At 42.5% G+C, this 144,179-nt stretch overlaps 1 protein-coding gene across 2 annotated transcripts; it reads left to right on the top strand.

The window, feature by feature from the left end:
• The first annotated feature begins 48,542 nt into the window (after nt 1–48,542).
• MALT1 (MALT1 paracaspase) lies at nt 48,543–119,285 on the top strand. 2 transcript variants are annotated; one of them, XM_075184839.1, is made up of 17 exons: nt 48,543–48,866; nt 56,465–56,631; nt 65,669–65,790; nt 67,585–67,735; nt 77,191–77,366; nt 79,049–79,145; nt 80,448–80,492; nt 85,976–86,002; nt 89,145–89,168; nt 96,281–96,484; nt 103,284–103,461; nt 104,308–104,382; nt 107,981–108,108; nt 110,334–110,483; nt 113,923–114,080; nt 116,439–116,564; nt 118,777–119,285. In XM_075184839.1, exons 1-17 carry the CDS (start codon nt 48,715–48,717, stop codon nt 119,224–119,226), a joined length of 2,430 nt encoding a protein of 809 aa, XP_075040940.1. In that variant the 5' UTR covers nt 48,543–48,714; the 3' UTR covers nt 119,227–119,285. The 2 variants fall into 2 exon arrangements, with proteins under 2 accessions (XP_075040940.1, XP_075040949.1); XM_075184848.1 differs by lacking the exon at nt 80,448–80,492.
• Nucleotides 119,286–144,179: the final 24,894 nt, after the last annotated feature.

Below are 144,179 nucleotides of genomic sequence, written 5' to 3'. Positions count from 1 at the left end.
TTTCACAAATAGGGCACAAGGTGGCAAAGGATAAATTACAGCCATGTCAGACTAAGGTCAAATACTTAGGACACTGCCTCACTAAGGGGCTAAGACACCTGACAACCGACAGAATTGAGGCCATACAACACATGACCCTGCCACAGAGCCAGAAGCAGATTCGTACTTTCTTGGGGATGTGTGGATACTGTAGGTCATGGATCCCAGGTTTTTCTATTCTGGCATTACCATTGCAGGAGCTAGTCTCTTCCTCAAAACCAGAACGTGTCGTACACACAGAAGAGTCAGAGCAAGCGTTCTTTAACCTTAAAGATAGTCTGACAAGAGCACCTGCATTGGGAATACCTGATTATGAAAAGCCTTTTGAGCTATTTTGTACAGAAGCTGATGGCTGTGCAGCAGGTGTCCTCGCACAGAAACATGGTGACGCTAGCAGACCGGTAGCATACTACAGTGCACAATTAGACAATGTGGCAAGGTCACTCCCAACATGTCTCAGAAGTGTAGCAGCAACGGCCCTTCTAGTAAGTAAGAGCGAGGATGTAGTATTAGGACATAATTCAACCATCTATACACCCCATGCTGTATCAGCTCTGTTAAATTCAGCCCAAACCAGACATGTTTCTTCAGCTAGATTCACAAAGTGGGAACTAGCCCTGATGGCACCCTCAAACATCACCATCAAACGATGTAGCACCCTAAATCCAGCTACATACCTTCCGTATGTGTCTCAAGAGACACAAAGGGTGGGAGGTGAGGAGACCCTGGTTGATGATGAGTTAGGCAAGAATACTGACACGCATGACTGTATGGAACACCTGAATCAGACCTTTACTGCAAGGCCCGACATACGTGACACCCCCTTAGAAAATGTAGATTTTACGTTTTATACAGACGGAAGTTGCCATAGACAGACAGAGACAGGAGAGCTATGTACTGGTTACGCTGTTGTAGACGATCAGGATGTGGTAGAAGCTGAACCCCTTGGTCCACCTCACTCAGCCCAGGTGGCGGAACTAGTAGCACTAAAGAGAGCGTGTGAACTGGCAGAGGGTAAATCAGCCAATATATATACTGACTCTAGGTACGCCTTCGGGGTAGTGCACGATTTTGGGGCCCTTTGGCGTCTTAGAAACTTTACGACAGCAGCAGGTACACCAGTGGCACACTCACAACACATAAAAGGACTTCTGACAGGGATACAGTTACCCAGAACAGTAGCCGTCATAAAGTGCAAAGCCCATACCTTTGAAGAAGACCCAGTGTCATTGGGCAACAACAGGGCAGACGAAGCTGCTAAATGGGCAGCAGGGCAACCTATGACTGTATCGACCGAGACTATGATGGTTTTTCAGACATTAGACATGCAGAAATTAATTGAAATGCAAGATTTGTGTTCCCTGCAGGAAAAGGCGGTCTGGAAGGCGAAGGGATGTGGTCAAGAGTCCTCAGGACTCTGGAGGGATGGACAAGGTAAGCCTGTAGCTCCCCGAACATACTATCCAAGCCTGGTTGAAGCAGCACACGGCCTGACTCACCTGGGTAAAGAAGGTATGCGCAAACTGGTGAGAGCATACTGGTGTGCTCCCGGATTTTCCTCTCAGGCTGGTAAGAAAGCAATGTCATGTCTTATTTGTTTGAGGAAAAATGTTGGGAAAACTATTCCAACTGAGGCATCCCACATCCCTCCTACAGACGGACTTTTTCAGGTAATACAAATTGACTATATCCAATTACCACCGTGCAGGAATCTAAAGTATGTGTTAGTGTGTATTGATGTGTTTTCCGGTTGGGTAGAAGCATATCCGGCAGCCACTAATACTGCTGTGTTCACTGCAAAGAAAATCGTACAAGACTTTGTGTGTAGGTTCGATATCCCTAGAATCATTGAAAGTGATAGGGGTACCCATTTTACTGGTGATGTCTTCCAAAATATGTGTAAACTCATGGGAATCAGTAGCAGACTTCACACCCCTTACCGACCACAAGCCAGTGGTAAGGTGGAGAGAGTAAACGGTACTATCAAGAACAAACTAGGTAAGATAATGGCTGAAACTGGGTTGGCATGGCCTGAGGCTTTGCCGTTGGTCCTCCACAGCATTCGAACCACTCCTAGACCTCCTCTTAATCTGTCCCCCTTTGAGATACTGTTCGGACGACAACCTCATTTGATCGTGAGTCCACAAGACGACTTAAAGTGTAATAATGAAGTGACTGTACAATATCTTATAAGAATGAGTAGACAGCTGAAACAACAACAACAAAAACTAAAAATGCTGTCACCTGGTATGGTATGCCAGAAACGAACTGTCATGATGTTGAACCTGGAGACTATGTTATGATCCGCAATTTCTTACGTTCAGGTTGTTTAACAGACCGTTGGGAAGGCCCGTACCAAGTGCTGCTGACCAGTACTACATCACTGAAGGTTGCAGAGAGAGACACTTGGGTCCATTCCACCCACTGCAGGAGAGTCCATAATCCGGAGAAAGCGCAAGACAAGACTCAGACCGACGACATAGAGCTGTCACTTGTGAGCCTGTTCCGGGAGACCTAAAGCCTGCAGTTGAGACACCTGAACCAGAGACGTTGCCTCAGAACTATCTTTCCAGCGATGGAGTGGCGGTTTTTGTTTTTGTTTTGTTCTAGGATTTTCCTTGTTTTTACTTTTTCTAGGACATTCTATTTTTGTGAAGGAGGATGGAGGACGGAGGAGAGTTCTGGGAGTGATACGGATGAAATAGAGGCCGAAGAAAAGTTAATAGAATATCCTGAGCAGCCCATTACCAAACTTGGTCCAGGGGTTATGAAAAGGTCTGCTAGCTCAGGAACTCGGAGGCAGTGTGAGGGGCTATTGTCTGATGAGTATTGTATCTGCAAGTTCTGCAACTCCCTAGTTGACGAGAGATGCATCCAACGATGCCAGTCCCCCAGTACTCTGAATATAGGCGGGCATCCTCACTCCCTGGTGGGTAAGGTGCTAAACCAAACTGAATGTTGGGTGTGCTCTCACGTGCCTCAAGGGCAGCATAACATAGGACTAGTGCCATTCCCACTAAACATATCCGAAGTACTCGAATTAAGGGGTGGGAGGCCCATAGAAGGGAGGTACAATAACACTAGGTCCCCTAGTCTGACTCTTCGACAATACTCCATAGGCAGATCTTTGCTGTGCCTAAACATATCTCATGCAAAGCGCCTGGAGAATTGGGAGGCTGACCTATCAGATCAGACAATGGCTCGCCACACTCATTTTAGAGAGAGACTCACAAGGTCACTACTAGGCAGGAATGCTGATGGAAGTCACAAGTTAGGGCGTATAACCAAACATAAGAAGGTATCCATTGGAAAAGTCTCTACAGATAAATGTGAAAATGTCATTAATGCCGACACATGTCTAGAGCAGATGGAGACACTAGGCATGGGTAGTTTTATCAAAACTCTGTGTGACATAATTCATGGGCATACCGTCCCTTATGTTCTCCCTGAGGATGTGTATTTTGTTTGTGGAAGAAAAGCTTATTCCTGGGTGACTCCGAGTTCCAAGGGCTTGTGTTTCTTAGCTAAACTGGTTCCTGAAATCATGACTATTACTCATGAAGAAATGGTAGATATTCACAAGACTACATCACCACCATACATACACACACAGTATGAACACCGTGGCAAGAGAAATATGATTCCTGGTGAGGAACCCATAGCTACAAAATTGATTAGTGAAACTGCTGGTTTCCAAGTTATGGTTGCTCTAGATCTCACCAGGACCGCTCGGGGAACATTAAACTTTAAATATATCCAAGACCTAGCTAAATTAATAGATAATATCACGGAGATGTATGATGACACTTTCAGGTATACTGGAAGGGAGCTACAAGCGTACAAGAAGGAGTTGGTGCAACATAGACTGGTACTAAATTATCTCACCTCTATTACTGGTGGGTACTCTGTGACACTGGTCACCCAGTTCGGTGTCAAATGTTGCACGTACATTACTAATAATACGGAAGACCCTAAAGAGGTTATAGACCGGAAGATGGATGAAATTTTGCAGCTGAAATGGGAATTTCGAAAGAGCCATAATTCTTCGTTATATGAGGTCGGGGAAAAGGTGGCGGGTTGGTTCTCATGGTTGAACCCAGCAAAATGGTTCTCCGGTCTGGGGGAGTGGGTACAGGAAATGATTGCGAGTGTAGGTAAGCTCCTTCTCCTTATACTGGGTGTCATCTTAGCAATTGGTTTAGTTGTCAAATGTGTTCCTACTGTGTTGAAGTGTGGAAAACGGTCTCATGGGAGTAACACTGAGAAAGAGACTGAAAGGGTGGTACCAGATACCGAGATCATGGTCTGTGGAGAAGTATTGTACAATCCTGAACTTGAAACGGTGATTGGGTGATAGTTTATTACACTATCAAAGGGTGGAACTGTCGAAGTCAGTAAATTGGATAAAGTCATTTCAATTAAAGTCTAGCAAACTTGGTTGTCTTTGTTTGAAAAGATGCGTATGGTACGCATCGACGTACAAGGGCACGCTACGGCGTGAAAGGGCGTACGCATCCACTACACGTGGCAGCAACAGTAATTGGTCTTTTACCATACATTCGCACAAACGCGCATACTTATAAAATAGTACACATTAATGGTAGTTGCAACACATAGTCAGTTATGTCGAAATATAGTAGTATTTATATGTTATATCAGAGTTACATGCATATTAGTGAAATACACGGAACGGGTTAAAGGAATAACATCATGAGTGGTATCATAATGAACCTTGTTACATATCCTACTGTTTGGTTCACTCTGCGAGGGAATCGCAGAGTGCATACGCAAGTTATGAATGATAGGGAATTATGAACTACTTAAGACTAAGGAATCCTGGCGGGAAGAGCAGAGCATACCCCCTGCAGAGATGACCCCCTCCTTTGGATTCCTTAGGATGAACCAGCCAATGATTGACGACCCCTTGGACATTCCTGAGACCCGGACCAATAGATGCAAGCCATACCATCTTCATTGTATTACTGTATTTGATTGTGTATATAAGCAGCAGCTTGTGATCCAGAGTGCAGACATCTTGTCCCCAGCCTTCAGGATTGAATGACTGCACTGGATCCAGAGCGCCTGCGATAAGTAACGGCTGTATTTACTATTACTTCGCTTGAGCATATTTTTCCACTTATTGCGAATAAATCTTTGTGCTTTGGAAACACAAATCGAGGTTCGACAATCGTTATTGGTTAGCGAAAATACGCACATAACACCATACATAGGACACACATCCCAATTTTTGCCAGAAGAGATAACCCGGAAGACTACTACTACCGAAAAGGGTGGCATTCAATTATTCTACAGGCTGTAGTTGACCACAATTTAAGGTAAGCATAATACGTTCTTGATGTTTAGATTGAAAAATAGCTAATATGTAATATATCTCCCATATATGTACTATTATAAATGTATTTATTTATACTAACTAAAATATATTCTTTTCAATTTCACGGATGTTTACATTGGTTGACCTGGTCGTGCACACGGTGCCAGAGTTCTTTCCAATTCTCACCTCTACTAAATGGCAGACACGGTGGTTGGCATTTGTCCGGAGTGATAAGAATTTAGTTTTTGTTTAAAAAGGTCTGAAATTTAAATTATTGAATGTTTCAAGTTATATTTAATCTACAGTGCTGGTCATGAAATTTTGAGCAATTTTATTTGATTTGGTATTTTTAGTCCTATCAGTTATAAAACTTAACAGCACAGATGGTGTCACGGTTAGCACAACTGTCTTCAAAGCACTAAAGTCTTGGGTTCTATTTACACGTCAAAAGCAACTGTGTTGAGTTTGTATATTCTCCCTGTGCATCTACTCTACTGTTTTATTAAAACTGCTTTATTGCTTTTCAGAAATCCAAGACGGTCCAGGGAGTTGAGATCCCAGTCTATATTAATGTCAGACGCCGTCCCTGCGCCTCCTCCTCGGGCAGGGACGGACGTCCGTCTTCTGAACGCCCCGTTGCTAAGCAACGGGGACGCGTCTTCCGGCGACGCGGTGCGCAGGCGCGCCCGTCGCCATAGCAACGGGACGCGCTTTTCAGTTTCCTGACGGCGGTCAGAACAGCTGACCGCCGATCCACTGCCCACCAATGAGGAGTTACTGCTTCCTATTTAAGGCCTGCTCTGACACCATTAGGGTGCCAGAGCAACTGGTTTTTCTAGTCTCCAGCATTCCAGTATAGTGTTCTTGTCTCCTGTGTTTGACCCGGCTTCCTGACCTCGCTTTCGGATTCTCCCTTTGTTCCATCCTGATATTCTGGTTTTGACCTCGGCCTGCTGACCATTCTCTGTCTCCTGATTCGGTACCTCATCTGCCCGGTTGGTTCCTGACTCTGCCTGTTGACTACGTGTTTCTCTATATCTCGCAAGTAGCTACCTGGGAGGGCCGCGACCTGCACGTCGTTGCTGCTAAGTCCAAACTTCCTTGCGGAGGTCCCTGGTGAACACCAGCGGCGTGTTAGACTCCGCGCCTCCTGGTGTAGTAGTGCCAATACTTGCAGGTACAAAGGTCACGTCTGTGACAATTATTGCCGATGCTGCGTATCCATTGTGGTGATGGTTACTGAAAGGATACACCCAACATCAACAACTTTCACCTGACCAGATTCGCTTCCCCCTTAGCTCTGCCAGGACGGTGGTTGAAAATTCCTTTGGACGACTAAAAGGACTTTGGCGTTGTTAGAGAGGAATGATATTGACTTCAACCTATTGCCAGATGTAGTTGCTGATTTTTGCATTATATATAATCTATGTGAAATACAAGAAGAGCAGTTTCTTCCAGAGTGGAATATAGAGGAGCCTGAACTGCCGGACAGTCAGGTAGATACAGTCACCTATGAGGGAGAGCGACCCAACAGTGCTGACTCATCAGAAACATTATTACTGCCAACATCACAGAAATGCTAAACACATAGACGGCGTTAGGAATGATTGTATTAAAGACACATTGTTTAAAATTTGATATTTTTTTTTTCATTTTAATTGCAATCGAGTCATACCTGTGCAAAAATGCACTTCACATCGGTGCAAATCATTTAGATTTACAAATGTTACTTGAAAAACAGTAACAGTCATGTATGTTTTAAATTGTGAATACGGTTGCATAGACAATAGCCTGTGTACCTTGTGTTTCAAATAAAGAAATGTTTTTAAACAACATAACATTTGTAATGATTTTAGCAATAAAAAAACCAACACTATTTAAAAAAAACACAATTATAACGGAAAAACCAATAAAACTATTGCAGTTGTCTGTACATCTTTACATTAGAATTGGGAGGTGTGTGCATTGTGCTAGGTTCAAATTAACTTGGACCTCCACCGTAATTGGAATAATTTCCCGCAGATTAGTGTTGGGAAGGGGAGTGGATGTGGTGTAGGACCTTGCACTCTAGCAATCATATGATCTAAGAAAGACATCTGACTCTCTCTATTTTCTCTGCTGATACGCTCATACACGGTCATTAGTTGAGTTATAAAATTGCTTTGTCGCTCACGTTCATGATCCAAGAACCTCTGCAGATGGGCGTCTTCTTGCACCTGCATAGCCGAATCCATCTCCCTCAGCTGCTCCAGTATGGTGGACATTGCTTTGGTGGCTTATTCTATCTTTGTGTTCCTCTTTTTCCTTGGTGGAACAGTATGGATTATAAAAAATGAAAACAAAATTCAAAGCGTTCTCTGAAAACCCACCTCTTTAGACTAGCTTATAATATTGCTCAACCACCCTCTTAACCTCATTACATTACCCTATTACCACCCGTTACACAATTTCACACAAGACATCTACCCCCCCTGGCCAACATTGTTGTGTGACAGGATCATTTAGCTTACGAGTCACTTTTACCTTTGCAGTCTGGCTGGGCCGAAATGCAAAATGTAGACTTAACCTCATGTGTTAAACTCCCATTGCCCCATAGATTGTAAGCTTGTGAGCAGGGCCTTCTCACCTCTTTGTCTGTTTTACCCAGTTTGTTTATTAGTTTACTATGTTTGTCCCCAATTGTAAAGCGCTACGGAATATGTTGGCGCTATAAAAATAAATGATGATGATTAGTATTAATAATAATAACACATAAAAATCCGCAGTAAGGCTAGGGAGGCACGTGCAGAGTCAGATTCCAGCTCACCAAAATTCGGGGGCTGTAACTTGCAAGGACAGCTACTAATGCTGATGAGTAACACTTACTATGTAACATGGATATTTTCATGATTGAAAATATTCAGTGCAAAATGTATTGCAAATACAGTGAAGCAATTATTAATTTATAGGGCCCCAAGGGAGTTAACTTACTGTTTGAATGCAAAGGCAGCGGATCATGTGTATTAGTCTGGTCCATTGCCTCTTCTACACTAGACTTCTTCTTCCATCGGTCTTCATTAATAGAAGACTCATATTCGCTATTATCTGCCATTTCTTTAGCCGCGACCTGTGACGGGAGTGAGCCAGCGCGGCTGCTTTTATTGGTTGCATTACTGTTAGCACAGCTGGATGAAAAAAGGCGAATGGGGTTGGATAGGGCTGAGTTGCCAAATAGAACATTGCAGAAATCATAATACGGCTACTCCAGGCGGACGTTGCCACTTTTCTTTTTGTTGTGCTCATGCACTTTGCTGTACTGCTTCCTGAGGGAGGTTGTTGACAACTTGCTGCTGTGAGCGCTTCATCCCCCCAGTCAGTCAGTATCTTTGCAATGTTCCCATAAATAATTGCATCTTTCACTGTACCAGTAATCTGTCTTTTGATCCCTCACTTCAGAGTCCTGCTAATTCGCCATCCATGTGATGTTAAAATATTAAAGGTGCTGCTCCTATTGGATAATAGTTGATAGTAGAACTCAAGAAGCGCAAACAATACTATGATGGTAATAAAAGGTATGGGAATGTTTACAGTCTTTTGTGGAGTATGTATATAGCAAGTTTTACAGAGAGGGGGGGGATGAAGGTCCTGGTTCTAACCCTATTGCTATCTTCTGCCTTACCCTGTCATATTCTTCCTCCGTCCAACCGATCAGTTCTTCTCCCCTCTGTGCGTCCACCTCCTGATAGCAAAAAAGTCTCTTGCCGTCTTCTTCCGGATGACCGGATGTGGCGCGTCAACCGCAGATGGAACGCAAGCTGTTTCACTTCCGGTTTCCGCTTTGGGCATGTATGGAATAGCTCATCCCTGCCGTTCTGCAGCACCTAGACGTCATCAGAGAGCGATTCCGACCCACCAATGGTAGAATAACTCGGGAACACCTTTCATACCGCAGTGTATCTGGCTCCAACACGGGAATAACCTTGGTTGCATGGCCTGGGTTGACCCATTCACACTGACACACTACCTGGATTATTCCCGGGTCCATGCCTCTGCGTGATAGAACCATTAGGAATGCAAATAGACAGCTGTGCCATCTTCTAATGTAGCTGTTACAGTTAGCGGCTATTGTCATAAGCTTGCAGAACCAGGAATAGAGGTCTTCGCCTATAGCAGCTGCCTTTCCCGTAGAGTTTGCCACGTTCACAGGTACTCAGCTGCCCCCAGGTCTTAAACGCTAGATTAGTTTAAGATTATGAGTAATACCGCAGCAAGGAAAATAGGAGGCAGTAGATAGGATGGTAGTGAGAAGTCAGGAGCAGGCAAAGGGTCAGGGCTGGCAGCAAGCATGAATATCCAAGTAACAAGCCAGAGGTCAGGGCAACTAGCAAAGAATCAGGGTCCAGAAAAGTCATGGGTCAGTAACAGTGATTCAATCAGAAGTCAGGAAACAAAAGGAAGCAGGTCAGCTAACACAATACTGAGTGTTATAACCGGTAGGGAGGCTAATCCCTCCCTGCCTTATTTATCCACATGGACCAATGATGACCCAGCGTTGAACAACTCTAATTGCCCCCCAGGAGCTTACTAATTAATATGTTCTAAATGCGCACGCGTCCGGCTGTCAGTTGTTGAGACGCGGCGCTACCTAGCGGAATGTCCCGGCCGTTGCCCTGGTGATGGCCATCATCATCATCATTTATTTATATAGCGCCAACATATTCCGTAGCGCTTTACAATTGGGGACAAACATAGTAAACTAATAAACAAACTGGATAAAACAGACAAAGAGGTGAGAAGGCCCTGCTCACAAGCTTACAATCTATGGGACAATCGGAGTTTGACACATGAGGCTACATTTTGCATTTCAGCCCAGCCAGACTGCAAAGGTAAAAGTGACTCATAAGCTAAATGATCCCGTCACACAACAATGTTGGTCAGGGGGTAGTTGTCTTGTGTGAAATTATGTAAGAGATATTTTGAGACAAGAGAGGAGATGTATGTTGGTGCAGCTTTGTTGATGGCCTTGTAGGTTAGTAAAAGTATTTTATATTGGATTCGGTAGAAGACAGGCAGCCAGTGTAGAGACATACAGAGTGATTCAACAGAGTAATAACGATTTACAAGGAAAATCAGTCTTGCCGCAGCGTGCAAAATAGATTGTAGGGGTTTGAGTCGGTTTTGGTGAAGACCAGTAAGGAGGGAATTGCAATAGTCAATGTGGGAGATGATAAGTGCATGAATTAAGGTTTTTGGTCTACTACTATCTACTATCAGCTTAAGAGATCAATACACAATCGGCCAATCAGAAGCAGCTAGATAGTTGTACAGATAGCCCTCATCATCTGATGATCACCAGCACCATTTATTTATAGTTTGCAACCAATTCCGCAGCGCTGTACAGAGAATATTTTTCATTCACATCAGTCCCTGCCCCATTGGAGCTTACAGTCTAAATTCCCTAACACACACACACACACACACACACACACACACACATATTTTTAGCCTACCAGTATGCTTTTGGAGTGTGAAAAGAAACCAGAGTACCTGGAGGAAACTCACGCAAACACGGGGAAAACATACAAACTCCTCACATCACCACCATTATCGTTGTGCCAGCCCTCCTGCACCAGCAAGACCTCTCTTAAACGAGTATCTGAGATACATTCATGTCTAATTAGGTCACAATTACATAATCTCCCACCACCCTTACCTGCATTGTAGAGTCTCTCCTATAGAATTCCCTTACTATCCTCTATTGGGGCAACTAAGGAAATTGTACTAGGACCCAAAAAAGGCTGCAGCAGAAAACTTTGTCAGCCCTTCTCCCTGCTGGTCATGGTTGGTGTATGCAAAAGTTTGGCCTCCCTAGTAAATTGTATGTTTTACTGAGTCTCTAGCATTCAAAAGGGCCACACAGAGGAAGAATGGAGAGCACACTGCACACCGTCCTCCTCCGAGTATGCTGCGTGACCTCTCTGCACTGCCTAAATCAGCCCCCCTCCCCCAAATTCTGCCGCATTCTCTGCTGTGTAATAAACTCGTGAGTAGCCGGCTGGGGTGCACAGGTGAAGGCTCGCCTGGCCAACTGTTTCCCACCACTGTACTAGATAAATGATAGCTAGAATCTGATTGGTTGCTATGGGCAACATCTCCGCTTTTCCTTTTTAGAAGTTATAGATTTACACAACAGCGGAGCTCTCAGATTTCATGATGTCTTGCAAAAATAAAACGTATTTCACAGCTGTGGGGCAGAGGGACCCACATCAGTCTATGTGATCTGACAGATTTCCTCTGCTGGTTTACTGACTAAGGCTAATTTATCATCCACAAATTACTCTGTGGACAGGTGTGTACTGAAACAAGATCTCCAAAGCTAGTAGTACTAAAATAAACATAACATACACTGGTAAAAGTGCAACTTCGTCTATTGTCATCTATAGGCAAAGCACCAACACACAATGCACACAGAACATTGCAAAGACAAAGAAAAACAGAACAATACCAGAACATTTCCATAAACATGTGCGCCTACACAGGAATTCAATAAATTCAAACTTCTCTGGTAACTCTTAGATTCTCTGGAGCAGTGATGTCTCCAAAAAACCTTTTCCTTGGGGAAGGCTATTAATCAAGTACTGCAGTGTTACTTGGACAGTCGCAAAACATGTTCTGCTATCGCCATCTCAAGATATTGACAGAATAAAGTCATTTCATAATGCTTTATTCTTCTTTGAATAAAGCATTTTCTTTAATGGCTAAAAATTGTGTTTTTTTTAACTTTTAGTGGAACTGCAACCCAAATGCACACATCTGGCGAAGCAGTAAGTTAACCACTACCGCTCCAGGCCACTACCGCTGGGGCAACTCAGTGTCGCTCGGCTAATCCATCGTTTTTTTTTGTAAATTGCAGCGATAGCTCATTTTTTATTGCCGCAATCAGGGCTATATTGACCAATAGACAACTAAATCTGGTGATGTTTGCTGTGACATCATACCACACAACCCATAATGGTGAAACCGCCTGTTAGTTGGACATGTGCCGAAGCTGAGACAATTATCACTCACAAATAAGATTGATGGGAAGGTTTTGCCAGGAGATAAGTGGCTGAATATTATTATGCATTTATCGCTTAATATTTAGATTGGAAAACTACAATGGTTCAGATCAGAACAGTCCATTCAGCCTCAAAAACAATTTTAGTTTCACAGTGGATTATTGGTTATTGCTCAGAATAAATGTCGCCTATGTAGCGGCACAGATCACACTTGGTCAAAAAGGAAAGAATCCTTGTATGCATTAGGCTACAGATTATAAATTAGTAATAACCTGGGCATTTTCCAATGTTTAGTTTCCTATATTGAGAATAACTTTGAGGGCTAGATTTACTAAACTGCGGGTTTGAAAAAGTGGAGATATTGTCTATATCAACCAATCAGATTCTAGCTTTCATTTATTTAGTGCATTCTACAAAATGACAGCTAGAAACTGATCGGTTGCTATAGGCAACATCTTCACTTTTTCAAACTTGCAGTTTAGTAAATATACCCCTAAGACTCTATAGTGAAAAGTTTTGGCTTCATACTATTTGTCAGAAAGTGCATAGTCCAGAATGAATCATGTTCACACAAAACTCAACTCAATTAACCCGCAGTTCATGCCACAGGCAGTTATAATCGTTTAATCCGTCTGTGCAATTCAGAGCATGATCTGACAAGGTGCCTCTCATGCCAGTATAACGCTGTATCACTTCACATTATTTCATATGCTGTATTCACACACGTAAAAAACAAAAGAATAGATTAACAGGCGCTAGAATATGTCATACAAAAATAAAAATAGTCCAAGTAAACATCAAAGTCCACCTGTACATCTTCTCAATATTCCTCTTTTTCTCTTCACCTTAGATTGTTCATTGGTGCGAACCTGGAAAGAAGGAAATATATGTAGTGAAATATATCGCAACATAGGCAACCTATAACTCCCCAAAGAAAATCTTTTTTAGAACACCACAATATGGATTCCTCATTATGTGGGGGAATGATCAGCAGAAAAACACTTCAATGGACATCCAATCACCGTGAGTGGTAGTACCCCCCAATGGTAATGTGCTTACATCAATTGTAGTTATTGCAGGCCTTATAACATCATTTGGGATTTGCACAGTGAATCTTCTCAAAATTTTCCTTGCTGGAACAAATCCCACTCAAAAAAAGATATAACTAGATCTGGGTGCATTACCTTAAAACTAATTTAATGAAACATAAAAATATAAAATCAAATAAAACAAAACAAGAGTTGCAAGTACTCCTACCAGATGATGCCTGGAATACAGCATAGGTACAGAAAGACAAAGTGTTTGAGTAAGCACATTACCATTGGGGTTTTTTTTGGTGATCATTCCCCCACATAATGAGGAATTCATCCTGTGGTGTTATAAAATATATTGTGGTATAATAAGATTCCCCCACGTGGTGAAGATTTTCCTTGGGGAGTTATAGATTGCCTATGTTGTGATATACTTCACTATATATATTTCTTTCTTTCCGGTTCGCACCAATAAAAAATCTAAGGTGATGAGAAAAAGAGGAATATTGAGAAGATATACATGTGGACTTTGATGTTTACTTAGACTATTTTTATTCTTGTATGACATATTCTAGCGTCTGTTAATCTATACTTTTGTTTTTATGTGTATTCAGGAGTGTGGTCTCCTGTTGATGTGATTTCGGGTTCCTGTTTTTTATTGAAGCGCTCTGGGATAATAATATTTTTTTTGCATTCACACATTAACTGCCGATCCAAATCCAATCCAAACATGACCAGGATAAATATTGTATCTCACAGACCCTGTGATTGTCAGATCTTCACCTTTGCCCACCTAGCTACCAGCTTGCTTTGCACATTGGACGGAGCCTCTGTAGAAAACATAATTATTCATTGATAATTTCATTGATACAAACGGACGCTATAGAAACAGAAAAACAGCATGGATGGAAAATAGTATACATGCTGCTTCCAAGCTTCATCTTGTTACTTATATTTTGGTGGATGCATTTTCTAGCGCCCATAGAGAGACCACCAATTTTAAGGTGCCTTTGACTAGGGTCAGAGAACTTTTTGCAAAGGCAGAAATTCCTGTAGGACAATCCTGGCTACGATTATTTTATTTCCTCAAGCTGCATTTTAGCTGCACAATCTTCTTTATTATCTGCAATAACTAAGAACTGATGCTTTTTATGGTTACTTATACTCCTGTTTCGATTTTAGTCCCAGTCCGTCCGAGCCTGAAGGTCAACAGAAGTAGAAGTACAAAAGTCAAATTGAATGTCACAGGGATTTAATCTGAAATAAACAGGGAAGCTGGATATGGTATTTGGAGATGGAATTTAATATGACACAAACTCTCAGCCAAGTACAAGACTATACAGAGCACAAGGCACGTAGCGGTGAAGAACAGTCAATAATAAACATAAATGCTATATATTTAGTATGTACTGGTTCTTCAATCGTTTGGATAACACGGTCAGGGCAAAATGTTTTCAGTGTTCAGTCATTTGCTCTCCCATGTTTATCACCAGTGCCACCGTTTCCATTCACCCCTCAACATAAAATTAGACGGACCCTGGTATAAAAGTTTGTGCATTTAAAGGTACTGTACCACTTTTTTACGTATGAAATTAAACATCAGCCATGCAGTACATTGATCCAGGATCCCGTAATTTGTAGCTTGATTTACTTTATATTTTATTCCAAATTATCTATGGCCATGTAGTAGGGCAGCGATGCTTCTCATCCAGCTAGAATATCAACTATTATATGTCATTGTTCTGGAACTCCAAATACAGGAGGTTTCCAATTAGGGAATCCCAAAAACAGCTTATGGTATCCAGCTTGAGGGGATTGCAGGTACCTCCACTAGAGAAATTGAGGGAGGGAATATTAGTTAGGAATAGTTTTTGGTTGAATCCATCCTTCAAGCTTTTTAACAGAGGAGATCCGCAGAAAACAGTGATGGCCATTTACGTAGTACACTTGATGCACAATGCAGAAGGCATAGACTTTACTTTGCTGTGCCGAAATGGTCTGCCCAAAGAAGCTCAAGGTGCACGCCTCTGGGGAAACCCCTCCGCATTGTGCAAGTGAGGCTATAAGTGTGCGTTGATCTTTCTGAAATGCAAAAAGGAAAAGAGGGAACAAAATCAACAACAATGTCTCATGTAAGTGATAAATCAAATCTCATTAAAAAAGTTTTAGTAAGAGTGGCTGGGTTGTAAATGTCACGGTTCTAGTTACTTCCAGAAGAGAACTCCCTTGTACAATAACTTTCCCCTAGCCTGCAGACCTTTTGTCACGGCGGGCCCCCTCCGTTTAGCCCCTTCATGATGTTGACTGCCCCTCCGTCTTCCGATGACTTCCACCATCTTGGACTGAAGGATTGCGCATGCACACTCCCGACTTTTATAATCTCCAGTGGATAATTGTTTTCCACTCCCCTCATTCTGCTACCCATTTAAAACCCCTGTTGTGATAATATGGTGCCACATCTTCATTTCCACCCTGCTGCTGTTGGATCGTTTGGCTCCTGTTTCCTTGCACGTCCTTGTGAATCCTAGTATCCAGTATACTTTGCTTCTCAGCTATCCTAGTATCCAGTGTGTGAAGATACCAGGTTTTCTGGCCCAATTCTACCCACTTCACTCTGACTGGCCACCCACGGGTGCCTTCCTATGCCAGGGAAGGCTACCCAGCACCTTCTAGGATTCGTATAGTCACTCAGGCAAATGCAGTTAGAAAATAAAGCAATACATTTATTGTAATAAAAACAATCACTAGATTTTTATGTACACACAGTAAATAAATGCCAGGCAGGTTTATCACATCATCTGTCCCTTACCCCACTAGCTTAAGGAGTTATAGTCATCTGGCTGTCCAGACTTGATGACCCATGGATCCCTCTCAGCTGCATTGTAGACTCTGGTAAAGAACAACAACTCCAAAACCAGATCTTGCATCTTCCATGAATGAAATCCCAGAATGAACACCCCCCCCCCCCCTGGAGTGGCTCCTTATATCTAGGGTCTAATTTCCACAGTGTTTTCCCCTCCACGGCCAAACCCTTGGGTCTATTCTTCTTAACCATTGATCAGTACTGAACTAGGGGGGGTTGGAGAGGGCAGTGAAGATGAGCTGTCCTTTCACAGAACCTCCCCTGCTAGATGGCCTGTCTGGAATAGTCTTCTCAGAACAATGGACACTAATTGGTTTAGCCCCGCCAGTATCTTTCAACCTGATCCCTACCCATAACCCCCCTGGCTTCACTTTAAAGACAATGAATAACAACCTCACTGCCACATCACCAATGTACAATAAGCAATATACATATTTACAATGAGCTACAATGTCCCCTTATCCACATGTAATTAGACAATGCAGTTGTAGTCTGTTGACCTAGGGAACAAAAGCAATGGCTATAAAAAGTACTTGCTATAATTCACATTATGTGAGAAACGAGAAACAGGATGGTTATAATATTATCAAACTCGTTTTGTCACAACAGTGTCCGGTGCTTCTCAACTAATCCTGGTATCCAGTATCCTGTGCGTCTCAGTTATCCTAGTATCCAGTATCCTGTGCGTCTCAGCTATCCTAGTATTCTGTGCGTCTCAGCTATCCTAGTATCCAGTATCCTGAGCGTCTCAGCTATCCTGGTATCCAGTATCCGATGCATCTCAGCTATCCTAGTATCCATTATCCGGTGCTTCCCAACTAATCCTGATATCCAGCATCCTGTACTTCTCAGCTTTCCTAGTATCCAGTATTCTGTGCTTCTCAGCTAATCACGTGAACCAGCACTCCTCTTCCGATCTTGATCTTCTGTGATTGGTACTGCTTATCTCTCCTGATAAATCCTTTTCCTGTGAAAACCCATCACACCTGTCAGTCCCGTCTGGTAGCCATCCGGAGAACCGTGACCTGCGTGGTACTCGCAGCAAAGACCAAACCTCCTTGCAGAGCGAAGGAAGACCTTCACCACGTTCAACTCTGCCCCTCCTTGGTGGGTGGAGCTAAATCAAGTTAGAATCCAACCTACATGTGTAAAACCGTGACACCTTCAACCATTTCCTGAAAACTCACCTCTTGATGGAAGTCAGGATCAAATTCCTGACTCATCTTCTTAACCTCCATAGACTATTCTACACAATTACAAGCACTCTACTCAGTTCACACATATAATATACCCACAAATAAGCAAGCAAATAGCTCTGTAAATGATATATAGAAGAACTATATTTAACCATGTACTACCATTAGGTGTTACGTATGTTGTAAATCCCAATTTAGATTAGAAAAATTAATATATCAATTAATAGATGGCAGTATTCACACTCTAGGATAGGTAAAATAAACATAATTTTATTACACAATAAATACAGTCTGTGCAAATAACTAAACCTTCACAATATCACATATCATTTTTCACATATAATGGAATAAATAGATTATTTTAAATGTAATGATCACACATATTTGCAGACACTTGGGACAGTCATGGGGACCAGGTTTGCTTCAAGTTTTACCAATTTGTACATGGGTGGGTTTGAGGCAGGGTACATATGGTCACATTATGGCTGTTATATAGATTTGTTCATATTTTGGGATGTAGTTATGGATTTGATACATGAATTTGTTTCCCACGTAACCCTTTTAGTCCTTCCAGTATTCACTTTTTTGATGTCATCTTCTTGGTCAGAGATCATTTGATTATCTCAGTAAAAAAGTTGATTCCAATAATTATCTGCACTTTAAAAGTGGTCATCATAGACCATTGTGACAAGCACAATTAATGACAAAACAAGGGGTGTGGTCATATGCACTGTGCACCCGAAGAGGTGGTGCTCCCTATGAAAACAGGGTGGCCGCATGGTGCCTATATATGGCAACAGGCAGCATGAAGCCAATTGCACATTTCAGGAGGACCCGGCTGAACAATGTTCTTTAGAAAGCCTAGAACATTGTATAGCCAACTTGCCACCAAAGTTTCACAATGATAATGCATTGTCCCATTCCTGAATTAGATTTTCCCATTGCAACACGATAGCATAACCGTCTAAATCAACTTCACTGATTTACATGTAGTACTAGTAGCTGCCACTTGAGAAACTCTTACCACACATTGTTATATTCTGTTTTTACTTCAGTGCAATATTATGTTATGCATATGCCGAATTTTTCATACCTACTGTATTATGTTAACTGCTGCTTTCTTGGACATGTTGGCCCAAAATAAATTAATTTTCCCAAAGTGGCCAAAATGCTGTAGTTAAATGTTATAAAAGGTTTTATAAACTAATTTTTGGGGCATTTTGCATTTAGCACTAACAATGATGTAAACATACAGGTCTACAACTGTGATGTATATTTTTTTGCTAAAAAAAAAAAAGTTTTATTTAGAGTTTCTGTAATTGGGGATTCACAAATAGACCAGACCAGGGATTGCTTGTAATTAGCGTTGCTTGGCTTTTTTTTTTTTATAAATACAATACTTTATACAAGAGTGTATTAATTATATTAAGACTGTAAGATATGTTAGTGTCTCAAAATGTATATGTGACTTGATGCTATTGTTTGGTTGGTTACTTTTTTCCACCTTGTTTGTAAACTGTGGTGTATATAATAGCCAGGAATTTCGGGCTTGATTTATTAAGGAAGTAAGTAAAAAAAAAAAAGAGTAACTTTTCACCTGGAGAAAACCATGTAACATTGGAGGGGGAGGTAAGTTTAAAATGTGTGGACAGATTTATAGTTGGGGTAGGGCATGTCCTAGATTAACTTTAAATTTCAGTGTACAAATAAAGCTATCACGTATTTGTGTGCTACATGAAAAAATAGCCAGTATTTAACTTATGTGCAGAACAATATACTAATTTGCACCCCTTGCATTGTAACATGGTTTTGTCCAGGAGAAAACATACTCAATTTTTTGCCTTACTTTCCTTAATGAATCAGTCCCTTCCCTATTAAACAGAACATCGCTGAGTACTACAAATATGCTGTTAGATCAGAATATTACCACCAGAGACAGGCTGGGCTGGGGGGCCAGCTGGTGGGTTTGGGGATGCCATAACAGTGTAAACAGGAAATGTAGTGGAAAAACAATGGTAGTTAATTCATAAACAAATTACTCTAACAATTCAAATACATTGCTAATAAATAAAATCTCAGTATTCTTTAGATAAATCATCTTAAACAGTATACTAAAGTGCTGTTTACTTTACATCATAACATTTTAGTGGTCATTTTGAAAATTTAAAAACACTGACACTGAGACCAATAATTCTAATTAAACAGTTCTTAGGACTTAGAGGGGCATATTCAATTGTTGGCAAAAACGCCAAAAATCTCTCTACGCGCGCACTATTACAGTTAATACGGTAATAGTGGGCGTAAATACCGTTATTACGATAGTTTTCTCGCTGGATTTCAGCTCGCAGCTCCTTGAGCCGTGAGCTGAAATCCAGCTTACCATTACCGTAATAACGGTTATAGTTTTAACTCCGCAGGGATTCCAAAAAATTTAATATGCCCCAGAGAGTCCTTTTTGGTCAAGAGACAGTCTCCTACTTTAGTGAACCAGGGTCCAGAACTAATCTGCTAGGGGCACTACAATAATCGGGTCTTTACTGGTAAGTTCCACTGTTTGGGTTTTGGGTTGTGTTTCTGTTAGTGTTCCGCTTTATCCTTCAGTAGTCACTAGTCTGGATTGGGCCACCTGAATATGTTTACCTGGCCCAAGGGCTGGGCTGCCCCCCCAGACCGGTCCCATATTGGGATGTCTTGGGCGGGGTCACTCGGCCACCTGCATTGCTTTAAAATGTTCCTTATAGGCTGCTGAGTGGAGTCTTCCCAGCCCTTCCCTGGCCCAGTGGTAATCATTAAAACGATGACCGGATTGTCGATACCAGATACACCGAAGGTGTATTCCCCGGTACAATGGTAATACTGACAGCTGGAAACCGTGGCGACGAATGAAGAAGCCGCCAGGTAATGATGACGTCACTTTCAAGCTACACATTATGTTTGCTGTTCTTAACCTGCTATTTTAAGCAGCTGCTGCCTGCACAATGTTATTTAGAAAGACTAATACATTGTACAGTTGTACCTCCCAGCATTGTCCCTGTGTGGATGCTGCTGCTGCATGGCTACAGCACGTTGGAGAGGTGTCACGTTGGGGTGTGCCATATTCGTTGGGGGAGCTTTCCTACTCTTCTGAAGCATTAGGTCTCCACCAGTTCCTTCCAATCTGGCCTGTCATGCCTAGTACAGGATGGTTAGGAGGTATGCAGGGCTGGTGCTAGGGTTCTCAGCGCCCTAGGCAAAATTTCAAAATACCCCCCCCCCTCCTCGCCCCCCCACCCAAAGCCACGCCAAATACCCACTTCCCAGACCCTCAGACACTTCACTTTTGGTATAAAAAAAAAAAAAAGAAGATAAGCCTTACCTCCTACAGCTGTCTGGCTGCCGTGATGTTTCATAGAGAACGTTGTCCAGACTCCACTGCTGTCCAGGGGCAATCACAGGATTTCTAGAGGGGAAGTATCCAAGTATTAGATATGGGAACAAAAACTTGTGAGAATGACCCACACTGCTCCCCCTGCAGCACACTGCCCCCCCCCCCCCCACTGCTTGACCATGTCCCACCTGCAGCATACTGCCCCCTGCTGCTTGACCATGTCCTCTGTCCCCCCCCTGCAGCACCATGTCCTCTGTCCCCCCCCTGCAGCACCATGTCCTCTGTCCCCCCCCTGCAGCACCATGTCCTCTGTCCCCCCCCTGCAGCACCATGTCCTCTGTCCCCCCCCCCTGCAGCACCATGTCCTCTGTCTCCCCCCCCCTGCAGCACCATGTCCTCTGTCTCCCCCCCCCCCCCAGCAGCACCATGTCCTCTGTCCCCCCCCCTGCAGCACCATGTCCTCTCTCCCCCCCTGCCTCGCCTTCTTTACCACAAAGGAGAGGGGTGGAGCAGCCGATGCATGCTGGGTATTACAAAACTTTATTCACACTGTCTGCCAGTGGCACAGACGCCACGGCCGCTGGGAAGATCTGACACCTGATCACTGACGTGAGTGATCAGGTGATCAGCTGTACGATGCGCTGAGCAGCCCGGGCGGGCGGACATTGAAGAAACAGCGGCTGCTGCACCGCTCTCCCACTTTTCTCCGCTGACTAGATTTTCAAATCTAGTCAGCGGGAGCGGCGCCTTGCAGGTCCCGGCGCCCTAGGCAACTGCCTAAGGTTGCCTAATGGGATTGCCGGGCCTGGAGGTATGATATGATAAGCTGCACTTTGGAGCAATACAAAGAATACCTTCATTTGGGATATATTTTGGATTTTCCTTGATATTTGTCTCAGGTTTGTTATCATGGCTTCTAGAAATTGGTCTAACTTAACAAAGCCGCTCCCTCCATAACCAAGGAGCATTCGGATCCTCCAGACGCAGAGACCTTGGGATTAGTGGTAGTATCTCTGTCACACTTGTTGTGATATGACTGAGTGTTACCGAAACACAAACTTGTAAAACTGTTTTCTTTATCCTCGTCGTCAGTTGTTATGTCCCTGTTTTGCATATAACATAACTGGATCATGAAGTATAATGTTTTATTGTCTTTCTTTTTATTGCAATATGTACTTATAGTTTAATTTCTATTACATGCAGTTTCCCCATGTTTATCACTCTTTCAATTCCTCTATGTACTTCCTCCTTCCACTTACATCCTTGTCACATGTCTTCCTATGTCATAAACACTCCTAAATATACATTTATTTCAGTCTCTATCTTTCTGTGATATACATACTGCGTGATACAGGGGCATAACACGAAATGGACCCAATACAAAAATGTTCTGAGGGAGACTGGCGATACCCGTTCATCTGCGCAACAGGCCCCAGCTCTGAGCCAGTGCGGAGGGGGTGCATGCCCATTTGTGCTTTTAAAACCTGATGGGGCTTCACTGCAGATGTGTCGGCCCTCGTAAGAGGAGAATGGGGGAGGGGACGAAGTAGTGGTTGGACTAGAATTTCTGGCCCCTTTTACTTCCGGCCTCTACCGGTCCCTACCTGGTGTGATATTACAAAGAGAAGAAAACATGTGGAATGAAAGATTATTGTTGTATGTGCTGCGAAAAAGCTGGAAAATTCTAAAAATCCAATTTAGATTTGTCAACACACCATACACAATGCTTGAGCGTGTCTTTCTGCTGTCCTCTTCTGCACTTCCAGTTCAGTTCTCTTTGTATCTGACAGTTTTATCTGTGAACAACTGCCTGCTTCACTGCTATGGACTTGTGATCGGTGCCAGCGACTCTTATCTTTGATACTTATCCTGTACTGCCTCCAACCACTAGGATCACCCACCTATTATCTCTGCTTTCTAATAAAAACAAACAAGACTTAAGCTATTTCATGACCACTTTTAAGCTTTTTAGTGTTTAGGCCTCAATGTCCCACAGAATAACCAAACCCTAAAAATTGTTTCTGATGGAGACACTCCAAATGGATTAATAATCACTGAAGCACATTCAGGATCCATTAAAAGCTGCCACTCCAACTCTGGTGCCACTTCCTGTTCCTTCAGTACCAACAGCCACATCTAAACCAGAGCCAGAGTTTACCATGCCAGAGAAACTCAGAGGATCCAGGTGCCAGTATCAGCAGTTCATAGCTCAATACAGACTGGTTTTCCAATGAAGACCTTAACCCAACTCAACTGACCCATTAAAGTGGAAATGGCCCAGCCAAATGTGTCCTCCACTGACTACTTAAAGGGGACACATTAGCTTGAGTGACTCCATTTCTGGAAAAAGGTTACCCAATCCTTAATTCTTTGGCCCTCCCCACATTTGCTACGGTATTTGACAACCCCCATCAGTTTACAACAGCTAAGATCACCTTACCAAACCTGGACCAGATCACTGTTGGAATTCTGAGTTCAGCTGATGGTTAGAGGATACCCAACGGAATGATGCCATCATTACTATCAATATCGTAAAGTCCTTAACAAAGACATAACAGATGAATTGGTGAGTATGATGGTGCGTTATGATGGTGCGTACTGGGCCCCATCACACTTTTGCTATGGGGCCCAGACAATATTAATTATGCCCTTGCTGCAGGGGTCAATTTTTGTATTAAAAAAATTGGATTGATATCTCTTCCCTAATGATGCATTCAATTGCAGCCTTCAAGAGTACTAACCAGCTGACAGTGTAAAATACACTTACAACTATTCAGTACAATCTCGGGGTTCTAGCAGTATCCAAGCTGCTATCATCTTTTACCAACACACAACTTCCAATATCCTGAACAAATTATGACGGACAAGTTAGTAGAAGCGGACTAAGGAGGACACCAAGTCCAGGGAATAATACTGCATTTTAGAAAGTAAGTAATATACCAAAAGGACTGTAATCAAGTCAGGAAACCGTAAGTAATTACGCAACAGGAAACTTGTTTTTTTAATAAGTGGATGTTCGATAAGGATTTGAGACTCATCAATTGTCGTCACACTGACGAGTGAACGATAGTATGAGAACTAATTAGAAAGCTCTTTATGCTAATAACGATCTATTTTTGATTAAGAATATACAAGTGAATTTAAGACTTGGGCAGCAAGACCATGGCCTTATCTGTGAGGAGTTTGTATGTTCTCCCCGCGTTTGCGTGGGTTTCCTCCGGGTGCTCCAGTTTCCTCCCACACTCCAAAAAAAACATACTAGTGGGTTAATTGGCTACTAACAAATTGACTCTAGTGTGTGTCTGCCTGTCTGTCTGTGTTAGGGAATTTAGACTGTAAGCCCCAATGGGGCAGCGACTGATGTGAATGAGTTCTCTGTACAGCGCTGCGGAATTAGTGGTGCTATATAAATAAATGGTGATAATGATGATGATCAAGACTTGTTCAGGATGTAACAGAGACAGTTTGTGTTGTTATATTTTATTGATACATTTTTGTTCTATTAAGCTCGATTAATTTAGCATCTTATATTCATCTAATTCATTTAATATTAACAGTGGCGCCAGGAGTATTGGAAGTTGTGTGTCAACTTTTTGCATGTTAGTAACTGGCCCTTTCTAGGACATTGGATTAAAACTTTACATATTAATAGCTAGTATTTTGTTTTATTACTTTTCCAGCTTTGCCTCCTTGTCCTTCTTCCTTTTCACTCTGCAATGCCCTCCCTTCATCACCCCATAAATCTGCTTTTATTTGTGTCTCTTCCCCATCTATACGATTTACCATTAGATTTGTGTGCTGGGTTAGGAGGACTGAGGACGAGCCCATAAATCAGGAGAATTTTATCCACTTCACACCTCCTATATATAGGTTGTCATTACTCGGGAAGCGTTTGGCCGTTGCTTTGGAATCAATCTATTTCTAACATAATGTTTGGGATTGAGGTATCTCATTGGTGAAGAATATCAGGCGATTAGGTCATTGTTATACTTCAGATGCAGGTTAAAGTGGAAGTTATTATTATTATTATTATTATTATTATTATTATTATTATTATTAACTTCAAAGAGTAGCAGTGAATTCATTGTGCTAGCAGAGAGAATAAAAACACTGGACGAGGAACATTATATTCCTCATTCAGCGTTTTAGGCCCCCCCCCCTAAACCTTGGTGCCATAGGGGACCACCAGCTTGTGCCAATCACATCATACCTACTTTCTCTAAAGGGTTATGTCAGCAATGCCCAGTATTTGCCAGCACAAATCAAGGTTGTGTGCACAATATCCCATTTGCTTTCCCTACTGCGTTGAAAGGAAACACACACATCTGAGCCCGTGTGATGTGTGTGACAAAGGATTAATCATGACAAAGCTACCTGGGGTTAAATGTATCAAGCTGAGAGTTTTCTGGCGGAATTGAAAAACCAATCAGATTCTAGCTATCATTTATTTAGTACATTCTAAAAAATGATAGCTAGAATCTGATTGGTTGCTATAGGCAACATCTCCACTTTTCAAACTTTTCTGTCCAGTAATATTTAATATAACTCTTGTGATAGACTAAATGGAACTGATCCTCAATAGCAGATTGATCCACAGGAAATTAATAATGGATAACAGATTTTCGTGGTTTATAAATGTGTGTCTTTCTAACCACTGACCCCCCCCCCTTCTCGTGAACTCAAGAAAGTTCTATGAGGGCAAACTGGGTTGCTTCCTTTGTGTGTAAGACCATTCCTAGACACGATATACATTAATTATATCTTTCCTTGGGAACATACCAGCATCATAATATTATATTCAACACACAGGTCATAAATTTGAGATATGTCATGGGCTTATTTTGCACTGATTACAAATACATACCGAGATCTATGCAAGTATGAATTATGAACAATATTTATTTGATGCATGCATTTTCTATATGAAACATAAGGACATAAGTGACCACACTAGGGGGGTAGACTTACAAAAACTTCTAAAAAGGAACACTGGAGGTGTTGCCCATAGCAACCAATCAGATGCTAGCTATCATTTTCTAGAATGTACTAGATAAATGATAGCTGGAACCTGATTGGTTGTTATGGGCAACACCTCCAGTGTTCCTTTTTAGAAGCATTAGTAAATCTATCCCTAGGTCTTAGCATCCGCTATGCCATAAAGCCTTGCAGGCTGCTGGGGGAGACATTCAATCTAACTATAAAAATCCCTCTGTGACTGGACACTGCCCACAACAGGGAGCTAGGAGACAGCAAATGACTAGTAAAGATTGTTCGCTGGGTTCAATTAACCCCATCATTAGTCTGAATTTTCCTCCTGCAATGGCAGATGTTAGTATGAAGAGGTCTTACACAGTGTGATGTCACAGGTATGTATTGGCCTGCTACGGCTGAACAGAGTAGAGCGTCTGTAGCATTCAGAGATGTTGTACAGAGTCCGCTCTGCTCTGATTGGCTGAGTGAGGCCACTGTTGAGCTTGTCTAATATGCTAAGAAAACTCTGCTCCAAATCAACTGCAGAAAATCCGAGAAGCTGATATCTGATATCTGCAGTGTTGTTATCTGCTGTTGCTTTTTATATTTTGGAATCTTGCGCACAGTATTTTGTCATGTGTCCCTCTTTCCTGTTTGTTTGGATTAGCACATGACCAGGGCCTGATCAACCACTAGGCTGACCAGGCTGCAGCCTGGGGCGCTGGGTCCCGGGGGGCGCTGCCCTGTGGGTATTTTTTTTAAAAAAAAAAATTTATTTATTTTTTTTTTTCCTCTCAACTGCAGCTCACCCCTCCTCTGCGGGGATGATGTCTCCTGTGCTCTGACACGTCACTCTGTGTACTCTCAGCCTCAGGATCTGACACTACAGCTACCAGGCCTCTTGTAGCAGCCCTCACTCCAGGGCCTCTTCCATGCAAAGTGTCCCCCTCTCTCTTGGGTTCTCTATAGTGGCATGGAGTTCTCCCCCTCATCCAGGGCACACATTCCTTGCCCTGGCTCAGTCACCATGCTCAGACTTCCAGGGAATGCTGGGGGAGCCTGGAGCTTCCACCCCACTCTCCCAGGTCCCCAGCTACATCTCTCCTCTCCTGTGTCTTCTCTCTGTCTCTCTTCTCAGTTCCTATCCCCCCCCTCATGACAGCCCCTCCTTCCTCTCACTTAGTCTCACAGGCTGGGCTGGGTTATCACCATGGTAACCAGTTTATGTAACTTTTCAGAAACTTCTATCTTACCCTCTAGGTGACCCCTCCTCTATTCACTGAGGTAAAGGTTTAACTAAAACACCACTAGGGGGGTGTTACATTCTCCCCCGATTAGCTGGGCACCCTAAACTACACCTAATGGGGCTGCCTAGCTAATCTCACTCACACCTAACTCACATATGACCACACACATGTAAACTTTTCTACATCACTATTGCATGAAAAATCACAGTGTAAAGTGAATACATACATAGCAATACAATGGCAGTATCAATATAAAACACATTTCACATTGCATACCCCACAACACCCCCAATGGATGTAAACATGTGAGTCACAGGTGTCCTGTTTTCTTTCAATGTACATTTAAATATGGCTTTATGCCAAAGCAATGTAGCACCTGCCCATGCCTGCCCATGTCTCCCCCCTCCTGGGTCAAAAAGAGACAGGTGGCTCTCGTGGGCCCCTCCCAACAAATACATCTCCCCCAAGTCACATATCAGCAATATATGTAGGGGTGGCATTTGACCAGCGGGGTTGCCTTCCCCCCTTTCTCTCCAACGTGGACGATCTGCCTTTCTTTGCTCCCCCTAATCCTCCGGAAGGGCAATATACAGACGTCACATTGCACAATCTGCCTCTCTTTGCTTCCCCAAATCCTCAGGAAAGGCAATATACAGACTGCATTATAATTACACCTCACACGTTGAACCTTTTCTTCTTTTGCTTCCCACTCAGCTGGGTTAAGTGGCACTACAAGTCTCAGCAACAAGCACACTGCTGCTCCATATACTGTCCCGGACAGAACTACTCAGCAAACAGCTTGCTTCACCTTCTCCTCATTACCCTTGGTCTCCTGGGCACCTAGAGACGGTCAGACATGGTGTCCCAAGGGTGTTACTCCGGCTGGGCACACTGCACTCAGTCCCTGTGTCCTGCAAGCACTTTCTCCATCTGTTGTGCTTGAGCCCCACGTTGGGCGCCATTATGTAACCCCCTGTCACTGTGTGTAGTGTGGGGTGTAAAGGGTACACAGTGCACCTCCTTCTCAAGCCCTGGCTAGCTGATGGGCATGGGTGTAAATGATCAGGGGGTCCCTGCACATGCAGGTGTTTCTCTGTAGTTAGTGGGACACAGGTAATGTCACTTTGTAATGCAGTGTAAAAGTCACAATAATTTGGGCGCCAGACCATCTCTATAACAAACTCAACTCTTTATTTACACTCTTCCTCCAGCACGATAATCATAATGGTTGCAGCAATAAAGAAATATATGTACAGCTCCTTACTCTCTCCAGCACAGTTCTTAATGAGCAATACGAATATGGTTGCAAATATATCTCATTACTCCTCCTGCACAGTTCTTAATGTTATCCAGATGTTATGTAACATAAATCATTGGTCTCTCTTACACTCCATACTCACTGCAGATACCCTTTCTGCAGGGGCACATGCATGGATGCTAATAGGCAGGCAGCCTCTCCTCCATGCAGCTCTGACACACTCTGTGTACCTCTCAACTGCAGCTCACCCCTCCTCTGCGGGGATGATGTCTCCTGTGCTCTGACACGTCACTCTGTGTACTCTCAGCCTCAGGATCTGACACTACAGCTACCAGGCCTCTTGTAGCAGCCCTCACTCCAGGGCCTCTTCCATGCAAAGTGTCCCCCTCTCTCTTGGGTTCTCTATAGTGGCATGGAGTTCTCCCCCTCATCCAGGGCACACATTCCTTGCCCTGGCTCAGTCACCATGCTCAGACTTCCAGGGAATGCTGGGGGAGCCTGGAGCTTCCACCCCACTCTCCCAGGTCCCCAGCTACATCTCTCCTCTCCTGTGTCTTCTCTCTGTCTCCCTTCTCAGTTCCTATCCCCCCCCTCATGACAGCCCCTCCTTCCTCTCACTTAGTCTCACAGGCTGGGCTGGGTTATCACCATGGTAACCAGTTTATGTAACTTTTCAGAAACTTCTATCTTACCCTCTAGGTGACCCCTCCTCTATTCACTGAGGTAAAGGTTTAACTAAAACACCACTAGGGGGGTGTTACACTTCATTCATTTTTTTTTTCGGGGTGGGGGAGGGGGGGTCGCCACGGGGGGGTGGAGGGCTCGACGATCAAAAGCATTGGTGGTCAGTGGTTAGCAACACACAGCCAATCGCCAGGCTGCCTGTTGCTGTGCAGCAGACAGGAAGCAGGCCGTCTTCACTTCCTATCTGCTGATTTGAGGAGAGGAGCGACGCTGGCACAACTACAGGTAATTGAAGGGGGGAACTGCCCTGCATATCTATAGGGAGGGGGGGAACTGCCCTACATATCTATAGGGAGGGGGGGAACTGCCCTGCATATCTATAGGGAGGGGGGGAACTGCCCTGCATATCTATAGGGAGGGGGGAACTGCCCTGCATATCTATAGGAAGGGGGGGAACTGCCCTGCATATCTATAGGGAGGGGGGGAACTACCCTGCATATCTATAGGGAGGGGGGGAACTACCCTGCATATCTATAGAGAGGGGGGGAACTACCCTGCATATCTATAGGGAGGGGGGGAACTGCCCTGCATATCTATAGGGGGGGAACTGCCCTGCATATCTATAGGGAGGGGGGGAACTGCCCTGCATATCTATAGGGAGGGGGGGGGGAACTGCCCTGCATATCTATAGGGAGGGGGGGGAACTGCCCTGCATATCTATAGGGAGGGGGGGGGAACTGCCCTGCATATCTATAGGGAGGGGGGGGAACTGCCCTGCATATCTATAGGGAGGGGGGGGAACTGCCCTGCATATCTATAGGGAGGGGGGGAACTGCCCTGCATATCTATAAGGAGGGGGGGAACTGCCCTGCATATCTATAAGGAGGGGGGGAACTGCCCTGCATATCTATAGGGAGGGGGAGAACTGCCCTGCATATCTATAGGGAGGGGTAACTGCCCTGCATATCTATAGGAAGGTGGGGGGAACTACCCTGCATATGTATAGGGAGGGGGGGAACTACCCTGCATATCTATAGGGAGGGAGAGGGGGGACTGTCATGCATATGTATAGGGAGGGAGAGGGGGACTGTCATATAAATCTATAGGGTGGGAGGGGGGGGGCTGCCATGAAAATCTATAGGGAGGGAGAGAGGTTGATATGTATGAAGGAGGGCAGAGGAGGGGGGCTGATATATGTGACTGGGGGAGTTTTGATGTGACGGGGGGGGGATAGCTAGCTAGCAGAGTGGAGGTAAGGAAAATAGCTGCAAGGGGGATGGATGCAGGGTGGGAGGTAAAGAAAATGGCTGCAGCAGGGGTTAAGGAAAATGGCTGTGGGGGGGTTGTGGTTAAGGAAAATGGCTGCAGGGGGGTATTTAAAAAATAGAGCAGCTTTGGGGGGCAGAATCTCATGATTGTGTGGTGGTCACATGGGTGGTCTCAGCAATCACTAGAATACTAAATATTAGTGAGATGGGGCTGGCAGAGGTTTGTATTTGATTGACAACAAATATTCAGATATTGCTTATATATGCCTGTCCAATGGGGTACTTTTATCTGGCCATAATGGAGTGTTTTGTTTTAACTAAAAGGCCTAATCATTCAGGGTTTGCATTATAATACATTTTTGCATTTTCAAAACAGGACGCCAACTTTCCAGAAGCCAGCGAGAGGATAACAAAGTTGCAAGAGAGAAGAGCAAGAACAGGTAAGAGACAATGGCACAATCTGTCTAAATTTGAATGCTGGAGAATACACCTGAACATTCATATTCAGGAGTGTTCCTATACACCTATATATTCGGAGGAGGGGGGGGGGGGGGGGGCGCTGCGGCCGTATTAGCCTAGGGCAGCCAGAACCCTTAATCAGGCCCTGCACATGACTTAGTACATCAAGATGGCAACGATTACACAATGGGAGACATTGCTCCTTCCGATGAGAGCAGATAAGCAGTGATGGGCGTTCCTTATGAATTTCAGGCTTTGGTCAAGTGCAAAAGCAAGAATTTGAGGTCTATTTATTAGGATGTGATCAGCCATAGAAACAGAGAACAGCAGTTTTCTCCGTAAAATGGTCATTGCATTGTAAGGTCCCTAAAGGAGATGTGCCTCACAGGGCGACTAACTCCTAATACCTCCGAATTTACCACGATCCGCGTGGATGACTGGATCCCACCTCGGTCCCGGTTTGGGTTTTCTCCGGACGCCCGCAAGTAACACCTAAGAGGGAAACACACAGTTAAACCGAGTCTACCAAGTAAGGGCTGTCCGAGACTACGGCAAGGGACGAGGACACGGTCAGTCCAAGCTCCTTGCCGCCTCCTCACTTTGTTCTTGCCAAGACGCGGGGGACTACAGGCACTGAAGGCCAAGACTAATCCGAGGACTAATCCCGCCTCAAGTGCCTCACACACCTGCCGGTGAGGGCCTAACCGAAAGGAGGAATCGAGCGTGATACTCACCGGGACACTCCCACTTCCGATCCGGTTCTCCTGCACCTTCCCGACTCCTGCGGATGACAAGAACACACAGCCTCCCTCTACGCTATCCGTGAAACTAAGATGGCACCCACTAACTGGACTAACTACAACGGCGACCCGACCCTAACAACGTTCTAATGGTCGGCAACGCAACTAAATCAAACACTAGGACTAACTAAATGTGGTGCACTAACGGAACTACTAGTTACACGCTACGGGGAACACCAGCCGGTGTTCACAGCCTAAACCGGAGGGCGGTTCCTAACCCCCTCACCCAGGTCGTACCAAGAAGCTGCCTTCTTGCTATGGAGTCACACACAGGCCCTAAGTACGGGTTCTTTAAGCCCGGCTGAGGCTCAGTAAAACAGCACACTAACCCGCGGGCCGACTGCCGCACGGAACAGCCGATCGAACTGAACCGCCCGACTGCCTGTACTCGGGTATCTCACACGTGTCCCTACGTCCGGAACCACAGGTCCACCTGCACGGAACCGGCCTTGAGGACCCTTGATCAGAACCACGGCCGCCCCTGGAACTGCCACAAGGTGTGCTGTACTGCCACCAACTCACTCAGCCACCCCCTCTGGGTACCAGTGTGACCCCGGGGACCTAAGGGACAGGGAAACTACATGTGCTCTCCCCTGACTATGTGTATGCTGGTACTTACACTTGTCCCCCACAGCACGGGTTAGCACAGGAAAACCACAGGAAACAAGAGCCTACCTTTAATGGGGGCCTGACGTCTTGCCCCTGGACACAGTTAGAAAGCACACCAAAATACTGTAATGTAAACTACACTCGCCACACAGACAGAATAAATAGATACAGTACCTTGCCCGCTACTTACCCGAACACACCGCTGCTAGCCAACCAGCAGGTTGCTACAGCACCACAGGAGCCTACGCTCGACCGTACCTCCTAACCACGTGTGCTCACCTCACACAGGACCGCGCCTACTCTCACGAGGCTCCTACGCCTCTACCTCACACCACCAGGGCCTTATGCCCTATACACCATGGGTCTCTGCCCAGCTACACACAGAGCCTTCTGCTCTGTTTCCTGGGCCTCAGCCCCCTCTCTACCTCAGGGCTCTGAGCCCACTCACTAGGGCCTTATGCCCTACTACCTAGGGGGTCCTAGCCCCTGCCTGAGGCCTGTGGCCTCCCTAACTAACTGAGGGCCTTGTGCCCTTAATAACCTACAGGCTACCAGCCTCTAACCAGGCCCTCTGGCCTTCCTATGGCCTCTAGGCCCCTAACTACCTAAGGGCCTTGTGCCCTTGTACCTCCTGGGGCTCAGAGTCCCCCTCTCTAACTAACAGGGGCTTGTCCCCTTTATATCAATATACTAATGGCCTACTGGCCCACTACTTCGTTGGGGCCTAGTGCCCAGGTCCCTGGGCCTTGTGCCCCTACTTTAGAGTGCCAACGGGCCTTGTGCCCGACTTTATTATATGTACTGCGGGCGTGGGCCCGGGAGAGGAGTTGCCTGGCAAGGCCTTACCTGGGGCTGTCTTCGGGGAGCTTCTCCTGGACTCCTTCCCCGCCTGCCGCTGCTTCTCTGCTCTGCCGCCGGCTTCTGTTCTTGATCCCGCCGGTCTTCAGGCAGCAGAGGCGCTCTTAGCCCTAACAAGGGCTCTCTGCCGCCACTGCTGGTCTCCGCTGTCTTCTGTTCTTGATCCCGCCGGTCTTCAGGCAGCAGAGGCGCTCTTAGCCCTAACAAGGGCTCTCTGCCGCCACTGCTGGTCTCCGCTGGCTTCTCTTCTGGTCTTGATCCCGCAGCTCTCCGCGACACGTCCTCTTCTGACTCTCTCCGCCGTCGAACTGCCCATGGCGGCGCGCGCGCTGACTTAAATAGTCGGCGCCGCGCTAGCGTCATCACGTAGCGTCGACGCGACGCCACGTGATGACATGGCGGGCCCGGATTGGTCCGTCGCCATGTTTCTTTTTGAAATGGCCGGGAGGTGAGCCCTGATTGGCTCACCGTCCCGGCTGAACGGAGGGGACCGCCGCCCGAGGGATGACGACGGCCCCGGCCAGGTAAGTCCTCTACATTTCCCCCGTTTTTAATGTCGGCAGTCCCTGCCGACAAAACCCTGGTCCACACGAAATCCGGGTCAGTATAACGTCCTCCAGGCTGGCCCAAGTTTGGCCGCTGCGATCTTCTGGGTTGAAGCGGCGGGGTCGGAAGGTCCAGGTCCACTGGAGTAGCATCCGGAGTAACAACGTCGTCGGCGGTCATTGGTGCCCACCAATCCACCCCCGTCGGGGCGGGTATAGGATCTGGCTCACTTCTCTCCTGGACGTCGGAAGGCAAATCCAGAAAACCACAGGGACGTAACATATTCCGATGTAGCACCCGCGGTCTTCCAGTCCCTTCCGCAGGAACCACCTCATACAAAGGAAGGTCAGGAGCCATGCGCCGTTGCACTACATGTGGCAACACTTCCCACCGATCGCTGAGTTTATTTCCCAACCTCTTAACTCTTACCAGTACCCGCTGACCCACTACGAAGGGGGAAGCCGTGCTGTTGGTTGGCCCGTGATGGACTTTGGACCGTAGCTGCCCCCTAACCACGTCCCCGGCAATCTTCAGCTTCCTCTTCTGCTCGGTCACCCAGCCGCTGGGAGTCCATCTGTCCGCTTCTTCGGGGACGGACAACTCCAAATCACGCCACTCCCTTCCAGGCCGCCCAAACAAAAGGAAGTATGGGGTATAACCGGTGGTACTATGTACCCGGTTATTGTATACCCACACCAAGTCCTGCACGTACTCCGGCCAGCGGTTCTTTTGCCCAGCCTCCAGAGCCCTGAGCATTTGCAGCAAGGTCCGATTGAACCTTTCACAGGCGCCATTACCTTGAGGGTGATAAGGAGTGGTCCGGGACTTCTGTACCCCATAAGTGTCACACAGACCCTCCATGAGGCGTCCCTGAAAACAGGCTCCCTGATCCGAGTGAATCCGCTCCGGGCACCCATATCTCCGAATGAAGTGCTCCACAATGGCGTGCGTAGCTGCTTCCGCCGTCTGATTTCGTGTGGGCACAACGACGGTGAACTTTGTAAAGTGGTCGGTCATGACCAACGCGTAGCTATGACCACTACTTGACTCCCCAACCAGGACGTAATCAATCATAAGCAGCTCCAAGGGTCGCCCCGTCTGAATGGTTTGCACGGGCGCATGCTGCTCCCCAGCCTTACTTACCCCACATCGTGGGCAGGCTCGGCAGACCTCTTCCGCCAACGCCTTGGCGCCAGGTACGCAGTACTGCCTGCGTAGCCATTGATGGGTCTTGGCCGCCCCGAGATGAGCGCCTTTTTCATGGGCTTCCAGTACCAAGTCCCGCGCCATGGACTCAGGCACCACCACCTGCCATACAGGACGGAGCTCTTGCTCCAGGTAGGCTCGGCGAACTAGCACCCCTTCCCTCACTGCCAGTTGATCCCATCTGTGCAATAGCCGTCGTCCGGCTATGGACAGTCAACGCCGTTCTTCACTAGAGGGCCAATGTCCCTGTTGCTTCCATCGGCGGACACACCGCAATGGAGCATCCTGAGCCTGCCGTTCGGCCCAATCTACGGTCGTCTTGGGCACACTCAGAGCACAAACAGGAGATGTCAACTGGGTCAGATCCGGGATCTCCTCCCCTTCTCTGTCCTCATCACTAGGCCCCTCCGGCCCTTGCAGGGGATAACGGGACAACGCATCCGCATTTCCATTAGCCTTTCCGGGTCGATACCGGATCTTATATCCGAACTTAGCCAACCGAGCCATCCAGCGCTGTTCCAGCGCCCCTAACTTGGCCGTGCCCAAGTAGGCCAAGGGATTGTGATCGGTCACTATGTCGAACTCAGCGCCGGTCAAGTATTCCATGAACTTTTCGGTTACTGCCCAAACCACTGCTAACAACTCCAGCTTAAAGGCACTGTAATTATCGGGGTTTCTTTCCGAATCCCGCAGGCTCCGGCTTCCGTAGGCAATGACCCGTTCTTTGCCGTCTTGGACTTGTGCTAGCACGGCCCCCAGGCCCTTGAGACTTCCATCAGTATACAGAACGAAGGGCTTTTTGAAGTCAGCGTACGCCAGCACTGGAGCCGTCGTCAGGTCTTCTTTGAGCGTCGTGAACGCCTTTTCCTGAGCGTCTCCCCAGGCTATGGCTTGATTCTTAGCCGTAGTGGCAACGCCCCTCAATAATTCGTGTAGCGGGCCAGCCACCTTCGCGAAGTCTTTGATGAATCTCCGATAGTAGCCCACTAACCCCAGAAATGCTCTCAGTTCCGTCACCGTTCGAGGGATCTTCCAGTCCAACACCGCAGAAACCTTATCCGGAGTGGGGCTCACCCCATCCCGGGACACAATATGTCCCAGGTATTCCAACCGAGATTTCAGAAGATGACACTTTCGCGGCTTCAACTTCAGGCCGAACTTCTCCAAGCGCTGTAGGACGACGTCGAGTCGATCCAGATGTTCCTTGACCGTGGGAGCGAAGATGATGATATCATCCAAATAGATCAGGAGAGCGTCGAAGTTCAGGTTTCCCAGACATCTCTCCATTAACCGTTGGAAGGTGGCGGGAGCATTAGTGAGCCCAAACGGCATCCTACAGAACTCAAACAGACCCATTGGTGTGATGAAGGCCGTCTTCTGCCGGTCCTCTGCCGCCACTGGTACTTGCCAGTATCCGCTGGCAAGATCCAGAGTGGAGAAATATCTCGCCTTTCCTAGCGCCGCTAGCGATTCCTCAATCCTGGGCAATGGATACGCGTCGCGGACAGTACAACTATTCAACCGCCGATAGTCCACACAGAACCTGATAGCGCCATCTTTCTTCCGTACTAAGACGATAGGAGCTGCCCACGGGCTCTTACTTTCGGTAATCACGTGGCTATCCAACATCTGCCTAATCATCAGCTTGACCTCTTGGTACAACTTGGGCGGGATTGGCCGATATCTCTCCCTAATGGGCAGACTGTCTCCGGTACGGATATTATGTTCCAGTTCCTCCGTGTACCCAAAATCCTCTTCACTTCGGGAGAACACTTTCTGTCTGGCCCACAATATCTGCTGTAAACGGGTAACATCTCGAGGCTCGATCCCTTCTAAGGAAACATCCATTTGTTCCAAAATGGTGTTGCCGTTCCACTCGCGGGACAGGCTATCGTCACCCTCCACCTGGACCGCCAAGCCCCCTTGTTGTCCTGACGCGGGTTTGAGAAGTATCTGTCGGTCATCTCCAATCTGTTCTGCTTCTACGGCGATAACTCGAGCGACAGTCGTACCAGGCCCCATCGTCTGAGTATGGTCCTGCACATTACATAACCGCACGGGTACCCTTCCTCGATGTACCCTGGCCAACGCACGGGCAACAAGAGGTCCTTCCGCCGTTCGTTCCGGACTGACCGGTTCCACCAACACCACTCTTCCCTCTAATCTCCGGTTTGTCCTCACTTCCATATATTGCAGCACCTCCTGACCAGGGGGTACTTCGACCGTCTGTCGATAGTTGGTCCGTAGGTAGCCAAGGAGCTCCAGTCCCGACTCAGTCGGTTCTTCATCACACCGTCGTACCATCCTCTGGAAAACCTGCTGCACGGGCCGGGGTACGTCCAACTCTCTCCAGTATCGAGCCCCTTTGGCGTGGAATAAGGCCTGATCCAAATTTTGTAGGGCGTTCATCCCCAGGATCACCGGGCCATGACGAAGCTCTTTTCCACCAACCACCAGAATGCCCTTCTTTCCCAAGGTCTGTCCGCATACTTCAATTTCCAACCAGACTACTCCCACGACAGGGATGGGCAAATTGTTGGCGGCGGTCAGCTTAATCCACGTTTGGGCCCGGCTTTTCTGCAGGTGAGCGTAGTTTTCCAGGAAACACCGCTCCGACATAGTGGTCACCTGAGACCCCGTGTCCAGCAGACACTGTTGTGGTTTACCCCCTAACGTGGCTACTACGGTAGGGCACTCCCCCACCAAATCAGCAGAGTTGGTGAAGTTGGGGTTTGCCCCCATCTCCCCCGCGGGTGGCCCCTTCACCGCGAGGGACTCTAGTTTAACGGTGCCTGGTTTGGAGGTTCGGGGCAGTTTCGGGCATAATGTCCCACGCGTTGGCATCTCCAGCAGCGAACGCCCGGTCTTGGGCCCTGCTGGGACCTGGGGGCGCTTCGCCGTTCCTCTATAGGTCCCCCTTCACTTCGGCGATCCCTCGGCCGACGGACTTCCTGCCGCAATTGGGCGACTTCTTCCTTCATGGCTAAGAGAGCTTCCTTTAGATCTTTCACACAACTCTCCAACGGTTGGGCCTCTGCTTCGGACGGGCTACTGGTGAGCAGGACTTGGTGGGGCGCTACCGCATAAGGCCCGTAGTGATCATCTCTGTCCCGGGACACAGCCTCCGCTTGTATTTCCTGGAACGCCAGGTGAGGTTGGTCCCGCACCTTGTCCAGTAGAATGTGCCGGAGTGGCACGTTCCAGAGCCCCAGGGCAAATTGGTCTCGCAGTAGCACATCCGAGTCTCCCATGGCGGCCGACCCCCGTGGGTCTCTCTGCCAGAGTTCTCCCGCCAATTCTAGGAGAGCGTTGCCAAACTGGGTCAGACTCTCGTCTTCTCTCTGCACACGCCCGAAGAACCTCTTCCTCAGAACTGCCGCAGAGGAGGTGTCACCGTACAATCCTCCCAAGATTTTGAAGATGGCGTCCAGGGTGTCCCTATCTGATTTGGGTCGAAGAAGAACCGTCTTCCTGGCATCCCCTTCCAGGGCGTTCAGAGCCAGCTCCACCTTCATGGCACCGGTGATATGATACAACCGGGCAGTGCCATGCAGCCGTTCCTGCCAGTCGGCGAAAGCAAGATTCTTTCCATCGAACTTCGGCAGGTGGGACAACGCGGCACCCACAGCCATCACATTAGGCGGGTTGCGCTCGGGGGAAGGCGTGGTTGGTCGTGAATCCGTCATCACGAACGCGGATCCTGCCGACTACGCCAAAATGTAAGGTCCCTAAAGGAGATGTGCCTCACAGGGCGACTAACTCCTAATACCTCCGAATTTACCACGATCCGCGTGGATGACTGGATCCCACCTCGGTCCCGGTTTGGGTTTTCTCCGGACGCCCGCAAGTAACACCTAAGAGGGAAACACACAGTTAAACCGAGTCTACCAAGTAAGGGCTGTCCGAGACTACGGCAAGGGACGAGGACACGGTCAGTCCAAGCTCCTTGCCGCCTCCTCACTTTGTTCTTGCCAAGACGCGGGGGACTACAGGCACTGAAGGCCAAGACTAATCCGAGGACTAATCCCGCCTCAAGTGCCTCACACACCTGCCGGTGAGGGCCTAACCGAAAGGAGGAATCGAGCGTGATACTCACCGGGACACTCCCACTTCCGATCCGGTTCTCCTGCACCTTCCCGACTCCTGCGGATGACAAGAACACACAGCCTCCCTCTACGCTATCCGTGAAACTAAGATGGCACCCACTAACTGGACTAACTACAACGGCGACCCGACCCTAACAACGTTCTAATGGTCGGCAACGCAACTAAATCAAACACTAGGACTAACTAAATGTGGTGCACTAACGGAACTACTAGTTACACGCTACGGGGAACACCAGCCGGTGTTCACAGCCTAAACCGTAGGGCGGTTCCTAACCCCCTCACCCAGGTCGTACCAAGAAGCTGCCTTCTTGCTATGGAGTCACACACAGGCCCTAAGTACGGGTTCTTTAAGCCCGGCTGAGGCTCAGTAAAACAGCACACTAACCCGCGGGCCGACTGCCGCACGGAACAGCCGATCGAACTGAACCGCCCGACTGCCTGTACTCGGGTATCTCACACGTGTCCCTACGTCCGGAACCACAGGTCCACCTGCACGGAACCGGCCTTGAGGACCCTTGATCAGAACCACGGCCGCCCCTGGAACTGCCTCAAGGTGTGCTGTACTGCCACCAACTCACTCAGCCACCCCCTCTGGGTACCAGTGTGACCCCGGGGACCTAAGGGACAGGGAAACTACATGTGCTCTCCCCTGACTATGTGTATGCTGGTACTTACACTTGTCCCCCACAGCACGGGTTAGCACAGGAAAACCACAGGAAACAAGAGCCTACCTTTAATGGGGGCCTGACGTCTTGCCCCTGGACACAGTTAGAAAGCACACCAAAATACTGTAATGTAAACTACACTCGCCACACAGACAGAATAAATAGATACAGTACCTTGCCCGCTACTTACCCGAACACACCGCTGCTAGCCAACCAGCAGGTTGCTACAGCACCACAGGAGCCTACGCTCGACCGTACCTCCTAACCACGTGTGCTCACCTCACACAGGACCGCGCCTACTCTCACGAGGCTCCTACGCCTCTACCTCACACCACCAGGGCCTTATGCCCTATACACCATGGGTCTCTGCCCAGCTACACACAGAGCCTTCTGCTCTGTTTCCTGGGCCTCAGCCCCCTCTCTACCTCAGGGCTCTGAGCCCACTCACTAGGGCCTTATGCCCTACTACCTAGGGGGTCCTAGCCCCTGCCTGAGGCCTGTGGCCTCCCTAACTAACTGAGGGCCTTGTGCCCTTAATAACCTACAGGCTACCAGCCTCTAACCAGGCCCTCTGGCCTTCCTATGGCCTCTAGGCCCCTAACTACCTAAGGGCCTTGTGCCCTTGTACCTCCTGGGGCTCAGAGTCCCCCTCTCTAACTAACAGGGGCTTGTCCCCTTTATATCAATATACTAATGGCCTACTGGCCCACTACTTCGTTGGGGCCTAGTGCCCAGGTCCCTGGGCCTTGTGCCCCTACTTTAGAGTGCCAACGGGCCTTGTGCCCGACTTTATTATATGTACTGCGGGCGTGGGCCCGGGAGAGGAGTTGCCTGGCAAGGCCTTACCTGGGGCTGTCTTCGGGGAGCTTCTCCTGGACTCCTTCCCCGCCTGCCGCTGCTTCTCTGCTCTGCCGCCGGCTTCTGTTCTTGATCCCGCCGGTCTTCAGGCAGCAGAGGCGCTCTTAGCCCTAACAAGGGCTCTCTGTCGCCACTGCTGGTCTCCGCTGTCTTCTGTTCTTGATCCCGCCGGTCTTCAGGCAGCAGAGGCGCTCTTAGCCCTAACAAGGGCTCTCTGCCGCCACTGCTGGTCTCCGCTGGCTTCTCTTCTGGTCTTGATCCCGCAGCTCTCCGCGACACGTCCTCTTCTGACTCTCTCCGCCGTCGAACTGCCCATGGCGGCGCGCGCGCTGACTTAAATAGTCGGCGCCGCGCTAGCGTCATCACGTAGCGTCGACGCGACGCCACGTGATGACATGGCGGGCCCGGATTGGTCCGTCGCCATGTTTCTTTTTGAAATGGCCGGGAGGTGAGCCCTGATTGGCTCACCGTCCCGGCTGAACGGAGGGGACCGCCGCCCGAGGGATGACGACGGCCCCGGCCAGGTAAGTCCTCTACAGCATAATTTGTGAAGCTTTAAATGCTGGAGAAATAGTGTATTTCTCCTGCCACAACGCAGTTAATTTACACCAGAGATCACTGAAGGCTCTGTATATGATTGCATGATTTGATAATTGTAAGAGGTGGTCATCCACTCAGAATTATATCTATTTTTTTCTCCCTTCTATAATTTTTTTCACTGGAAATACAACATGGAATTAAATATCTTCTGATGTCTATACACTGGGCTCACATTATTTGAATTGGTCTTGGGTCATTTCTGGGTGTCGACAAGGCCTCAGCACAGACTGAGTGCAATGAAACAACCTAAACATATTTCTGTCACTGTTATTTACCTTCAGAATTATTGTATTATATCTGCGTGAAGTTTGTATGTTCTCCCCGTGTTTGTGTGGGTTCCTTCTGGGTGCTCCGGTTTCCTCCCACGCTCCAAAAACATACAAGTAGGTTAATTGGCAGCTGACAAATTGACCCTAGTTTGTGTATGTCCGTGTGTGTGTGTGTATGTTAGGGAATTTAGACTGTAAGCTCCAATGGGGCAGGGACTGATGTGAATAACAAATATTCTCCATACAGAGCTGCGGAATGGAGGCGCTATATAAATAATTGGCATTGATGATGATGACGGTGAAGTAAAATATATTTAACACCATCTGGTGTTGGCAGTTTGTGAAAAGCTATGCTTTTTGCAGCTTTGGAAATAGTTGTCACAATAACGTATGCGTGAGAAATCGTTTATACATACACAGGTACTTAAAGCTGACATAATAATGCGGAAACAGCCATTTGAATGTCCAGGGGGCCCAGTCTCTGTAGCAGTAAATCTGCTACCTGTGTCCTCAGTGTCTCAGGTATGTGCAGGTAAAGGTGTCACGTTACCTAGCACCCAACAGGTCTTATTCCTGAGTGTATAAGGAGAGCACGGGTTCCAGAAAGTGAGAGAAGTTCTTCCTCTATAACCACCAACTGGTCGTGACATGTCAGTAGTAAAAACCCAGGTTTATGTGAACATGAGACGAAGGAATGGGATAAAAATACTGATTCAAGTAAAAGTTACAGAAGATTTATGAGGAGAGAGAACTATGTGTATTATACTTACCTCATTTAGCGTTATATCTGTGTACGAGTGTGTACGTGCGTGTAAACCACTGTGTTAATGATTTATCTCTCACCAGCTGGAATATCATCCTTTTCAGTACCAAGGAGCACTTTGGTTTGTACAAAGACAGCATTTTAAAAACTTAGACAAGCTTGAAAAGGAAAATGCAGCGTATACTGTATTAGCTTGAAAACACCCCAAACATGTCAACCAAACTGATATTTTCTGAACATTTGTAAGCAGGAAACAAAACTCCTAAAACATAGATGTGTCACCGGCCTTATTAAACTACAGCCACCAGTTACTGTAATCCCGGGCCCCGAGAGGGGGGGCAGGTACAATGTACTGGGGCCCGAGCCTGCCTGTGTAGTGTGAGTAATCACCAACCTGGTGGGGCCACGCCCAATTCTGCGGCTATGGATGAGCCCCCAAAAAGTTTCTATATCGGGGCTAGAGGTTCCTCTTGTCGGCCCTGACTGTAATTATATATAAATACTTTTAGTGAATCACAATTACCAGCTGTCAGACCAGGTTATGAAGATTTTGGAAAGGTGGGTAAATGGAAATATTTTGCAATGATTTTACAGACATCTATTAAACTGTTACATCGCAAGCTACAGCTTATCATAACATATGACCCAGGAAAATATTACACAATTACACGTATAGTTGCTGGAAGCAGAAATCTCATATTGTTTTTCAGCACTAAAGCATTATGCAATAGTAGGCAGCACGGTGGCATATTGGTCAACATTGCTGCCTCAGAGCTCTGGGGTCATGGATTGGATTGCTACCATGGCCTTATCTGTGTGGAGTTTGTATGTTCACCCCGAGTTTTGGTTTTCTCCACACAGTTCAAAAATATACTGGTAGGTTAATTGGCATATGACAAAAATGTCACCTAGTGTGTGTATGTGTGTGTGTGGTGGTCGAGACTGATGGGAATTCCTTCCCTTACCTTGTCCTCCAGACACGAGTCAGGTTCTTTTTTGTTCGGATATCCGGTGGTCAGGAGATAAATTCTTCAATGAAAGGGACAAGGATTGGTCAAATAACTTGGGTTTATTAATAATGCGGTAAAGATAATTTTGGTAAGCCACCGCGCCACTGACCCCTTCAGCTCAATAGTAATAACAAAATATTAATTTGATCAACATAGAGTACAATAGCATCTAACATATAATATACAACTGGTGAGTATAAGGCACAATTGCGATAAAATCTTCAATAACAATAAATCAATTTTAGGTAAATCACTTAACATTAACATTCAACTAAAACATTTGGTGCACCAATTTTATCCCTGGTAACATTACCATATTTTACACTCAGTCCTGGGCTGACCTGTGCACAGGAATTTTGTAGTACATTAAATCTGTCAGCATGGAGGAAAGCAAGTGGAGGAATCTGTGACAAAGGTGATTTATACCCCTTTCATATTGCCAGGGCACAGGGCAGTATAGATAAGAAGATTCCCGGGTCGGGCGGGTTCATACTGCACCTGCCCGACCCGGGTTTTAGAAAAATAAAAAAATTGTAAAAAAAGATTTTAATTAATAAAAAATACATAGGAAATGTTTACTTAACTTATTTTCAGCCAGCGGTGTCTCCGGTGCGTTGCCGGCTGTCAGGGGGACCTCTGGGTACTAAAATGACGTCATTTCTAGTCCATTAGAAATGACGTCATTTTAGTACCCAGAGGTCCCCCTGACAGCCGGCAACGCACCGGAGACACCGCTGGCTGAAAATAAGTTAAGTAAACATTTCCTATGTATTTTTTATTAATTAAAATCTTTTTTTTTACTTCCCAATTTTTTTTTTTACAGTATAAATGGTGAGACCCGGGAATTACACGGGTTGCACCATTCATACTGCAGGCGAGCGGGGTCCAACACGGGAATTACCCCTCGCAAAATCCCAGGTCTAAGTCCCGGGATTTTAGACCTGGGATTTTGTGGTTGGACTATTCATACTGCACCAAGACCCGGGTTTTTGGTGCAGTATGAATGGGGTATAACAGACCTACTGTATTTTCAACTAGAGTTCCTTCATATGATCGACTTCCAGCAGTAATACCTCTTATCTCTCTCAGCCTGTTCCTGAGGTAGTGAGCAGCTACATGGAAAGATTCAACTCAGATTTCTTATCTTTCGGTCTGTCTACTTGTCACTCATAAACCTCATCTCTCTCCCTCAGAAGTCTAGAACTTCCCTCTCCCCACTGACTTCTGGGAGTTCACAGTTATTACCAAACTCAGTGGACTTGTTGCTATGCCACAAACTCCTCCTTCCTGCACATCCTCCTGGACACGCCTCTTCAGTTCAACTGTCAACTGTCATTCCCACTGTGTCTTTCTCAGCCTCTATTAACCCCTTTTAGCTCTGCATTTCAAAAGCGTTTATGTACTTCCTCTGTGCTGTTTAACAGGGTTTTGGGGCACCACGTGTGTGTGAGGGAATTTAGATTGTAAGCTCCAATGGGGCAGGCACTGATGTGAGTGATTCCACAGAATAGCAGCTGAGAGCACCAAGATGGCCGCCTCATCCTTACATACTTCCCAACCGTCCCGGGATAGATGTGATTTCAGTGCTCTGTCCAGCCATTGACAGCTTTGTCCCAATCAGAGGGAAAGTTGGGAAGTATTGTACGTTCGCTGCTGCTCTTCAAAAGTCCCCTGGGGTGTGTGGTCACGCCTCCATCGTGATGTGGCCACGCCCCCTGTCAAGATGGCAGGTATAGATAAATACAATAATATTAGCATAAAACAAATATAATACATGTAGCTAACATAGTAAATACAAAAAGTAGAGATGCTCAGGCTCGGTTCCTCGAGAACCGAACACACCCGAACTTAGAGGATCCGAGTACCGAGCCGAGCTGGCTCGGTACTATCGCGTGCCCTCGGAATTGAAAACGAGACAAAACGTCATTGTTACATCGTCGGATCTCGCGATTTTTGGATTCCTTTTTAAGATCCAAAATAACGGTGGGTGGGAGGGAGGGAGGGTGGACCCAAGGACAATCCCATCTTGCACCATTTTTCTTTCTGCCACTGCTGTGTGCCAATGTGTCCTAGTTGTGCTAGGAACTGCCGTGTGTTTGTGTCATTGCTCTGTCGCTTACCATCCAGCCAGGTCGCTGCAGTATTTGTCCGAAAGTGTATGAAAATAATATTGTCACCTGTGAGGTGGTCAAAATTGACTGCAAATGACTTGAAATTAGTGTTATTGAGGTTAATAATAATGTAGGAACAAAGAAAGAGCAAAAATATGTGATTTTAGCATATTTTAGATCCAGCACCAGTTCACGGGGGTCAGGGAGCATCTCTAACAGAAAGGACAGGCAGAAGACAAAGATTACATTATAAAGGGTAATTAATAGCGCTATTTATATTATACAAGAAGTTTGATTATTGAAAGTCTCTTTCGTCACTTTGCTTTAAAATGCGCAATAAAGAAGAAATATATAATCTGGAGTCAATCTCTATTATAGAGGAATGTCAGCTCATTGGACTAGTTGATACGAAGACATCAAGATATCGACATTGTACGTGGCGTTGATCTTATTATGAAATGATCATATTATCTAACTAAGGTAGCAATTTATTCACTGTAACGACACATGCATTTGCAGCAATGTATGTAGAATATTATATACTTATACACGATTATATTTCCGCTGATTCATATATAGGAATTTCTGCAAATGTAATTGGTTAGAACAACTCTATTGATTGCATGTCCCTTTTGTAATATGGGATGAAAGCATTGGTGTCTATTCAAATTTGAGGGTACTATATAACATAGTGGGTCATATTCAATTCCGATCCCGATCCGCGGGATCTCGCCGGAACGGCCGCGAACCTAATCCGCGCTACCGCAATAACGTGGATTTTCATTCGCAGCCCGTAGGGCTGCGTACGAAAATCCGCGTTATTGCGGTACCGTATTACCGGCAGCACTGCGCATTTTCCGCGGTAACACGCGTTACCGCGGATCGGATCGGAATTGAATATGCCCCTTTGAGCGATAACTTAGGGGTGGGAATTCAATTGGCCGTGTTACTGTAAAAAGTAACGTGGCCTGCGCACTATTACCCTTATTACGGTAATAGTGCGCTTAAATACTGTTATTACGGTAGTTCAAACGCCGGCTTTTTGCTCGCAGCTCCCTGACGTTAAATTTACCGTAATAACGGTACTAGGTTTAACGCAGCGCTACTTCGGGTGGAATTGAATTCCCCCCTTGGTATGAAATAAAGCATCTAAGTTACTACTTCGATGGGTGGCCAAATGCAAATTTTTGCGGATCATTTAATTGTAGAAATACATCGACTATCGTGATCTAATCCAGTGTGTAAGGAACATAATGATGAAATTTAGCAAATTGTCAAGAAAATCTATTAATAATCAAAAAAAATCTATTATGTCAGGATTGATGATGTCTTTTGAAAAAGAAGACGAGGAGCCAACCAGTTCTATACCTTATGGGTGGAAACATACCTGAATTGCCATATATCACGGCAACCTGAGTATTATCCACTAAATGTGTGTAAACTAATCAACAATGGATAACCCTTAAATAACTCCCGCCCACACAAAGATCACAAGAACAATGAGTGAGCCATGAAACAAGTTTACTGTGCTATAGGTGTAACATTACATTCATTTGGAACAAAGAAATATTCCATGACCGGTAGAAAGTAGATTCCATAAAATATTAAACTGCTAATAGAAATTTTTGTTGTAAATGTCAAATTTTTCCGGACTCTCAGTCCATGTTTTCAGGATTTCTCTAATCATTCACATGTGATTTAATCTAGTTGGCTGGGACAGTATTTATCCCACCTGGTTCTACAGACAGAATTGCTGAAAACATGACCTGTTGGTTGCCCTTGAGGACTGGGTTTGGGCAACTCTGACTTAGGGGTATATTTACTAAACTGCGGGTTTGAAAAAGTGGAGATGTTGCCTATAGCAACCAATCAGATTCTGGCTGTCATTTTGTAGAATTTACTAAATAAATGATAACTAGAATCTGATTGGTTGCTATAGGCAACATCTTCACTTTTTCAAACCCGCAGTTTAGTAAATATACCCTTTAGGGTCTCATGCAGTCATAAAATGCGTTAGCATAAAACCTTTTACAGGAGCAAGTTGAGCCTGGCGCATCTCAGCTGATTCTCATCACTGTCAGTTCTTATCTTACACAAGTGGTTCAGCATCCGCAAGTTTCCAGTCTCCTGATCATGGGCGGACCTAGACTTATTTTCACGCCCCTTTCCATTCTGATTGGCTGGCTCTGGTTGGCCCTGCCACCGCCCGTGGTTGGCCATGCCCCCTCCCTGTTTTGATCAGCGTCTGGGACACAATTCAAAGGTAGGCTTGTGCTGCATGGGGGGCGATTGCCCTGATCGCCCCCCCCCCCCTGGATCCAGCACTGCTCCCGACCTGTGCGTCATTTGCGCGAACACACCCATAATATATTTTGGCTACTCTTAGACGACCCTTCCTTCCCTGTTCCGCCTTTTCAATCCTAAGGGGACGCAAAATGCCTCTCTGTCTACATATAGCCACAACCGTAACCAGCGCAGGGGCAAACAAAGGATTTGAAGAGTGGGGGTTTCCACACCATGGCGCCAGTGGGCGTGACCAGCATGCATGGGGGCGTGGCTATAATTTTAGGGAGTGCTTGGCTGCTTTCCATCTCTCCCTATCCCCATAATATACAGGGGCAATGCTGCGTGCATTACTGTTAGGTGCACGCAGCTCTCTCTTTTCAAGTGGAGCCGTGTGAATCGGGGGCAGGGTCCAGCAACCTTAATTATACAGTGCCCCAGGCTTGGAGGGGGTTTCCAGGCGCTAGAAACCCCCTCCCTGGTTTGCCTATGCCTAGCGCCCATCTAGATTTCACTAAAAGGTGCATGTGTGTGCGCAGCAAGATGGTGGCGTTGAACTTGAATTTTAAAGCTGGGTGAGGCGAATGGTGATTTAACCATTTGAGCGATTCTAAAGTACAATTTTAATCTAAATTCGGATGAACCAGGGCAAATACAATTTCTACATATCTTTAATACTAACACATTAACATTGATCGTGTTTCTGCCTCTCCAGTTTCCACTTGGGCAGTTTTTGGGGTGTCCTGTTCGGTTTCTGGAATCCGGCGTAGGTTTCCCTGAAAACTTTTAAACTGATTCACGCCTGAATGTGAATAAACTGCCTAAAAATCCACCCAAGGCGAACAAGCCAAGGGAAAGGGGCAGAAAGAAAACGAAGTCATTAAACAGAACTATCACAGAGGGGCATTAAAGTACACAACATGGTTTTTCAAACTACCCCCAGGATATCCAGCAAGGGAAATGACACAGTTACTACTGTACAAAGACTAGTCATGTGTCACAGACGATGCAGAGTAAGTGGGTATTTCAACACTGGAATGACGAGGGAACACACTCTTGCTTCATTCTGGGCTACAAAGGGATTTCCATAAACTTTCACAGCTTCTATGTAACAAACAGGTTACATAAGTTTCACTTTCAGTTGCCTCTGACAATAAGTACCTCTGAGTCGCCAGAAGATGGCGCTACGGCAGACATGCCCGTGCAGTCTGTATAACCAGGGTGAGCAGGAAGAAACTACAAGGAAATAAAGACTTCTGGTTGTTTGCTGCAGAGATGTCGGACTCTCAGCAGTTTTATTCACTAAATATTAATTTACTGGAAGAGCCAATCCTTCAGAAAGTGTGTGAGCAGCTAGACCAGACCAGTGACAAAGGATGGAGGAGACTAGCTGGAGTCATTCCGAAAAAGAGTCGCTACAATTTAAGGTAAAACTTTACAGGTCAGCAGAAGTTGGCACCAGAAATCGGGATCTATCCCTCTACTAATGTCTGGACTATGGATGCTAACATTGGCCAGGATTGCCATACACTTATATTGTGCAGAGATTGTACTTGTGTTTCTATGGCATCAATGACTTGAGTTGTGATAACTGGTTCCACTTGTTGCTCAGTGTTAAACGTAAACTATTATTGTCTTTGCAAGAGTTTAAAGCAGCAAAACTCTTATTATGCCACTTTTGGACACCTGGCTTGTGTCACAGTAAATCTACGTGACATTGCTGTTGGACATGAGCTTGCATGTTTAATTCGTAGAATATTTTTAGGATGTGCATTTATTTTAGATTTTGCAGACTTGGGGGTATATTTACTAAACGGCGGGTTTGAAAAAGTGGAGATGTTGCCGATAGCAACCAATCATATTCTAGCTGTCATTTTGTAGAATGTACTAACTATATGATAACTGGAATCTGATTGGTTGCTATAGGCAACAACTCCACTTTTTCAAACCCGCAGCTTAGTAAATCTAGCCCTTGATGTTGGTATTAAGACACATAAATAATAGAGACGATGGTAATACAATAAGATGGATATTAATGGGCGCTTTGATATGAGAATTGATCAGGGTAGTGAGGGATTGTAAAGATGAGTGATGGTGTTTATCATGTTAAGAATGTTAAAGTAATGCTATAATCAAAATTCTGCATTGTTAATTATTTTGGGTGGCTAAAGCAAATTAATTAATTTTTGCCATTTTATTATTGGAGTTTATGATACTTCACCCCTCAGTTTTAATGAGCTGACACTTGTCACTATGCTGGAAGCCATACGTACCTAATATAACGGATAGTGTTGTCTATAGCCTGACTACATGAGTAAATGAACAAGGACTATCAAGCAGTGAGACCTACCTGTACTTGCAAAAATGCCGCAGACCTCGATTACAATTCAGTAAAACAGGGAGGAAATTGTTAACTTAAAAGGTTGACTTTCATACTATTTACAAGAGGACCTATGTATTTAAAAATATGATGTGGTTGTTTACTAAAATAACACAAATGTAATGAAACCAAGCTGTAGATTGATTTTTTTGAATTACAGGAGGACGAAGGTGTCTGGTTTTAGTGCTGTGTTTGTTAAAAATATTCAAAAAAAGCCTTATGCTGGTGCTATGTAAAGAAATACTAATAAATAATTAACACAAATTGCAAATATGCACCAAAATCATAGCAACCAATCAGACGTTTGGTTTCATTATCTAATCTGCACTAGACAGATAAAAGATAATTGCTGATTGGATCCTGTGGCTTATTTTTAGCAAATAACTTTCAATGTCTCTAATGATGGAGATTCATTGAAAGTGTCCGTTAAAGAGATAAGTGTGCAGATGTGTAATTGTCTATGATTATGTGAGTATAACATAGCTGAAATGATCGGGGCATAGTTTACAACATTTATTAATTTGTACTGTCAATTTGGTAGCCAGTGCGTCAGTATGGCACGATGTAGGTAAATACAAGGCCTCAATCACCAGCATGGTATCCTTTTTTAATTTTGTTATAATGTTATTTATTTGCATTTTTAATAATGCAAATGCAATAAATAGTAAATTAGAAAGCTCAGAAAAAATGCATGGAGAATTGCATCTAATATGCAAAATAACAGGAGTTGTACTTTGTAAATGGTCAATATTAAAAATTCCAGGGATATATAATTAAAACCTGGGACTGGTAATTAGTGGCTTTTTGTCATCATGACAGTGATAAAGCTTGAGTTATAGTGAATTAATAGGCTTGCAAAAAAGCTATAAGAAGATTGTTGGTATTTAACAAGTTACCTTGTCTCTCTTTTTCAGTGTGCTATTAATGTTCTATGATTCTGCACTACCATGGTAACCACTGTCACATGGCACATGATGAGTGAGCAGAGAGGCTTTGGCACCCCTCTGAGCTCTGTCTGCACTGTAACATCCGCCTTCTCCTCACTCTACTATCACATGTGTCTGTTTAATAAACGGACTGTGTTTGGCAGACATTTTTGTTTTGCCAACCAAAGAGCTTTTGAAAAGGAGATAATTATTTGTAGGAGGATAGCTACTACAAATCATTATCATAGTAAAATGGAGAGGGCTAATCAGACAGCCCAAATAGTAGACCTGTCATCCATACATAACCTCACTCTGGTTTCTTCAATAAACAAATATGGATTTCTTAGCAGTGTACATAAAAATAGAACCTTTGCACAAATATTGTTGATTTAATATGTACATAATATTCAAAATAAATAGATTTTCAAAACAAAACAGAATATTTATTAATAGCCCGTAATCTCCTTAAATGTAACTATTATATGGTGGGGTTAGATTGACACTTTCTGTGCTCAGTAGCGTTCATAAAGTGTAACTATAGGACAGGGGTCAGGGAACTTTTTTACCTTTTACCCCCAAATATATTTAGATACGCCGACGTTACCCCCTTGATTTGAAAGGAAGGAAATTGTATATTATTATTGGAATTCAAAATTTTATTGAATCTATTCAAAATTTCTTTAAAAGCTTCAACTTCAAAACTTCAGGTTTTGGAGAAATGATGTTGCTTCATTTTTGATACGAGAGCATCAATATTGGGGCATTTTGATGTCAGAGCAATTTGGATACAGTCTTCAGCGTCCAATCGATTTCTCTGCTTTGTTTTTATGTTCGTTAGAGTGGAAAATCCTTGTTCGCAAAGGTAGGTTGTTGCAAAAGGCAGCAACGTTTTGACTGCCTCCTCAGGTGCAATTTTGATGCCTTTGCAGCTGTTGACATCCAAAAATATGACAGATCTGCTTTGTTTTCAAATGCAACACCTGCTTCATTATTGCATCGAAGCTCAAGAAGTGCCTCTGCCAACCCTTGAGGCTCTTCTGGTACAACAGAAATTTCACATGTAAAGTGGTCTACAATCCAACTGACAGCATGTGAATCGGCAGCATTACCCCCAGGAATTTCATTTTTACCCCATTTGGGGTAATTTACCCCTGTTCCCTGACAATTGCTATAGGACTATGAAGGAACCCGGTTTAAAATATAGGTAGTTTACAATGTATCCTACCATTTTAAAGGAAGGAGATACAGGGATTATGGGGAATAAAGGCAAACAATGGAAATTATACTGAATGGTGAGCACTGCAAGCAGGCTAAATAGCACCATCATAGTAATTCATGTAAAAAATACATTCAACGGTAATTTTTTTATTTGACAAATACAAAGAAAAGATTAAAAAAAATATGGCTAACATGCCTTTAATTAGGAAACATGATGGAAATTGATGGCTGAATTAGAAAGTATTAGTACAGAGGCTAGTCACATCTGCCATAGAAAGATCAGATGATTCATGTGTGTGGGCTCACAGATCAGATAACACATTTGTTATCAGACTCACAGTGACCAGTTTACAGTGAATTCCTGATCCTGATCGTATTCTAGCATCTAGTTAACGAAGAGCGTTCACTGCAAGTCTGCTTTAATGGTTATTGTACAAGGTGCCAGACAAACTCTTAAAGGGAACTCCGCACGACCCCTCCACCCAATCAGATGCTTCACAAATTATTACTAACTGTTCTGCTGCTGTTTATTAATTAGATGTGAGCTGGAGAAGTCAACCAACATGTGAAAAAGTGCATTAAAAAGTTAGCGGTCTGAACCCCCCCTTGATTAATCACAACAATAATATTTGGCAGAAGTTTGTTGCAAAAATCTAGTAGCCCTCTGCATTAAACAGTTATTCCTAAAGCATGCCCATACTGATGGGTTTTGTTTACTAGCATTTCATACATGTCTTAAAATGGGATTTAGAAACACATAGTTTGCCTCCTCTGGAATCAGGACAATGGGGTGCTGTGGGTGTTTTTGCCTAGCGCTTCAAAAGCAACTCCCCTCCCCTAAATACACCCTTGAATTGCCCTTGGTGTGCGCGGCACTTGCTCACCCTGGTGATGTCCGTGGTGAGCGGGGGACATACCACCACCCAACCTCCCTGGGTTTTGGTGCAGGAACTCAGCATTTTAGCAGAAGTCTGCCTGCAACTCTGCCCAATTTTTATATAAAAAATGTCATGTGACCAACTACCCCAGAAAGCCCTGGCAGCGAATGACCTCATCCATCCCTCCCCACTGTCTCCATTTCAGAAAGACAGTAGTTCCAATTACTGAATCTTGAGGGGATGGGCTTTACTGAGAAATGGGTGAGGTACTGTCAGAAATTTGGCATGGTGTGTCAAAAAGTAGGTGTGGTTGGGCCATTGGGGTGGGTGGAGTTAGGGAGTTGGGAGTGTTGTTTGGGTAGATCACAGGTGGGGCTCATCTTGTCCTGATTTTGCCTGGATATACGTTGGGGGGTATTTCTTTGCCTTGTATGTAGTAGAGTGTGGAGGTAATACTTTACTTTTAATAGCCAATGGACTGTCAGGTAACACTGCACAATGAATTTTACCCCCTTGGTGCATACCTGAAAATGTAAAATTTGGGTTCAAGTAGTCATATACTTTAGATGCTGATTTGTGCAGAAGCTCCTCTGCCACTGATCCCATGTGATCATTTAGAACCAATGTACTGGAAGCTATCTCCTGATGATGTCACAAGATTTATCTCAGGATCACACTGAGCGCGCTCCTTCCAGTACATGGGCTGTTCCCCGTGTCATTAATACTCATGAATATTCATAGCTGCCCAGATGCAGACTTGTAAACCTTTGTATATAGAAGGAACTATACTCCTGTAACAGACCGTATACGTAACATAACTTTATGTGTGTGTTGTCTGGTCAGATATCTGTTTAATGTCCCAGTTGTCTGTAGGTGACAGGTCTGCTTTAATTTAATCTGTATCTAACTTTTTAAAACCAATATAAAATTCAATAAAAAAATAGATTTGTTTTTTTAGAGAAGCTTAATTTTAAATGGGCAATGTTTGATTATATCGATAATAACAGATAATTATGTTGCAATTATACAAAAGATTCTAAGAATGTATGAGCTTCCATACAGATGTGCATTTGAAAATATGATATTCCAGCAGCCGTTTAACAGGATTTTTACATCAATACATCTGTCCGTCCCGCACATACTAACAATCACAAGAGTGGACAGGTCCCTGCCTCCCACTGTATCAGTACATCAGTCTCCTGCGTCTGGGACCAGTCAATGATCTGATACACACAGGGGAATACAGTAGGTGTTCAGTCCCTAATCAGACACACCTTAATAAGAGCAAGTAGGAAACTCTTGGTGCACACTTCATAGGCATGCTTATTGGCACGCTTTATAAAATCTGCAAATTTTGTGGTCTTTGTGTGTCAAAGAATCGTGACTTCTTCTTTATATAAATAGACTAAAGCACTGAATTCACTGAACGACTAATCGTATACTGTATTTCCAGGCCAGGGTTACAATGCCAGCTGTCAGTAAATTTATTGACAGTTAGTAAAAAAAATAAATTCAGTTTTTGCCTATTAGTAAAAAACAAAAGACAAAAACCCCAAACGAGTTGGATGTAGTAACATTTTGCATGGAGGTGTGTTTGAACCCACAGTTTTCCTGAACCAACAGTGATCTGTAAAGTATGATCTGTTATTGATACATTGTATGTATGAGATATGAGTGAATGTGTATTTCCATGGAATTTATACTGTATATTACATTTCTAAGACCATTACTCCTTTAGATTGTTGTCTTTTTGTATTTATTTACATATAACCTAACATAACATATCAGTTACATAAGCATCCTGAATGGTCTATTTGACAAATATAACCCTTTATATCTATTGGTTAGATACACTCTCTAGTCCAGTATATCGAATGGTTTTCCAACCATTTTAGGCAGTGGTGGGGGCTGTGCATAGACAGAGGGCTACATATACAGGGCCTCATGAGCGGGGACAATAGGATGCACAAGGAACTCATTAAATGCACCCTGCTAGAGAGAATTTACCTAAGCAATGGTTAGATATCGGATAGGGGTTATATTTGTATAATAGGCCCTTTAGGTATACTTCTACAATTAACACAGATGTGTGCTTGACCTTAAACATCTGGGGCCTGATTCATTAAGGATCTTAAATTAAGAAGTTTCTTATTTAAGTCTCCTGGACAAAACCATGTTACAATGCAAGGGGTGAAAAATAGTTTTCTGTTTTGCACATAAATTAATACTGACTGTTTTTTCATGTAACACACAAATACTTGATAGCTTATTTGTACACTGAAATTTAAAGGTGATATTTGTGTGCTACATGAAAAAACAGTCAGTATTTAACTTATGTGCAAAACAGAAAACTAATTTTCACCCCTTGCATTGTAACATGGTTTTGTCCAGGAGACTTAAATAAGAAACTTCTTAATTTAAGATCCTTAATGAATCAGGCCCCTGTTAATTATACTCAATGTTGGCATCAAGGGGAAAACGGACAAGTTATTGAGGCTGACAGAGAGAAGCTAAAGGATTAACGCTTGCAGCTGCAATTATTATTACTATTATCTTTAATTTATAAGGCACCACAAAGGGTCTGCAGCGCCGTACATGACATATACAGAAAACAGTGACCCAATGTAATGTAGAGATATTTAAGCAAAAAGAAAACCGCACAGAATACAACAACATTCTATCCTAGTATCAGACATGATTATCCCTGTGTTTCATATATATATAGGTGGAATTTGAAATAGAGCATCCAATTTAGGTTCTATTTAACACATGGGAATGACTTAATTTCCATTACATTGTTGTCAGCATTTGATTATGTCCCAAAACACTTTTGTTGGGTAGTTGCATCAATGTTTACAATAAAACTGGCAATTTAAACACGTTAAAAGTGTAGGGAATTGGAAGAGGCGACGAGAATTGTATTCAGTATACATAACAAGAGAAGTGTCAATGTGCAAACAGAGAGAATTAATATAGATAGTGTGAAATACATCCACCCTAACAGACACAAGACAGTTGGGAACAGAGAGAGAAAAAATATTATTATTATTATATTTTATTTATAAGGCACCACAAAGGGTCCGCAGCGCCGTATATGACATATACAGAAAGCAATGATCCATAACATGATACATGAAGAACAAAGTACAAAGACCAGACATACCGAATGAATAAAAATACAGGTAACATGGCAAGGGTGTGATTTGTGTCATCGATCAGTGATTTCGGGGCCATAATGACTCAATTCACAGCAAAACGCGTCGTCGGGGCCCACGTTCCACCCACTTCAGTGCAGAAGGGGAGAGGTAGTCATAGGTTATCCTAGACTCCCAGACATTCTGAGAGAGTATTATCATTTCCCTGCGTTGTCCCCTCAGAGCAGTCTTGTGTCCCTTGAGCTCTGCCTGCTCATATAAAAACGTAGCAGAAAAGATACAGCTTGAAGATTGTTGACCCGGGAGTCGGGGACGGTCGGTAGCTGTGCATTAGCTGCCATTAAATTGGGTGTCCTGTAGGCAGGCAGTGCCGGTATCTCCAGCGCACAGATACACATTGAAAGAACCAGAGCCGTGACCTACAGCTCTCACTTCATATTGATCTTACATACAAACTTTTCTTTCTAGTCCCATGGAGCTTCACCAGTGCTCTCTGAAGGTGATGGAGCCGGAAGGCAGCCCAGCCCGCAAGCTGCTGAGAATAATGGGTGATCAAGGATGCACCACACGGGAACTGGCTGATCTCCTACAAATCATTGGGCAGTCTAATGCTATCCAGATCCTGAGACCTCCAGGTAAGAGTTCGGCACTGGACGCAGATAAGGCAGACCAGGAATACAGTTCCTGTAGGAAATTATTTGCAGAAGGTTGTTACGCTACATAATTCAGTTTTTTTTTTAGGTACATTTGATTAGCACCAAAGCACATGGTTCATTCATTCTGCAAAATTGGGGACACAGGGCAGGAGGAGAAGGGGGTGGAGATAAAACTACCTTAGCCAATGACACAGAGTATTTAAAGTAAGTTTCATGTGGGAGGGGCTAAGCCAACACGTAGCCAATCCTAGCATTTCATAATTATCACCAGCACAAAGTAGCAATGTGCGGCTACTGTCATACTGTTGCTGGAAGATTTTAGGGATGAATGTATCGGAACAGGGTCATTGGTGTATTGCCCATATCATACCTCACAAATGTCCCAATTTTAGCAGAACAGTCATGATTTAAGGGCTCTGTGAAATGTTTGTCCCAAGTGTGGGAATTTAGGGGTAAGGGTGATTTCTAATGGATTGCTGTATGCCTGCATTGTAATGATCAGCCAATCAGGATGTATTTCAACCAATTGTGATGTAGCGCGTGTTCTTTATATATGTCAAGTTTTAGGAGTAGAACACAAGTGAATATGTGAAATAATAATGATAAAGGACACGCACAATGCAGTCATTGTCCATGATTACTACTATGTGTCTTACAATCAGACATGGATTTAATTTCTTTTGCCCCCATAACTTTTGCTCCCCCCTCCTTCCCTATATTATAGCGGATTATGTGGCTTAAATAATTATCATCATCACCATTTATTTATATAGCGCCACTGATTCTGCAGCGCTGTACAGAGAACTCACATCAGTCCCTGCCCCGTTGGAGCTTACAGTCTAAATTCCCTAACACACACACACACAGACAGAGAGAAAGACTAGAGTCAATTTTGATAGCAGCCAATTAACCTACCAGTATGTTTTTGGAGTGTGGGAGGAAATCGGAGCACCCGGAGGAAACCCACGCAAACACGGGGAGAACATACAAACTCCACACAGATAAGGCCATGGTCGGGAATTGAACTCATGACCCCAATGCTGTAAGGTAGAAGTGCTAACCACTAACCACTAAGCCACCGTGCTGTCCCAATAATCATTTTAGTTACACTGGTAGGTACACTGTACAGCATATAGGAAGCCAAGTCCCTGTATTTTTACCTGCTTACAGTACAATATGATAACTGGTTTGCAGTCCTGAAACATTCTCCTGATGACATCAATTCATTTGTAGAATCCACTTTAACAAATTTCCTCATTGTACAGTAATGCACTTACAGAAGTACTAAACCATGTATGATATATTAAGTATTAATAATTCTTTATGCCTTTGTTTTGTTTACTTTACCGTCTGCATTTTACCTGAACCCAAATGTTTATTTATTTATTTATTACTGCAGGTCTAAAAGTACAGTTGTAATCTTACATCTACTGTCTGTGGGGTAAATGTATCAGGCTGCGAGTTTCTGGCGGGTTTGAAAAGTGGAGATGTTGCTATAGCAACCAATCAGATTCTACCTGTCATTTTGTATTAAATAAATGATAGCTAGAATCTGGTTGCTATAGGCAACAACTCCACTATTTAAACCTGCCGGAAACTCGCAGCTTGATACATTTACCCCATATGTGTTTGAATATAAAGGTATTGTTATTGTACTACTGCTCAATGTAACACAACATATAGAAAGCAACAGGCAGTATAGAATCAAATATATAAACAAATATATTTAAAAAACAAAACACTTTTAAGAGGTATTTGACTATTTGAATAAAATGCAAATTGCGAAAGAGATATTATTAAATAGCAAATACGGCAGAGTTCTCGATTAAAGAATTTCTTTAAAACACAGTAATTGGTGATATATTAACATCAAAATCCCATTGCAAGATATAACTTCAAAAATAGTTTGTTAGGTGTTGAATAAACATACAGCACAACATATAATCTGTCATGTAAAATATGACCTCTTGATAAGTGTTTTAATTTTCTGCAGTTTTTATCAGTTTATAGCAATATATATATATACAAGTTAACCCGTGCATGATACTCATGCATTCTAGTCAAATCAAGCTACTTAAGGTGTTAAAAAGGTTCTTGTCATGCATTTGGGCCATAGCCCAGGCCTCAACCACCAACCACTCCCAACTGTCACTTCTCCTTCAAAAAATAAATATATATTTTTTTTAAATCTTTATAAACACTTTAACCAATTAACAAATTAAAGTAACAAATTAAAAACATCTTAGTACACCAAATTTCAGCCCTTTCTGAATTTTTTTTTCCACACACACTAAGAATTTAGTAGGTCAGTATATAACTCTGTCCAGCAGGTGGCGCTGCAGCTTGGTTTTATTTTTTCCACACACACATACACACAGGCAGACAGACTAACACACGCCACTAGACATTTATATATTAGATATATATATATATATATATATATATATATGTATATATATATATATATATATATATATATATATATTTTACATTACACACTCCCAGTTCCCGGGAGCTAACAATCAAGGCTCACTCCCAACAATAAAGCACAGCTGCATAATATAAATATCAGAATCTTGTTTAAAATACAAGTGTTACAACAATTTATTATTAAGGTGCCAGATTCTTATAATCGTGAATTTATTTCACAAAAAGAATAAAAAAGACCATTAAAAAGAAATAAAAAAAAAAGGAGAAACTTACACAAAGACATTCTGTCATAAAAAAATAATATTTGCCATAATTAATAACTGATTATTGATAATAAAAGTGAAGTAACAAAATCCCTCAGTGATCTACATTAAGAGAGCTAACTTATCCTGATAGTCTTAGGTCAATAGTCATCACTCCTAAACAATTCTCTAAGAAAATGTAAAATAATGTAAAACATATATGTATTAATAATATATCTTTTGCATTTTATTCAAAAAGTAAAATACCCTGTAAAAGGTATATATACTTATATATATATATATATATATATATATATATATATGTATGTGTGTGCATATATAATATATATATATATATATATATATATATGTGCACATATAATATATATATGTATATATATATATATATATATATATTTATTTGATTCAATACTGCCTGCCTTTTTATATTTTGAGTTAAATTTGTGAATTTTTGAAATTATAGTGACTGGAATCCTCTTTTAGATGGGCTGACTGACATCTTTTAACACACTAATATTTTTTGCCTATATATGTATTGATAACAGTGGAGCACCTAGGTATAAATTTTCTTTATACACTGCTCGCCTGGATAAATAAAGAATTTATTGCTATTATTATCTTCATTTATTTATATAGTGCTAGAATACTGCAGTGCTTTACTTTTGTGAACAAATACAGTTGTAGAACAAGACTGGGTATTAACAGACAAAGGGTTAATAGGGTTAAGAGGGCCCAAGCTTATAAACTGTAATTTACTTGATTGATATTTAATAACATTTAGTATAATATCAAATAATCATAAATAACAGCTGGTGATTTTGCATGGCTATGGAGAGTTACCAGACTAGATTATTCTGCAAAATTAGCGAAAAGTTTCTGATACAAAATCAATTTTGTCGTTAAAAAAATTAATTATTTTTTTGTAATACAAATTTGATGTTGTGGAAGAAAATGAATACAGCAACAACAAAAAAATCAGTTTTATAACACACAAAATTGATATTCTGGTATAAAACACTTTTAACACAAAATAGATCTTGCATCACAAAAATAATTTTGCTGCATGCGGACCCAATTTCAACATTCAAAATGTGAATTTTGTACTTCTGGACCAATTAGGTGCAGGTTTATGTTTAGTCATGTAGACAAAATTACTGATTGATAAATGGTACACCATAGGGTTTGGGATATTAACTTTTATGCTGTTTTGTGAATGTTCTACTGTAATGTCATGTGAATGTTATAAGGGTTTGATTGAAGAATGTTTTAACTTTTAAATATGGGAACATTCTAATTCTCTGATTGGGTACATGTTGGTCGAGCACTTTGAACATTCTAATGCTCTGATGATTCCTATCAATGCCAGATTGCCAAATGGTCAACAGCAAGTGCCTGCTTCCACAGCTGTCTTAATGCAGGGGCCCCACCAGTATCGGGGCCCCATAGGCTTGCCAACTCTTCAGTATATTATTCAGTGAGATTTATTCAGAACCTTCAAACCCTTTTTATTAATCGTTTAGGTGGACTAATCACCTCAGTATCAGCTGTTATCTATACATGCGATCTTGCTGTTGCTAATACATATTTTGACCTTGATGTACATAATGTACATGTATTAATTGTACATAAACAAGACAAAATCAACACACATCATTTTTTAAAACAATTTTTTAAATTTTGCAAATGTTTGTGTTGAACACTTGATTAATAATAAATAATTCATAGTAATTTCGTACTGTGCCCTCTCCGTCTGTATGATTTACCAACTGAGTACCATTTTTATGTTGAATGTCTTGTTTTTCGACTTCAAGGTTCATGTTATATTGTCCAAACATTTGAGTGGAATAATCTCTGCTGTACAGCATGTTTTTTTAATCTTTAAAGACTGATTTTGTTGGAAGTACCAATAAATATAAGCTTAATTTTATTGATAATTTACATTTTTATGCCTGAGAGTGGTTGTGTAGGGTAGGACTCCTGTACGCTGCTTAGTCTGTGGGCATTTAATGCTATTAAGACTACCCTACCTGCTTCAGTGACAGACTGCTGAAGGAATTCAGATAAACTGGGTGGGGAAAAGTGGGTTATGATAAAAACAACAGATTTTTATATTTTTAGTGTAAAAGTCACGAGCTAAAAAACTGACACTGTTCTCCTCTCTTATTGCAAATTGTTTTTCCCTGCTTTAATCATTTATATAGATTTTCCTTATGTCAGTTAATGTTTGACTTTGCAAATACCTGGACACTTCAAAACCACTTCAAGACATATCTTAAACCAGCAATCCCATGACAAATTAGGTATTTTTTTTTTAACATAGATACCTGTGGCAGGCTATAAGAAGAATGTTGGCATTTACCACTGTCCTTGGTTTGTGTCTTCAGGCTGCTACTAATGATTTATAATTTTACACAGTTCCATGGAATGCCATGGCAACCACAGTTATATGGCACACAATGCAGTGAGCAGAGAGGCGTTGGAACACCTTTCTTTTGTGAAATCCACCCCCTCTGCCTGCATGTGACATGCTGTGAGTCTGTTCCTGTGTAATTGGCGGTCATATTTTGTAACCTCCAGAGAGATTTTGAAAGGAAGATAATGATTTGTGGAAGGACAGCTAAGAATGATGTATGCTTGAAAGGTACTTAACTCGCTATTTAAAGAAAAAAAAATTAAATAAACCTTTTATGTGGGATTGCTGCTTTAAATAACACACCACATTTTTAGCAGAATGTTTTAAATTATCATTATAGCGATAACCCCTGACTGATATTTACAGTGTTGAACGCATCCAAATGTGTCATACTAAGACCACTTCCTAGTGTCTGTTATTGTCTGCTCTACATGACTAATTCACACCCCTGTGACAGGAGATTTCCTGTAATGTATGGAACAGCGCAAACATGAGACAAGTGCTTTAGTGGTAACCTCTACAACTTTTTATGGCCTCACTCTGAACAAAAGTTACTATATAGCAGCGTATTTTACAGAATAATTTTAAAAATGTTGACGTTAAAATATAATCATTTCCTAAATCTAAATAAACAAAATAATGTTAGACTTTAAAAAGCCCAACCCTGGATCATCGTGATGTACGGTGATCCCACCCTTTAAGACAGGGACAAAAGCATTCATGGTGTCAACGGTGGGATCACATTCAGTCGTATTACATACAGTAAAAGCATAGCATATAATAAAATGACAGGCACCCAATATATACATATAAATATGCTCTTTACAGAGCAGCTAATCTTCCACACTACAGTTCCTGGTATTATTCACAATTGTAGCTTTGCTTACAATAGATTGATGTACAAGTTTTTATTACTTATGCCTCAAAAAGTTGTTAGAAAAAAATGTTTTAAGGGTATAAAAAGCATTTTCTTATGTATATTTATATAATTAGTTGCTACGTTTAACATTCTATATAACTGGTTAAAAGAATAGCAGATTATTCCAACTTTTGTAAAGAAATTTGCTGCCTGCGAAGCAAGAAACTGCATAGAAACATAAAATATATATGTATATTTCCCTCTCTTCTCTTTATGCCCTAGTATAGTATATACATTTTGAACGCTCTTCTGTGAATCCCAGAAAAAGTTTTCTGGCTGTGAATCTTTTCAAAATGCGGTCCTGGCGGCAGAAGGGCGGCCCGCACGGACATAATTCATTGCACGTATCCATCCATTAGCAGCACTAAGCAGCACTTATCTCTTCACTGTGGCGATATCACCAAGTTGCTTGCAGTCTGTTTACTTAAGCTAGTGTTTGAATGCTGGCACATAAATGGAGAAGTGACAGCAAATGCAGTTTGAGAGACAGTAATAACTTACGCTACAGGAGGCCAGGCAGTGCTGAATCTTCTAAACTAAGGCTTCTAAACTTTTTATTTCAGTCCAGTTCCTCACATGTTAGGTCGTCATTTTTGTCCAATGATAGATCCTTTGTCAAGACAATTCTTTGTCTTGATACAGGTTTGTCGTCTTATTGTTCCACACAACACTTGTCTTGACAAAGGTCCTATTATTGGACCGAAACGTCGACCTAACGTGAGAAATCAGACTGCTATAAAAAGAATATATCAGCAGGGGCAAACGCAGGATTTGTAGAGGGGGGTTTCCACACCACGCCGCCAGTGGGCGTGACCAGCATGCACGGGGGCGTAGCTATAATTTTAGACGGTGCTTGGCTGCTCTCCAACTCTTTCTATCCTCATAATATACATGGGCAATGCTGCCTGCACTACTGTTAGGTGCACACAGCTCTCCCTTTTCAAGCAGAGCTGTGTGAAGCGGGAGCAGGGTCCAGCCACCTCAATTATACAGTGGTCCAGGCTTGGAGGGGGGTTTCCAGGCACTAGGAAACCCCCCTCCGGTTTGCCTATGATCAGAGCGGTGAGTGCCCTCTTTATCTTGAATATATGCTAGCTGGTGTGAGAATGGAGCTATTCTGGAGCACCTCAGAGGATGACTTCATGAAGAGGCGAGTGCATGTTTTCGATTACACAGGAAAGGTTTGCCAGCCTCCAAGGATGGGGCGGATATCAGTCTGCAGACCTACTGAGAAGGCAAGGTTACCAGCACATAGGGCAGTGCTGCCCAAGTTTTTACATAAAGAGGACCTCACATGTGTTTAAATTATGGGCTTTTGGACCGAACACTGTAAAAAAATAAGATGTAATAAATTGTTTATATAGGTCATTAGAGATGGTGGTGGCCACGAAAACTTGGTAGAAGATCACATCTGACTCACAGGCCGCCCGATAGTCAGCCCTGACACAGAATAATTGCATGATGTCTAACTCAAAACACTTGTCTTTTAAACCAGACACCCATTTCGATGTTGCCCATCTTCTCTAAACTACGGTAATTAAATGACTGACACACTTTCTCCTTGAAAATTATCCACATGACCTACTCTACTAACTTATAAATTTGTTTACTAAACTGAACAATGACTTCCCAATTGACATTCAAAAATATATTTAGAAATGGGAGCTGCCTGGTGCCAATCTCCGTTACTCACAACTTGTAAGGACCTGTAAAAATTCTCTAAATTCTTCTTTTCCCGAAGATTAACTATATTTCTCTTTCTGTGTTTGTTTTATATGTATTTCATTATTGCTTCACATCTTGCAATAAAAGTATTAGATATTCGTTTTTGAAATTTGCCCCGGAAGCAGCTTATATAAGTAGCAGCTGAATATGCCTGCTGTTAGTACTGCTTCCATCCATTCCTTCTATGTTTAAATACATCCTCCTCCATAATCACTTCTATATTTAAAGCACTCTAATATTATTTTTATACTTTTTCAGAATCTTTTATTATTAGAACTGTATAGGTGGTATGTGATTTATTAGCCTGTGAGTGTTTCAAACCTCTATTATTCATTATTAGATCCTGTTGCTAATTTGAAAGGCGTAATATTCTATTACTATTTCATATATATATATATATATATATATATATATATATATATATATATGTATATTCGTGTTGTGATTATGGATGTGTTCTGCTTATGAAGTTTGTATATTTTATTTATAATTTTTGTATGTCTTTTAATATTAGGATTGTGAAACGTAAATGAATCAGTTCCGTCATTTTTACCACCTGTTTTCATGATATTTATTATTATTATCGTTTATTTGTAAGGCGCCACAAGGTTTCTACAGCGCCGTACATGGTACAAACAGTAGACTATACAGGGTAAGACAGTACAGAACAATAAACACAAAGTACCAGTACTTCAGAAACTCCAGGCAGGCAGATACAGTAGAGACGGAGCGGAAGAACCGGTATGGAGACAGGAGGGAAGATGGGCCCTGCTCATACGAGCTTACATCCTAAGGAAGGGTAAACAGAATCAAGTACATAAGGGAGCCAGTGAAGCAACGGGGAGAGAGAAAGGGGGCAGGGGATACTGTCTAACACAGCCTTTAGAAAGATATCCGCATTGCGAAACGCGTTATAGTGTTGTTTCCTGTCTCTAGACCACTGGGTTCATTCCTTGCAGCGAAAGAGAGCATTCAAAACCACATTTATTATGTATTTTGAATGTTTTATTTAATAATAGTGTCGATTCTAACTTTTTATTTTATCAAGACTTATTTTGAAACATCGCATGTTCTATTAGAACTTTCTTTTCTTTGGTCCAGCACCCACCAACCTATATATCTGCATCCATGGCACTTGTGGCGTCTAACGCTATTTATTGTGATATTTTAGTATTTGATAAATCGGGGTAGCATAGTGACCTTGCAAACCTGTGTTATACATTGCACTCTTAGACAGTAGAATTGAATAAATCTTCTCTCTTCTAGGGATAAAAGTGGTCACACAGCCGGAGTCTATGGCCGTTCAGTCTGGACAGATGGCCAAGCTGTGTTGTTTAGCGGCTGGACACCCCGTCGTTAATTACCAGTGGTTCAAGATGGACAAAGAGGTACTTTCTGTTGCTCCATGCAGACTATTTACTTTTTTCATAGCTTTATATAATTAATGGTCTCTTTGAACTGTTAAGTTTTAATATGTTTTGGCCTAGTTTGTCAACATAGATTCAATATAATCTCTTTTGCTTATATTACTTTATGTACTTCACGGTAACCCGCCCAGGCCGTCAGAGACATGAAGAGCCCCCTTATCCCTCCGGAGAGAGGGAGGTCTATCATTATCTCCACATCGTTTAGCATTAACTCCTTGTCCTCTCTCGGTCATCTGTGATCAGTTCCCCTCTGAGTAAGTTTACATTTGGCGCTCCAGAATGCCAGGACGTCATTTAGATGCCGGTGTCGAAGAGGTCGGAAAAGAGGGCTCATTACAGAGTCATGTGTGCCTTCACCGAAGGCTGTGTGACTCTTCCGCTTCAGGGTTTATCGAAAAGAAAAATGTCAGGTGAACGGCCTTAAGCAGGACCTTGGTGGAAAGAGGCCTTGCACACTATAGCATTAGATTTCCATGGAAAAAAAGACTAAATTACCATTGAATTTTCTGGTAGTGCGGTGTTTTATTACGGTAATTGTTAGACACATCCTCTATGCCCATCTCCTCCCTTTATATGTTTTATTCCAAGATCAGTGTAGCCCCCTCTATCTTTACCTTACTTCTGACACATACAGGAGAACCCGGAAGGCCCATAGGCCACTGCCTCTAGAGCCTAACGGTAAGTTCCAAGCTCAGTGTCTGAACAAGACATGAGAGGTTCTTAGAAGAGGACTTGCGATAACCTCCAAAGAGCTGCTGGTGATGTGTGTGAAAAAAATATCTGCATCTGAGAAGCAAGTAGGATCTCTTACAGTTAATGGACTTTAGTCCACAGCATTGGCTGCACCATGGGCAGCTCTAAACGGACATAGTAGTGGTACAAAGGTAACTTTCATAGCAGTGGAGAGAAATACATTGAGTGCAGGGCTGGAGGAAGCCCTGGGGGCACCCTAGGAGAAACACCCGAAACGCGGCTCAATCTCCTTCCTCTCCATGGTGCTCACAGCCCCTACTGCTTCTTCGATTAGCAGAGGAGTGGGAACAACATCTGCTCTATACAGTCTGGGAGAGTGACATCATAGCCCAGCATCGCTCTCTCAACCAATCACTGACATTGAAGAGCAGCTGCCGACAGCTTCAGAGTTAAAAAGCTTCCGCCTGCTTCTCCTCCATGTCATCGGCCGGTGTGCCAGGTGGGGGCGCTGCAGGGGACATTAAAAAGCATTGGATGAGGGTTATTATGTTACTCATTGTTTGTTTTAGGTGCACCCTATCCCCTGGTGTCCTAGGCGGCTTTCTAGTTTCCCTTAACGGCAGCGCCGGCTCTGATGGAGTGTCTCCCTTTTCACACACCCCCCCCCCCCCCAGAAAAAATAGCAGTAAGAAAAGATTACACTGACAGCAGCAGCAAATAGCGCCACCGTCAAACTCTTTTGCTACAACCCATCGCACAAGTGTCCACTTGTAAATGATGTACCTACCTTTTTGTGGGAGTACTTACACTCGAATCGGCCAAACAAATACTGGTGCATAAATCACTATTATTCAAAGGATGCATGTTAGACTGATTTCCAGTTTGCACAAATTAAAGTTATAGATTTAAACAAAATGCTCCGTAAGTGAATTGAAAAGAGTGATATCGCTCTTCTACTAGGGATTGTTCATGATGCAGAGCAACTTATTCTGATTTAAAAGGACAGCGCAGGCCATGGACAGACTGCTGAAAAACTGTTTAATTCTATAACCCGACATGCAGGTTCCACACGGGAATTCATCGGAGTTGGCATTTAACCCTGTGGACCTGAGCGACGCTGGATTCTACATCTGCCGAGTTAACAACGTTCAGTCTTTTGATTTCAGTAATTGGGTACAGCTGGATGTTATCGAAAGCAATTTAGCCTGTAATGGTAAGTTATGCTTTGTGACTAGTGTGGTGGGAGCTGTAGGGAGTAATGGGACATTAGAAAAGCTTTGTACTGTAAGTGAATGGTAGAACAACTGATAAACAACATCATTAGAATAAAAAGAAGTAGTAGAAGTAAGAAGGTATCAATTTTCTTGACGCCGTGGAGTTTTATATTATTATTATTATTATTATTATCCTTTATTTATAAGGCGCCACCAGGTTTCCGCGTCGCTATTCACAATACAAACAGTAGACTATACAGGGTAAAACAGTACAGAACAATACACGAGTAATCCTAAGACTCCAGAAACTCCAGACATAGCAATTATAGTGAGGTTGGACCAGAACAATAGATATTGAGACTGGAGGAACGAGGCCCCTGCTCGTAATAGCTTACATCCTAAAGGGAGGGTAAACAGACAGGAGGCATGGGAGGAGGCAGTTGAGGGGTTCAAGATGAACCAGGGACGTGGGAGATGGGGAGAACAAGGATGGAGATGGTTAGGTGAATGGCTGGTAGACTTTCTGAAACAGATGGGTTTTAAGTGCAAGGAGCACAATTTAGGGGACAAATGGATGGAGCGTGGGAGATCGTTCCAGTGGAGGGAGGAAGCTCGGGAGAAATCTTGGATTCGGGAATGGTAGGAGGTAATCAGTGCAGAGGAGAGGCGATGGTCATTGGCCGAACGCAGGGAGCGGGATGGAGGTCTTTGGAGAGAAGGTTATAGATGTATGGGGAGGTGGAGTGGGAGAGAGCCTTGTAGGTGAGGGTGAGGAGTTTGAAAAGCATTCTGTAGGCAAAGGGGAGTCAGTGTAAGGCAAGGATGGGAGGCAGAAGAGGAAGATAAGCCGCATTAAGTATAGAACAAAGGGAGGCGAGGTGGAAGCAGGGGAGGCAGATGAGAAGAAGGTTACAGTAATCAAGACGGGAAATGATGAGTGCATGGATGATATATAATATATATATATATTATGTATTTGTATGTATGTATATGTATGTATATATGTATGTATGTGTATGCATGTGTATACATGTATGTATGTGTGTGTGTATATATATATATATATATATTTATTATGATGCAGAAAAAGAGAATGCTGCAGTACAACATTGCAAAGCTACATCTACTTTGGGCAACACGGTGCCACAGTGGGTAACATTGCTGCCTCACAGTGATGGGCTCATGGGTTTAATTACAACCAGGGCCCTATCTATGTGGAGTTTGTATGGTCTCCTTGTGGTGTGGTATTTCCTCCCTCCCTCCAAAGACATACTGGTGGTAAGGCTCCCAGTATGAATACAACAGAAAGTATTGGTAGTTACTGCAAACGGATTGTCTTTATTTTGTCACACAGATAATAGCAAAATGCAGTCAGTGTTAATGCAGTATAGTCTGGCACTTGTCTGAGTGAACAGCTCACAGTAGCAGATAGTGAGCAACCAAAATGCAGCCATTACTAGTAGTCAAGACTTAGGGCTAGATTTACTAAGCTGCGGGTTTGAAAAAGTGGGGATGTTGCCTATGGCAACCAATCAGATTGAAGCTTTCATTTATTTAGTACCTTCTACAAAATGACAGCTAGAATCTGATTGGTTGCTATAGGCAACAGCCCCACTTTTTCAAACCCGCAGCTTAGTAAATCTAGCCCCTAGACTAGCCCTGTAGCTGGAGCAAGAGATTGGCTGAAAAACAGGTAACATTGAGACGCCCAAAGCTTGATTCAGACATGACTGCGTGCGCTTGGGTTTGGCACACCCTTACAGTACATTCACGTATGTCCCGGTTCTGGGCATGCGCAGGGTGATTTTGCGTACGATACGCTCAAAATTGGCAGATACATGTCTTGATGAATCAGCCCCTATTGTGTATATAACATGTCATTACATTATTATATTGCGTTCGACTAGGATAAAGCAGAACTGACGAGCCACATCTCTCCGCTATCGTTATGTATACGTATACACACTTTGACACCCAAGGTTCCCCTGGCACAAATACTACCCATTCGAGTTGGAGGCATCTTCAGATCCGTATGACTCCACATATACACGTAAGGAGGCTTTCTTGTGTGGCTCTTTTCCTGCCTCTGTCCAGTGCGCAAATCTGTCCAGTTCTAACTAGAGATGAGCGCACTCGGATTTATGAAATCCGAGCCCACCCGAACGTTGCCGATCCGAGTCGAATCCGAGACAGATCCGGGTATTGGCGCCAAATTCAAATCTGAAACTGAGGCTCTGACTCATAATCCCGTTGTCGGATCTCGCGATACTCGGATCCTATAAATTCCCCGCTAGTCGCCGCCATCTTCACTCGGGCATTGATCAGGGTATAGGAAGGGTGTGTTAGGTGGTCCTCTGTCCTGCTATATCTCGTGCTGTTCAGTTCAGTGCTGTGCTGTGCTGTGCTCAGTCCAGTGGTGCTGTGTCCTGTGCTCTGTCCAGTGGTGCTGTGTCCTGTGCTCTGTCCTTCTGAGGTCAGTGGTGCTGCTGGGTCCTGTGCTGTGTCCTGTTCAGTCCAGTGGTGCTGTGTCCTGTGCTCTGTGCTTCTAAGGGCATAGTTATTTCCCTAATATTCCCCTGTGTTTAAAAAAATAAAAAAAAGTTATTTAAAAAAATACCAAAAACTAATTTAATTTTTTTTTAATTACCACAAAATTTGCACAACCAATCCTGCAGTATAAGCCCATTGGTACTGCAATATTACCAAGTTCACACATTCAGCAGTAAAAGTCCAGTGGTACTGCAATATTACAAAGTTTACACATTCTGCAGTATCAGTCCAGTGGTGCTGTGTCCTGTGCTCTGTCCTGCTGAGTTCCGTAGTGCTGCTGGGTCCTGTGCTGTGTCCTGTTCAGTCCAGTGGTGCTGTGTCCTGTGCTCTGTGCTTCTAAGGGCATAGTTATTTCCCCATTATTCCCAATTTTTTTTTAAAAAAAAAAAAAAGTTATAAAAAAAATTAAAATAAAAAATTAAAAAGAAAAAGTAATTCTAACCAAATTTGCAAAACCAATCCAGCAGTATAAGTCCATTGGTACTGCAATATTACCAAGTTCACACATTTGCAGTATCTTGTGCTACATATAATGGAGACCAAAAATTTGGAGGATAAAGTAGCGAAAGATCAAGACCCACTTCCTCCTAATGCTGAAGCTGCTGCCACTAGTCATGACATAGACGATGAAATGCCATCGACGTCGTCTTCCAAGCCCGATGCCCAATCTCGTAGTACCGGGCATGTAAAATCCAAAAAGCCCAAGTTAAGAAAAAGTAGCAAAAAGAGAAACTTTAAATCATCTGAGGAGAAACGTAAAGTTGCCAATATGCCATTTACGACACGGAGTGGCAAGGAACGGCTTAGGCCCTGGCCCGTGTTAATGACTAGTGGATCAGCTTCACCCACGGATCTTATCCCTCCTCCTCCTCCCACCCCTACAAAAAATTGAAGAGAGTTATGCTGTCAGCAACAAAACAGCAAACAACTCTGCCTTCTAAAGAGAAATTATCACAAATCCTCAAGGCGAGTCCAAGGGTGTTGGTGGTTGTCAAGCCTGACCTCCCCATCACTGTACGGGAAGAGGTTGCTCGGGAGGAGCCTATTGATGATGTAGCTGGCGCTGTGGAGGAACTTGATGATGAGGATGGTGATGTGGTTATTGTAAATGAGGCACCAGGGGGGGGAAACAGCTGATGTCCATGGGATGAAAAAGCCCATCGTCATGCCTGGTCAGAAGACCAAAAAATGCACCTCTTCGGTCTGGAGTTATTTTTATCCAAATCCAGACAACCAATGTATGGCCATATGTAGCTTATGTAAAGCTCAAATAAGCAGGGGTAAGGATCTTGCCCACCTAGGAACATCCTCCCTTATACGTCACCTGAATAACCTTCATAGTTCAGTGGTTAGTTCAGGAACTGGGGCTAGGACCCTCATCGGTACAGGGACCCCTAAATCCCGTGGTCCAGTTGGATACACACCAGCAACACCCTCCTCGTCAACTTCCTCCACGATCTCCATCAGATGTGTGAGTCCTGCAGCCCAAGTCAGCAGCCAGACTGAGTCCTCCTCAATACGGGATTCATCCGAGGAATCCTGCAGCGGTACGCCTACTACTGCCACTGCTGCTGTTGCTGCTGTTAGTCGGTCATCTTCCCAGAGGGGAAGTCGTAAGACCGCTAAGTCTTTCACAAAACAATTGACCGTCCAACAGTCGTTTGCCATGACCACAAAATACGATAGTAGTCACCCTATTGCAAAGCGTATAACTGCGGCTGTAACTGCAATGTTGGTGTTAGACGTGCGCCCGGTGTCCGCCATCAGGGGAGTGGGATTTAGAGGGTTGATGGAGGTATTGTGTCCCCGGTACCAAATCCCGTCGAGATTCCACTTCACTAGGCAGACGATACCAAAAATGTACAGAGAAGTACGATCAAGTGTCCTCACTGCTCTAAAAAATGCGGTTGTACCCACTGTCCACTTAACCACGGACATGTGGACAAGTGGTTCTGGGCAAACGAAGGACTATATGACTGTGACAGCCCACTGGGTAGATGCATCCCCTTCCGCAGCAACAGCAACAGCTGCATCAGTAGCAGCATCTACAAAATGGCTGCTCGTGCAAAGGCAGGCAACATTGTGTATTACAGGCTTTAATAAGAGGCACAACGCTGACAACATATTAGAGAAACTGAGGGAAATTATCTCCCAGTGGCTTACCCCACTTAGACTCTCATGGGGATTTGTGGTGTCAGACAATGCCAGTAACATTGTGCGGGCATTAAATATGGGCAATTTCCAGCACGTCCCATGTTTTGCCCACACCATTAATTTGGTGGTGCAGCATTACTTCAAGAGTGACAGGGGTGTGCAGGAGATGCTTGCGGTGGCGCGCAAAATTGCTGGACACTTTCGGCATTCAGCCAGTGCCTACCGCAGACTAGAGGCACATCAAAAAAGCATGAACCTGCCCTGCCATCACCTCAAACAAGAGGTTGTGACGCGCTGGCACTCCACCCTCTATATGCTGCAGAGGATGGAGGAGCAGCAAAAGGCCATTCAGGCCTACACAGCCACCTACGACATAGGCAAAGGAGTGGGGATGCGCCTCAGTCAAGCGCAGTGGAGACTGATTTCCGTGTTGTGCAAGGTTCTGCAGCCATTTGAACTTGCCACACGAGAAGTCAGTTCCGACACTGCCAGCTTGAGTCAGGTCATTCCCCTGATCAGGCTGTTGCAGAAGCAGCTGGAGAAAGTGAGGGAGGAGCTGGTAAGCCATTGCAATTACACCAAGCATGTAGCTCTTGTGGATGTAGCCCTTCGTACGCTTTGCCAGGATCCGAGGGTGGTCACTCTTTTAAAGTCAGAGGAATACATTCTGGCCACCGTGCTCGATCCTCGGTTTAAAGCGTATGTTGTGTCTCTGTTTCCGGCGGACACAAGTCTACAGCGGTGCAAAGACCTGCTGGTCAGGAGATTGTCCTCTGAAGAGGACCGTGACATGCCAACAGCTCCACCCTCATTTTCTTCCACATCTATGGCTGCGAGGAAAAAGCTCAGTTTTCCCAAAAGAGGCGCTGGCGGGGATGCTGATAACATCTGGTCCGGACTGAAGGACCTGCCAACCATTGCAGACATGTCTACTCTCGCTGCATTGGATGCTGTCACAATAGAAAAAATTGTGGATGATTACTTTGCTGACACCATCCAAGTAGACATGTCAGACAGTCCATATTGTTACTGGCAGGAAAAAAAGGCAGTTTGGAAGCCCCTGTACAAACTGGCTCTATTTTACCTGAGTTGTCCCCCCTCCAGTGTGTACTCGGAAAGAGTTTTTAGTGCAGCGGGGAACCTGGTCAGTGAGCGGCGAAGGAGGTTGCTTCCTCACAACGTTGAAAAAATGATGTTTATAAAAATGAATAATCAATTCCTCAATAAAGTACAGCACTGCCCTCCAGATAGTAAAGAGGGACATGTGGTTGTGGAGTCCAGCGGGGACGAATTGATAATGTGTGATGAGGAGGAAGTACACACTGTAGGGGGAGAGGAATCAGAGGTTGAGGATGAGGACGACATCTTGCCACAGTAGAGCCTGTTTAGTCTGTACAGGGAGAGATGAATAGCTTTTTTGGTGTGGGGGCCCAAACAAACCAATCATTTCAGTCAAAGTTGTTTGGTAGGCCCTGTCGCTGAAATGATTGGTTTGTTAAAGTGTGCATGTCCTATTTCAACAACATAAGGGTGGGTGTGAGGGCCCAAGGACAATTCCATCTTGGAACTTTTTTTTTTGCATTATATGACCAATCAACATTCGTTTGCCATGTTCAAAAAGTAAAACCAAATTTAAACAAATTCAAGAAATTAAACCAAAAGTAAAATGCCCTGTCATAGTTTAAAACAAGAGGTATTGACGTGCTCTAAAACTACTGTATTGTTGTTTATATTTTATAAATACTACACTTGAGAGCTTTCAATGAAAAAGTAACTGTCCATTGCACGAATATTTGCAACAGGGACAATTTTAGGGTTAAGAAAGTCAAATAATAACACTTCGACGCTGTCTGTCTTTATGAACACTACACTTGGAAGTTGGAGGAGGTATTGTGGCCCCGGCACCAAATTTACTACCGGGGCTACTCCACTGTGCAGTCCATATTTAGGTGTATCAAATATAAAACAACGGTGACAGTTGATGCCCAATTTTTTAATTATATTGTTGGCGCTGTAAAAAATTGTGTTCCGGGCACACCACACTACACAGTCCATACCCTTTTTTGGTGGAATTCTGACCCGTGGAGGGTTTTTTAATTATATTGTGGCCTCGGTACCAAATTGTGTACCGCGGCCACCACACTACGCAGTCAAGATAGATAGATGCGTATCATAGATAAAGTACATTCAGTGTTGTGGGGCAAATTGAAAAATATTCAAAATGCACTGACATTATCAAAAACAAGAGGTTTTCACACGCTGGAACTCCAACATGTATATGATGGAGAGGATGGAGGAGCAGCCGTATGTGCAGTGTAATGCAGACCTGTTGAAGGTTTTTTATATATTTTATTGTGGTGGCCAGTGGCCAGTCCTCTACGCAGTCCAGATACTATTTTTGGGTGTAATGCAGACCTGTTGAAGGTTTTCTATATATTTTTTATTGTGGTGCCCAGTGCCCACTACTCTACGCAGTCCAGATACTATTTTTGGGTGTAATTTAGACCTGTTGAAGGTTTTCTATATATTATATTGTGGTGGCCAGTGGCCAGTCCTCTACGCAGTCCAGATACTATTTTTGGGTGTAATTCTGACCTGTTGAAGGTTTTCTATATATAATATTGTGGTGGCCAGTGGCCAGTCCTCTACGCAGTCCAGATACTATTTTTGGGTGTAATTCAGACCTGTTGAAGGTTTTCTATATATTTTATTGTGGTGCCCAGTGCCCACTACTCTACGCAGTCCAGATACTATTTTTGGGTGTAATTCTGACCTGTTGAAGGTTTTCTATATATTTTTTATTGTGGTGCCCAGTGCCCACTACTCTACGCAGTCCAGATACTATTTTTGGGTGTAATTTAGACCTGTTGAAGGTTTTCTATATATTTTATTGTGGTGTCCAGTGCCCACTACTCTACGCAGTCCAGATACTATTTTTGGGTGTAATTCTGACCTGTTGAAGGTTTTCTATATATTATATTGTGGTGGCCAGTGGCCAGTCCTCTACGCAGTCCAGATACTATTTTTGGGTGTAATTCAGACCTGTTGAAGGTTTACTATATATTTTTTATTGTGGTGCCCAGTGCCCACTACTCTACGCAGTCCAGATACTATTTTTGGGTGTAATTCAGACCTGTTGAAGGTTTTCTATATATTTTATTGTGGTGCCCAGTGCCCACTACTCTACGCAGTCCAGATACTATTTTTGGGTGTAATTCTGACCTGTTGAAGGTTTTCTATATATTATATTGTGGTGGCCAGTGGCCAGTCCTCTACGCAGTCCAGATACTATTTTTGTGTGTAATTCAGACCTGTTGAAGGTTTTCTATATATTTTTTATTGTGGTGCCCAGTGCCCACTACTCTACGCAGTCCAGATACTATTTTTTGGTGTAATTCAGACCTGTTGAAGGTTTTCTATATATTATATTGTGGTGGCCAGTGGCCAGTCCTCTACACAGTCCAGATACTATTTTTTGGTGTAATTCAGACCTGTTGAAGGTTTTCTATATATTATATTGTGGTGGCCAGTGGCCAGTCCTCTACGCAGTCCAGATACTATTTTTGGGTGTAATTCAGACCTGTTGAAGGTTTTCTATATATTTTATTGTGGTGCCCAGTGCCCACTACTCTACGCAGTCCAGATACTATTTTTGGGTGTAATGTTGACCTGTTGAAGGTTTTCTATATATTTTTTATTGTGGTGCCCAGTGCCCACTACTCTACGCAGTCCAGATACTATTTTTGGGTGTAATTCAGACCTGTTGAAGGTTTTCTATATATTATATTGTGGTGGCCAGTGGCCATCCCTCTACGCAGTCCAGATACTATTTTTGGGTGTAATGCAGACCTGTTGAAGGTTTTCTATATATTTTTTATTGTGGTGCCCAGTGCCCACTACTCTACGCAGTCCAGATACTATTTTTGGGTGTAATTCAGACCTGTTGAAGGTTTTCTATATATTATATTGTGGTGGCCAGTGGCCAGTCCTCTACGCAGTCCAGATACTATTTTTGGGTGTAATTCAGACCAGTTGATGGGTTTTTAATTGTATTGTGGGGAACACTCCTCTACGCAGTCCAGAAAGATACCTCGTTGCAACGTTTTGTACTAAAAAAAAAAAAATTATTGTGAGGTGTTAGGTGTTCAGAATAGCCTTTAAATTAGTGGAAATTATTGTTATTGAATGTTATTGAGGTTAATAATAGCGTAGGAGTGAAAATAAGCCCAAAAACTTGATTTTTACACTTTTTCGTTTTTTTTCAAAAAAAATCCGAATCCAAAACCTTAAATCCGAACCAAAACGTTTCGGCAGGTGTTTTGCAAAACAAATCCGAACCCGAAACATCGAGAAAATCCGGATCCAAAACACAAAACACGAGACCTCAAAAGTCGCCGGTGCACATCCCTAGTTCTAACTGAGCCCCCAGATGTGGAATTAGGCATTTTGTAGACCTATCCCACTATGCAGAGATGAGTCTACAAGATGCAATACGTTCCACCCTTCCCCCTTTGCACAAAGAAACAGGCAAATGTTTCTCACAAAAATGCAGAAATGTGTCCCCAATGGTCCTGTTGGATTGACGGACACAGAAAGAGCACTGTGGATTTCTAATGACAGTCGATTAAAGCTCTGAAACATAAATGCATTTTCTATTTTAGTTAAGTAACCTGTTTGTTTCTTTCCATGACATACTAAGTATTTCTGTGTATTTGATAGTTAGTACATGCAAACCTTTGTTTTTAAATAGGAATATCTCTGTTACCTGTCAACAAACTCCAGATATGTACCCAACCCCAGTGCCCAAAGCTGCTGGTCGGGGACAAGCTGATTTTGGAGTGCGCAGCTGTAGGGAAGCCTCTGCCCCGTTATCAGTGGTACAGAAATGGCGCCGCAGTGATCGATGCCACAAACAAAGTTTACACGGTATGCATACTTTTTATGTCTTCATATATTGTTACTACATATCATATATCCATCAATTTGTGCTTACTATATATCACTATACGTTGTTCACCACATTCCTGGTTGTAGAACCGGGACATATTAGGCTGCGCCCCTCCCTGCCCAGATCTCATGAAGCTATGTCTGTTTACATTTTGACAGTCCCCTTTACATAACTGTATATGAATTAAAATAACATGTCTGATAGAAGAAAATCATGAAAGCTTACGTTAAAATCTCATACAAATACGACCTTATTGTAAATGATAAATATTGAGTATATATATTATTGTGCATTTGTGGTATACAGATTTTTTTATATATAGTATTGTGCATTTGTGGCATACTGTATTATTTTATATATAGTATTGTGCATTTGTGGTATACAATATTATTTTTGACTTACTGTATGTGCAGTTGTGTCTGCATACACAAGTGCAAGATATACAGTTCTTAATAGCCGTCATTTACTATAACATAATCCCGGGACAGTTTACATACCCAAGGCTTCATATACAGGGCCTGAATCATTCAGGAAAGTAAGGCAAAAAAAGGAGTAAATGTTCTGGGAAAACAATGTTACAGTGGAAGGGGTGCAAATTAGTTTATTATTTTGCACTTAAGTTAAATACTGGCTATTTTTTTTATGCTGTGCCTGAGCCCCAGAGTTATAGTGCTTACTGTTACTTGTACTGTGCTGTTTCACCTTGTACTGTGCCATTGTTTGTCCTTGTACGGCGCTACGGATACTTTGTGGCGCCCTATAAATAAAAATTAATAATAATAATAATAATAGACTGAATTATAATGTTTATCTAGGACATGCCTTACCCCAACTATAAATCGACCCTTACATTTTAAATTTACCCCCCCTCCAATGCAACATGATTTTGCCCAGGTGCAAAGTCTCTCCTTTTTATGCTTTGCTCCCCTTAATGACTGAGGCCCACAGTGTTTTCCAATTGACCGAAGGTAGAGATCAGTGATCCCTTCAGTAAACACACTTTTTACACACAGGCGTTTACAGTGAATGTAATAATGAATGTTGAATGGTGGTTGGATGTCAGACAACGCTACCTGCAGAGATCGTCTATGAATGTCAGAGGACGTGTTCACCGAAGGAATCGTTGTTCCGTATTGTGTGTCACATTTAAATTAACACTTGGTACAATGCACCAAAGACACCTAAGAATGTATACTGGCACTAAGTGTCAGTATATATGATGCCTTTGGGGTAGATTTATCAAGCCTTCTAAAAAAGGAAAAGTGGAGGTGTTGCCCACAGCAACCAATTATATTCTAGCTTTCATTTACCTACTGCATTGTAGAAATGGTAGCTAGGATCTGATTGGTTGCTTTTTTTAGAAGGTTCAATAAATCTACCCATTTGTTTTAATTTTTGACTTGAAATTGTCCAGGTCCTTTGAAACCATTTTCCTTTGATCAATCATTGGACGTAAATTACAAAGAGTGAAAGTTTATCTTTAGACAAAATCTAAAGTTCTTTAATTCTTCGGTCCCACAGATTCCTGTAATCCCCACTTCAACGTCCAGCAGAACCTGCACTCTGTATACAATCTGACTACTTTAATCTTGTGTATTTCATGTGTTCTTTCAAGTTCAAACTCTGTTCTAAATAAATAAATATATATATATTTTTCTAGATTGCCAATGTTTCAGCTGAAGATCAGGGCATGTACTATTGTCAAGTGTCTAATGGTAATGAAACTGAGGATAGTAAGAACGTGGAGGTCATTATTGGTAAGTCTTCAAGGATATCTGGCATAGTTAAATGGCTGATTACATCTTTAATTACCAGAGTGTGTGTCTACTTCAGTTACCATGGCTCAATAGAGCAGGCTGCCAAGTAATCCTCAATGGGGAACTCATTCACCAACAGATACAAGATGTTAAAGCTATAAATGGAAATGCAGTAGTTTACTTTAAGCCTCATTGATAGGGTGCAGTACCATCTCATATGCTGCAGATGGCACTGTATGCTACATCTGCTTGAGAGTACATACAGTAGTATGCAGCCTTGGATCTCCAGCTGTTATGGAATTGCAAATCCCAGCATGCCCTACCAGCCAAAAGGTGCAGTTACAACGGGAGAGACGCAGCTTGTCTATATCTGATATAGACAGTGACCAAATGTTTCCACAGATTGTAATACCTTCTCGCAGCCTCCAGATGGCAGACCTGCAGAAATCAGGTTTAGGCAAGAGTCAAAGGCAAAGTGGGTTTGAAAATGGTTAGAAAGTCTAGCTATTAAGCTGCAGAGCAGATTGAAGGTGGTTGAAGAGAGATTGTAAGTGGAGAACGGGTTGGTCTATGTGCGCAACTTCCTTCACTGTTAACTGGTGTGACGGAATCGGGGAAAAAAGGTGGTGGTGGGTTTGTTCAGGGCTAAGAGGAGCAGTGAGTGAAGAAAGGATGAACCCACCAAAATATTACAGAATAAAGAATTGTGGGTAGAATCTTGCACTGAAAGAAGTCATCATGGCATCGGTGTCATTGTACCTGGGTTATGGCCAAGTCTTCTGAATGAATAGTAGGTGACAGAGAGAGGGACACCAGAGCTATACATGGTGATGTCCACAAAGAGCAAACTGGGTTACCGGATGGACAAGATAGAGTAATGACCCTCCTTAAGATTTCTGGAGATCTTAGGAGGCATTGAAATGTATTTGAATTGATTAGAAAAATTCACACAAACCCCCTTCCCCCCAACCTCTATTACCAGAGTTTGGTTCCTGGTTCAGCGTATCAATTCCGATAGGATCATTATCTGTCATCCCGGCCGCTTTGGTGCCACACACGCTGCGGTAGCGCAGTATGTGTGACTATCTTTACTGCCCCAGAGACAATCTGGCTTCTGGTATTTCACCTGTAACTGCTTCTATGTCGGTCTGTAGTCACAGGAACGATCTCTTGATGTATATGTCATATTAGAGGTCCATCTGGAAGGTACAGGTTGAAACTGCATAATTTCCATCATTGTTCAACATTTCATCGATATAAAATAGGTAAACATTAAATGTTGTTTCTCTTTTAAAATAAAAGGATGTGGAAAGCTTTGGACACATACAGCAATGGAGTGCACAGAAGGTATTGTGTAACTGCATGACCGTTTCCTGCATGTTTTTGATTTGGGGGCTTTTTTCGGCATTGATATGGCAGAAAACATATAACTGTTTTAAAGGAAAATTAAATCAAATAAATTAAAACATGAGTCATGGCAAATGTTTTTTTTATTTTTAACAGTTTTGTATGCAACCTCAACCTTTGAACACAATATTGTTTACTATTTCAGTTAAAATAGACCTACTATAAAATGTAGCAATCTATGCTTGAACAGGTGACATTTTATAGTTCCACGTATTTTTCTGTAACTGCGGTTTGGAATGTTGAACTGTGGCCGATGAACTCAAAATAAAATAGCCCCAAATCACTATTGGGCCATTTCTAGCCCCAGAACCGGTCAAATGCCGTCAAATTTTGAACTGATAACAAAAAAGATTATTTGAACATTTGTGGGGTATATTTACTAAACTGCGGGTTTGAAATAGTGAAGATGTTGCCTATAGCAACCAATCAGATTCTAGATATCATTTATTTAGTATATTCTACAAAATGACAGCTAGAATCTGATTGGTTGCCATATGCAACATCTCCACTATTTCAAACCCGCAGTTTAGTAAATATACCTCCCTGGGGCCTGATTCATTAAGGATCTTAAATGAAGAAGTATCTTATTTAAGTCTCCTGGATAAAACCATGTTACAATGCAAGGGGTGCAAATTAGTTTTCTGTTTTGCACATAAGTTAAATACTGACTGTTTTTTCATGTAACACACAAATATCAACTTTAAATTTCAGTGTACAAATAAGCTATCAAGTATTTGTGTGCTACATGAAAAAACAGTCAGTATTTAACTAATGTGCAAAACAGAAACTAGTTTTCACCCCTTGCATTGTAACATGGTTTTGTCCAGGAGACTTAAATAAGATACTTCTTCATTTAAGATCCTTAATGAATCAGGCCCCTGGTCTTTGATTACATGTATTAAAGACAAGCAGTGGTAAGGCTGTCTGATTTCAAAACATTTAAAACAAGAGAGGAGACTGGTCAAGGATATCAAAATGAAAAGTGCAAGAAAAGAAATAATATGCAATATTAGAAGTCAGTGCTGACTCTTACTAGTTCACATCATATTATCATCATCATCATCATTGCTATTTATTTATATAGCGCCACTGATTTCGCAGTACAGAGAACTCATTCACATCAGTCCCTGCCCCATTGGGGCTTACAGTCTAAATTCCCTAACATACACACACAGACAGACAGACTAGGGTCAATTTGATAGCAGCCAATTAACCTACTGCTATGTTTTTGGAGTGTGGAAGGAAACCGGAGCACCCGGAGGAAACCCACGCAAACACGGGGAGAACATACAAACTCCACACAGATAAGGCCATGGTTGGGAATTGAACTCATGACCCCAGCGCTGTGAGGCAGAAGTGCTAACCACTAAGCCACCATGCAATTCAAACATATCATCTTTGAAGTATCTAAGCACCTTAGACCACAGTTTTAGTAAAGTGCATTGTGCAAGTAATTAAGGATGTAGTATTCCGAGTACCATAGTGCACGTAGCTCTAAATTGATCAAATCTGACTATGTACTTGCAGCAAACACCTGTTTTATTTAGCATTTTTCAGTTAGGTATTATTGGCTAGTCTCTTATGATGGCTCAGATTATTATAAACAGTCTTTGCTCTGCTTTTCTTTGATACATGTCGTAACGTTTATTTTCTTTTATATCTTTATCTTATAACAGCTTTATGTTTAGGTTCTTGTTGCCATACATGACAGACCGCACTTCCCTGTGCTCCCATTTACCTCCCTGACAAATGAGGACCTGGCTCCCTGGTCCTCAGCGGGCAGAGGTAACCGGAGAGGCACAGTGCTTCCCCCTGGTGGCTGGGTCTCTGAGCCTTTGCGCTGATGGGATATTGTGAAATAACCGCCCTATTAGTAAGATCCACAATTCTATATAAAAGTTCCCGGAATGTGACTGAAGAGAAGATGTTGGGAATGGGCAGAGAGTCCTATTGTAATACTGAGGAAGATCATTAAAGGGGGAGGGGCCACTCAGAGTAATTTATGAAGGATTACAGAAGACAATAAACTGTTATCCATTAGCTTACTGGTGGATATAAAATCCTAAGGTTCATATTCCACTATAATAGGGGAACTTTTATATACACAGCTGTGGATGTTAACATTGCATGAGATTTTATTGTTATGAGATTTATTATGTAATGTATTATGTGTCACAATTAAACATGTATATATATATATATATATATATATATATATATATATATATATATATATATATGAGAGAGAGAGATATCCTTTGTCAATCTTGCTGGTTAGAAATACAAATTCTCTTTAAGCTTCAAATGGCAAAAAATGCTAGCTATTAGCTGCAAAAACAAAGTACAAAACGCTAATTTGATCCAACATTGTGTAAAATAATTTATTTTATTTTTTTAAATGTGAGCCGGTGCTTTGTTAGCGCCTTCAGTAGATGACGTCTGTGTAGACAGTATCTGATTGGGGGATCTCCTACATTGTTTGCCAATAGGATACCTTCTAGTTTGGCCAGTCTCCTCCCCCTCTCCCATGGCGTTATACTACCAACGTCATTATGACTGGCAGTATCCGACACCTTCGTTGGGCCGTCTTATACTGATCTCTGTGGAATGATGCAGCAAAACGCTCACTGCTGGCCCAGGGCAAGTAGTGCAGGAGATCACCTGGCCTGGACGCAGCTTTATATCTAATGCTCTAATGGTGTATTTGTGTAATGGAGTGGATGCAGATAGCGTGACTCCCTGTTACTCAGTAGAATAGTTGTTGGATTAGAAACAACTAAATTGCTTTATAGATAATGCCTATAGCTAATAAATTCCATAATAGCTGCAAGCTTTCAGGACACAAATGTTCCCTTCTTCAGGCATAGCTTATAAATGTGAGCCAACTCCTCCATACCCTATAACTCCCAACAAACGTTTATAACAGATGCTGGAGTCGGCGTATATCTGCCACAGAGATTGGTTCACTGTACCGTATACAAAGCACAAGGCACCATAGTATGGGTGGATCTAGGCCGCTGGTATATATATGTACCCTCAGTCGTAATAGACTCCGGCTGACTACAGTGGTCTGTGCTCCCCTTCATTCCTGGTAGCTCATCATCCGCTAGGAAGCCCCCAACTATTGACCCTCTGTGCTGCAGAGAATCTGATAAGACCTATTTATGCCTTGACTGCTTGAGTTGTACTGTGTGCACCAATGGCTGTTTAGGACAATTCTCTGCAGATTTCTAGATCATAATAAACTGTTAGGTTGAAAATCATTGGTAAATTAACCAAGATAGTAAAAGAGGACGTGGGGTGTTTCTAGATCCAGGTCTTGGCCCTAACTCCAAGTTAGGGCCACATCACATTGGTAGTTGCACCTGCCTATGTACACAGTGTAATGTTGAAAATCACACCAGAAGATATACAGTTTCTGGTTATTATAGTCTTGTGGATGATATACCGTACTCAAAAGTTCTAAATCCATTAACAAAACAGTTCAAACTTCACCCAGGGCAATGAGTTCCAGCCTCAGGACAGCTGGTAATTTATCCTCACAGTGGGGGGAAATATCCTTCCTGACACCCAAAATTGCAATCGTATAATTTGCCTAGATCAATCGCCACCATACTATCGTCTGCTAGTTATAGCTACAAATACCATTACTTGTAAGAAAGGCATCCAATCCCTTTTCTACATTCTGCAAGTGAGTTTGTTATAATCTCCTTATGTGGCGAAGAATCCTGCAGCTTAACCACCCTTACAGAAAAGAACTCTTCCTATGCTCAAGGTGAAACCATCTGTCTTTCATACACAATAGATGACCTCTTGTCCTTGGCCCTTTGCACATAAAGTTTGTTAGACAAATCTTTGTACTGACCTCATATGTAGTTATACATATTAATTAGGCCACCTCTAAGGTACCTTTTTCTACAATAAACAAACCTGGCTTTTCTAACTTCTCTTTATAATAACCTCTCCAATCCCTTTATTAATGGAGTTGATGGTCTCTGAACACCCTCAGGTTCTCCTGTGTCCTTACAGTATGCTTACAGTGATGTGCTTAAAACTGTCCCCTATTCAGGATGCGGTCTAACTAGTGACTTACACAATGACCATATTATGTTTTCATTACGTGCATTTATCTCCCTTCTTTGCATCCTGTGATTTTATTTGCCTTTACAGCTGCTGCCTGGCACTGAGTGCTTCTACTCAGCTTACTATCAGCTAGTATACCCAAGTCCTTTTCAGTTTCATTCTAAGCAAGTTACTATAGTGCTCTGTGTTAATAACCAATTATAGCAGAGTGTCGTCAGTGAATATGGACTTTCTAGACCATGTACAAGGCCATTAATAAACAGCATTAATAAACAGCTTAAATAAGACATGACCCAGTGCTGATCCCTGGGGTACACCGGTAGTAACATACGCCCAGTTTAAATATGTTCCACTTATACCTTCCCTCTGTCATCTGCCCCCAAACCACATACTTTTCCCCCTAGTCTCAGTATTTTCGTCTTATGTACCAGATTGTTACAGTACGTGGGACAGTCTCAAATACCTTTCAAACATACAAATAGATCTCAGATATACAAAGAACTATCCGTGGACTATAACTCACTCACTGTTGCTTCAGATAAAGGATGTTAATAGTTTCAGTGTTCACATGTTATGAAGGCAGAATACACGTCTATTTGCATACTGTGTGCACTATGCAAATCACTCTCAGCCTCTGTTGCTTTTTGTACAAAGGTGAAGACTAGAGACGAGAGAGAAAATAAACAGTGAAGGATATTTACTAACATTGCTTAAAGGTACAACTCTGCATAACAGCAACCAATCAGCAGTTAGCTTTTATCTGTCTAGTGCGTGTTAGGCAATGAGAGTAGCTGTTTGATTGGTTGGTATGGTTTTAGTGCAGAGTTTTATCTTTTGAGCAGTTTTGGTCAATAACCCTCGCTCTCCCTCTTAGTTAATAAATAACACCCATCATCACACATGCAGATCAGTGAATCTAAACCTCACATGCTATGACTGGCTTGGCTAACGTGCCAGGTGTTGTGAAACTACAAGTCCCAGCATACCCTTCCAGCAATAAGCTGCTATATATTGGCAAAGCATGCTGGGGCTTGTAGTTTCAGAACACCTGGAGTGCCACAGGTTAGCCAAGCCTGTGCTATAACATACGACACATGATATACACATGTACTCAAACCTGCCAACTTTTCCTGTGGCAAAATTGGGGCATTTTGGAACCACGCCCCAATTTGCCAAATCATGTTTATTTCCGATTAAACTAAGCTCCATTTTCACGCCCATTTCAGCATGACGGGACTGTTGACAGACAATTTTCCAACACATTAATCAACACAATTGATTATTTTATGTGTCAAAAAAACATGGTTACATGATAGGTGTTTTTTTTTCTTTTCTTTTAGATGAATTGAGTGACTTAATCATTAATGGTAAGTTATAATTATTGCACTGTTGTACAAACCATCTTTGTTTGGTGCCTTTCAGCTTGATCATCTTGTGAGATTAAACTATTTAGGTATGTGCTAAATAAATATTTTTTTTTCTTTTTCTTGCATTGTCTTGTCTGCCTTTAGGCAATGAGATCTCTCTAGTGTCCAATTTCAAGTACAGAGTGACTGATATACATTGCATAGAGCATTCTATTGACCTGTATACAATACAGAGAACATTCTAGAAACTGATGAACATTATATAGAGCATTCGAGTGACCTATATACAATATATAGAACATTCTAGTGACGGATATACATTGCATAGAGCATTCTATTGACCTGTCTACAATACAGAGAACATTCTAGAAACTGATGAACATTATGTACGGCATGTTAGTGACCTTTATACAATACACAGAACATTCTAGTGACTGATATACATTATATAGAACATTCGAGTGACCTATATACAATATATAGAACATTCTAGTGACGGATATACATTACAAAGAGCATTCTAGTGACCTATATACAATACAGAGAACATTCTAGAAACTGATATACATTATATAGAGCATTCTAGTGACCTATATACAATACAGAGAACATTCTAGAAACTGATATACATTATATAGAGCATTCTAGTGACCTATATACAATACAAAACACATTCCAGTGACTGATATACAACACAGAGCGGAAATCTTGGGGTATTTGGGCAAATCTACAGAGAGGATTCTAGAGATATACAAAATAAAGGCAATCTTTGTAATCTCGACTGAATGCAAAAAGCATTAAAGTAACCTCTGTACCAATGGAGAGGAGCTTAGTGATCCATACACTGAGGGCTATGAATAAGGGTGTCCCATAACATTTGATGTGGCCATATGCTCGGCTATGCTATGCTTCTGGATACAAAATGTAGAGAACATTCTAGTGACCAATATATAATACAGAGAGCACTCTAGCTGACATAAACAATACAGAGAGCATTCTAGCTGAGATAAACAATACAGAGACCATTCTAGCTGACATAAACAATACAGAGAGCACTCTAGCTGACATAAACAATACAGAGAGCACTCTAGCTGACATAAACAATACAGAGAGCACTCTAGCTGACATAAACAATACAGAGAGCCGCTCTAGCTGACATAAACAATACAGAGAGCACTCTAGCTGACATAAACAATACAGAGAGCACTCTAGCTGACATAAACAATACAGAGAGCACTCCTTCTGACATAAACAATACAGAGAGCACTCTATCTGACATAAACAATACAGAGAGCACTCTAGCTGACATAAACAATACAGAGAGCACTCTAGCTGACATAAACAATACAGAGAGCACTCTAGCTGACATAAACAATACAGAGAGCACTCTAGCTGACATAAACAATACAGAGAGCACTCTAGCTGACATAAACAATACAGAGAGCACTCTAGCTGACATAAACAATACAGAGAGCACTCTAGCTGACATAAACAATACAGAGAGCCGCTCTAGCTGACATAAACAATACAGAGAGCCGCTCTAGCTGACATAAACAATACAGAGAGCACTCTAGCTGACATAAACAATACAGAGAGCACTCTAGCTGACATAAACAATACAGAGAGCCGCTCTAGCTGACATAAACAATACAGAGAGCCGCTCTAGCTGACATAAACACTACAGAGAGCCGCTCTAGCTGACATAAACAATACAGAGAGCCGCTCTAGCTGACATAAACAATACAGAGAGCCGCTATAGCTGACATAAACAATACAGAGAGCACTTTAGCTGACATAAACAATACAGAGAGCACTCTAGCTGACAAACAATATAGAGAGCATTCTAGCTTACATAAACAATATAGAGAGCATTCTAGCTGACATAAACAATGCAGAGAGCATTCTAGAGACCACTGTAAAAAACATACTGCATACTAATGATACCTATAAAATCCAGACAACTTTCTGAGGGTTATTTAAAATAAAGAATCCCAAATGGTGGCTTTACAATGCAGGCGCCCGGCAAATCTATGGTCAGGAAAATGTGGTACCTAGTAGATGACTCCCAGCACTTTAATTGGTTGATATTGCTGGCCAATCACCAGTCAACATGATGAGACCCACTAACATTCCATTAGGCCATACAAATAGACAGCTTAATCAAAAGCATAGTTTGCCACCCTTGCCAGCTTCTGTGAAACTGGTACGTCTAATAAATGAGAAATGTAGTCTAGTCATTGAGGTATAACATACTTTTGACTATTAATGTGTTAATAGAGTGTATATCACTATGTATGTACTAGCATCTGAAAAGGACTTTGGAATTATTATATTATTTTTTTTTTTCATTTATAATCTAAATTAATGTACTGTTTTCATAGCAGGATAACACGTTATTGAAATGTAAAGGAAATATTTAAAATAATGTTACAAAGCATCACCAAAGGCTTGAATCTTATCTTACAATTTTGCATTATTTGTTCAACATAGAACATCAACCACACATTTTATTATCTCTATTCTGCACAGCCCAGCGAGATATCTACAGAGAGAGAGATAGAGAGATATGTATTATGGAAATAAACACACAGATCAATATCCTGTAATCTGTCTCATAATCTTCCTTATAGGAAATGTTCACCAATAGATTACCTGCCCCCCAGATTCCAGATTGTCGGGGGTCCGATGCCTAGGTCATCCAGGACACTCGTCTTGCAGGAGAAATTAGAAATTCCACAGTTTCAATATATTGTAGCTTAAAATGTGTGCTTGTCATGTGCTCTCGACACATGACACGCACCAGCCAATCACATTGTGTCAGAAGACCAGAGCTTTAAATTATCCCGCATCAGGATAAGCAGCCATTGTACATCCACCTGTGGTGGTGGCAGGGAGGGGGGGGGGGGCAGGCTTACTAGTAAATTACCAATTCTAAAAATACATTGTTGACCGTTTATTTGTAAATACACTGCCGATGATAATTCACAATTTATTTTTACATTTATGAAACGATAATTGTTTGAAATCACTTGCAATACAAATGTTGATGACGTTTTTTAAATGTATATTTTTTTTCTGGTTGATACATGTAAAAAATATTTCTCTTAATAATTGATTGTTTTTTGTTTTGTTGCCTCGGCAGTGCCCACAAATGAGCCTCTATTTGGTAAGTATGATCAATTTATCTATCTGATTTTAAAGGCTAAAAAATGTTTATGAATAGTAATCCCCAAACCTCTTTTCCTGAATTATGGTGGTTCCCCTCTTCGGTCATCGTTATCTGTTAGGATCAGTGATGCACCAGTCCACTGTGGCCTTCTCACAAATCGGGTTCACATAGCTGCTGACTGTACCTAATTCCCATGGACTATCCCTGGTTTTAAAGCGTCTTCACTAGAAAGGACCCTAGTTCTCAGTATCGATGACCATCTGCACAGTACAATTTCTGTTATTGTGTACACTGAATGCAATTCTTGCTATCCATTTATATTCTCTAGACTTTATGGGGGTATTCAATTGTTAGCGAGAACCGCTAAAATCCCGCGCTCAAAAAATATTACCGTTAATACGGTAATATTGCGTGTAAATACCGTTAATACGGTAATTTACTCGCTGGATTTCAGCTCGCAGCTCAGGGAGCGAGATATTACCGTATTAACGGTAATATTTTTCGAGCGCGGGATTTTAGCGGTTCTGGCTAACAATTAAATACCCCCTATAAGTTAGTTTTTATGAAACAGTAGCAATAAAAATGCAAACATATGATATTACAGCATTTAATTTTACCATGGAGATACTAGGATAGAGGTCTGCAGTGAATGTAATCAGTATTGTGTATCCTTTAAATGAAGCATTCCGGGCTCCCAAGAAGGCCAGAGATCCCCTCATTTGAAAGAGGGGAGTTTCCAGGTATCCATTGATCCAGGAGGTCATAAATTATATTATTGATCTCCAAATCAGCAACCAGGAAATGCTACGTTTATTTTTTTCATGATTGGTTCCAGGGCCGGACTGGGACTAAAAGTCAGCCCTGGCATTTCAAGCATACAGGCCCATCTCTGTTGATGAGCATGAAAAAACTGTGTGCCGCTGCTGCGCAGCGGTGCCGCCAAGGGCGTGGCCACATTATGTTGGGGGCGTGGTCAACATGGGGCATTGATGCATACATTATAATAAAACATTACATTTATCAGGCCCTCCCTATCATGCCACCCCCCCACCCCAGAAACACATTACAACACCCACAGTCCATTGTACTTATATATGCTTCTGATGCTGTTGACATCCATCATAGTGGGAACGTCCTGTAGAGTAAGCAGGGAAACTCTTAGTCTCACAAGATTAATAAATCTCATGAGACTTAGAGCTCCTCGGCTTGCTCTGCAGGCTGTGTCCTATCCTGGGACTGGGAGTAGCTATCCGCTCCCTCCTGCTAACCAGAGCTTGATTTAGGCTCAGGGGGCCCTAGGCACTTAAGACAGGGGGCTCCTATGATGTAATATGGTTATTAGACACATTTTCAACAAATACAGAGGCAATACTCTGAGCACAGTTCTGCCTTTACAAGCAGTACAATGTGAAGTAGGACATACCTCCCAACTGTCCTTGTAGTCAGACCAAATCCTGACTAAGCGGAACAGTCACCCACCAAATTCAGGACAGTTGGCAGACTGTCCTCGTCTCTCCTACCTGTCTTGTCATTGTCACCACTTGTGGCTGCTGGTGTCTTTAGATAAGTTGCTGCTTGTCTGGATCCTGGAATGTTGGGGGCCCTATTTGGAAAAAAAAATGGGTACATGAAAGTTAGAAAACTCCAAACAGCAGCGGGGTTAACGCAATATAGCACCCACGTTATAAAATTAGGCCTCACTCCAGCCCCAACATTAAAATAATAGTATTCCCATTTAATATATAAATTTATTTCCCTCCCTCCAAACAACCTCAGCAAGAAATTAAATAGCATTTATGTTTAATAAAAATAACCATTTCCCACAACCATCCCAGGCATTAAATAATTTATAATCACATTTAATAAATGGACCTCATTTTCCCCAAACAGCCCCACATTCATTTAATAGCACACATTATAGTCATATACTGTCCCTCACACACATTATAGTCATATACTGTCCCCCACACACATTATAGTCATATACTGTCCCCCACACACATTGGCCATTTTTATTTTTCCCTTCCTACAGCCATTGCCCCCCTGCAGTCATTTTCAATCACCCCCTCTTCCCTCTGCAGACATTTTCAATCACCCCCTCTTCCCCCTGCAGACATTTTCAATCATCCCCTCTTCCCCCTGCAGACATTTTCAATCATCCCCTCTTCCCCCTGCACACATATTCGGTTCCTCTCCCCCCCTGCACACATATGCCGTTTTTCTGCCCCCCCTCCCTGCACACATATGCCGTTTTTCTGCCCCCCTCCCTCCACACATACATATGCTGTTTTTCTGCCCCCCCTCTCTCCACACATGCATATGCCGTTTTTCTGCCCCCCCTCCCCACATACATATGTCGTTTTTCTGCCCCCCCTCCTTCCCTACACTTACCTCAGCACTGACAGCAGCCTCCACTGCAGCTAGTCCTACGCGGCCGGGAACTTGAAGCGCGGGAACCGGGCCGGCACACAGAGCCATCATGACGTGTGACGTCATGACGGCTGCACACCAAAAAAATAAAAAAAAATTTTTTTCATTTAATCGGGGGATCGCAGGGAGCCGGACCGGCCCACACTGCCATCGGCCCTTCTGGCATTTGCCAGAAGTGCCAGATGGCCAGTCCGGCCCTGATTGGTTCCTAATTACAAAACCAGGTGGTACCATATAGATGGGATTACTTGTGTGACAGCGGGGGGGGGGGAAGCATATGTCCCAATAACTTTGGCTCATAAACCCAAAAGTAGTGTGGATTATCAGATGGTGGGTGTCGTCGAGTAAATGTGGGTGTGTCGTTGAGTAAATGTGGGTGTGTCATCGAGTAAATGTGGGTGTGGTTTAGGTGGAACAGGTTCTTATGCAAGTTGGGGTGGGGCTTATTTTGTCACGATTCTGCACTTAGAAATATTGAGAGGTCCTTGTTTCATGCCTTCTGCATTGTCAGTCACTATTCATGTAACATTAGCGATAGATGGGGCACTTATGGAAAAGACAGTATTTTAAAGGAACATTAACAGATTGGACGATGAATGATTACTGCCTGTATTTGGGTGACCTCTGCATACAGTTTTCAGGGGCAAGCGCAGGATTTGCAGAGGGGGGTTTCCACACCACACCGCCAGTGGGCATCACCAGCATACATGGGGGCGTGGCTATAATTTTAGACAGTGCTTGGCTGCTCTCCAACTCTTCCTATCCCCATAATATACATGGGCAATGCTGCGTTCACTACTGTTAGGTGTACGCAGCTCTCCCTTTTCAAGCAGAGCCGTGTGAAGCCGGAGCAGGATAAAGCCACCTCAATTGTACAGTGCCCCAAGCTTGGAGGGGGGTTTACAGGCACTAGGAACCCCCCCCCCCCCCCCCTTGGTTTGCCTTTGGTTTTCCCTACATTAGTCCACGTTTTATTTTACGGCTGTATTCAGACAGGTAATATCATCATTCTCTACAGCACCTTTGCACTACTGAAATGTTTTTATCTAATTCAAAGAAGTAAACAACTGCCCATAAAGAAATTGAAAATCTACACTTTAAGAAAACTGAAAGATAATGTTAATGACCCCCTATGTTTGTCAAAAAAAGGCAGTTGTTTGTGCCTGCCTACACCACTCCTCAGTCACCGATTTCAATTCCGGACTAGTCTGATGTGTTATTGCAGTAAAATTAGAACAGAGACTTGATAGAACGTAGAATGACGTCATCACTATGAGATAAAACCAATCACTCCTGTGTGTGCTGCCTGTAGACTGAGTCATTCCCATCACTCAAAGATTGCGGCACCGTATTTCTCAATGGTAGAAACCTAAATACTATTATATATTCAATTTGCTACCGTGTGAGTCATGGGTAGGATAATTATTCTATTTATAAAGCTTTATACATTCTGCAGGTATGCAGAGCTATTTTTAAAGTAACTAAACTTAAAACAAATATCTTCTTTAGAATTGACTGTCTATGAAATTGGCTTTTTGTTTAGTAAATACATTTCCCTGTTAGCACACAGGGTTATCTACAAGACAACCTAGGCATCTGCCTGGGGCCTGGAATTCTTATCAAAGTCAGGAAATAGATTAACACTTTGGCCTTTCTCACCTTTTCCTTAATTGCTTTACAGCACTGATTCAGGAACGGTCATTAACATACCTCAATACTGTGAACCCACGGCGCTCGCCAACACTCTTGTGACATCAGGCGCCAACCTTTGGGTCATGGCAGCTGTTTTTTAACAGGGGAGCAAGTGTATGTGCCAAGATGGCGGCACTAAAAAAAAAAAGTGACACAAGTTCTAACGCATTTTGATGTCTCCTCGTTGTCATGATTCATTTAAGGCACAAATGAGACTAAATTGAGCAGTATTTTAAGAGGAAAACTTGAAAAGTTTAAGTGAATAAAAGTGTAGCCGTAATTCCGCCAAACCAGGCTCAGATTGTTTTCCCTGGGCAGTACAAGGACTGTGAATTAGTTACACTTTTACACATAAGACTTGTCGGTCCACAGTATATAGTTGATCGATGACCCATAGGGCTAGATTTGCTAAAAACATCTAAAAAGGACAAGTGTAAGTGTTGCCCGTAGCAACCAGTCAGATTCTAGCTGTCATTTATACAGCACATTCTATTATTATTATTAATTTTTATTTATAGGGCGCCACAAAGTATCCATAGCGCCGTACAGGGACAAACAATGGCACAGTACAAGGTGAAACAGCACAGTACAAGTAACAGTAAGCACTATAACTCTGGGGGCTCAGGCACAGCATGAAAGAGAGGGAGGGAGGGGAAAAGTGAGTATAGGCAGGTAACTATGGCCCAAGTCGGTGGGCACGGGTGACAGGTTGAGAGTCACTGAGGGGAGCGGAGAGAAGCGAGAGGAGACAGAGGGCAGAGGGACCGAGAGGAGGTGAGCTGAGTAGCTGGAGAGCGCAGTTAAAAGTGATGGAAACAGGAAGTAGGAGAGCCCTGCTCAAAGGAGCCAACAATCTAAAGGGAGAGGAAGACAGACAGACACATGGATGAGACGGAGAGACGGGAGAAACGGAGACGGAGTCGAGGAAGGGGGAGAAGGGAAGAAGGGATGAGAAAGAGAAGTAGCCGACCGGTGGGAGTTTAGGCATGAGATTGGAAGGCTTTAAGGAAAAGGTGGGTTTTTAATGTTCGTTTGAAAGAGGACAGATTAGGGGAAGTTCTGATGGAGCGGGGGAGCTTGTTCCAATGGAGGGGAGCGGCGCGGGAGAAGTCTTGGATACGTGCGTGAGAGGAAGTAATCAGAGGGGAAGAGAGGCGACGATCATTGGACGATCGCAGTGGGCGGGAGGGAGTGTGAATAGAGATAAGGTTAGAGATGTAGGGAGCAGTGGAGTTGGCGAGGGCCTTGTAAGTCAGAGTGAGGAGCTTGAAAAGGATTCTGTAGGGGAAGGGGAGCCAGTGAAGGGCTTGGTAGAGTGGGGAGACAGAGGTGGAACGGCGAGAGAGGAAAATAAGCCTAGCAGCGGCGTTAAGTACAGATCTAAGGGGAGCGAGATTAGAGAGGGGGAGGCCGATAAGGAGAAGGTTGCAGTAGTCCAAGCGGGAGATGATCAGAGAGTGGACGAGAGATTCTAGATTCTAGAACATGATAGATAGAAGCTGATTTTGTTTTTCAACTGTAAAGCAGCAGATAAAGATTAAATAAGATGTTTGCAGATCGGTATATTATGGTTTGGGGGTTATAATTAAATAAATAAAACGTGTTTAAAGGATAAAACAGTAATTTGTGCAGGAGGCTGCCATTTCTGTAAGTACCCCTGTGTGGGAGTACTCGCACCCCCCTCCTGATCCGAGTCATACCCTGACGCTGGCTAATTTTACTGCCCATGTGATGTGCGAAAGAGGTATATGCCACGTCATTAAACCACTACCACTGCGGGTGCCATCTTTGAGGCTGGAACATGTAAATCCAAAAAGAATAGATAACTATGAAGCATATAAACATTTTATGTGAATCATTTACTTTCTAGAGTATCATTTGAGCTACTTGTCAGTTAGTATTATGCTTTAAAAAGAAAGTGACGCAATATTTTTCCGATCGTTCATAACTTATTTAGTAGCCAACGTCGCAGTAAACTGGAGGTAAACATTGATTACATATTTAAAAACATTCTCTGAAAATGTTGTCTTTTATTTAAGGACCGAAAAGATTTTTCAGAAACACTTTCAAAAAATAAATACTGTCTCAAAATGCCAAATCTTGTCTAAATGGCCCTCAGAGGCGATACATCATGAATCACTTGGTACAGTCTACTAATACAGGATCTGCGTTAAATAATATATCCAGCGGCTAGTGGTACTTAGTTATCACCCGCATCCCGTTAGTGGTGTTAGTGGGACAGTGAAATAATTTTTTTTTGTTTAATTAGTGAATTAATGTGGGCAAGGTTCAGAAAACGCTTACACTATCAAGTATAAGTGAATATTCTTATTAATGTGTATGTGTTTCTTTTTTAAAAAATGGGTTCTACACAACATTGACATCTAATTTATTGTCCTACACCAGGTACTGAAACTCAGTCCTCAAGAGCTACCAACAGTTCATGTTTTCAGGATTTCTTTAATCATGCACCAGTGAGTTAATCTATTTTCTGGGTCAGTAATTAATGCACCTGTCTCAACAGACAGAAATCCTGAGAACATCATCATCACCATTTATTTATAAAGCGCCACTGATTCCGCAGCGCTGTACAGAGAACTCACTCACATCAGTCCCTGCCCCATTGGAGCTTACAGTCTAAATTCCGTAATATACACACACAGACCGAGAGAGACTAGGGTCAATTTTGATAGCAGCCAATTAACCTACCAGTATGTTTTTGAAGTGTGGGAGGAAACCGGAGCACCCGGAGGAAACCCACGCAAACACAGGGAGAACATACAAACTCTTCACAGATAAGGCCATGGTCGGGAAGTGAACTCATGACCCTAATGCTGTTAGGCAGAAGTGCTAACCACTTAGCCACCATGCTGCCCATAACATGACCTGTTAGTAGCAGTTGATGACTGGGTTTGAGCCCCTTTGTCCTACACACAGTGTCCCGACACATGGAACATTCGTACCAATCCCTGTGTGTCCCTTTACAGCTACAGACAAAGTTGCACTAGTGATCGGGAACATGTCCTACAAAAACCATTCCCAGCTGAAGGCGCCGATGGTTGACGTCTACGAGCTTACAAACCTACTGCGACAACTCGATTTCAAGGTCGTGTCTCAACTTGACCTGACCGAGGTGGAGATGAGGAACACGGTGAACGAATTTCTGCTTTTACTGGACAAAGGCGTATATGGTAAGAAAGATGATATCATTCCATCTATATTTTTATATATTCTCGTTGAGACAAATAGTGCTAAAGAATCCTGAATTGTCACACTTATGCTTTGGAGATTGAAGATTAAAGGAAAGTTATTGAGCAATGAAAATTTCCACTGGTTTTAGGTGTGTTGTGTCTTGTTCACCAAATCCATCTACCTTTCACTTTTATTCAACAGACCCACTCATTAGACAAATAAAGGAATTCTGACAGCGCGTGATGATGGAATGTGTAATATACCTAGTAACCACCTGCTACTGATCACTGTCCTGATTTGGAATGTCTTGAATAGAATTCAAGTGACGCAGATAATCCTACAGTTCAGCTGTTGTGTGTGCAGCTGTATAGGTTGTTATATTGTACATATCAGGGCTCATTTAGGGGTCTATTTATGACCCTTCATTTTTTTTACTTGATACTTTTCAATCCTTATCTCTTTGATAAGGATTGAAAAGTAACGGCTATGTATTAAAAAAACTTCTCAGGGACAGCAGTGCCGATAGACTGCTGTCCCTGAGAAGTGACTCACCTGATCATCGCAGTCTTTTCTCATTTTTCAAGGCTGCTGTGATCTTCTCTTTTTTTTTTTTGTCTTTTTTTTTCTTTTTTTGTTAGTGCGCATGCACCGACTGAATAGTTGGTGCATGCGCAGTAACATCCTGGCCGGCAAACTGCAGGATGATTGACAGGGAGGGATCACATGATCCCTCCACACATGCGCTGTCCAGCTCTGCTCTTCAGATATGTTAATGTACGCCAGCTTCAGATGGCGCCAGCTTCAGATGGCGTACATTAACATGTAAAAAAAGAGAAAAGTTTCTCTAATTAAACTTTCATACATAGCGGTTCTGAGCACTTCCCATACACTGTTATGGGGAGTGCTCAGAAAAACGATAGGAAATGCAAAGCAGCAGATATCTGAGATATCTGCTGCGATGCTTTAATGGTACATAGTGACATAGTGAAAACTGTTGTTTTCGGGGGTTTACCACAGGAAAAATGCTTGTTAAATAGACCCTTTAGAGTTGTACGTCTGTTTCTTTGCATAAGGTACACATATCTGTACTGCACATGTACATAAAACATGCGTACTCACATGTCCATTTGTAGATTTGTGAGAATCGTTGTACATGTTTTCTTGCCCCTGAAGAGGTGGAATGGGGTCAGTCAGACAGGTGAGTGTAGAATGAGCACAGTAATGGAGTGCTCACGTAATGGTGTCTAGATTAAACATGGGCTTATCCGCAGATACGCCCTTTAGAAGGCGTTTCCCTCGTAGGGGCTGCAGCGATAAGTACCTACTTCTGATTGGCTGATTGACCCTTCCAGGTGATAGTACTTATTTCCATTAGCGTCACAGAGATATATTATATCAATTAGCAGACGTCTATTTACATTACTTAAATGACATTTCTCTTTGGACTCCTGCAGGAAAGACGAATCCCAATTGTTTTTTAAAGTAGAAAATAACAGATGTTTGTATTTAATTTAATTTTACGTGTTTGAATTTCATTATATTTTATATGAAATATGTGACTTGCTTTTATTAATGATATTGTCAAAACGCTATTCTCTGTTGTGTATATAAACTTCATTGCATTATGTTGTGTGCACATTGGGGTAATGTCAAGACACAACTCTACACTGTCCATAGACTTTCTCTACTCCATCTCTAAGATATTGTAAGGCTTAGGTATTGCTAAGCCTGAATTATGCCTGGCGCCAATGCTGCTGTTTTCAAGCAGGACGCGTATTGAGATGCATTCAAATGACCCCATTGGTCGAAGGCATACCATTGGTTGAAGAATGGAAAACACTTCAGAGAGATGGAAAGGAGCAGAAATGAAGAGATAGTCTCTGTGTGCTTAGACTGAGTCTGGAATAGAGATGCTCAGGCTCGGTTTTCTGAAAACCGAGCCAACCCGAACTTAGGGGATCCGAATAGGCTCAAGAGCCGGGTTGGTACTTTTGCGCGTCCTCGGATCTGAATCCAGGCAAAACGTCATTGTTGCGTTGTCAGATCTTGCAGGTTTGGGATTCTATAAGTACCTCCCGCCCCAGGAGATCCAGCGCCATTGCTCACACAGAAACAGGAGGGGTAGCAGTGTTCTTGTAACACTCCAGTCTCCAGTGACATTGCTCAGTGCCATTGCTCACACAGAAACAGGAGGGGTAGCAGTGTTCTTGTCACTCTCCAGTTACATTGCTCAGTGCCATTGCTCAGACAGAAGCAGAGGTAGCAGTGTTCTTGTCACTCTCCAGTCTCCAGTGTCATTGCTCACACAGAAACAGGGGTAGCAGTGTTCTTGTCACTCTCCATTCTCCAGTTACATTGCTCAGTGCCATTGCTTACACAGAAACATGGGTATCAGTGTTCTTGTCACTCTCCATTCTCCAGTGACATTGCTCAGTGCCATTGCTCATAAAGAGACACGAGGGGTAGCAGTGTTCTTGTCACTTGACAAAAATTGACTGTAATGACTGGACATTAATGTTATTGAGGTTAATAATAATGTAGGGACAAACAAAGAGCTCAATTATGTGATTTTAGAAAAAAAGGGATTTTTGGGGGAAAAATAGAAGAAGAAAAAATAGGGATTTTAGAAAAAAAATAGGGATCCAAAACCAGAACACATGAGGGTGGTTTTACCAAAACGCAAAGTTAATCCAGATCGAAAACCAAAACCAAAACACTGGGGTCAGTGAACATCTCTAGTCTGGAGTAACAAGTGCTCCTCTAAAGATCAGAAAGTTGAAAGTAACGATTAAAGGGTTTATCCAAGTTAGAACCATCCGCTTCTTCTCCTTCCTCTGGGTCCCCCATTATTAACTGATCCACGGAGCAGAGAGTTGTCAGCCATGGAGATTACACACGGCAGGTAAATACAAATATTCTATGGATGGGAGGTGTGCAGTGAATGATGCACGTGATTGGACAAGCATGAAGCTATCCAATCAGGTGCAACACTTAGTACACCCCTCCTCTTCTTGCATTTTGAATCTCTAGGACAGCTTCAGTCCTCCATCGCCAACAATTCTCTGCTTCTATTCCTGTCATACAGCGCTGCCCAGCAGCTCATTTTGGGTAACTGATGATCCCAATGGAGGGCCTGTCCACAGCTGCTCTTGTGGACAAATATTAAAGAGGGGGGCTTTGCCCCAAAACGGAGACCCCTTTAACCACTGACATCATAAGTGGTATATTATTTTCCACCAGGTGCAGAGAAGATATTTCTAGAGTTAGTTTAGAGCCCATATGGGAAGCTGTATGTAAGTGCATTACTGTATATACAATATTGTGGTAATTTTAGTTTATCGTGCCTGACACTTGTAGCCATACCCACCCTTATTTCCTGTGGTTTTGTTTTGCAAGATATTCTAGACTGATTAAACCTCTGCTTCCCTCTTTGCTTTGCTGTACAAAATTGTTCTGTTGTTGCTTTTTAGTTTTTGGATTTTTTTTACACAGTGTGACCTGCTGCTCGTTCCATAAACGCACTATTTACAAACTATGCAAATTCTCTGGCAGACACTTCTCCTGAAGAACTACACGGAACCCGTTTCATTCAGTCCCCATTGTTATGGGTTCCCGGTGAATCGCTGGGCTAAACATTGGTTCAACCCACAAAACGTAACTGTTATTTGTTAATTATCATTCTATGTAGCGAGCAGCAATGTTCCTAGAACGTATATATAACTAATAGCTAGCTATCTAAATTTGTTTTTTTTGTTCCTTTTTTCTTTGAAATACATATCCTGTTTGTTCTGCATATTAGTTGATGGTCAGATATCTCCTACATAGAAAAAGACTACATTTAATTCTCTAGTTAAGGCCTGGACAACCTGTGGCTCTCCAGGTGTTGTGAAACTACAACTCCCAGCATCCTCTGCCAGCCGAGAGCTGGAAGTGTATTTTGGGACTTGTAGTTTCACACATATGGGGAGCATGAGGTTGGCCAGGTCTACTCTAGACAAAGTAATTTGATTATATTAACTCCAAATGAAGTAGTGAAACAAAACATATGAGGTGTTACCAAGTTGGCTCTCTTACCCCTGACACAAACTTTGTTAAATTTACTTTATTGTATTACAAAACATTCTCCTGACGTATAAGGATTTATAGATACTTGTGTTTCTATTTAAATATTCCTATGCCTCGGCATTGATAGGCTACATTTTTGGTAAAGATGGTTAAGCCTACAAGATGGCTGTCCCCACTGTGTGGTTCAGTCTACAAGATGGCTGCCCCCACTGTGTGGTTCAGTCTACAAGATGGCTGCCCCCACTGTGTGGTTCAGTCTACAAGATGGTTGCCTCCATTGTGTGGTTCAGTCTACAAGATGGCTGCCCCCACTGTGTGGTTCAGTCTACAAGATGGCTGCCACTATGTGATGCAGTCTACAAGATGGCTGCCCTCACTGTGTGGTTCAGTCTACAAGATGGCTGCCTCCACTGTGTGCTTCAGTCTACAAGATGGCTGCCTCCACTGTGTGGTTCAGTATACAAGATTGCTGCCTCCACTGTAAGTGACAGGAAGGGGTCTGCCTATCAGGAGGCAACCTGAGGGAGATGTGTCTGGCAACAAGCTTTGGGGACAACAAAATGAAGGGAATTCATTTAAAAAATACCACAATTCTTGATAAAAAAATAAATAAATTAATTTTGCTGTATTGGTAGATCTAATAATGCTTATAAATTGTTATATTTATTTTTAAAGTACGCATAGCTCAGGAGTTTGTAAAAGGGGTGAGTTCACTTGTTGCCTTAGGCAGAATGGTTATGAACACCCTTGTAAAAGGCTCCCTTTAAGCATAGAGAAAGTGAACATTGTAAATAATAAATAAAGGTTCTTTAGCCCCGCACCAAAAGTTACTGATAAAGGTGTTTAACTTATAGAACATTTCAGTGACATTTACAGTGATAACCACAGGAGTTACGCTGGAAAGAAAATGGCTGCACAAGGCAGATTTTTACACTGAAAAATGAGCAACAAGCTTCCGTCCTGATGCCAGGAATGTGATTGCTGTATTAATCACCTACTGGAATGAATCACTCTGCATACGTAATGACGGTTTTATACAACTGTGATGATGGACATCTTCCAGCTCCTATCTGCACTGATGTGATCTATGCAGCGTGTACATAAAGTCTGTGACATTTACTGACAGTTCTAGTAAATTAACAAATTCTGACCGAGTCTTCTCTGACTTTGTTGCATGTTTGATTGCTGTCTGTGGGATTCTGCAAGTACTTTATTATTATTATTATTATTATTATTATTATTATCTTTTATTTATATGGCGCCACAAAGGGTCCGCAGCTCCGTGCATAGTACATAGGAAAAAACAGAATACAACATACAGGAAAATGTAAAAACAAAATTAAGTACACCGGACAGAGAGGTATGAGTGAATAAAGACCGCTTGGGAAGGAAGAGAGGTGGGGAGCGGACGAAAGCAGGATGGGCCTGGACCCAGGAATATGGGCGCAACTAGTAGGACCAGAGTCACTAAATGGAGGGGAGGGGATCGAGGCAGGAAGGAGTCGTGGTTGAGGAAGCAACAGGAAGGTGACAGGAGGAGGACACAAGGATTAGAGGGTCCTGCTCGCAGGAGCTTACAATCTAGGGGATGGGGCATTCTAACAGGACACACAAGGGGGAGTTGGGGTGAGGGGACTAGAAATCTGAAAGGAGAACATAAAAAGGGCTGGTGAAATGAGGAATGGAGGAAGATGAGGGTGAGATGAAGATACGTGAGAAAAGGGATAGAGTAAGGGGTTCGAGTTTAGACGGAGGAAGGGTAGGCGAGCCTGAACAGGTGTGTTTTGAGGGTATGTACGTTGCAGTATTTTTTCAAGCGAATGTGCCTCTTTACAAACGAAAAGTATCTGCGATTGAATATATTTTAAGGGCTTAATCACGGGATTGTTACTGGCATTAAAATTACTTTACATGTACCTTAATGTGTACTAAAATGTTTTCTCTTGCATATAGTGTAGAAATTTACTTCTCACCCCGTAATAATCTGTCCAATCCAAAATATCAGATTAAAACTAAATCTGCTATAAAGAGCCCTATGCCTAGGGATTAACTGTACAGGGAGCATGAAAACATCTTTATGGTGACGAAAACAACATGAGTATATTATACTTCAGACACCTTGGAAAAGTGTGTGTGTGACATTAAACCCTCCCTCCGCCAACCTCTTTTCTGCACAGCTAGTCCACTCTCGTCCGCTCCTACGAGCCCCCAACCCCCACCCAAAAAACACCTGTCTATTGCTGGCAGACTCTCAGAATTGGTACAGTCCCATATAAATTGGTACATTTAGGAGGCATGACCTATTACATTTTATTGCACCTATCTATTAATAAGAAAAATATGCTTGTAGCCAGGGGCATAACGAGATGTTTGTTGGCCCCACTGCAAAATTATGAAAGGGCCACCTATGTACATAAAGCAGACAATTCCTCACCTCCTCCAGCTTACTGAAGGAAGGACACACACATTCCCATTCCTGACTCCAGGGAATGTTGAGAGTTACGTATGCCGTAATACAAGGGTGTATTTAAGGGACGAGGATTAGCGCGGAGTAGAACTTCAGAACAACTTGCCACGCCCCCAGTGGATGGGGCACGCCCACAATGTGATCCAGATACACCCCCAAGTGGACTCATATAATTCAATTTATTATCGTTTTTTTTTTTTTTTGGTTGTTCAAATAAGTACAAAATACAGTACATACATTGATGATGACTTTACCCTGACTTGCAGGTTTGCTGTACTATGCTGGCCACGGTTATGAAAACTTTGGAAACAGCTTCATGGTTCCCATTGATGCTCCAAAACCTTACCGGTCCTCCAACTGCTTGTGCGTCCAAAGCATCCTAAAACTCATGCAGGAGAAAGAAACCGGTCTTAATGTATTTCTACTGGACATGTGCCGGAAACGGTGAGTAACGACCATCCTTCAGCACATCCATCAGCCGATAATGAACATAGCAATTACCACTCAAATAAAAAAAAATCTTAAATCACATAAAATGTAATCATTTTTTACAAAGATTAAAGAATAACCTTGTAATAATAACAATAATAATGACTAGCTACCAGTTAAAAATAAGCAAAATATAAAACCAATTACTATGTATACACAATAATACATTAAAAATGCTGTCTGCACCAAAAAATCTTCCTTATTAATATGTGGACTTATGCTTTAAGGCAGAATTTTAGTATTTTTCCTACAGTGAAACGATGAGTGTCTCAGATGAATATAGGCTATACTTTTCACCAATTAGTATGATTCCATTGTCTAATATATTCAGCTAGTCTTTTCACTGAAATTCGAAATAGTCCTTCTAATTATTCCATATTAGGATAACACCATACCCACTGTTAAAACGGGGAGTGTATTGCTATCTGCCTGAATAATTACTCCAAACTACATGTGGAATTATTGGAGCATTATAATTTGATCACAAGCTGCCAATGCAAAAGATGAAGGGTGCAGACAGCAGGAACACCGACGCGCGTTTCGCTAGGTCTGCTTTATCCAAGGCAGTATCCAAGGAAGTTGCCTTAGATAAAGCAGACCAAGTGAAACGCGCTAGCGGCATAACATGGGTGGTCGATTGTCAATTTTTTTTTAAATAAAAACAACTCTTATTTGTTGGTATTTGGTGATTGATACTGCAGAACTTCTGGTAAACGGATTACAGTAAACCTTTCATTCCCCCCTTTATGTATTGTTCTCAGAGTTCGGCTATCATTGTATATATAATGTGTCTCATTGCAGGAACCAGTATGATAATACCATCTTAATTCCGGAAAACCTAAAGGTGACAGCAAACATCGTGTTTGGATACGCCACGTAAGTCGCGCTTCCTTGTACTAAAGGTCACATGAGATATCTGAGGTTTTGTTAAAGTTTACATAACTCTGTGAAGTTTTTTTTCAAATTCATTTTAGATTTTTCTCTGCTTTTCTATGTAAGCCTTAAAAGTAAATCTAGTAAAATATTTTAGCTATAAAAGAAAGACTCATACAGCCTATACCAGTTATAGCGACAGAATCATAGCGTCAATAGGATGGAATATTGCAGTTTATGTCGTTAGGGATTTGGGACAAACTTGATTATATGAACGTCGTTCATTCTTATTTTATGTTTTAATATGTTGCTGTCCCTTCTGCGTTTTTAGTCACCGACTTAACATCTTCACAAACAACACTAACAACAGTGACACGCAGGTTGTAAATTAGGAAACGGTTACGAATATTAATGAAAGGGAACGGTGTGACGAAACAGATGTCATAAAAACTAGGCTTTTCTAAGTAAATACATTGGGGATATTTGTGAGAGCACATCCTCTTTCCCAGCACACTTCGCTTTTGGTTTCAAAACTTGGGACTGTTTGGGAAAATTGGGACTTTTGACAGGTATCCGATAGCTTACCAGACACTAAAAGACATTTTAATATTGTATAGTTTAAAAATACTTTTTTTTTATCCCTAAGAAGATATCCAGAATGTAATATACCATAGTATATAGTAGTGATTGCCATATAAATTAATACCGTTATGTTTGTAAATCCACCCAAACTGATTATAAATTGGCAGCTCACGCACCTCTACAAGGGCGATTATAGACAATCACATCCACCGGTCAACTCCCATAGGCAAACCGAGGGGAAGGGGGGGTTCCTAGTGCCTGGAAACCCCCCTCCAAGCCTGGGGCACTGTATAATTGAGGTGGCTGGACCCTGCCCCCGCTTCACACAGCTCTGCTTGAAAAGGGAGAGCTGTGTGCACCTAACAGTAGTGCATGCAGCATTGTCCATTTATATTATAGGGATAGGAAGAGTTGGAGAGCAGCCAAGCACTGTCTAAAATTATAGCGCCCCTCTACAAATCCTGCATTTTCCCCTAACTCTGGTGTATGTGAATATACCACTTACCGCCCCTCGGTCTATTTACATTAACATTTGGAAGTAAGTATCAGTTATCATTAAAAAAGGGAAGCTGCAAATTGGAGAAAGCATAAAGTCAGACAGACTTCTTTTCTGTTTCTCCAGAATAGAGGAAATACAAGTTTTTGCTGTTCTTACTAATTTTCACACTTTTAACATTTCCTCCTGCTCGGAAAGCACTGCGTCTTTTTTCAGTGTATTTGACAAGATATAAAACCTGCATAAAGGGAGTTTCTGATTCAATTTCTAAAGAAAAAGGGTCATCTAAAGTTCTAAACATTATATCTTCACACTTTGCACTTTGCACTTTGCACGTGCAGGAGCCTCTATTATAAAACGCTGCACCATTGGGGTTATGGCATCAGCATAGCACGGGGTTGTGTATTTGTGGCAGTTGTGACATGTTTAATTGTTTTGGAATTATATACAGAAGACCTCTGGAAGTATAAAAAAATAATAAAGTAATAAAAAATGTATAAAATAGATAACTCATCATCATCAGCTATTTATATAGCGCCACTAATTCCACAGCGCTGTACAGAGAACTCACTCATATCAGTCCCTGCCCCATTGGAGCTTACAGTCTAAGTTCCCTAACATACATACACAAACAGACTAAGGGCAATTTGATAGCAACCAATTAACCTACCAGTATGTTTTTGGAGTGTGGGAGGAAACTGGAGCACCCGGAGGAAACCCACGCAAACATGGGGAGAACATACAAGCTCCACACAGATAAGGCCATGGTCGGGAATTGAACTCATGACCCCAGTGCTGTGAGACAGAAGTGCTAACCACTGAGCCACCGTGCTGCTTATCACACAGAAGGATTCATTTTCATTAAAAAAAAAAATTAAGGGAGAATTTAGGTTGCATGGTAAAATACCAATATGCCTCACACTGTAAACAGTGTCTGATCCTATCCCTCGTTGTTTTTTTTTTACTAAATACAAGATCAAGGCACTATGTAGTAAAGCTAAAAAAAATAATATCATTTCATCATCATTGGGCTTACTGAAAAGTAGAGGAAGGAACATGCAGCGTGTTTTATGGATAGGTTACAGCAGCCTATAATTTATAATCTTTGAATTAGGATTCTCCACATCCTTCTGCAGACTAGAAGTACCAGTGGTGGGTCCGAGGGGGGTGGGGGGCGATCGGGACAAATCAAAGTCTGCCCTAAGAAATACTGTGAGGGAAATGTGAACATAAGGATCCTTCCCAGGTTTCGTACAGCTGACAGTTTAGCTTTGGAAAGTCATTCAATAGAGTTACACATGTGTTGTAGCTTTTCCTGCAAAAGCGTGTAGTATGCCAAGGACAATTTAAGGTCATCTAAGGGGTTTTCCATCTTCAGATGACTTACATTTATTGTATTGTATAGGAACTCCTGCAACCAGTACATGCGTTACCTTTCTGGGTTCATTCTATGTTTTCACCAAGGCCTATATAGCAACCACAAGACCTGTTTGTTTTCATACACTGTTATGTAAATACAGCTTTATCCATTAGGCCAAGATGTTTGTAGGGGTATTTTTCAATCCATAAATAAATTTGCCTCACACACATAGGGACCGGAGTTATTAAGGAAAGTAAGGCAAAAAAAAGGAGTAAATGTTCTCCGGGACAAACCATGTAACAATGCAAGGGGTGCAAATTAGTTTATTAATTTGCACATAAGTTAAACACTGACTATTTTTCATGTATCACACAAATACCTGATAGCTTTATTTTTACACTGAAATTTAAAGTTGATCTAGGACATTAGGACATGCCCTATCCAAATTTTAAATCTGTCCCCACATTTTAAATTTACCCCCCCTCCTCCAATGCAACATGGTTTTGCCCAGGTGCAAAGTTACTCATTTTTTTATGCTTTGCTTTCCTTAATGATTCGGGCTCATACAGTTGTTTTTTGAAAAAGATAAAAGCGTCTTCTCTTTGGACCCTCTGTGGGACCAGTGTGCATTTGCAAGGGGGCTTGACAATTACGTCAAGGACACAGAGGTCTCCAAATAAACTATGGATAATTGGTCTTCTTTAGATAAGAGTGCTATATGACTGCTGTAACTTTAGTGATATTGATGAGCTCACGTGAGAGTGTAGAGGCCTTTTTCAGTATTTAGCAATTGGGCCCAAGTATTTGTTATTACACCCCTGACTGTATAATTTTTTCCATAATCAAGGAGATTTATATGATCCTGTAAATGTAACATAGCTGTTCTATGAGATTTCATGATATCACAGCAGCTGAGTCCTCTCCTGGGGGAATTGTCATTTTAAAATGACACGCAAACCACAGGGTTGCGTACCAAAAGATATCCCGTGTACAGCATAACTTCCTTCATTGGCCACTGAGGATAGGTTCATAGATTTATTAGCAAGCTAACTGTCTGGTAGTATTTAAGTTCCGATTGACACAACAAATTAACTTTTAGATTCAAAAGACTTTCATTCTCTTTCTTCTGGCTTGTTGAACCTTTTTTGTAAACTGTTTTCCAGGTGCCAAGGGGCGGAGGCGTTTGAAATTCAACATTCAGATCTAGCAAATGGAATTTTTATGAAGTTTTTGAAAAAGCGCCTGTTAGAAGATAAGAAAATCACAGTTTTGCTGGACCAGGTGGCAGAAGGTGAGAAATGTTTTATTGTAGGGTAGAGAAGAGAAATAACGTGTGTGGTTTGTGCATTCGATAGTGAAATACAAATGAACTGAGATATCAGATGAGCGTTTCAGAATGCTGTGTTCTTACTAGAGATGCTCAAGCTCAGTTTCTCGAGAACCGAATGTACCCGACCTTAGCAGATCCGAGTATCGAGCCGAGCCAGCTCGGTACCTTCGCGCTTTTTCGGCTTTGAAAACGAGGCAAAATGTCATAGTTACGTCGTCAGATCTTGGATCTCGCGATTTTTGTATTCCTTTTTAAGATCCAACATAACTGTGGGTTCCCAAGGACAATTCCATCTTGCACCATTTTTCTTTTCTGCCACAGTGTGCCAATGTGTCCTAGATGTGCTAGGAACTGCCTTGTGTTTGTGTCATTGCTATGTCACTTACCATCCAGCCAGGTCGCTGCAGTATTTGTCCCAAAGTGTATGAAAATAATATTGTGATCTGTAAGGTGGTCAAAATTGACTGCAAATGACTTTAAATTAGTGTTATTGAGGTTAATAATAATGTAGGAACAAAAAAGGAGCAAAATTATGGGATTTTAGCATATTTTAGGATTTTTCTAAAAAATCCAAAACTAAAACCAAAACACACGTGGGCGGTTTTGCCAAAACCAAATCACAAAGCTAATCCAGATCCAAAACCAAACCAGTTCACAGGGATCAGTGAGCATCTCTAGTTCTTGCACTGAGGATACCGGCAGCCTTTTAAAGCGATACAGTGCTATTGCGTGATGGAGAACTAAGTGCTTAAGGACGCAGCATTACGGAATGTCCACCTGTTGATCCGTTCGCCATTGGAAAAGGATTATGAAGAGTATTATTGGCATGGCCAAGTCTGATATATATGGACAATGACTACATACACGTCCAGAAATTTTCATCTACCGGCCGCATTTACTGTCTATTCTGGTCAGATGTTGATCAGGATTGTTTTCTATTATTATTATAATCTTTTATTTATAATGCGCTGCAAAACGTTCACGTGAACTTTACAGTAGTATACAATACACAGACATCAATAATCCCTAATACATTACAAAATACATTATTAAACTAAACATAATAATACAAAGACCAGACGTCTACTAATTAACAGGTTACACACAGATAACTTGGTAATGAAGATTAAGTTATTTACGGGACAGTGAGTAAGAGTGATGGTATTGTTCAATGTGTAGTAGGTCTGGGCTAGGAGAAGAACTCAAGTTTAATCCATTACTTACTGTACTGTGATTACCCACCAGTCCACTCGTATTTGATGTTAATACTGCTTAAGGATATCTTACATGGATTGTGTTCCCGTAAAATCATTTCCATACTGTATGCTACCATTCTTCCTGATAATTTACAGGGGGATTTACTGAATGCCTTGGAGAACTGGAGTTCTAGGCCTGGTAGTGCCCGAGTTGCTACCTCATGCACCAGGTTCTGCCAGAACCAATTATATCTGTCGCACAGAGTTTATTATTCTCCTATCAGACGACATGACTAACTAGTATGGCTCACTCTGGCCAAAGTTGCTATAGCTAGAAATTAGATGACCCCTGATGACCCCACTGTTGGCAGCTAGGTTGCACTAGTGAATGAACCAGTTGGCCATGAGTGTTATGATCATACTGCCAGGAACCATGCCGAATATATGTTGCCGTTTCTATCTGAAGATTTTGATAATGATTCCTCCTAGACACCCGGTCTGGTCGTTCTCTCACTTTTCATGTATTTGTTTATTGCTCACAGTCTCTCTACCCGGTAATTTGACTTAAATGTTGTGACAGTGCCCAGTATATGATGCTCTTATACTGCTAGTTTGATGAACTTCTAATATTCTTGTATTTCGATGTATACCCCGTCTCACAAAACTCTGTGTTTAATTATTCTGCTTGACTTTGAAATGCTCTGTGACTTCCATCGATACCACTGTCTGTAATGCCTTTGATTTGATATTGTTGTTGGCGAAATGGTTTCCTTTTTTGTTCTTCTTTTATAAGGGGGGGGGTTGTGTGTGTGTGTGTGGGGGGGGGGGTCCTTTTGTATTGTGTTTTTGCACAAAATCAATAAAAAAAAGATTTGTTTAAAAAAATGAGTACTTGGAATGTTACTAGTAATATTAGTATAATGTGTGCCGGAACTGTTAACGTACAGTTAATTGAAGACAACCATAGTAATCTTATGCCATTGTCTTCAGACATGGGACAGTGCGTGCTCACTAAAGGGATGCAAGCTCTTGAAATCCGCAGCAGCTTATCGGCTAGAAGGGCGTTAACTGATCCCGTACAGCAGACAGCGTGCTCTCCAGACTCTTTGGCACGAAACCTACAGTGGGCAAAGGCAAATGGTAAGTTATCTGAAAGATATCACTGCATACCCATTCTAGATTCCCAGCTTATTCACTAGGTTTATGTTCTTTGCAGAGATAGATCTAAGAAAATATTATTTTTTTAATACAGCATTGTACATTTATAGCATTGAGTGATATTCTGGACTATGGAGCCTGGTCATGTTGTGTTCCACCCATGGGTGATACCCATATAGGTTGTTTTAAATTGCTACAGTTTTAATAGAGCCAGTATATGTGAATCAAATGGATTTCAGAGTAATTTTGGCTCAACATTTTGGAAGGTAATAGTGGGCCATGTCCTGGTGAGACTAGCATATCGTATCGCGTAGCCTAGTGGCTGAAATCTATCTAGTGATCTAGTGACCGATGAACAGATCTTCACAAGAGCAACTGTTAAAACAGAAGCTTGTGAAGTAATTAATTTGTCATAAGAATAATGACAGTGGCCATGTTATTGAAGCCAAAGTTGATTAAAACATAGGCAAAGTTCCCACAAAAATAATGATCCTTAGACTGTAGACAAAGATTAATGCAGGCAATAACTGGGTTGATCTTTCCAGCTTCCTTCTTCCGTCCGTTCTAACCCACAGTACTGTCGTGATTCGGATGTGTTTGTGCGTGTGGGGGGGGGGTGTGTTCTGGGCAATAGAAAACCTGCCCCACGTGTCTGCCTGTCGGAATGGAATGCTGAGTTTACCAGAGTTGACAGGCGAGGAAGCTACACATATAGCAGTTGTTGAAACATCAACATATCTTTGCCAGATATTAGCATGACTTTGGCTGTACCACCAGTACTTTTAATGAGTTCACAACAGGAGATAATTCTAGTGTGAGAGAGGTATCGCCGTATTCCATCTGCTTTATATCAAGAAGTAAAACATGGTAAAACAAATGTTGAAAACCAGGGTTATACATGAGAATTAAAGCCCTACGGATGCTCCATTCATGCGTGTAATGAAGAAAGACGATTCGTTCAGATTTTGTGTGAATTACAGAAAAATCAACACATGTACCATGAAGGAAGATTACCCTCTACCTTGAGTGAAAGAGTCCCTAATAGCGTAATGTCCTGCCAAATTCTTCTGCACTCAACCTGGCAAGTGGTTACTGGCAAGTGCCTAAAGGCTATAAAGATTAAGAGAAAACAACATTTATAACTCATATGGTTGCGTTTCAAAGCATGCATTTTGGCTAGACTAATGCCTTCATGACCTTTCAACAACTAATAGAAAACTGTTTGGGAAATGTGAAATTTGAGTTGGCTCTCTTTGACTTAGGTCGTAAGATAATATTTTCACCAACTTTTGAAGAACGCCTTAAATGCTTGATGTATTGTTCCAAACACTTGCAGAACATGGCTTCGAGCTAAAGTCAAAATAAAAGTCACTTACTCAAAAGTTCCCTTTCAAAGAAAGTTGGATGGTAGTCTCCAAAGGCTAGGGGAACTACTGTCCAAGGGTCAGGAAAGAGGGAAGGAAACTGTGGTTTTCTTTCGCAAGTCGCAGTCTGTGAGATAACAATGAACCCAGAATATTAGACTTCTATTAAATTCGAACTTTGAGAAGTTTTCAGATTATCTCACTTGAATACAGTTTGAAGTTGTGATTGGCAAGAACCCTTTAGCTTTTTTGGACTCGGTTCATTGGGTGCACTGGGGCAAAGATTGGTGACTCTGCTGGTAAAATTCATATTCAACATCAAAAACAGACCAGGAAGTCTCATGGTAAATGTTGAGGCCTTCTCATGTTACTCCGCGGAGCTACCACTGGCAGAGGGAGATAGAAGACACAGACATGCCCAACATCACAGTAATAACTCAGGAATGTGTACAAACATATGTCATGTCCAGCCACTAGTTATGAAAATAATTGGTGCAAGACAACAAGCTGAGTTGCTAGAAGTATGTACATCAGAATAGTGGGAAAGAGCACAGTCTACAGATCCTCAGATATTCTGAGTATTATAACACTTACACAAGGGATGTCTACTAAGCACAGATGAAAGAGGAAGCTTAGGAACAACAGGAAGAGTGTTTGTGTCTGTGAGAAATCGTTTAGAAATGTAGAATGGAGTTTTATACTGAGAAATTTATTTGCAACCTGAGTAAAGTCAAGTGAGCCGAATTTTATAGTGCAAGAAATTGAAAGAACATAGTGAAAACCTGGCATCGTACAAATGGCCACTTTGGATAGCAAAAACAATTGAGATAGTACAACAATATTTAGTACAACAATATTTTTATCATCCAGAAACATGAAATATCTTGAAATAGATGTGTCGTACCTGTAGACAATGTATTTGGCCAAACCTTGGGTACAATCTGCACCTTCCCTGATCTGTGAATTTAGTTTTCCCTTAAAAGTCTTGATGACTGATTATTAATTGAGGAATTAAGCAGTGGTCAAAAATCTAAAGACCGCTGTTAGAAATGCTGCCAAAACTATTTGGAAAAATTCTATCTAAGTCAGTGGTCAGGGAACAGGAGTAAATTACCCCAAATAGGGTAGAAATGAAATTCCTGGGGGTAATGCTGCCGATTCACATGCTGTCAGTTGGATTGTAGACCCCTTTAAATGTGAAATTGCTGTTGTATCAGAAGAGCCTCAAGGGTTGGCAGAGGCACTTCTTGAGCTTCGATGCAATAATGAAGCACGAATTGCATTTGAAAAGATCACTAAGCACTAAGATCAGTAGTATTACATAGCCTCAGTGACATTCTTACAGAAATAGCCATTCCAGTATCCAAAAGTACAAAACCCTGTTAATTACCTCCTCCCGTGGCAAAGATTCCCTAAATCACACGTTGTCCTTTTGCAGCCTTGGTGCTTAGTAGCCCTTGTAATTATTAAAAAAAGATAAAGTTCAGATTGTGGGGAAAGTGTTTTTTTTCCTGTGCTCTCCAGACTTCCTGTCTTTAGGCCTACTGTATTACACTGAAGCCTGATAAGAGACTTCCAGTGTTATTGCAGTTGGTAGGTGACCCTACACATGGATCAGTAGCAGCCACATTACAACCAAATAGATATGGGGCAGCACAGTGGATCAGTGGTTAGCACTTCTGCCTTACAGCACTGGGGTCATGAGTTCAATTCCCGACCATGACTCTTTCTGTGAGGAGTGTGTATGTTCTCCCCGTGTTTGCGTGGGTTTCCTCCGGGTGCTTCCGGTTTCCTCCCACACTCCAAAAACATACTGGTAGATTAATTGGCTGCTAACAAATTAGTCGTGTGTGTGTGTGTTAGGGGAATTTAGTAAGCTCCAATGGGGCAGGGGTTGATGTGAGTGAGTTCTCTGTACAGCGCTGTGGAAATAGTGGCGCTATATAAATAAATGATGATGATGATGATATGTTGCAAGTTGTCATTTCATACTGGGTTCTTATCTTTAGTGTTACAATGTATATGACATTAATTAGTAGTTGTGATTCCATCTCCAGAACTCCCGGACAGTATGTGCATCGAGTTTGACTGTGGTGTCAAAATCAAGCTGGGGTTTGCAGCAGAATTCTCCAACGTGATGATAATTTACACCCAGATTATAAGCACGCCCTCCAATATCGTTGACTGTAGAGCAAACATCACCGACTTTCCACTAGTAAGTATCTGTCCATCTCCTCACATGACAGCCATGCTGTGATTATATTGTGTCTCTCACTTTCATTATCTCTGCTTTGCCGAAGCAGTGATATTATTAATTCTTGGTCTGAAAACTAATTTGTCTTTTCTTTAAATTAATTATATACATATATAAAATGAACAAAGCTCCTGAACTAGTCTATGATCATGTCAGGTTACAATAAAGGGAATATATAAAGAAGGAAAATATTTGAGTGCAGCTCTGAAAATCGTGCAGGTAACGCGGTCATAGCTCCCGATACTTATGCAGCCACAGGGGTAATTGATCCTCATGTCTATACGATTTTCAGGACAGGATACGCCCCGAATGGGATGAGTAATTGCAAAAATATTCATCTAACACAAGCCCTAAATCAAAATTTATTGCACACCCCCCCTTGTACTAAACTACCTACACCTGCTTCCTCTCTAATGTTCATTTATAAACCGCTAAAATGTAAAACCGCAGAGCAAACTCTCTTTTGTACCTTTGTCAGAGTAGTCCCATGGATTTTTCGGCCAAAGATGGCATCATCTACGGGAGTACCAATGTGTGCAGTGGCTGATGGGAGAAGTTGGGTGCATTGGAGGCAATCCTAGGGAACAATGACCTGTATAAACAAGATTTCATTGTACAATGACACATTATGTAGATAAGATAAAGTGGTAGAGAGGGCACATTTTAAGGGTCATTACCTTCACATCGTCTTTTTCTCTCCACGGAAGGATTTTAATTCTCTGGCACTGCTGAGGTACCCAAGATGGGGTGATATTCCCGTGCTTATAATTAGAACTGCATTTGGGACCCTTCCCTTTGCTTTTCTGCAGGAATGAACAGTTGTTGGCTCACTTTGGACAATGTAGTAAAAAGCTTCAAACACTGAAAAGTGACACATGTAATAATGGCTGCTCCGATGTCCCCTCACTCTCTTATGGTCGATTTAAGTCTTACGTAAAGTTAAACTGAGCTGCATTTTAGGAGGAAGACTGAAAAGTTAAAATTAATAAGAGGGGTGTTCCCAAAGTGGAAATAGGTTGGAGTTTTTGGGGTTACCCCACGCACATTTTCCAGAGCATCTAACAAGGGCTGTGAAATGCGTTGGTAGACATGTGACCACACTTAAATGATTATTGCTATCGTTTGATGACCCAAAATTCCACCGTAGAGTTTGGAAATACAAACACATAGAGAACAAACAGGCAAAGTATTAATTAACAAATACAGGACATTTAAGAAGGATAATTGCAAGAGTGGCATTATGGGGTCACACTGTTTGAGGTTCACAAATGAGCCCTTCTCCCCTTAGTGCATGAAAGTAACTATTGTAAAAGCAAAGGTCATGTTTTTACAGTTGACGCCTATACAAATGCTCAATAGGTGTAAAAAAATCCATTTATTCTAATATGCTAGTGAAAGAAAATCACATGAAAAAATAACCTAACGTCACTTGGGTAGATGAATAATTAAAAAGGGCAAATTGTTTATTTTTATGGGGGTTCATGCGTTCCTTGTCTTATGCTTCATGCAAACTGATATGTAATACAGAAAATCAGTCTGTGTCTCCCTGTTACGGTGCTGGTAGTTACAGGTCTGATAGTCAGAGCAGGCCTGTACACAACCTGATGCTGAGTCTAACTAGGTTTTGAATAAGGAGGCAAGACACAATGTAGTTCTTCAATACTTCAATGATATGCAGATGTCAATTAGCCACGGCGGAGCGTGACAAGGTGATAAACACAATAGCAGTCTTGTTATATGCACATGAACAGATTTGCAGCAGGCTGTGAATCAGTAGAGGCACAATAGAGAGAAAACAAAGTTTTTGTAATAAGCACAAGATGATACTTGCAGCAGGGGAGTCCCAGGAGAAGTGCTACAGCACTTGGTAGAGAAATGGAACTCATACACAGGAAAGACACAAGGTCAGGATACACAAGAGTCCAAGGAATCAGGCTAGCAACAGGTTGCACTGACAGTGAGCAGATGTCAGTGCTGAGTTTAAATAGAGCAGGTTAGAGTGACCCACCCTGAGGGTAAATCATGTGATCCACAGAAAAACAGAGCAGACAGAGAAAGTAACAAAACCTGGTCAGGATTGTTACACTCCCATTGTAAAGTGCAACATTGGGACAAAATAAGCCCCTCCCATAAGCCACCCACACCACACCCTGATAGGCCCAAACCATGCCCACATTCTCATGAAGCCACACTCCTTCCAGAGTCCAAGAATTGGGCATTCCTGACAAAATCATTACTGTAGTGGGCTTTGCCTTCACAAATATATTGTATAATAACAGCAATGTAAATCTGTAACCAGGTGTCTTTGTCCTTACACAGGATTTATACGTGGACCCTAAAGAGACAAATAAAGGCACTCCAGAGGAAACGGGAAGCTTCTTAGTATCTAAGGACCTTCCTAAGCATTGTCTGTATACTCGTCTAAGTTCTCTGCAAACACTAAAGGTCTGTATGCAAATCACAGTTCATTCTTACCTTGTAAAAACTGCATCACGCAGGGGTCTGTAGCAAGTGGTTTAGCCCTGCGTTGACCATCGGTCAGAAGGTCACAGGGTGAGGTCTGGCTTTTGTAGCTATAAACTTGATCACCCAGAAACCATTTAGTACAAGGCAAACTGCAGATATTGTTGTTCATTTTTAAAATTAATTTAAGCATATCGGCTTCTCTGCCACACTAAGGATTAGCTGTATTGCAGAGAACGGCGACATTGTTTCAACAAATTCAAAGAAACAGCCCAGCAGTGATGTCTGGCTACAGATTCTATTGTAGCAAGTACTGAAGGGAGGGAGGGGTAGAAGAGCCCAGATTACTTTGTGTTCAAACTCACATTGTTCAGTTCATTCCAAGCTCTCAGCTCTTTGGTGTTTAAAAGGTATTATAAGCAGAAATGCTCAAATGTGTTTTAAAATCATCTTCATATAAAAATGTTGTAAAATCAACTTCATATAAAACTGTGCAAGGAAGTGGGTAAGGTTTACGCCACAGCCGTGTTACATCAAAGGGAAAAACCACTGGCCATTCCTGTCTGCGGCTGATGGCTTGCACTCAGCAAGAGGAACTATGCAAACTATATATATATATATATGTGTGTGTATGCATATGTATGCGTATTTGTATGTGTGTATAAAATGAGAAATGTGATTTTGCTAAGCTGACGCCATCTTGTTGCCTTATAGCCATTTTGTTCTCTTATAGCTTACAGACAAATTAGATACAGCTAGTTTTGCAGGAGACTGTGCTCATGGTCTTGAATAATGGCAGCACAGGAAATAAGCCAACTCTCCCCTGGGGAGTATTCCTGTGTGAAAATGAGAGAATATAGCAACATCTGTGTAAAGGGAGCATGAGTGGTTAAAACATTTTGGGGAGTAGTTTTCTGTAATACGTTATAATTTGCTATATAGATATGGACTTGTAACTAATAAAGCAGAGCTAATTGTACACACAAACCATGCAGTGTATTTATTTCTCTCCATGTGATGAGCTCATAACTGATAAACTAACACTTACAGGTGAACAATCTGATTTAGATTTGACAATATATATATATATATATATATATATATATATATGGTGAGCGCTCTTATATAATTGTAAATTTGCTGCCCCTTACTAAATCAAAATAAAAACCATAAGCTAAAATGGGAGCGCATAGGGAGACTAATAAATTAATATTAAGGTGAGAGTGGACTAAGATAATTCATGCAACAAGAACAGTTTTTACAATGAATACCAATCCCTAAACAGGTATGTGAGGTTAAAACGATAAAAATAAATCTAAACGTTAAAAAAAAATGTAAGGTTCTTGGATATGTTGTAGCATTAATAAATGCTGTTATTGTAGAGGCAGAGTGATGGCAGCGGAGCACCAGATACAGACAGTGCTGCCCGAACGTGTAGAGTAAACACTTCCTGTTCACTAACAACTAACTCAGATCTTACCATGTCACGTCTAGTGAGACCTGCTGGTTGTCTCTCTGCGTCCGATTTCAGTGCTTCTCTGCTGGTAACTGCAGTCCCCGTATGCTGGAACGCGCTATGGAACGCAATGGACTTCCTGTATGGTGTAGCATGTGGATCAAAAAGGGCGTCTATTTCCTCTAACACATGTGAATGTCAAATAATTGGATGAAGTAAACCAAATTAATTGATATTGTATTACCGTGCGATTGCGATTAGTACGCCACGTGTTATGACGCAATCACACGGATTAATAACACACACATTTACATTCGCACTTACACTTGTAAATAATATACATTTATTAAGGTTGCAATACACATTTATTAGTAAAATGTATTATTTATACATAAATGAGAATATATTAAAGGTATCTTAGGCTCAGGATATAGGCAATGTATCATGTTTAATGTCATTTTGATCTGCACATTACCATGAGGAATCTGCTACTATCGGTGAAGCGATCGCTTCCTGCGATCGCTAGTTATGGAAGATAAAGGATTAATGCTCAAAATGGTCACCTTAATATTCATTTATTAGTTTCCCTTTGCACTCCTATTTTTCCTTATGTTTTCTATGCAAACATGTTATTTTCATGGCAATTAATATGTATAGAATAAAGTATAGTAACATAATATTATAATCCTATAATATCCCTTTAAGTCTCGTTTTTTTTCTTCTCACTTTTACATTTAGGAAAACTTAACCTTCTCAGTATGTTTAACCTACATGTACGAAGGAGTTGAGGATATGGTGGATGAAAGAAAGAAGATTGACGTGGGAAAGCCGCTTATCGCAAAATTAGACATTCATTCAGGTCTTCGATCCCTCTTCCCGCCGTCCAGTCATATACCTCACAGTCCCTGCCACAGTCCTGAGAGGGCCTCGTCGTCTCTCCATCCCTCTTGCGTTTTTACTAGCCCCCGTTATCCACAGTCACCACTCAACGTTTACCACCAGAACTTAACAAGCAGCGTACAGCCGGAAAACTATTGGCAAGACGGGTACTCGGGGTACCCCCGTAGCGCCGGAAGGAGGTACTTCACGGAATTAAAATCGCCATATAGCAATGTGACGACGACAAGACATAGGAACGTGCCCGAGGAGAGCACAGAGGACAACTTTGACTTTGTTTATAAATATTAACTGTAAAAATATATAAATATTTGAATTCACAGGTCTTCGTGAGGAAGCTCTCCGGATCATATTGTTGTTGTGTTTGTTATTTATGTTGTTATCAGTATTCAGAATGGAGTTCAATTTCTGAAGCACATATCCATATGATTGTACATGAGACTAGATATCCACATCCAGGGTCTGGTTTGGTTTTAGATGTAAACGTGACTGTTGTGTACACCTAGAAGTGTCCCTGTAAACTTACGTTTTTTAGGACTGTAGTTTGAGGTTGCGTGCATCTTCAGATATGTGCAACTTGGAATCTAGCGCTTAGATACGTCCATTGCAGGGATGTCCGTCGTCATCATCAACGCGGAAAATTACACCAGGAAAAATACGCATTCTAAAAGATTTAGGGCTAGATTTACTAAGCTGCGGGTTTGAAGAAGTGGGGATGTTGCCTATAGCAACCAATCAGATTCTAGCTGTCATTTTGTAGAAAGCACTTAATAAATGAAAGCTAGAATCTGATTGGTTGCTATAGGCAACATCCCCACTTTTTCAAACCCGCAGCTTAGTAAATCTAGCCCTTAGTCAGCATCGGATGCATCTATAAGGGACAGGGTTGATTTGCGCCTTAATGACCTTAATGTACTGATCTTAGAACGCAAGGGGCCGTAAGTATCAGATCCTCTAAACTCCAAACATGGCTAAAGGTTGTGTGCAGTGCGACCAATTTTGCACGACTAGAATTTTTTTTTGTGTGACACAAATGGACCTAACATCCAACTGTAAATCAGAATTCCATATAATATAAGTTTGTTATTGTTGGAACTTGTACCTTTTAAAGCTAAATTACAAAGAGATTACATTATGCTTGTAAAATAAAGCCTAATTAGGATTATTAGCTTCTTCAAGGATAAAATCCACTTTGCAGATTTGTTTAAATATATGTTAACTATACAAATCCCATGTAAACCCTATTTTATGTCTACTGTTTGCTAGATACACTCTGCAGGAGAGTGTATGTAGCAAGTACCTTTCTTTCAGATTCTTCATCTTTAGGCTGCTGGGCATAAGGAGACCTCTGACATCAGCCATTGAGTAGCACAGAATGCTAGAGGAGGGTGCTGGGCATATACAGCCCAGCCCACTAAAGATGACACATCTGTAGGGAAGATATGTGCTAGATACACTCTTCTAGAAAGTGTATCTAACACATTATTAGTGATGGCACAGGATTTATGTTTTCGAAAAATAAGAATCCAGAATGGTGATCACATACTACAATATATATAAGTTAAAGCTGTATGATATTTCCACTTTAACATTTTAACATATTTATGCAAATGTTTTGATAAATTTTTATAACTAATGGTTTGTGAGTTAAGGCTGACATTGGGGGAATCATTTTCCTATGCACACCAAACTTCCTGACTTTATGACTGCTGAAGAGCTCGGCCGTCTGCTGGTCATCACTGGAATTACATTGTTGCAGCAACAGTCCTTGGCTGTCCCTGATATCCTGATTCACACACAGATAGGTTGCAGGTGCGTTGTATCGGTCACTTATCTCCAATTGCTTAACATCAAGTTTTATGATGGTATGAGAAATTGTACATATGCATTTGTGAATCCTACAAGATGCCGATTTCGTAGTCTACTACAACCTGAATGGTAGATTCCAACAACAGAATTCTACAAGCAAAATACAAAGTGTGGCAAATGTTTATGGTGTTCTACACAGTTTGGACCAGGGGCAGGCTGGACTGGGGGGACATATGCTCCCTGGGCCGGTCCCATAGTGGGCTACCACTGGGCCACCTGCATTTTTTTTCCCTTTAAAATAGGCTGCAGAGTCGACTCTTGCCCCCCGGGCTAAAATATGCCAGCCCTCCCCTGGGTTTGAACTCATTCAAAGTACACAACAGTTGAGGTGCCTCACAAGATCCCCTTTGGAGGTGCCATGTGCCTAGACTGCTGCCATAGCACATGTGATTGTAGAACAAGAGACGTCTGCACCAACCAACCGGTGGACTTGGATAGAGCTCTTAATACTTGCACCTAGTGTTGTGCAGAAATAAAAGAACTTGAGTTCTGAGCTTTCTTCCAGTTGTACGCAGCCGGAGAAGCGCATTTTAAGGTGCACTTTGCCCAATGGAAATATAATCTTCATACACACAAAAAAAACACGTTATAAAGACCATCCCAATATCCCCCAATTCTCAATCATTTAAGCAATAAATCATCATATCATCATCAACATTTATTTATATAGCGCCAGCAAATTCCGTAGCCGTTTACAATTGGGAACAAACATTAATAAGACAATACTGTGTAATATATACAGACAGAGAGGTAAGACAACCCTGCTCGCAAGCTTACAATCTATGGGACAATGGGAGTTAGAAACACAAGGGCATGTGCTACATCATATTGCACACTGGACCAGCTAGAACACAAAGGTAAAAGTATTGAGTGTGCTGTGTGTGTACCAATGTTGGTCAGAGGCTTGTTGTCTTGTGTTAGCTGTGTAGAGGGTGGTAATAGGGTAATCTAGGGAAATTAAGATGGTGGTTGAGGAATATCATAACCCTGTCTGAAGAGGTGCTACATTGAGTCATGTTTTAGAATGTTTAATAAAAGTCTTGGTCCTAAACTAGGAGGTTGCACTTTGATGTGACTTTTGCGGGTCGCGCTTCTGCAGGTTTTTCTGCTTCTCCTTCTTGAACTTGGGTGCACTTGTTTATGGGGTATAAGTGTACACTGAATGGGCCATTTAGAAGCATCAATGCAGAACCAAAATGCTTTGCAGTGCGTATCTGGTGCCCTTCACGAGTGAAGTCTTTTGTGTTCCATGCAGGTTTTTCTTTCAGCGTATTACCTCTCTTACCATAGATTAGGTTTCCTAGCATATTTGTAAACCTCTGCTGCTATCACGAAATTGAAAATAATGTATAAAATCCGTTGCACAGTTTCTGCTGAGATCTATAATGGTGTTGGGTGCGGCCCGAGATGTTTATACAGTCCTCACATATCGGTTGTAACGGAACTTAAATTTCATTTCATTTTTGTCAAAGTTGTTCGTATAAGGTGCACAAACAAGACTTCAATGATGTAGGATGGTGATCATAAACCACTATATGAAAACACAGTCAAAATACACAGGAAGTATCCTTGTTTGAGTATAAACCAATTTCATATTTGCGTTATGATCATTATGTTACTTGCGCTGATATTAAATCAGCATGAGGTCTATGTAAATGGTGAATGTTGTTAGCACAGGATTCTATAATGGTCTAAAAAATCCTCTTTAATAGAAATAAGCATCATAAACATTATGGGCCTGATTCATTAAGGAAAGCAAAAAAATGTGTAACTTTGCCCCTTGGCAAAACCATGTTGCAATTCAAAGGGTGCAAATTAGTTTATTAGTTTGCACATAAGGAAAATACTGTCTGTTTAATGTAGGACACAAATTCTAGATAGCTTTAATTTTACACCGACATTTGAGGCTGATCTAGGACATGCCCTATCCCAACTATAAATCTGTCCCCATATTTTAAATTTACCTCCCCCTCCAATGCAACATGGTTTTGCCAAGGTAAAAAGTTACTCTTTTTTTTTTTTTTTTGCTTCCCTTTCCTTAATGAATCAGGCCCTATATGTCTAAAACACTCAGGGGTTAAACATAGATATGTGGTCGCTAGGATCTAAAAAAGTTAGGTGACAGCAGTATGTTTTTATGTATCATGGCTAATTAATTATATTTCATTTATTGCGGCCTTGTATTAAAAGTGTTATCTTACAAACCTATAATTAAACAACTGATTCTTTGTTAATATAAAATGTTTGTAATGTGTTGTTTTTTTTAAAAAAAATAATGGCTGAAAACCTTCTTGGCTTTGTGTCTGTACAAAGTGCTGCAACGTTGTCTGCCGTAAGCCTCTTAATGATCCCTGGTCCGTTTCACCAGTGGACGGAGTAATACTGCGTGCAATGATTTCCACTCTTGTAGACCCATTACCTAGTGGCCACCACATGGAACGATGAGACAAACTTTTGTCATCCCTATGAAGCAGTTTTCCCATCAGGGAACTCTGGGAGATAGCAGTCAGCGTAAATTGCGGTGGTAGTCACTTTAACGGTGCTGATAACACCGACAGTGACTACCATAAACGAAACTAACTTGCCCGACTCCTAATAAATAATGACTGACCTTAAGAATGACGAAACAAGTCCCCGACAGTGTTCTAGCAAATTACGATCAGCAGTAGGAACGGCAGCCTGTTTTGACGTCATTTTAAATTGCGATCTCTATATGAGTATTTTTAAAGCGGCAGCTAACTCTTACACTTAGACTTAGAGTTAGGAATAGGGTAAGGAATAAGGTTAGGGTCAGGGACCCGGCATTTGCACTTTAAAAATACTGATATACAGGGCGCAATTTAAATTGACGTCAAAACAGGCCGCCGTTATTTCTTCTCATCGTAATTTCTTAGCACACTGTCGGGGACTTGTTTTTTCATACTTAAGCTTAGTCAGCATTTTTTACCAGTCTGGCAAGTGAGTTTCGTTAATTTTTTTTCGTCCTACCGCCTGTCGTTTTTATCGCATCCGTCAATTCGTACCCCAACCGTAAATTGTCTAATAGAGAAGGAAGTAATGATAATGTTTGAAAGAACCACATCCTGCCACTTGGTGAACAGGAAGCATCTAAGAAATAGATTTATTTTTAAAGTGTATGATACAGTAAATCTTCACTGTAAAACCTTTTATAAACCAACACCATATAAAAACATTTTTTATTACTTTAAAAATTGACTTGGTCCAATTCCTTTAAAAGTTTTCCCCACCCACTGTCATGTGCCCCAGTGGAACATGTATTGTCATCACATCTTTATAATGCCTTGTGGTTGAAATACAGCAAGTTATTGGCTTATCTGCAATAAAGAGTCTAACATTCCTGGGTATAAAGGCTGACACTGTTAAGTTTTGCTGTAATGTTTGAGTCAAGGGAGGGGGATAAAACCCAGACTAGCAACTTTTCAAATACTCTTGTTAAAGCCCACCAGGATTCTTCTGCAGACAAGTAGATGTGTAGAAAGCAGTGTTAGGTTATGCTCTATTTCCAACAGAAGGCAGTAGAGAAATATATAGATGGTTTTAGAAATCATCTTCTTATGAGTTTTGGGCTATGGATTAAAAAAAGGGACATAGTTCCCTTTCAATTACAATGTGATTATGTTTTTTTTCTAATATACTGTCTCAGTCTGAATATGCTATAATATGTGCCAGCGATCATTGGTTGAAGTATTACAAGTACTAATAATTACTCCTGTTTGTAATTGACGTTCTGAAATTGCAGGGACAGCCTTATGTAAAGTTCAGATTGTAACAAGATATGTGAACACTTCATCTAGTGAATGATAATTTGACACAGAAGTGTCTTGTCTCATCTCACCTTTGGAGTTCCTAATTTATGAGTCATTCTAGGAAACAAAGGTCAGAAACCTGCCCAGTGATTGACAACACTGTTCACGTCACTACACGTTATTTTAGTTTCATGAAGGAGCTGGCTAGCAAATTTGAACCCGGGGGTTGAGACTCAGCTCAGTAGCCAATTAGGAACATTTTAAAGGAAAAAAAATGAAGTTAACTCGGTGACCCAGTCCAATGTAGACCACTAGGGGACCAATGTACCCGCCAGCCCGTGGTTTCATGGTAAGAATGTCTGCCACAATGTTGGCTCTAGGGCAGAACGGTTTAGATGTCATGTGGTCTACCTACAGTTAGAGTGGGGTCTTTACCTTCAGATAACTTTATTGGCTTGTTTGCACCCTCGTGCAACTGTTAACTAAATATATTGCTCTTCTTGTGGAAAAGCAGAGTTGTGTCATATCCAACAGCACGGGAAATAATCATCTGTCATATTACCGAAATACAAGGCTGATATTCACAAGGCAGAAATAAAAAGCAATGTATTTGCTAAAGGTTGCAAAAATAAATAACTAAAAGTCTGGACTGAAAGTGAAACAACCCATTTAATTTTACAGGTCTGTTTCCCAACACAGGTGATGGGGGCTACATGTAGAATTGTTAATCTAAAAATCTAACCACAATTACTGATAAATATAATTCCATTTTTTTTGCATTGTCATAGCCACAATGACTAATAGTTTTTTTGGCATTGTAATTTGGATTTTACAGTTTTACAGAATATTGATTGAACAAACATTATTTCTGAGATATTTTGCAGGAATCTCACTCAGCACCCAAGAGAGAGTAATGTTATTATTCTTCAGTTCTCAAGGATATTCCAGAAACTCTTATTTCCCGCTATGTACAAAAACTGGATTTACAGCACAGACTAGTTACAACTAAGGCTAAGGTCATACAAAGTGACTTATACGTAGTAATGATTATCTAAACTACCAGTCGTACACTCAACAGACGCTAGTTCTGGAACTGCATCTATTGCATTTTGTGTCCATGTAAGATCGATTACACACTGTGCTTTATGGGAGGTATAGAATCGCAAGAGATGACACTAGCTTTAATTGTATCACACTGTAAAAAGGCTGCATTAATCCTACTTCTTTCATTTAGATGTATTTAGAGGTAATCAGATGTATAGCGCCTCTTACAGGGGCAAACGCAAGATTTGTAGAGGGGGGTTTCCACACCACGCCACCAGTGGGCGTGACCAGCATGGAGGTGTGGCTATAATATTAGACAGTGCTTGGCTGCTCTCCAACTCTTCCTATCCCCATAATATACATGGGCAATGCTGCGTGCACTACTGTTAGGCAGTGTGAGCAGAGCCATGTGAAGCAGTGCCCCAGGCTTGGATGGGGGGTTTCCAGGCACTAGAAAACCCCCCTCGGTTTGCCTATGTCTTACATCTAGCAGCTCTTTCTCCTAGTTTATGGTGGTATACCAGTTGCCCACACGCTGTTGATGAATCAGTTTTTGTGTGCTAAAACCTTATGTTTCATGTTTAATTGCATGCAATTTGTATCATGATCCCCTCAATATGCATAATATGTTGTCACTTTACCAATAAAGGATAATAACTATTATTATTTATTAAGCCTTGAGTCTCGACCGTATTGATTGTGCTCAGCTGTGCACACTAGCCACCAGATTTAGGTCTCCACTGTGTACTAGATGAGCTCGTCTTTTTAAAGTCACCACAAGATTGAAATTTTGCTTAGCACGCTAATCGCCATCTTGGGTTTGGCTGTGCACACTAGATAACATGTAGGGGTTTCCGCAGTATAAAAGCCACCAGATTAGGCTTATATTTGTGAACTATCCAGAAGAGTGAAATTTTGCTTTACACACTAGCAACCATATTTGGTCTCTGCTTTGTACAGTAGACACCAGATTTGGGTCTCGGCTGGATAGTAGCCACCAGATCTGACTGACCTTTGTGAACTAGCCACAAAACTGTAGCTTTGGTTTGCACACTAGTCACCTTTATAGGGCTCTGCTCTCAACAGTAGACTCCAGTTTGGGATCTCCAGTGAATACTAGTCACTAAGATGGATTGTGAGACATATATGAAGTGATGCCATGTGCACATTATGGCTCCCATATACATGCTAAGAAGTAGGACGCAGTCTGCATTAGAGAAGGGACTACATCAGCACTGCTGTGGTGAATGGAACTTGGGCGCCCTTCTACTGTATGAATGTAGAACTTGGCGGGAATGGAACCCTACACTGACTGAGTGTTTCAGCCCCGCTACAGTCAGATCATCAGTCGCCCTCCTGCGACACCCACTGTGACCAACTAACAGGTTATGGTGGGTGTCTCTGACAGGACTTGATCTAACTGCATGCAATTTTATTGGCAGGGGCCCCCACAAGTTAGTTTCCACAGGGCCCCACAAACCCTGCAAAATTGACCTCCAGTGTTTACCACACAGCAAAAAAAAGCACAGACCCAATGTTAAGCCTTCTTCCTGATTGATAAACATTCCTACATCTATCGGCATAGCAAAAAGTAGGGGCTATTACTATAGGATATTATACTTTCAGAATGCCATGCTATTATTAATATTAAGTTATACATAAAACACTTAAGGAAGCCTATACGTAACTACATTTTAAATACACGTGGTGCCTACACATAGAGGAGGCAGCTGTTTCATGGGCTCAACCAATATAATACATACCGCCATCAATTCTTGTATGTTGGTCATAAAGTACTCAGGTCGGGCTCCCATAATTTGGAAATGGAAAATCAGGACACTTGTGTCATTTAAGTGTTGCTCAGGATGGTCAAGCCAAACTTGTTGAGTCCCAAATTAGTTAGCAACGGGAACCTATCCAACATAGCCTGTTCATTTTGGAGTCTGCGTTATTGAAAATTAGTATTGTGAATTAAAGATTTTTTTGGGGGGGGGAAAAGGCAACTGCCTTTGGAAAAGCAGGTGACACCGGGGAGGCCTAGCCTCAGCGACCACTGGTCTCACTGATTCCTAGTTAATTGACAAGCTGCAGTCTTATTAATATTATTAGAGTCCAGAAAATGGCTGCTTCTGTCGTAACAGGGAGTGTTCACTAAATTATCATCTAGATTTGGGATCCCAGGAAAGTGTAATCACCCCTTGCATTTGAATATAAATACCATTAATTAACTAGAGTTAGAGCCAAATCCACCATTGTAAAGTAAAGGTCTACAGCCTTGGAAAACAGAATGTTGAATAGGTCATAAGAGTTTGTTCTTGTTATGTGTTTGTACTTTAGTGGATGAGAAACAGCAGTGCTTTGTGGCAATAGGGGCAGATAGATAAGGGTTAAAGTATCACAACCAGTTACCCTTTCCAGGAGTAATGCCCCATTCAATTCTCTTTGAGGATGAACACAGTGCATTCATACCGTCTATTCTACCAGTAAGTCTATGACTAGAGGGTTTAGTCTTCTTACTAACATGACAAGCTTTGGTTAAGTAACTGCTTGTCTGTGTGACCACACCATACAGCATATCAGTTTCTAATGTAGTTCCTTTGTATTCTGATGCTTTTTGAACAAATTAAATTACCTATGTGCACCCTCTTGTGTTAACAAGGGTAACTTGTGTGCACCTGAAAAATATAATTTTTTCGCCAATGCTGATTATTAAAGTTATTTTTGTCGCTTACAAATAATCATTGTACAATGCGATTGTTGTGGTTCCAACGCACAAAGATATTTAATTGCAAAATATAGCAGGATTTACAGCAAGACATGATAACGCATTAAAGATGTTACAATAAAGCAGGAAAGTGTAAAAACACAGAATACATTACATTTTCTAATGAGCTTTATCCAGGATAAGATAACATCATCTTGTCTGTGTAATCAGACAAAAAGAGAGCCTTAGCTGCTAAAGTAGCTTGATAGTATCCAATTTCAGTATAGAAAAAACTACTGATGATGTTGTGGCATGTTTCCATTGGTTCAGGATTCAGGACAGTCCAGTGTAATGCAGGTCATTGGTCGGTTCAAACAATGCCCTCCAAGGTTGTGGGGGTCAACTCTCCAAGTTCTCCAGTTCTAAACAAACTTAAAACACAATAGCATTTTGATGTCACGGGCACTAGGAGTCTTTACCCAGGGATCACCAGGTGATAGGCTTACCAGAGCAGTATAGGTGGTAATATGGTACTCTGGTAGCAGGGTGATCACGGAACAGGAAATAGCAGATGATGAGATGCTCAGGAAAGTCTATGACTAGCAGCACTGGCAATATGGAGGTAGTAATACACGAGGAACTGTATGGACAAAGGACACGTGAAGGTAGTCAGTGGTCTGCGGTAGCAAGTGGTACCACTGCTATAGTGAGGAGGAATGTCCAACAGAAACGAGGAGGTGATGAGAGTCAGCGGTCTGCGGATAGCAAGTTGTACCGCTGTCTGAGTGAAGGAATGGAATCCAAGTGGAGGTATCCGGGGAGTCAGTGGTCTGCGTTAGCAAGTTGTACCACTGCTATGTGAGAGGATACTGGAACAGGTGAAACTGTAAACAGGGGTCAGTGGTCTGCCACTAGCAAGTTGTACCACTGAATATATATGTGAGGAGGTGCACGGGGAGAGACTGCAACACAATATATACACGGGCACCTTGACTTTGATCCACAGTAATATGCACAATATAAATGTATAAATGACTGAACAACACTGCCAATATAGAAAGTCTCTTGAAGTAATCCAGCATGAGATAACACAGTCAATGATGGCAATAGACTCAGCGGATAGTACACTCCAGAGGAGAACCAACACAGTCAATGATGGCAATAGACTCAGCGGATAGTACACTCCAGAGGAGAACCAACACAGTCCAGCAAGGTATGCAATACACAGCACAGTCAATGGGAAGTATGCATACCGTGGTTCAGGAGAAGGCAGTCAGACAGGAGTGCAGAGATACCTGAACGGCAGGAGGCCGGCAGGATGCAAAGTCCCTGGATGGGTGAAGCGGTGGTCTAGCAGGTGCAGCGCACAGGTAGGTAGACCAGCAGGGAACACAGGAAGGCGTGGAGAGCGGATCAGCAGTAGATGGATGAGTAGCGCTGAGAAGTAACAGCAGCGGGTCTCTGCGGGAACACGGAGGTAGCCAATAGCAACCAGCAAGTGCAGTAACGATGGGACACCGGAGCAGAGTTGAACTGGAACAGTTGATCACGGAGAGTAGCGGGTAGCAATAGTGGCAGCAGACTCAAGGAAACACGGGAGAGTTGACAAGGGCTGAAGACTGAAGCGCACAGAGGCAGCGGATAGGAATCAGCTAAACAGTCACGATGAAACACAGACGGGTTGCAGGTTGAAGACTGTAGTGCACGGAGGCAGCGGATAGGAATCAGCCAGCAGTCACGATGATGAAACACAGACGAGTTGCAGGTTGAAGACTGTAGTGCACGGAGGCAGCGGATAGGAATCAGCCAAACAGTCACGATGATGAAACACAGACGAGTTGCAGGTTGAAGCCTGTAGTGCACGGAGGCAGCGGATAGGAATCAGCTGGCAGTCACAATCATGAACAGGTGAGTGGATGTGAATGAAAGACTGTAGTGCACGGAGGCAGCGGATAGGCATCAGCTAACAGTCCCAATGATACATGGTAGAGTTGAAGTGGTTAGAAGACTGTAGTGCACGGAGGCAGCGGATAGGAATCAGCTCACAGTCACGATGATACAGTAGATGGTAGAAGTGGTATGGGAACCACAGTAGTAGAAGTGGTTTGGAAACCACAGAGGTAGAAGTGGTTTGGAAACCACAGGAATCAGCTGGGCTGAATAAACGAGGAAACACAGGAACACCTTCAGAGACTCATGGGGAATGAGACTCCAAGATCAGGCAACGTGGTGTTGACCACAGGTGCTTAATATAGGGAGGTTGCCTGATCTGCCAATTAAGTTAAAGGAACATACACTGGAGGTATAGAAAGGGCTGCGCATGCGCAGTCCCTCAGGATGGAGGACGGCCACGGTTCCTAAATGTCCGGGAAGAAGCACTCACAGTCCGGTGAGTGACAGTACCCCCCCTTTTAAAGGTGGGCACAGAACGCCTGGAACCGGGCTTGTCCGGATTTTTGGAATAAAACTTCTTCAGAAGAGCAGGAGCATTAAGATCTTCAGCTTTGATCCATGAACGCTCTTCAGGACCAAAGCCCTTCCAATGAACGAGGAAACGGAGGACTCCTCGCGAAATTTTTGCATCCAATACCTCAGTAATCTCGAAATCCTCCTCCTGATGAACTTGAACTGGCTGCGGTGCTGAGGGAGGAGTCGAGAAACGGTTGATGATGAGAGGTTTGAGCAAGGACACATGGAAGGCATTGGAAATCCGAAGATTCTTAGGAAGAAGAAGTTTAACACATACTGGATTGATAACTTGAATGATCCTATATGGACCAATAAAACGAGGGGCGAATTTCATAGATGGAACCTTCAAACGAATATTTTTGGTAGATAACCAGACACGATCTCCAATTTTTAGTGGTGGAATAGCCCGCCTCTTCTTATCTGCGAAAGACTTATATTTGTTAGATGTCTTCTTTAAACAGGTTTTGACCTGAGACCAGATATTTTTGAAGGTCTGACAAGCAGTCTCCACAGCAGGAACTTGGGTGGGCGGGAGGGCAGGAAATTCCGGAAAGGACGGATGGTGACCGTAGACCACAAAGAATGGAGTTTTGGATGATGACTCATGGTACATGTTGTTATGGGCGAATTCAGCCCAAGGGAGCAATTCTACCCAGTTGTCTTGGTTGGCTGAAGAGAACATCCTAATAAAGGTCTCAAGATCTTGATTGACTCGTTCCGTTTGTCCGTTAGATTGCGGATGGTAAGACGATGAGAGTGCTAATCGTATGCCCAAGGTTTTACAAAGGGCCCGCCAGAATCTGGAAACGAATTGTACTCCTCTATCCGACACAATCTCAGACGGACATCCATGGATGCGGAAGATTTCTTTAATGAAATGTTCAGCCAGAGTAGACGAGGAAGGTAAACCGGACAGAGGGACGAAATGGGCCATCTTCGAAAATCTGTCTACCACTACCCAAATAGTATTGTGATTCTTACTTGGTGGCAAATCAGTAACGAAATCCATACTAATATGGGTCCAAGGCTTGGACGGAATGGGTAGTGGTCGCAGCAACCCTGCTGGAGTTCTGCGGGAGGATTTAAACTGAGAACATAAATCACAGGAAGCAATAAACTCTTTGACGTCTCTCCTCATTGAAGGCCACCAGTAACTACGAGAGAGAATCTCAAAGGTCTTGTGTTCACCGGCGTGTCCAGAAAAACGAGAGGCATGGAACCACGAAAGGATTTTCCTCCTCAGAGTAGGAGGCACAAGGGTCTTCCCAAATGGTAGCATTTTGGTGGATGAAGCAGCCAGAGAAATACATTTGGGGTCTAGAATAGCATGGTTGGGAACCTCTTCTACATCAGAGGACGTCACAAAAGCTCGAGATAGAGCGTCAGCTTTCTTGTTCTTAGCGGCTGGTTTGAAGGTTATAATTAATTCAAAACGGGAAAAGAAAAGAGACCATCTTGCTTGACGAGGGTTCAAGCATTGAGCAGATTGCAAATATGACAAGTTCTTATCATCCGTAAAGATCGTCACCGGATGGCGAGCTCCTTCCAACAAGTATCTCCATTCCTCTAATGCAGCTTTGATGGCCAGCAACTCCTTGTCCCCGATAGTATAATTTTTCTCTGCGGGCAGAAGACCCCGAGAGTAGAAGGCACAAGGATGTAATTTTTGTTGCTCCGAGCGTTGGGAGAGAATAGCTCCTAAGCCCACATTAGAGGCATCTACTTCTAGGAAGAAGGGGAGTGTCACATCAGGCTGTCGCAGAATGGGAGCAGACGAGAAGGACTCTTTGAGGATTTGAAAGGCTTGGAGAGCCTCAGATGACCATTGCTTAGTATTAGCCCCTTTCCGAGTTAGGGCCACAATGGGAGATGCAATGGATGAAAAGTCTTGAATGAAGCGTCTATAGTAATTGGCAAAACCTAAAAAACGCTGGATGGCACGAAGAGTAGTTGGCTGAGGCCAATGTAGTACAGCATTTACTTTGTCTGGATCCATCTTCAGGCCAACTCCGGAAACTATATACCCCAAGAATGGAATCTGGGGTAACTCGAATGAACATTTTTCCAATTTACAGAACAACGAGTTTTTCCGTAGTCTGGAGAGGACCTCTGCCACATGTTGGTGATGAGAAGGCAGGTCCTGTGAGAAGATCAATATGTCGTCCAGGTAGACAACGACACATACATATAATAAGTCCCGAAAGATCTCATTGATGAAACCCTGGAAAACAGCGGGGGCATTACACAGCCCGAAGGGCATTACTAAATATTCGTAATGCCCATCTCTGGTGTTAAACGCGGTCTTCCATTCGTCACCGGAACGGATTCTAATTAAATTGTAGGCACCACGAAGATCCAACTTAGTAAATATCCGAGCTCCCTTGATGCGATCAAATAGCTCAGTGATCAGCGGAATGGGATACCGATTCTTGATAGTAATGGCGTTGAGTCCACGAAAATCTATACAAGGGCGTAATGATCCATCCTTCTTTTTGACGAAGAAGAACCCAGCTCCAGCGGGAGAGGTGGAAGGTCGAATGAACCCACGCTGGAGATTCTCCTGTATGTACTCAGATGTGGCTTGAGTTTCAGGTAACGAGAGAGGATAGACCCGACCCCTGGGAGGAGTCTTGCCAGGTAGAAGGTCGATCGGACAATCCCAAGAACGATGAGGAGGAAGACGTTCAGACTGAGCTTTATCAAACACATCGGCAAATGAAGCATACTGAGGAGGGAGTCCCGGGGAGGAAGATGAGATGGAAGATTGCTGTACTTTAAGAGGAATAACTTGAGAGAGACAACGATGGTGACATTCAGACCCCCAAGACGTAACTTGAGGGGTGCGCCAGTCAATCTGGGGAGAGTGACACTGAAGCCATGGAAGGCCTAAGACAATCGGACTTGTCGTAACTGGAAGAATTAAAAACGAAATTTCTTCATGGTGTAGTACACCAATCTGAAGGGTTACTGGAGACGTACTCTGGGTGATGAGACCATTGATGAGGCGTGATCCATCTATAGCCGTCACAGTAATGGGTGTTTTTAAAGTGATCACTGGTAGGGACCATTGATTCACTAGTGATTTAGAAATGAAATTTCCTGCTGCTCCGGAATCAATCAATGCCTGTGACTCAAAGGATTTGGTAGCAAAGGAAATCGTAACATCGAAAGCGCAGACTTTAGATTTCATAGACAATGGAGAGGACTCCAGGGACCCTAACTTCACCTCTCCAGAACTAGTTAGGGCCTGGCATTTCCCGATCTCTTAGGGCAAGAGCTGAGCATATGTGTGGAATCAGCACAATAGATACAGAGTCTATTCTTTACTCTTCGTTTCCTCTCCTCTGAAGATAATTTGGAACGTCCTATCTCCATGGGAATCACAGAGGATGGAGCTGGACGAAATTGAGGATTTAAACGAAGAGGTGCTTTGACAGCCGTTGTTTTCTCAGACTCTCTTTCACGAAATCTCATATCTACACGATGGCAAAGAGAGATCAAATCTTCTAGTGACGAAGGAAGCTCTTGGGTAGTCAGTGCATCTTTAATTTTATCGGAGAGCCCCTGCCAGAAGGCGGCAACTAATGCTTCAGTGTTCCACTGAAGTTCAGAGGCTAAGATCCTAAATTGAATGACATACTGTCCTACTGTATGGGAGCCTTGTCGCAAACGAAGGATGCTGGAAGCAGCGGAGGTCACACGACCTGGTTCATCGAACACACTTCGGAACGTGGAAATGAATTTGGCACTATCTTGTAGAATTGGATCGTTTCTCTCCCACAGAGGGGAGGCCCAAGCCAGGGCTTGTCCAGAAAACAATGAGATAAGATAGGCCACTCTGGAACGATGGGTAGAAAAATTTTGAGGTTGAAGTTCAAAATGGACTGAACATTGGTTAAGGAAACCTCTACAAGTTTTGGGGTCCCCGTCATATTTTGACGGAGTAGGCAGGTGAAGCGTAGGAACTGTAGACACCTGGGATGGCACTGGGGAAACGGAGGAAAGCACAGGAGCTTCAATATTAGCTGTAACAGTCTGTCCAGATGTTCCTTGGGAGGTTAATGATTGGTAACATTGAAGTAACAGCTGTTGGCGAGCATCCTGTTGCTCCACACGGCTGACCAGATGCTGCAGCATCTCTTTAGCGGTAGGTTCCGTATCTGGGTCTGTCATGGCCTGATCTTACTGTCACGGGCACTAGGAGTCTTTACCCAGGGATCACCAGGTGATAGGCTTACCAGAGCAGTATAGGTGGTAATATGGTACTCTGGTAGCAGGGTGATCACGGAACAGGAAATAGCAGATGATGAGATGCTCAGGAAAGTCTATGACTAGCAGCACTGGCAATATGGAGGTAGTAATACACGAGGAACTGTATGGACAAAGGACACGTGAAGGTAGTCAGTGGTCTGCGGTAGCAAGTGGTACCACTGCTATAGTGAGGAGGAATGTCCAACAGAAACGAGGAGGTGATGAGAGTCAGCGGTCTGCGGATAGAAAGTTGTACCGCTGTCTGAGTGAAGGAATGGAATCCAAGTGAAGGTATCCGGGGAGTCAGTGGTCTGCGTTAGCAAGTTGTACCACTGCTATGTGAGAGGATACTGGAACAGGTGAAACTGTAAACAGGGGTCAGTGGTCTGCCACTAGCAAGTTGTACCACTGAATATATATGTGAGGAGGTGCACGGGGAGAGACTGCAACACAATATATACACGGGCACCTTGACTTTGATCCACAGTAATATGCACAATATAAATGTATAAATGACTGAACAACACTGCCAATATAGAAAGTCTCTTGAAGTAATCCAGCATGAGATAACACAGTCAATGATGGCAATAGACTCAGCGGATAGTACACTCCAGAGGAGAACCAACACAGTCAATGATGGCAATAGACTCACCGGATAGTACACTCCAGAGGAGAACCAACACAGTCCAGCAAGGTATGCAATACACAGCACAGTCAATGGGAAGTATGCATACCGTGGTTCAGGAGAAGGCAGTCAGACAGGAGTGCAGAGATACCTGAACGGCAGGAGGCCGGCAGGATGCAAAGTCCCTGGATGGGTGAAGCGGTGGTCTAGCAGGTGCAGCGCACAGGTAGGTAGACCAGCAGGGAACACAGGAAGGCATGGAGAGCGGATCAGCAGTAGATGGATGAGTAGCGCTGAGAAGTAACAGCAGCGGGTCTCTGCGGGAACACGGAGGTAGCCAATAGCAACCAGCAAGTGCAGTAACGATGGGACACCGGAGCAGAGTTGAACTGGAACAGTTGATCACGGAGAGTAGCGGGTAGCAATAGTGGCAGCAGACTCAAGGAAACACGGGAGAGTTGACAAGGGCTGAAGACTAAAGCGCACAGAGGCAGCGGATAGGAATCAGCTAAACAGTCACGATGAAACACAGACGGGTTGCAGGTTGAAGACTGTAGTGCACGGAGGCAGCGGATAGGAATCAGCCAGCAGTCACGATGATGAAACACAGACGAGTTGCAGGTTGAAGACTGTAGTGCACGGAGGCAGCGGATAGGAATCAGCCAAACAGTCACGATGATGAAACACAGACAAGTTGCAGGTTGAAGCCTGTAGTGCACGGAGGCAGCGGATAGGAATCAGCTGGCAGTCACAATCATGAACAGGTGAGTGGATGTGAATGAAAGACTGTAGTGCACGGAGGCAGCGGATAGGCATCAGCTAACAGTCCCAATGATACATGGTAGAGTTGAAGTGGTTAGAAGACTGTAGTGCACGGAGGCAGCGGATAGGAATCAGCTCACAGTCACGATGATACAGTAGATGGTAGAAGTGGTATGGGAACCACAGTAGTAGAAGTGGTTTGGAAACCACAGAGGTAGAAGTGGTTTGGAAACCACAGGAATCAGCTGGGCTGAATAAACGAGGAAACACAGGAACACCTTCAGAGACTCATGGGGAATGAGACTCCAAGATCAGGCAACGTGGTGTTGACCACAGGTGCTTAATATAGGGAGGTTGCCTGATCTGCCAATTAAGTTAAAGGAACATACACTGGAGGTATAGAAAGGGCTGCGCATGCGCAGTCCCTCAGGATGGAGGACGGCCACGGTTCCTAAATGTCCGGGAAGAAGCACTCACAGTCCGGTGAGTGACATTTGATCATCCAATATTTTATCTTCCATAACTACTGGTCGCAGGAAGCGATCGCAAAGACGAAAGTAGCGGATTCGAGATGGTAATGTGCAGATCAAAATGACACTAAACATGATACATTTCCTCTATCTTGAGCCTTAAATACCTTTAATATATTATCACCTATGTACAAACAATCTCTAACACATTTTACTAATAAATGTGGATTGGAACCTTAATGAATGTGTATTATTTACAAGTGTAAGTGCGAATGTAAAAGTGTGTGTTATGAATCTGTAAAATATGACCCACAAAACGTGCCTACATCCTGGTCCTTGGAAGTACCCCTGTAAAAGGGGTAGTGCACACATTTGCAGATGGTTGAAGTGGTAAACATATCACAACATAGTCCATCCTACCTCCACCTTATGTTTTCTATCTTTAAATATTGTTTGTTTTATCTTCATGTTTTGTCTTAAATTAGTCATGGGAGTGAGAGGCCATCGGGACTCTTTTTACTACGTATCAATTTTGTATGTTGGAATACTTTTATTAGGTAGGCCAAAGTGTGCCTAAAAATGCGTTGGGTTTCCACCACCTCTGACTGGTAGAACAAGGCTGTGCACCTCATCATCATTATCTATTAATATAGCGCCACTAATTCTGCAGCGCTGTACAGAGAACTCATTCACATCAGTCCCTGCCCCATTGGAGCTTACAATCTAAATCCCTTAACATACACACACACTCACACACACACACACACACACACACACACACAAAGAGAGACTAAGGGCAATTTAATAGCAGCCAATTAACCTACCAGTATGTTTTTGGAGTGTGGGAGGACACCAGAGCACCCAGAGAAAATCCACACAAACACGGGGAGAACATACAAACTCCACACAGATAAGGCCATGGTCGGGAATCGGACTCATGACCCCAGCACTGTGAGGCAGAAGTGCTAACCACTAATCCACCCTGCTGCCCATCGGGACAGTAGGAGCACATCCATAATTGCATCCTCTTCCCCTCCACCAGTTTATTTAACTAATCCCGCTAGCAAAATTAAATTCATTTTTCCACGGCAGGAATGTCCCCAACACCCCCCCCCCTCCCCCTCTTATCAGGTTGTACAAACTTTTGCATTCTCCCCCACAGATGCCACCAGGTGCATTCATGCAAATTAGGCACATGGCATCACCTAAGAGCATTTTTGCTGCACTTTAGTTCATCAGGGTTATTGATTGCATTGGAGACTGTGAGATGCTCTGCCAGGAAAAAGGACAGTAACAAGGAAGGTAATGGATTTGGTGATGCGAGCAGGGAAAGTGAAGTATTTGAAACAGAGGATGGGGCAGACTTTGGGGATTCCTGATGAAAGGGCAGAGAATCAATTCTTGTTGGATTAAAGCTGCTATAATTTATCTAATATGACACTGACTCATTTGCTCAGACCTGGCTGCCAAAGGATCTGTGTCAACTGGTTTCTGCATCATAAGCACGGAAAACTTATGTTTCGGACAGATCTAAGCTGACAAATAGTATTATTAAAAATACAATGTGCCTCAAATACAGCTAAAATTAAAAGCTATTTCATGTTCTGCAGAACGTCCTGTGTCTGATTCCCGGCAATGAATCCTTACACAATGTGTGGGCAGCTGAGGATTTGATTCCAGAAACAGACGTCCAAGTCTAATTTATTTTTGTCATTCGAATTCACACAGCAAATTATTTATCTGCAATTTCAGTACAAAGTGAGTTCCAGATCAGTAATAGCTACATTCCATCATACAGCCAATAACCCGTTACCATAGTAACCGAGAGAACAGCGATGAACTATTCTCATCAGGAGTAATAATGATGTGAGACCTCTGACCTGGATAAAAGGCTTTTCTGAAGAGTTCTAGAGCTTGAATCTTGATACAATCTAACGTGCATCTTCCAGACTAGTATCAGATAAATGACACTCTGTGGTCGAGGTATTATCTAACTTACACAGAGACAGAGAACCATTTGTAAATTTCAAACCTACACTTTTCATAGAAAAGATTAGAAAAGATTAAGTCTGGTTATATGAGAAAGAGGAAAAAGCGTCATCGATCACTTCCAGACCTGCTTAAAAATATGTCCTTAGTTAAAGGGTTTCTCCGCTCAAAAATGATGTTGACTAATGAAAATCATTATGCTGAGTACTACAACTCCCTGGACTATTTCCCCGATACTTAAACTAGGACTTCTGCCTGAAATTGCCTGTTAGAAACTAAGAAACTGACTGTAGCTGCCATTTGACAGATAGGAGGTGAAAAACTTTCTTAGCAATAGGCGTAACCATGGAAATAAATTGAGGACTGCACTGATTCCTCTGATTATTACAGGAGCTTCTAAGGAGAGTCAGTTCTTAATAATCTGTCAAATGGCAGCAACTGGTTTAATGACATCCAATCATCTACATCACCAACTAACCTGCATAGCTATAGCAGCATTTTACTTACATTACTCTTGCAGCTGTTGCTTTACATAGAAATGATGTTTCCTAGTTACAACTGCAGATTTCTAGATATAAGTCGCTATCTCTGATTAATTTTTTATGGTAAACGTATACATTTCCAACGTTGTAAACTATTAGCTTTATTCTTTCCAGATACTAGAAGTCATTTGGATCACTTACAGCAAACCGACAAACTACATTGTATTACCATCATCTGATATAGTTTCTGCTATAATGCTACCTAGGTAAATCACTTAAGCATACAGTATAGAGCCTGAGTCGTTAAGGAGCGTATCTGTCGTTTTTATTGTCCGCACATTCATTCTACACATTCCCAGAATCGGACTATACGCCAAGGAACGAGGCCACGTCTAAGTCATCTTGGAGCGCAAAGGACACTTACTACACCCCATGCAGGGTGGAAACGGGGTGGGGAATTGGTGAATGCACAAATGCAATTTACAGGGCGTTCCCGTGCCGGGTCCAGGCGCACGCAGAAGTACGCTGGTTTTCTGTCGTATCTCTTGCACCAGCTACAGGGCTGTTCTAAGTCCCAAATACTAGTGATGACGGCTGAGTATGATGCTATAACATGTGTTTGAAATCAGGAGCAACTGTAAGAACTAGAGATGCTCATTGACCCCTGTGAACTGGTTTTGGTTTTGGATCTGGATTAGCTTCGTGTTTTAGTTTTGGCAAAACCGCCCTCGTGTTTTGGTTTTGGTTTTGTAATTTTTAGAAAAAATCCTAAAAGATGCTAAAATCACATAACTTTGCTTTTTTTTGTTCCTACATTATTATTAACCTCAATAGCACTAATTTCAAGTCATTTGCAGTCAATTTAGACCACCTCACAGGTCACAATATTAATTTCATACACTTTCGGACAAATACTGCAGCGACCTGGCTGGATGGTAAGCGACAGAGCAATGACACAAACACACGGCAGTTCCTAGCACATCTAGGACACATTGTAACACAGCAGTGGCAGAAAAAAAAAATGGTGCAAGATGGAATTGTCCTTGGGCCCACCCTCCCTCCCATGATGGAATTGTCCTTGGACCCGCCCTCCCTCCCAAGATGGAATTGTCCTTGGACCCGCCCTCCCTCCCAAGATGGAATTGTCCTTGGGCCCACCCTCCCTCCCATGATGGAATTTTCCTTGGGCCCGCCCTCCCTCCCAAGATGGAATTGTCCTTGGGCCCACCCTCCCTCCCAAGATGGAATTGTCCTTGGGCCCACCCTCCCTCCCATGATGGAATTGTCCTTGGGACCACCCTTCCTCCCACCCACCGTAATGTTGGATCTTATAATGGAATCCAAAACTTGTGAGATCTGACGACGTAACAATGACATTTTGCCTCGTTTTCAAATCCGAAGGCGCACAAAAGTACCAAGCCGGCTCGGTACTCGGATCTGCTAAGTTTGGGTGTGTTCGGTTCTCGGGGAACCGAGCCCGAGCATCTCTAGTAAGAATGTATATAATGTACAGTACACATTAAGAACAGCCTAATATTTGTTTTCATGAAACAACTTTTTTAATTTACATGTTCTCTCATTAATGACTATGGGCCCGATTCATTAAGGATCTTAACTTGATAAACTTCTTATTTCAGTCTCCTGGACAAAACCATGTTACAGTGCAAGGGGTGCAAATTAGTATTCGGTTTTGCACATAAGTTAAATACTGACTGTTTTTTCATGTAGCACACAAATATCAACTTTAAATGTCAGTGTACAAATAAGCTATCAAGTATGTGTGTGCTACATGAAAAAACAGTCAGTATTTAACTTATGTGCAAAACAGAATACTAATTTGCACCCCTTGCATTGTAACATGGTTTTGTCCAGGAGACTGAAATAAGAAGTCTCTCAAGTTAAGATCCTTAATGAATCAGGCCCTATATTATTAACTATGAACATTATTTAATTTTTTTTTCTTCTGTGCGTTTCTTTTGTGAGCTAATATTCTGCATATTGTACATATGCTGCAGTGTCTGGTATAGTAGAGTAGACCTAGACCCATAGTCATCACCGCATCTATCTTCACATCCGCTCCTTGATGACTTTGGCCGTATGGATACCAGACTTATGGATACCAGTATGTGCCTCAATGACTCAGGCCCATAGCTTTTAAACTTGAGGAGACAGATTTATTTTAAAGGATTCTCCACCATACAGATTTATTTTTGTAAAATACTTTCACTTGCATGTAATTCCCTCCCCTGCTATCCCTGACCTTTGCGTAATTACCCGGGTCTTAATGCTTACAATTAGTGGAGGACTTTTCTGGTTAACCTGCAGAATTATTTCTCTTTGCCAGACGGGGACAGCGATCCCAAAAATAACTCCTGAATGGAAGAGGACCAGGTCAAGTCACGCCACCAGATCCTCCAGCTCTCAGTAATCACTATGGCGGAAATAAGCACAGGCCCTCTTAACAGCATCGATAACAGCGCCGCAGTTGCCAGTGACGTCATCAAGTCGCGCCGGCTTCCTCATTCACCGCGATTGCTTCCAGTCGCTTGGCACATCAGTCGTCCTGAAGCCTCGTCGGGAAGGAGCCCTTCGTTGTGAAGACCTCGAGGTAAGTCTTGTCGGAGTAGTCAGCATCGATATGCTGACTACCACCGTCTCACAATCCTGCAATTTGAGAGTGGCGGACACATAATTATGGCAGCATGCAGTGAGAAACTGGTGAGTTGCCTTTCTGAGAGACCAGAGCTTTCTATAACCCTAAAGAAAGATAAAATAGTACAGTCCTACCTACTGCATAACATAGCAATATATTTCTTAATGGTGTAGTCTCATTGTATATAGCAAAAAAACTGCTGTATTTCACAAAGCAGAATAAAGCAGCGAAATCTTCAGCAATTACTAAAAAACAGGTTAACATAAGTAATTTTTATGCTGTTCTTACAGCCTGAACTTAACTGTTCTTGCTGGTAATTTGTCAAACAAGGATAGTAAGGGTGACGTGGGTGGAACAAAATTAAGGAGAGTACGTCAGAAGGAAATGTGAGAGAAAAAAATAGGTTATTTCTGCTGACATAATAATCCCAATATTTTGTTTGTAGCTTACAGCTAAAATCACCTGCAAAGCCAGTGACGTCAACCTACAGTGAGCTGCCATTTTGTTTTATAGCAAACCTCACCTGAGATTTTTTTTTTCAAATATGGACACAAGTGATATTTTGTTACATATATTGCTTATTGTATAAATATGCCAACCAGGGACGTTACTCGTAAAACATGGGCCAAAATGGAGAATGGAAACCTATTTTATCTCTATAGTAATATCTATATACATTTATTATGGCAGTGTGGTAACACCTTGCTGCTACTAACTACCTAGTGTTCAATGCCAAACTTTTTGCTGAGGAAGTGACTCATATTTCTAAATATTTGCATATAAAGGAAACACCCAAGCAAAAAACTATTTACAGTATATTGAAGCTTTGTTGATTCAATTTCCTCTGTGTAACATGCCTAGTTTTATTTATATGAAGTAAACTAAGGGTCTTGACAGTGATGGAATAGAGATGGTTGGGCTCGCTGCCATTCTACTAACAGGGAGATAGCTTTCCTATAAAATCATTCTACCCCCAAACTGTGTTGAAATGATACCTCCCTATAAGTGTAAAACAGATGAACTCTATAGAAAGTAAACTTTGTTCCAATGCAATATTGCTTTGTGTTGTGTGTGACTGCCCTCTTCAGGAATCTGAGAAAACTGCAACTTGGTGATAATATTATTATTATTATTATTATTATTATTATTATTATTATTATAATAATAATAATAATAATAATAATAATAATAATAATAATAATACAGTGGAGAGCTCAGTGATGTTTTTATAGCATATGTACCAAACAAGACCTATTTCATCTGAGACAAACTGACCAGCTTGATTTTCAGGCTGATTTAAGTAATTGATGGGCAAAAATACATTTAGCATTAAATTGTAAATAAGGTGACATGAACAGGAGCCGAACATTGCATCCCATATAAAATATACTGATGTGTTATGGATTAGGAGAGTAAAGTTAAGTATAAATGATTTACATATTATTTAGAAAATAATGCTGTGTCGTACCATGTTATATGAGTGACATTTGGAGCATACGTTACTTGCCAACTTTTCCTCGTTGGCTTCAGGGAGATCCCGGGGGAGGTGGACGTGTGGGGGTGCGGCTTGATGAATCGCATCATTTTGGCCCCGCCCCCTAAACGATTGACATAATTTTGTCCAATTACAGCAGGGGCCGGGGCTAAGATGACACGATATTTGCGTCATTAAGCCCCCGCCACTTATGTATTGTGGGGCGAGATCCGGAAGGTTGCCCTAATCTCCTGTAGTCCGGGAGGTCTCCCAGAAATGCGGGAGTCTCCCAGACATTCTGGGAGAGTAGGCAACTATGCGTTAAAGATAAGCAGCTAATGAATCTCTAGAGACTGAAGTGTCTTTTACATTTCTTTCTCCATTACTGAAGTCATGTTGTCTTACCTGTCAGTGTTTGATTAAATCTTGGTCTCCATGAAAATGGCCACCTGCATAGGCATCAATACATGGACATAGGACACAATTTCTGAACTGTGTCATCATGCCACAGATGGCGAGGCCAACCACGTCTTGTACTGGCTCAGCATCAGGGAGAATGCCAGACTCTTCAGGGAGTGAGGGAGATCACCCCTATTTCAGGGAGTCTCCATGACATTCAGGGAGAGTTGGCAAGTATGAGTTGGAGTAAGCTCTACACTGGCTCAAGCTCCCACTTTTACTTATT

The sequence above is a fragment of the Mixophyes fleayi genome, chromosome 1 (genome assembly GCF_038048845.1).
Source record: "Mixophyes fleayi isolate aMixFle1 chromosome 1, aMixFle1.hap1, whole genome shotgun sequence".
Taxonomy (NCBI): Eukaryota; Metazoa; Chordata; class Amphibia; order Anura; family Limnodynastidae; genus Mixophyes; species Mixophyes fleayi.
Note: the sequence above shows the minus strand (reverse complement) of the source record. Positions and strands in the feature narration are given on the sequence as shown.

Bases quoted from the DNA above. Each gene is read 5' to 3' on its own strand.
- MALT1 (XM_075184839.1), top strand. From the start codon at position 48,715: ATGTCGGACTCTCAGCAGTTTTATTCACTAAATATTAATTTACTGGAA. The intron at 79,146-80,447 runs GTAAGTCTTCAA...TTAAAATAAAAG, and splicing joins GAACGTGGAGGTCATTATTG to GATGTGGAAAGCTTTGGACA. The intron at 104,383-107,980 runs GTAAGTCGCGCT...ACTGTTTTCCAG, and splicing joins ATCGTGTTTGGATACGCCAC to GTGCCAAGGGGCGGAGGCGT.